This window comes from Eschrichtius robustus, chromosome 11 (assembly GCF_028021215.1).
Source record: "Eschrichtius robustus isolate mEscRob2 chromosome 11, mEscRob2.pri, whole genome shotgun sequence".
Lineage (NCBI taxonomy): Eukaryota > Metazoa > Chordata > Mammalia > Artiodactyla > Eschrichtiidae > Eschrichtius > Eschrichtius robustus.
Window position 1 is genome coordinate 50,124,694 of NC_090834.1, and position 144,179 is coordinate 50,268,872.

The 144,179-nt window shown below is 36.7% G+C and overlaps 3 protein-coding genes and 1 long non-coding RNA gene across 7 annotated transcripts; 2 read left to right on the top strand and 2 right to left on the bottom strand.

Moving 5' to 3' along the window:
- Window positions 1-293: 293 nt before the first annotated feature.
- On the top strand, window positions 294-5,054 carry CREBZF (CREB/ATF bZIP transcription factor). 2 transcript variants are annotated; one of them, XM_068555727.1, is made up of 4 exons: window positions 294-1,590; window positions 1,802-1,879; window positions 2,961-3,029; window positions 4,788-5,054. In XM_068555727.1, the coding sequence occupies exons 1-2, from the start codon at window positions 533-535 to the stop codon at window positions 1,815-1,817; spliced, it is 1,074 nt and encodes a 357-aa protein (XP_068411828.1). In that variant the 5' UTR covers window positions 294-532; the 3' UTR covers window positions 1,818-1,879; window positions 2,961-3,029; window positions 4,788-5,054. The 2 variants fall into 2 exon arrangements, with proteins under 2 accessions (XP_068411828.1, XP_068411829.1); XM_068555728.1 differs by lacking the exon at window positions 4,788-5,054 and having other exon boundaries at window positions 294-1,879; window positions 2,961-4,779.
- A 4,553-nt stretch (window positions 5,055-9,607) lies between these two features.
- On the bottom strand, window positions 9,608-17,601 carry TMEM126A (transmembrane protein 126A). Of its 3 annotated transcripts, none has more exons than XM_068554331.1 (5): window positions 17,469-17,601; window positions 15,379-15,474; window positions 11,829-12,022; window positions 10,522-10,654; window positions 9,608-9,881 (listed from the first exon to the last, which is right to left on the bottom strand). In XM_068554331.1, the coding sequence occupies exons 1-5, from the start codon at window positions 17,510-17,512 to the stop codon at window positions 9,689-9,691; spliced, it is 660 nt and encodes a 219-aa protein (XP_068410432.1). In that variant the 5' UTR covers window positions 17,513-17,601; the 3' UTR covers window positions 9,608-9,688. The 3 variants fall into 3 exon arrangements, with proteins under 3 accessions (XP_068410432.1, XP_068410433.1, XP_068410434.1); XM_068554332.1 differs by having other exon boundaries at window positions 10,522-10,636; window positions 17,469-17,598; XM_068554333.1 differs by having other exon boundaries at window positions 17,434-17,569.
- Window positions 17,563-45,559, top strand: LOC137771230 (uncharacterized). Its single transcript, XR_011075345.1, has 4 exons — window positions 17,563-17,828; window positions 28,864-29,029; window positions 29,460-29,659; window positions 43,002-45,559. It is a non-coding gene; the product is annotated as an uncharacterized lncRNA (long non-coding RNA).
- A 141-nt stretch (window positions 45,560-45,700) lies between these two features.
- On the bottom strand, window positions 45,701-51,797 carry TMEM126B (transmembrane protein 126B). Its single transcript, XM_068554330.1, has 5 exons — window positions 51,709-51,797; window positions 49,109-49,230; window positions 47,810-48,003; window positions 46,638-46,749; window positions 45,701-46,046 (listed from the first exon to the last, which is right to left on the bottom strand). Exons 1-5 carry the CDS (start codon window positions 51,787-51,789, stop codon window positions 45,863-45,865), a joined length of 693 nt encoding a protein of 230 aa, XP_068410431.1. The 5' UTR covers window positions 51,790-51,797; the 3' UTR covers window positions 45,701-45,862.
- Window positions 51,798-144,179: the final 92,382 nt, after the last annotated feature.

Here is a 144,179-nt window from a genome sequence, read left to right on the forward strand (position 1 = left end):
AACTAAGATTATTCATAAATTAGGTATCTAAAGATCAATTCTGAGCGAGACTGGCTTCACTGGAGGTGGAAGCTAGAATACAGAGTATTGAGAAGTGAGGGCCGAGAGGGTAGACCACTTTTTCAATAAATCCCAGGTTTGTTGTTATTTTTGCCGCTGTTACTACGACGTCACTGGAGATCTTGAGCTCCTCCAGCTCCAGACCTTATTCGAACTCTCGCGATACTAGAGCCTGGTGGAGCGCGAAATGCGGTGGGAGGGGCTGGAACGAGATCGACTGACTTCCGGCCAGGCCGTTGTCTGGGTGGCGCGGTCGAGTCATCGTTGGGCCTCGCCGCTTCCATCTCCCTTCCCTCCCCCCCCCCCCCCGCCCCGGCGCGGGGGGTCGACCAGCCAAGTGGGGCGGGAGGCTACTCGGACCTTCCTCTTCATTTCGTTCTGGCCTGCTGCCCGGCTACCCGCTCTGGGTCCCTGGGACCCGCGAGGCCCGGTCTGAGGGGCCGGGGCCTACGTGGGCCCGCTGTCGGGCCCCATGCGGCATAGCCTGACCAAACTGCTGGCGGCCTCGGGCAGCGACTCCCCAAGCCGCAGCGAGAGCCCGGCGCCGGTCGCGACCTGCTCGCTGCCCCCGGATTTGACCCGGGCGGCAGCGGAGGACGAGGGGACGGCGGCGGCCGGGTCTCCCGGCCGCAAACAGCCGCCCGGCGACGAGGGCGAGTCGGACGCCGGGAGGGGGGGCCGCGGCGTCGTGGCCGCGCGCGCGCCCTCGCCCGAGGAGATGGAGGAGGAGGCTATCGCCAGCGTCCCCGGGGAGGAGACGGAAGATATGGACTTTCTGTCGGGCCTGGAACTGGCGGATCTGCTGGACCCCCGGCAACCAGACTGGCATCTGGAGCCCGGGCTCAACTCGCCCGGGCCTCTCTCCTCGTCCGGCGGAGGCTCGGATAGCGGCGGCCTGTGGAGAGGGGACGACGACGACGAGGCCGCGGCTGCCGAGATGCAGCGCTTTTCTGACCTGCTGCAGAGGCTGTTAAACGGCATCGGAGGCTGCAGCAGCGGCAGTGACAGTGGCGGCGGCGAAAAGAGGCGGAGAAAGTCCCCGGGAGGAGGCGGCGGCAGCAGCGGCAACGACAACAACCAGGCGGCGACAAGGAGTCCCCGGAAGGCGGCGGCGGCTGCTGCCCGTCTCAACCGCCTGAAGAAGAAGGAGTACGTGATGGGGCTGGAGAGTCGAGTACGGGGTCTGGCAGCCGAGAACCAGGAGCTGCGGGCCGAGAATCGGGAGCTGGGCAAGCGCGTACAAGCACTGCAGGAGGAGAGTCGCTACCTACGGGCCGTCTTAGCCAACGAGACCGGACTGGCTCGCTTGCTGAGCCGGCTGAGCGGCGTGGGACTGCGGCTGACCACCTCGCTCTTCAGAGACTCGCCCGCCGGTGACCATGACTACGCTCTGCCCGTGGGAAAGCAGCAGCAGGACCTGCTGGAAGAGGACGACTCAGCCGGAGGAGTGTGTCTTCATGTGGACAAGGATAAGGTGTCGGTGGAGTTCTGCTCGGCGTGCGCCCGGAAGGCGTCGTCTTCTCTTAAAATGTAGGGTCAAGTAATCTGCTCTTTATCCGCGTTTACCCCTTTCAACTCCCTTACACCATGTAAAACACCTTAGTGGGACATCTTCACTGGACACATTTCAGAGGAGGAAAAAAAAGTAATATTGAATCTTTAAGTGTTTAGCTAAAAGCATGAATGTGACACTGTAACCAACTCCTAATGATAACATGTCACTATTAAATCTCTCTGACAGTTTCTTTTTTAGGTGATTTCCTTCCTGCCAGGCTCCGTTGTAGGGGTTACAGAACAGTCGTTCCCGCCTCACAACCTGGTAAGGATCCATCTCTTCACGTAACGCTCATGCTCTGCTGCTTAGTCTACTTTAATGGGCAACATCTCAATTTGTGTGTGTGTGTGTGATATATTTTTTTTTTCTTTTCTTTTTTGGAAGGTGGGAGGGGAATCTAATTTGGGCCCTGTCCACCCTGGAAACAGACTTGTGCTGGTCAATATTGTATTCAAGTTGCTTCTTCTGGTTGAAATAGCTGTTAATGTGTCCCCTTGTTCAGACTTGCGTGTACCTAGCTCTTCTGTCCCCAGTGTGGACATGGCCTTGGATGACATCGGTTCCAACTGTACACTGAAAGCTGCTAATAGAGATACAGTTTGGAGAAAGTGACACAGGTGAAGTTGAATGGAAGTTCCGAGTTGTACAAGGTGCAAATTGGAATTCCAACTTTAGAGCAACTTTTCAGAGGTTGACAATAAGTACTTGGGGCATACACAGATGTGATAGTTATTTTGCGGAGATGACAGAAATCTCTTAAATATTCAAGAATGCCTTTTAGTTTTCATAGATCTAGATATACAATCTATTCAGATTAATAGATTTTTATATCTCACCATTAGAGAAGTTGGAAATTAACATGCATATCAGACTCCTGTGTTAGTTACTTAAAGGAAGAATAAGAATGGTTAATGAAATGTTTCTTTGAGGACCAGCACAGTGATTTACCCTATCACTGAGTATGAATAAATTGTTGAACACCTTTATTTTTGTTGTATTAAAATTTTAGGTTAAATTTATGTATGATTAGATATTGAAGGTTATGAAATGTGAATGAAAACGTGTAAAGTGAGGCTTCACAAAGAATCTTATTCTCCATATTTCAAGGATATTTGTCCTATTTAAAAGTAAGTTTTAAAATTGAGTGACTTAATGACACGATTGACACTTTTTCCAAAGTTGGGACATAGTCTTCCTTTGAAGTACTCTATTATCTATTGTCCAGTTGTATAGATTGAGTCACAGTGTCTTTCAGTGTAAGAGACATTAAGAAATTCTTTGTGAAACATCACTGTTTGATAAAGTATATACGTATTTAGCATCCTTGTTTTTCTTTGTGCTAAAGTGGATACAGCTGTTGGGGCAGAAGAGACGGGACCAGCTGCTGGCCACATTTCCTGCTTTATTTTAAAAGGTAGTATAAGAAATGAGGAAAAAGAGGTAATATCAGGGCTTCTGCTTTTATTTTAAAATGTTCATAATTAAAAAGTATTTTCCAGCAGTCCAAAGATGTAAGTTATCTTACATATAAAATGTTTTATTTTGTTGTTATTTGGTTATGAAAATGGAATCTTGTTCTTGAAGAACTGTAAATGTTTTGTTGCTAGATAATACACTTTTGAGACCTAACTTGGTCTCTGGTTTCCAGTGCATTACAGCATATTTTGTAAAATCATCTACTGCACTTGAGCATGAATGGATAGTAGCCAAACTCACAACCTGGAGTGATGAACCTGCTTATACCTAAGTGCAGGAGCAAGCCCCTCACAATGCAGCTGCATGGATTTTTAGTGCCTACTGAATTATATATATAAATATATATAAAAACCAAAAGTAGTTGGAAAAGTTATTTGAAATGACTAATTTGTGCTATCTTTATGGAATATGTTAAATGTAGCTTTTTGAAATAGAAGCCTTGAATTGAAAGTTAATTAATACTTGAACATTTTGTATATATTTCTTTGTATATAATTTTGTGCAGTACCAATGACAAAAATATGGTGTCATAATAAAACCAGGTTTGTTGATCTTTCAGTCATGGGCTCAAAGAATTTATTCATCTCTAACATGACATTAGAAAATAATGGATGAAAATAGGAAAAATGATTGTTGTTAATGCTGTGGGTCTTAAAAGGTTCTGGAAGCAGTAAGTGCGTTTTTCTAAAAATTATACCATTCCCTTGGAATATTTTCTTCCTAACGTCAATGATTTTCCTGCATTATTTGAAGTTTGGGGCTGGGGAGAAACAGTCAAAGCTTTCTGAATTGGGATGCTTTGACATTCCAAGTACAGATTTTTAGAATGTCATTTTATAAATGGCAGTTTTTGGAAATACTTGATTAAGAACTTTTGAAAATGGAGATTAGTATCGACTATTTTAAAAGCTGCTTTGTTAGGTTGCTTCTGTTTTAACTGTCTTTTCTTAGTTTCCATTTCATTCTCTTTTTTTTCTAATTTTGGTAAATTAGTGATTTTGTCATTTTTTGCATCAACGTCATGGTCTTGTTTTTACATGGTATTGCATGTATTTAGGACCTATCTAACGGGGCTTTAAATAAATATGGTCATATTTATGTGTAAACACGTTTTACTGTAAATGTTTGGGTTTCTGAATTTACAACAACAGATATGTTTATTTCAGTATGTAGTAAACAATATCTTAAAGTGTCCTATTCACTACTTGTTAATTAAAAAAGTTATGATTAATATGAACCTGTTGTCTTACTATTTTTAGAAAATTGTGTTCTGAATGATTAGTAGTTGGATAAAGGAGATTTCTGGACTATAATATGGATTTAGAAATTTTCAGGTTTGGCTCTATTTACTGTAATGGATGAAAGCAATTTAGTGTTTGGGGAATCTTTTTTTTTTTAATTTTTTTTTTTCCTAATTGTGCCTCTGTGGCAAAATGATACAGCAAGTACTAGAGTAAAGATGTAGCTTTTAATGTTTGTCTTCTGATGGTGACAGGAATTTATACATTAATTGAACTAACACATCATATTGACTTAATGTTTCTGCACTTCCTTGACCAAACCTAACTAAAAAGTCCACGTTTGTTAAAATGTAGTCACACCTCTGATATAATCCGACAAAAAGTGTTCGAAATATTTTAAATATTTGTGCATTTGATAATCACTAAATTAATCTCTCTCTCTTCTCTTTAAACAGCTTAGCAGTGTCTGCAAAAACGAATCTTTTCCTACAACCTGTTAACTGACTGGACTGATGGTAACAAAGTAATTGTGGGAGCCATGTCGGTCAAAAATTTGGCATCTGCTGAAAAAAATGAATGCCATTTTCAAGTTCCCAAATTACTTCTATACTGATTTCACTTTCCAGATTTCACTTTCCAGAAATGGAGATATGAAAAGATTCTCTGGAATCCTTGAAAGACTTAATAGAAATACATGAGACAAAGTTAATTTTGGAACAAAATTATACTTTTTTTGTCTTTCATGGGAGTGATACTCAGTTCTTTGCATACCTTTTAAAAATTGTAACCATTGGAGAAGAGAATGATAGTATTTCATCAAGGAATATTAGATTCTTTACATAATCAAGCGCACATTCTGTGGAATTAGATTTAGTGGAGTAGAATTACATAAACAGGCCATCAGTGATCACAGGCATATCATGAGTTTGTATTTATTTCCTGGAACATGAGAACTAATCTGAAGTACAGACAGACGTTGCTGAGTAGAATATAAAAGTTAATGTAAAGTCTTTAAAGAGTAGTCTTTTTAAATAGATGCATTGATTTGTCTGTATATCTTTGAAAAATTGATTATGATTAAATGTGTGGGTAGTTAATTGCGATTCAGGGTAATGCCAAGATGTGTGGATTCTGAGGTTTTTGGCTTCTTGAGCTTTCTCCGAGGACTTATTAAAAATATTTTGAGGTTTCTAATGAATGGTATACTAGTTTCTACTGTTTTATATTAAAATTTCTCTAGTATGTAAGGGCTTTAGTATTCTGGATGATGGGAGTGGCTTTTTTCATGGAATGTGGTTGTTTTACTTAATTGAAACATTTTTCCAGTTCATTACAAGTGTGAAAAAACACTCAAAACTCTGGTTGTTTTATGTCATTTTTGTTGGATTATGTTAATACATTCTTTCACCTGGTCTAGACTGAGTCATTTTATCTTACTGACTCACTTGGGAAGTGTGCAGATGATAGAAGTGGGAGGGGGTAGGAGATAGGCTCTTATTTTCTTTCCAGAACGATTCATCATAATAACTATACAGTTTGGTTATTGTATGGTGATATAAAAAATTTATTAAATCCACTCAGTTTCTTGTAATGTAAGTGTATTCAGTGTCTGTCTCTGATGCCAGGCAGCAAAGAGCATTCCCAGTGGCTTATTCTTATGTGATTGATGGATGCTCCTACAGTATGAACAGTACAGCTGGTTGTATTGTAACCAAAATCAGGTAGGCATCAACACTACTTGGTGACTGTAACTACTACTTTGATAGAATAGAGTGGATAATTCACTGATAATGAGTCATTACCTTTTAAAGTATGTGATTACCTAGTTCAGTATTTTGGAGGTATGCTTTTAAGCTAAACAATCTTATGACTATTTAAGGTTGAATAGGTAGTAAAATATTTTCAAGTGTTTAGTTTTTTTCCCCAGGCTATCAATACAAAGTTTTGAGACCTTCCCAAATGGTTATATTTTTATATTTTACTGTACTGATTTTTGTTGAGAAACCAGGTAGTTACCATTTAAGCCAGGGATCACAAAGGGGAGGTCCTCCATTAGAAACTTGTAAAGTGTTTGTTTGGCCAGCACAGTTTTTTTTACATATTTGAACTTGAATACCTCAATACTCTCTCTGCCAGTCACTCCCTATTGTCTTATAATACCAGACTGAGCTCAGAGCTCTGACCTAGACTGCAAGTGGTCATTTACATGCAGTTTTAAAGTGCAGAAAAATTAAACTGGAGATAATTTAAATTTTATTCAGAAAGTAAATTACTTTATCGTTAGCAACAAATCATGTACTATTAGAGGAAAAATATTTTTTAAAGATAAAGGTTAAAAGAAAGTTGCCCTGTTCATTGCTTTGGTTACTCATAGTGTTTTTATTCCTAGTTTTTTACCTTTCCCCAATTTGTACATTCAGGATTTCTTAGTTAGCCGTTTTTCCCACTTTTTAAAAAGAAACCAGGTCACAGTGGGCTTTAATAATTTTTTGTAGTTTTTTTATGGCCATGCCACATGGCTTGCGGGATCTTACTTCCTGAACCAGGGAGTGAACCTGGGCCCTTTGCAGTGAAAGTGTGGAGTCCTAACCACTGGACTGCCAGGGAATTCCCAATTTTTTGTAGTTTTGTTGACCCAAAATTTGTTGAAATTCATCTTTTGCTCAATTTTCAGTTAATCTAATTTAAAAATCTAGTTTTGAACATTCGTGTAGCTGTTAATATGTACGGATTTGAATTTTATTGGTGGCCCAACTTCCTTTAAAATGTGCCATCAAATTCTGTATGTTTCCTTTTTACCCACTGAGGTCAAATCCCTCTGGCTTCTAATGTACCATAGTCTGGGGTTTACAAATTAACATCTTTTAATTTAAGTATAGTATAACATGAACCTTCTTTTTTAAAGCCAAATAACTACACAGAATAAATTTTGAAAGACAGGTTTAAATAGTTTGTTTACTGTGACAGAATTGAAATAAACTATTTTCCTGACTAAGGCAGTGTTCTTTAGGTCTTAGCTAAAAATGACTGTTTCCTTAAATTGTAATGCAGATCACAGCAGGTTCACACAAATTTGCCCCCTGACCAAAAATTTTGGTAAAGTAGATTTGTAGCAACAGGTTTAAAGTAACATGTTCTTTGGCTTATGTTGCCCATTTCTACTAACTGGGAAGATGATTTAAGAAAAATATGGTAGAGGACAGATGTTAGAAATCGTTTTTGGTTGCAGAAACCATTGTAAATTTTTGTATGTTTATAGATGGTGGTATGCTAGGGAGTAAGTACTGTGGGAGTGTTTAAGGATAAGTAAGGAAACAATTTGCGCTAAATTATCCATTTAGTAATATCAGTGGGTTTTGAATTATCTAAGTTCATTACACCATTGTTTTTAAAGGAGTCTAATTCAGTAATTTGGGTTTCTTATTTTTGAAGTCAGGAATTTTAATTCTTTTTTTTTTTACTGTGATAAGTAGAACTCTACTTTAAATAAAAATGACAGCACACACATAAAATGTATAATTTTGGGTCAGACAACTTTATTGTGGTATTTTAGCTTGTAAAATAAAGTTTTTTGGGTTTTTTTTTGCCTTTTATATATGTTTTTCCTAGTTGTAAAGGTAAAGCATATTCATTTCAGAAAGCTGGGATTATCCAGAAAGGAATCAGAATGAAAAGAAAAATCAGCCTTAATTTTATAACCCAGAGAATATCCACAGTAAAATACAGATTCTTTTGTCTGATAATTGGGATCTTTTTTTTTATTAAACCTAGTTTGATAGGGAATTTTTTTTTATAATCTGTTTCTATTTGGTTTTGACTTGGTGTTTTTTTTTTTTGTTTGACCTCGTCACGTGGCTTGCGTGATCCTAGTTCCCCGACCAGGGATTGAACCTGCGCCCTCAACAGTGAAAGTGTGGAGTCCTAACCACTGGACTGCCAGGGAATTCCCTTGTATTTTATTAATTGAATTTTAAATCTTTGGCTGCACTGCTTTCTTTAAGGGACACTGAAAGCCTGTCCCACTCTCAGAGCTGCCTTTTTTAGGTGACAGGCTAAATCCTTTCATATAATTATCAGTAGCATAAGATTATTTAACAGATATATCACTATATTTGAAAAGAATAGTTAAGATGCTTGTGAACGTGGTCTTGGATGACACAAATATTGTTTGGTATGACTGGCTTGTTTCATAAGAAAGTGTTGGTCTAGCTCTGCATTGTGTAATACTGAGGCTATTATCCACATGTGGCTAAACAATTTAAATTAATTAAAAGATTCAGTTATTCAGGTGCACTAGTCAAATTTTGGGTGCTCAGTAGCCACATATGGCTAGTGCTAACATATTATCAGTCATATATAAAATATTTCCTCATCATCACAAAGTTTTGTTGGCCAGTGCTGATTCAGATGCTGTTACATGAGAAAATGGTTTCAAGAACTGAGATGAAAACTTTTAGGACGGGAAACACAATAGGTCATTTCAAAAATTTAAATGATCTATCTTAGGAACTGAGGAATAGACCTAGGATATTTCAAAAAACAAAATCAGAAACAATAGGAAGAATATGGCTACCTCAGATTTGAGTGCCTGATGACAGGTGCTACGTTAAAGTCAACTTACATATATGATACCAATCTTGAGTGAGGTTACTGATGAGGAAACTGAGGGCCAGAGAGATCAGTTAACTTGCTTAGCATCATCATACAGCCAAAAAAAATGGCTCAGGTCTATGTGCTTCTAAAGAACTATACCACACTAGATGAAAGCTTCAAAGATGATAGAATTTGCCTCAATCTTATAAGAGTATAGCTTTCCAATGATACAAATAAGATGACTTTTGAAGTAGGTAACTATCATTAGGACAGCTCAAGCTGAGCCTGAATAATCATCTCTGAAGAATACTGGGAATTGATCCCCCTGTGAGGAATGTTTTTAAATATGTTCTAAGATTCTATGAAAGAATAATACCTATGGAAACAGTGAATTGAGAAAATGAAGTGTAACGTTTCTGTAGTGTATTGATACTCCCCGCCCTGGCCCCTGCCATTTTCATTCCTGTTTGGATTCTTTATGAGGTTTTCAGTGAAAACTGTTGTGTGGTTTTTTTTCCCTGTGTTACAGACCAAACTGCCTAATGTAAAGGAGTAGAGCAAGCAATGTGGGAGAGACGGTATTGGGAACACTAGAGAAGTAGGCTCTTGTCTAAGTGGGTAGTGTTGAATAATTTAAGTATTCAGCCTTTTGTTGTAGATCCCAGAATTGTACCTCATGTGATAAATTACAAGTCTTATTTATTCATACTTAGATGTAGGTTATTTTTACAATTTTATTTTTGTGTACAGATTTGCTTAACCATCACTGAATTTCTAGGTCAGGTTCAGGTAACTGAAGAGCCTTTATAAGCAGTTTATATTGTCTAGACCCAAGGTATGCTGCAAACCCAGTCTGGAGCAAAATGGGAAATAACATCTTTCTAAAGACAGGCTTAGAAATCCTAATCCAGTAATTTAAGATGTTTCCTTTCTCGGGTAGCAGGGCTGAGTTATACCTGTAAGAAAACATTGAGACAGTTCACTAGAAAAGACAGTTGTATCAAGTGGCAAATCTATGTACAATACATATTAATTCCAGAAGTCTTAAAACTAGCTTAGGTAAAGACTGAGGTAATGCTATTCTCTTCAATGTCTACTAGTCATAAAAACTGTCCTTTTGTTTTCTTTTGTCCTTTTCTCCGTTTCACCTCTGGAAGCTCATATAGTATAGATTGCTTGGTACAAGAGTTCATCAGAGAATAACTGAATTATTTTGGCTTATAGCGAGACGTTTTCTGATGGAATTTTCTTTTAGAGGAAGTACTCAGACCCTAAGAACATTATGCATATAATGTAGCTTTCATGCTAGTCACAGTACTTTTTGCAGCTTTGTAGCTAGCATTCCATATATAAAGTTAAGAACCTGAACGACACACCCAAGAGGTAGTGTGATAAATTTCTAGAAGTGTTTTCAAATTCTTGAGAAGTATTCTTTGATTACCCAGAAAAAACAAGTCTTGTTAACTCTTTCAAGTCAAACAGGTAACATTGCCTTAAAAATAGAAAATGTACTTGCTGTTTTAAAGTTTGCATTTTCTAGGCAATCATTTATATATATTATTAAAGTTTTTCGATAATTATGGAAAACAATCCTACCTGGCTGCTAGGCCACCATTCACAGGGATAGCCAAGAAAACAGGGTACAGGCCACCAAAAACAAGACCAACCAGTCCACCTCGTGTTATGGTACAGGTTTCACAATGTAAATCACCTAGGAAATAAATTAGTTCTGCAATTGGATAGTCAAGCAAACAAATTAGTTCTGCAATTGGATAGTCAAGCAAACATTTAAAGAATGCAAGGTCCCCTTATATGCATCACAGGTACTCAATTTTCAGGCAGTAATACAGCAAATGCATTTCTACAAGGCACGTTAAAAGGTATAATTACACATATGGATAATCTAAAACAGCCAGGAATAACTGATAAAACCATCTTAGGAAAAATTCCCTAATTTGTTTTGAACTTGAATACAATAACCTCAGTGTGCACTGCTTCTAGCTTTTTGCGCATGTATTAGCAAACCTGAGCTAATATTTTTGTCTTTAAGAAACTTTTTTAAACCCATGGGAAATTTAACAATTTGATTTATCTTACATTTTTACATTATACAGTGTGATTTTATTTTTATAAAATTATTTATTCATTTCCAGATTAGTACAAGGTATTAAAAATAGAAAGCTAAGCTATGTTTTCACTCATTCTGTTCAGCTTATTCTGCAGTAGGTTTCCCTGCACATAAAAATTCTTTCCACACTGATCTTGGGGATTCAAGCAAATACTCATCTAATTTAAACAAATCTGAAGTAGCACTTAAGAGAATTTAAATGGACTGCCTCCCTACTACCACCTATGGTAATAATTTTTTTAAAATTATTAATCAGAAATTCTTTCATGATTTAGCTATACTTGGAGTACTCAGCAAATATGGTGAACTGTCCAAAGGAAATCAGGTCTCCATGTATTTGATAACTACTGCACATATACACATTTAGTGCTTTAGAGGTTTAGTGATTTTTATGGGAACAAGAATAAGTCTTGTTCCCATAAAAATTTTTTCCCCCTTAAGAAAATTGTATAATTTTTTAAAAATTAAGGCAGTCAGCATTTAAGAAAAAAATAAAGTTTCCAAGTATTTCTTACTAAACACTGTGGGAGAGGTAAGTTAGATAAAGGGAAGTATTTAGAATTACTGTGTATATATTTTACTTGTTTGGTAGACCATGCTAATCTGAATTAATTGCTGCTTTACATAGAGAGGCTAGCAAGGTTCAGTCTTATCCAAGCAGTGACTATATTACAGCATATAGCCAATTGCTACGATTATTTAAGGATTAATGTAAGGTGTAAATAATGTACATATACCAAAGCAAACTTGCTGGTGACAGTGAAATAGAATTTACCTGTATTCAAAGGTAAACTTACAAAACCTTTGTAAGATACGTGTGCCGTCAAAAATGGGATCACTGCCATTGGTAAGCCGGCAGCTACACGAGCCTGTGTCACATGTAGGATGCGTCGAAAGAGACTATTTGCTATTAGGCCACAGAGAGCAGCATTAATTCCAATATATGTTGATCCATTTTCAAGCAGATTCCTGAGTCGGTGAGAAAAAACAGTAACTTTTTGGCTGTATTGTGTGTGTAAGCTCTCCAACAATTCTGGCATATGTTACAGAACTTATCAGGACTTGAGGATTAACAGGATCCAACATTTATATCTTATAGCTCCATAAAACAAAAACCTTTTAAAATCATTATGTTTTACACATAGATTTTTATTCTAAAAGGCTTTGAATCTGGTCAACACTTTAAGGATACAGTGATACATTTAGTTTTGCTAAATGTATTGTGGGATTTTGCAAAGAATATTGGTATGGAAATTCCACCCCCCCCCCACCACCAAGTATATAGCAGGGAAGAGCTTCTGAAGAGTCTGACTTGGATGCCTCTCTAGGCTCCCACGATACCCAATACTTCTGTAGCAAAACACATTATAAGGTGGTACTAGCTTATCACAGATTTACCTGTCAGCCTTCCCAACTAGTCTGTAAACAACTTGAAGACAGTGGCTACAAAGATATAAATATCTTGGTTTTAACAGCACCTGGCACACAGAAGCCATTCAATAAGGTGAAATTGATGTTTCCTTTTACTCTTCCTTGAAGCATTAGAGTCAGGATTCAGGGGGTTGGAGCAGTACTAACATTTAAGGGATACTCTATGCTAGGTACTTTATAAGAACTCATTGAAATAAGAATAAATTGATGTTTTGGGATAGTAAGTGGTAGAACTGGTTTTTAAGGAAGGCATGTATGAGATTTAAAATGCATGTTCTATGCATTCTTTAGTTTTGGGGAAAAAAACTAAAACTGCTGAATATTGAAAGTATCCAATTCAAAGCCTGCAGCCTGTCACTTCTTTACCATCTGCTTTGCTTCCTATAACACAGGCGTCAACCTCTTTATTTTCTCATTACTCTTAATTAGCCAAACTAGCCACACACAATATCCCCTCTAACTTCTATGGTTAACACTCAACTTAAGACAGGTTTTCTAGGAATTCCTAATTGAGCTTTCTACATTGTGTAAGGTACTACTTTTCTTACTTGTCACTTTGCAATCACAATGGTACTTGTCATTCAATCGTTGAGCACTTATTGCATGCAGCAGACTTGGTGATGAAGGCACAAAAAATTATCTTCAGTGTTTTTATAGTTTATTATTGGAGAATGAAAGATATGTAAACTTGATATATTAGATTGGCCAAAAAGTTCGTTCGGGTTTTCCCATGAAAAACCCGAACGAACATTTTGGTCAACCCAATATAACAAAAGTGTATTAAAATGGTGATGTTAGTACAAGGGAGGCAGTTTAGAAACTTAGGGTACATAAGACAATATTTAAATTGTGATGAGGGCCTAGAGAGCTACCTACCAAACAACAAAACACATGAATGTGAAAAGACCTGTGTATTCTTGTGGGAGCTGAGGGAATGGGAAACTTGAGCACTTCCTCTAAAATATTTTTATTTTATTTTCATAACAATACTGTGAAATATGTATTATCTTCATTTTTAGTCATAGGAACAAATGCTCAGGTAAATAATTTGCCCATATATATTATAATTATTACAAATATATACGTTGTAATATGTTGATATATTAATGTTAAATATTATTAAATGTTACATAAATAAGTACCTAAATATAACAAGGAGTGTAACTGGAATCTGAATAGCAACGTTTGCTGTCTCCCAATCAGATTTTAATTTCCTGTGGCTTAAAGTCACATTGTTTAGTTAATATAATAATTCAATACAAAATTGTTATTATCTAGCAGCCCCATTGCCAGTCAGTGTTCCCAAAAAGTGCCTATACAATTAGAAACGTGAACTCAAGATTTTTGGGCACGATAATACCCATAAAATAACTAGACACATGAACTAGCACATGAAATATAAAACCAGAAATAACAAGTGGCGATGAAATAGATGGCACATGAAATTATTTTGTAGATTAGAAAGTGAAGTGTATAAAACTAAAAAGAACTTTTCAAATAACTATTAAACATATCTAATATTGGAATGCAAGAAATGAGGATTCAAACTTAGGAGAACTAGGATAGATAAAATAGAAGCAGAGGAAAAATAGCGAACAAAGCAAAGATGAGATGCTGTCATCTGCCCTGTTTACGTGCCACTGTTCGAAAGCAGTTTATTCCAAATTAAAGCTTACTTTGCAGTTCCAGATTACTTCCCCATTGATTATTATTTCTAATTTGGTGAAAAGTCCCAGTAACACAGCCTGCTTGCTTCTCTTCAAGGCTGTCACACCTCTATTCTTCCTGGCTTTCCCTACCTTACTGGTCTGGAAACATGGGCACATGTCTTTTACTTGCTTAAAAAGTTTCTGTTTACCTCTGGAAAACAATAACAAAACGATGTACAGTGTGTGTGTGTGGTGGGGGGAGAGGGAGGTTGGATATACATCTTATTACTGCCCTTGGTTTATGGGTTCTCCCTTGTTGAGCTGGTGTCAGCAAGATTGGAATTTGTGCAAGACAGTAAGATTATACTTCCGAAATGTATTTCAAATCCATCCTTTTTTCACTTCAACTGCCACCACCACTCACCAGGATTACTATGCCAGTTTTCCTACTGGTCTTCTTCCTTTTCTCACCTACCTTAAATCTACTTTCCAAAAAGCAACTGTAATGTTCTTTGGAAATGTTAGCTGGATCATTCCCTGCTTAAAACAACTCCTGTTCCTTCAATCTTATGCCCACTTCCCTTGTACTTCAGTAACACTGGTTCCTCAAATATGACAAACTCGTTGCTGTCCTGTGGCCTAGGCATATGCCATTCCTTCCTCCTCCCCAGGCTGACTCTTCTTCATCCTTTTTGGTCTCAGATTTTCAGTTGAAATGGAATGTTAGAGAGGCTGCCTGAAGAACATGTTGTGGGAGAGTACTGGAGTTCACTCAGCATTGTCTTCAAAGATCAGTATGTTTCCTATATAAATTTAATAATATCTTAAAGATCTTTTAGCCATGATCCCATTTCTCTGACATTCCTTGTCTAGCTATGTGTGTTACACGGCACTCTCTTAGACTGGTAAGTGTAGTGATAGAAACGAATTGAGAAAAGACAGTTTAAAACCTATTTTCAAGGTTTGTTATTTAAATTAGTCCATAAATATATACATCTGCCTATACTCTAAGCCAAATGGAAAAACTGGGATAACTATCAGATGTCCAAAGAAATGAATTTTAGCCTTGACTTAAAGGAAAATGGCTAATCTCTCTGAGCCTTGGTTTTCTCATCAATGTAAGAAAACAAATCTCAATTTCCTTCTGACATTCTATGTTTGTTTATATTCAAACCAAATAAATTTGAGATGAATCAATGATGAAAATCCACCTGATAAAAGAATTTTTTAATTAAGGGATCCTACCTTTCTGCTTCTGGAAGTTGGTTAATTTTTCTGGTTATGATTTCAATTAAGTTCTTCTTGACAGTACCATCTGGTTTATGATTTTCCATCTTGAGCCTTAAATTAAAATGTCATTTTTCAATAATGTGTATCTATAGAAAAACAGCAAAAGGGCTTATAAAAAGCCTTTGGAAGACCATAAATATTTAATTTTAAAAGAAGAAGCCATAGCTTTATTTCATAATCTGAAAAATTAATGCATTAGACACCCCCCCCAAAAAACCCCACAATTCTATGAAATAGAAACCAGAACATGGAAGACAACACATAAAGCTTATAGGAAATACAGAATATCTTTGTAACCCTTAAAAATATTGTAAATTTGCAAACAGCACTAACCATAAAACACATAAAGCTAATATTAAACTAATACTAACCAATTAAAATGAACTTGTGTTCATTTACAGATACCATAAAGATAAGCCAGCTGGGGAGAAAATGTTTGCAATATAACTGACAAAGGAGTAGTTGGTACCCAGAATATGTAAAGTATTGAATAGTACAAGTCAATAAGAAAAAGGCAACCAACCCAATAGAAAAGCTGACAAAAGGTTTGAACAGGCACTTCGCAAAGAGGAAAGTCAAACACAGTAAATATGAAAATATGCTTAACCACTATAATCAGGAAAATAGAAATTAAATTTCAATTACTGGCAAGAATGTGGGGTAACTGAAACTCATGTGCTGCTGGTGGAAGCATAGGTACAACCACTTTGGAAAAGAATTTGGTGCTTAATCAGTAGAAGACACATACACCCAGCAATTTCACATCTAGGTGTACCCTAGAGCAGAGGTCAGCAAACTTCTCTAAAGGGCCAGATGGTAAATATCTTAGGCTTTGTGGGTCACATAATGGTCTTTTGTCGAATACTTAAAAAAAAAAAACTTAAAAAATATAAAAATCATTTTGGCTGGCCGTAAAGAAACAAGCGATAGGCTTCGTCTGGCCCACAGGCAGGTAGTTTATCTCTGCGCTAGTTGAGGTGAATAAAAGATTAAGGGAATGGGTGAATGATGAATTTTAGCCTGAAGATTTAGCTCATTAAATAAGATTTCAGGGTAGCAGAGTTAAGAAAAGCAGAAAGTTCAGAAAGAACAGACAACATGACTCTGAAATTTAATTTTCTTGGTTCACCATTTGCTACAAGATTATAACACTAATTTAACAAATATTTACTGGGTAGCCATTAGATGGCTTGGAAAATGTTCAGTACACTGAATTTCATATCCCTAAACTTAAAGTCAACATACGTAGTACAATGCTTAGAAATTTACGTCTGGCTTTCCCGAACTTTTTGAGGGCCTTGGTTACAATAACGTAAGATCTGTGCCCTACAGGAACTTTGAATAATTTTATGTTGGGGGGTTGGGGGGTGTGGTGTAGAGAGAGATAAAAGCAAGTAATCAAATTCGGTATATATAAAGTGTACAGTGTATATGTCTGAACTACTGTTACATCAGAAAGTCCAGCCTAATGCTATCACTAGTTTTCTGTTCTATGCTCTGCATATTGGTGAGGTTCCTGGTTCTGTGAACTAGCCATTTCTAAGGTGTCGCTATTAAAAGTCACCCTTAATTCGGTAAAAGTTCTGACCTGGCAGCCCACAGTAGGCCGTTGTATCCCGGTTATTAATAATAAATCCCTATCAAAGACAATGCCACGTTTAAATATTACAAACATTTCAAAAGGCTTTTGCATTAGCTATCTCACATCACTCAAGACAGCTCCCGAGATAGACAAATGAGGAAAGTGGGGCCTCTGAAAATGAAATTAGGCCAAGGTCACCCTGTAAATTGGCAGTAAACCGGGGATTAAATTCAAGCAGAATTTTTTTTTTTTTTTCCCCCTATAGGCTTAATTTAAATATAAGATCTTTTTTTCTAGGGTGGAAAGTGTAGGGCGGTCGGTGCGGTAGAACCGACTCGTCTCCTCCCCCTGCGACTCAGTCCCGGGATCTCATTCCCACGCTGCGGTTGAACAGCATGTCACCACGCTGTGCTTCTCTTGATACTCGCCTTTAACTGCACCCCTTTACCCGGAATGCCGGTACCTTACGCTCTCCTCCCAGCGGTCGCTGCCTCCTCCGGTCTCCATCAGCCACGCGAGGGCTCACTCCAACCTTCGCTCAAGTCGCCCGGGCGCAGCCATTTTGGCTGACACGTGACACGTCCCGAGGCGGGCACTGGGTCGCGGCCGGGCCGCTGATTGGGCTTCCAGGACCGAGTTTGCGCTCAAGGGTCTTCCAGCAGTGGGAGGTGCCGTGCCTCGCAGCAATGAGGTTTGGAGACCGCGGAGGGTACTGGTTACAACCTACCCCACGCCTCAGGATGGAGACTGCAGAAATTGTGAAATTTCCGGATGAAAATTGAGTGATCTTAAACCTGCCCCATTCGTTGAAAATCTACCTTAGGTATGTTACTTAAAACTTCCTGGCCAATACATTATACTTCGTGTATTGACCTGGGATATGTAAAAACTGCACAACCCTTGGCAAACGAGATAGGTACTCAGTTAAAAAGAAGTCTAAAAGTACCTGAGATTTCTTTGCTCCATCGATATTCTATTCTCCCTTGGACCTTGAGCTCCTTGTGCCATGTTACGATTTGGTTGATTGTGACACCATAATCTGAGCACCTCAAGAGCAAGCAGGAGCTTGTTTTTTTCTGAGGATCTGTGGGCCCCTGTAGAGTATTGCTTATAAAAGGAGGATTAGGTGAATGAGACGAAAGAAAAACTGTTTAGAGAGCAAAGGAGTCTTGTGGCTCCAACAGTCAGGACAATTGAGAATCAAAGTCTTGGACCAAACCTCTGAAGACCTCTGTTTCAGGTCTCCCCTTCGCAGCCTCTTTCCTCACTTATAAAGCAGGAGGGGAAACAGTCTCACTGATTATTTTGTAAAGTTGTGAGGATCCTATAAAAGCTCTTACCAAGGTTGCTTGGAAAATCATTGAGCTTTATCTAGGGAGAAAGTGGTATTCAAGATAAAGGGGGAGCACTTCATAGAAGAGGTGAGCAGGAGAAGACTCCGCTACCCCGACTCCTTCACTGAGAGAGATTTATCTGATGTCAAAATCGTGGCTTGTCAACGAACCAGAAAATAAAAACAGATCCTCATATTCTGAGGTGGAAAGTCAGCGTACGTCCCAATCGGAAAGTTTCCGAGGTAAATGAGGAGAAAGTTTGGGAAAACCAGCTTTTTCGAGTCTAACGTGTGTGTGTGGGTGTGTGTGTATGTGTGTGTGTATGTGTGAGAATATCTTTTCCCCCCAGCACTCCATTTTATACTCTTATTCCAATTTAATTTTAAATGGTTTGAAGCTAATTTTGAAGTTAATAAATGTGCATGCTGTATAGTGTCTGTAGCATGGCATTCTGGAGTAATAAAGACAATTTTGTACGTTGAGATTTTATAAAAAATCAGTTCTTTTGAAATGTCAAGATGAATTGTCAAATTTCATCTCAAATTTATTGGCTTAAATTGCTCATAACTTTCCTTTATTATTCTTTAAAATCTGCAGAATCTGTAGTGAGGCCACATCTCTCTTTCCTGTTATTGGTCATCTGTGTCTTCTCTTTTTTATGTCTGATCAATCTGGCTAATGATTTATAATTTTTTTGATCTTCTCAACTAGTTTCATATTTAATTGATTTTTTTGTTTTGCTTTTTTCTGTGTTCAATTTGATTGTATTCTGCTCTCATCTGTGTTTTTTCCTTTCTTATTCCTACCTGAAATTTAAGTTGTTCCTCTTTGTAATTTCTTAAGGAGGAAGCTGAGGTCATTGGTATAAGATCTTTTTCTCCTCCATATATGAGTTTAGCGCTATGAATTTCCCTCCAGGTACTGCTTTAACTATATCCCACAGATTTTGAAACATTGTTCATTATTTTAGTTCAGTTCAAAATACTTTTAAATTCTCTCTGCTTTTTTCTTTGACCTGCGGGTTATTTAAAAGTGTGTTACTTTCCTGGGCTTCCCTGGTGGCACAGTGGTTAAGAATCCGCCTGCCAATGCAGGGAACATGGGTTCGAACCCTGGTCTGGGAAGATCCCACATGCCAAGGAGCAGCTAAGCCCGTGCGCCACAACTACAGAGCTTGTGCCCTAGAGCCCACGAGCCACAACTACTGAGCCCACGTGCCAAAACTACTGAAGCCCACATGCCTAGAGCCCGTGCTCTGCAACAAGAGAATCCATCGCAATGAGAAGCACGTGCACCACGATGAAGAGTAGCCCCTGCTCACCGCAACTACAGGAGGCCCACACACAGCAATGAAGACCCAACACAGCCATAAATAAATAAATAAATAAAAAAGTAAATAAATAAATCTATTATAAAAAAGAGGTGTGTTACATTCCTAATAGTTCAAATTTTTCAAATATCTTTCTGTTATTGATTTCTAATTATATTCCATTGTGGTCAGAGAATATACTTTGTATGATTTGAATCCTTTTAAATTTATTGATATTTATAGCCCAGACTCTTGTCCATCTGGGTAAATGTTTCACGTGTGACTGAAAAGAATGTATATGCTGCTGTTATGCCAAGTGTTCGAAACATGAATTACCATAAGTTGGTTGATAGCATTTTTTCAGACTTCTTTATTCTTTCTGAATTTCTACCAACTTGTTCTATTAATTATTAAGAAAGGTTATTGAACTCTCTTTTATGGGAATTGTTCTATTTCTCCTTTCAGTTCTATCAGCTCTTGCTTCTTGTATTTTGAAGCTTCGTTATTATATGAATAAACATTTAAGGTGAATTGATCCCGGTATCATTATGAAATAACCTTTTTTTAAAAAAATTTTTATTTATTTATTTTTATTTTTGGCAGTGTTGGGTCTTCGTTTCTGTGCGAGGGCTTTCTCTAGTTGTGGCAAGCGGGGGCCACTCTTCATCACGGTGTGTGGGCCTCTCACTATCGCGGCCTCTCTTGTTGCGGAGCACAGGCTCCAGACGCGCAGGCTCAGTAGTTGTGGCTTACGGGCCTAGTTGCTCCGCGGCATGTGGGATCTTCCCAGACCAGGGCTCGAACCCGTGTTCCCTGCATTGGCAGGCAGATTCTCAACCACTGCACCACCAGGGAAGCCTGAAATAACCTTCTTAATAATTGGTGATATGTTTTGCTTTGCAATTTACTTTGTTTAATATTTTTTAAATTAACTTTTATTGGAGTATAGTTGCTTTACATGCTATTAATATAGCCACTCCAATAACTCTTTTTCTTTCTTTTTTTTTTTTTTTTGGCTTCACCATGCGGCATGTGGGATCTTAGTTCCTTGACCAGGGACTGGACCTGTACCCCTGCAGTGGAAGCACAGTCTTAACCACTGGACTGCCAGGGAAGTCCCTCCAATAACTTCTTTTGATTAGTGTTAACATGACAGTGCTTTTCCCATTCTTTCACTTTTAACCTATTTGTGTCTTTATATTTAAAGACTGTATAATTGGATTTTTTAAAATCTAAATTGACAGCTTCTGACATTTAATGAAGGAGGTGTCTAAGCCATTTATATTTAATATGATTTTTATATTCTAGGGTTTTAAATCTATCTTCTTGCTATTTGATTTCTATGTGTTCCACCTGTTCTACATTCCCCTTTCCCTTTCTTCTGCCTTTATTTTTTGAATGAACTGAATATTTCTTATTCTATTTTATTCCTTTGTTGGCCAATTAGCTATAATTCTTTTTAAAAATTGTAATGATTGCTTTAGCATGTACAGTATACCTCTCTATTAGTTTCCTCAGGCTACTCTAAGAAAGTACCACAAACTGTGTGGCTTAAAATAACAAATATATTCACTCACTATTTTGGTGGCTAGAAGTCTGAAATCAATGTATTGGCAGAGTTGGTTCCTACTGGAAGTGCTGCAGGACAATCTGTTCCATGCTTCTCTCCTAGCTTCTGGTGGTTGCTGGCAATCCTTAGTGTCTCTTCACCTGTAGAAGCATCTCTGCTTATGTTTTCATATGACGTTTCTCCCCGTGTCTTTGTGACTTTACATGGCCATTTCCCCTCTGTGTGTGTTTGTGTACCCAAATTTCTCTTATCTTATAAGGACACCATTGGTTAAGGGCTCACCCTAACCCAATATACCTCGTTTTAACTTACATCTGCAAAGACACTATTTCCAATAAGGCTACATTCACAGGTACTGGGGATTAGAACTTGAAAATATATTTTGGAGGGGCACAGTTCAACTCATGACAACATCTTTAATTTGTCACAATCTATCTTCAAGTAATATACCACTTTACATATAGTATCAGAATGTTACAACGGTGTACTTTCATTTCTTCTCAGTCTTTATGCTATTGTTGTCATACATTTACTGCTACATATTTTATAAACCACATATCACATAGTTATCATTTTTTGATATCACTAGTCATTTGTCTGTGAAGTAACTTTTAAAAATAAGAAAATTTATATTTATCCACATCTTTTCCATCTCTGGTGTTTTTTGTTCTTTTTATAGATTCATTTACATCTGGTATAATTCTACCTAAAGTATTCTCTTAGAAAGCAAATCTTCTGGTGATGAAATCTTTCACATTTTGGAAATCTAAAAAGTATTTTGTCCTAGTTTAAAAAATTGTGGTAAAAAACATGCAACATTAAATTTGCCATTTTAACCATCTTTAAGTGTATAGTTTAGTAGTGTTAAGTATAGTCACATTGTTAAGCAATAGATCTCTAGAAATTTTTCATCTTGCAACACTGAAACTCTATACCCACTGAACACTAATTACTCCTCTTCACTCCCCTCAGCCCTTGGTAACCACCTTTCTACTTTCTGTTTCTATGAGTTCTATTACTTTATATACTTTATGTGAGTGGAATCATACATTATTTGTCCTTTTGTGACTGGCTTATTTTATTTAGCTTTATCCATTTTATAGGATGTGACAGGATTCCCTTCTTTTTTAAGACTGCATAATACTACAATGTATGTATATGTTTATGTATATATGTGTGTGTGTGTATATATACACACACATATATATGTGTATATATATACACACACACACATATACATACACATATACCTATACTGTATATGTATATATGTATATACATACACATATATATGTATATATGTGTGTGTGTGTGTATATATACACACACACACACATACCGTAATTTCTTTATCCATTCATCTTTTGATGGATGTTTGGGTTGCTTCCACCACATGGTTATTGTGAATAATGCTGTAATGGATATTCATGTGTAAATATATCTTCAAGACCTTACTTTGAAGTCTATTGAGCTATATACCTAGAAGTGAGGTTGCTGGATCATGGTATTTCTATTTTTATTTTTTTAAGGAACCTCCATGCTGTTTTCCACAATGGATACATTGTTTTACATTCCTACCAACAGTGCACAAGAGGTCCAAGTTCTCCACATCCTTGCCAGCACTTGTTATTTTCTGTTCTTTTGATAGTGACCACCTGGTGGGTATGAGGGGATGTTTCACAGTGGTTTTGATTTGCGTGTCCCTAATGATTAGTGATGTTGAGCATCCTTTTATGTGCTTATTGGCCATTTGTATATAATATTTAGAGAAATGTCTGTTCAATTCATTTTCCCATATTTTAAATGGATTTTGTTGTTGTTGAGTTGTAGAAATTTCTGGGTATTAACCACATGTCAAGATATATGACTTGCAATTACTTTCTCCCATTTCATAGGTTGTCTTTTCATTTTGTTGACTGTTTCCTTTGATGTACAGAAGTCTTTAAGTTTGATGTACTCCTGTATGTCTGTTTTTTATTTTGTTGCCTGGGCTTTTGGTGTCATAGTCAAGAAATCATTTTCCAGTGTCCTCAAGTTTTTCTGCCATGTCTTCTTTTAGGAGTTTTTGGATATGGAGTATGGAAAAGGCCCAACTTTATTCTTTTGCATGTGGAAATATATCTATTTTTCCAAACACCATATGTTGAAGAGACTGTCCTTTTCCCATTGTGTAGTTTTGGCACCCTTGTCAAAAATCATTTGGCCATATTTTTCAAGGATGTATTTCTTGACTATCTATTGTGTTCCACTGGTTAATATATCTATCTTTATGCCAGTATCATATTGTATTAATTACCGTTCCTTTGTAGTATGTTTTGAAATCAAAAAGTATGAGGCCTCCAGCTTTGTTCTTCTTTTTCAGGAATGTTTTGGCCAGTCAGGTCCCACATGAATTTTAGGATTTTTTTCTATTTCTGCAAAAATTGCCATTGGGATTTTGATAGGGATTGCATTGAATCTGTAGATTGCTTTGGGTCATATGATCATTTTAACAATATTGAGTCTTTCAATCCACAGGCATGGGCTGTCTTTCCATTTATTTGTATCTTCTTTGATATTTTTAGCAGTGTTTTGTAGTTTTGAGTGTATGAGTCTTTTACCTCCTTTGTTAAGTTTATTCCTAAGTATTTTATCTTTTTTTTTTTGGTGCTGTAGTAAATGGGATTGTTTTCTTAATTTCCTTTTTGGATTGGTCATTGTTAGTGAAGAGAAACACAACTAATTTTTGTGTGTTGATTTTGTATCCTGAAACTTTGCTGAAATTGTTTTTAGTTGTAACATTATTTTTTCTGGGATTCTTAGTTTTTTCTACATATCAGATCATGTCATCTGTGAACAGAGATAATTTTACTTCTTCTTTTCCAGTTTCTTTTTTTATGTCTAAATTACTTTGGCTAGAACTTCCACACTTGTTGAATAGTATTGGCAAGATTGTGTATTCTTGCCTTCTTCTTCATCTTAGAGGACAAGCTTTCAGTTCTCTACCATTGAATATGTTATTAGCTATGGAGTTTTAATACGTGCTTTTGTTATGTTGAGGTAGTTTCTTTCTATTCCTAGTTTGTTGAGTAACTTTTGTCATAAAATGATGTTGAATTTTTCTGCATTGATTGAGATGATCATGTGGTTTAGTCCTTGATTTTGTTAATGTGGTGTATTACATTGATTGATTTTTGTATATTGAACCATCCTTGCATTCCAAGTATAAATCCCACTTGGTCATAGTGTATGATTCTTTTAATGTACTGTTGAATTCAGTTTGCTAGTATTTTGTTTAGGATTTTTGTATCACTATTAATCAGGAATATTGGTCTTTAGCTTTATTTTCTTGTGTTTTTGTTTGGTTTTGGTATCAGGGTAATGCTGGCCTCATAGAATGAGTTTGGGAGTGTTCCCTTCTTTTCAGTTCTTAAGAAGAGTTTGAGGAGGATTGGTGCTAATCCTTCTTTCAATGTTTGGTACAATTCTCTGGTGAAGGCATCTGGTCCTGGGCTTTCCTTTGTTGGGAGCTTTTTAATTAGTGCTTCTATCTTCTTACTAGTTATAGGTATATTCATACTTTTTATTTCTTCATGTTTCAGTTTTGGAAGGTTGTATGTTTTTAGGAATTTATCCATTCCTTCTAAGGTATCCAATTTGTTGGCGTATAATAATTCACAGTAATCTCTTATAATCCTTTTTATTTCTGTTACATCAGTTGTAAAGTCCCTATTTTCATTTCTAATTTTAGCTATTTGAGTCTTCTTATTTTTTTTTTAGTTAGTCTAGCTAAGAGTTTGTCAATTTTGTAAATCTTAAAAAAAAACCCTACTGATTTCATTGATTTTTTTCCTATTGTCTTTCTATTCTCTTTTTCATTTATTTATTCTCTAATCTTTATTATTTCCTTCCTTCTACTAACTTTGGGTTTAGTTTGTTCTTCTTTTTCTAGTTCCTTGAGGTGTAAGTTTAGGTTATTGATTTGAGACCCTTCTCTTTTAATGTAAGTGTTTACGGCTATAAACTTTCCTCTTGGTTCTACTTTCACTGCATCCATAAGTTTTGATATGTTGTGGGTTTTCAGATCCAGAAAAGATCTAGGTATTTGTAAATAAATAAATAAATTCCTTATTTCTTTTAGAAAATAAGAATTTTCTAAATTATAATGCTCTCTTTTTGACCCATTTGTTGTTTAATAGTACATTCTTTCCTTGACATTGGTCTTAGTGATGATTTTTTATATTTGACACCAAAAGCAAGTGCAAGAAAATCAAAAATAAACAAGTGGGAGTACATCAAACCAAAAAGCTTCTGTACAGCAAAGGAAACCATTAACAAAATGAAAAGTCAACCTACCAAATGGGAGAAAATATTTGCAGATCATGTATTTGATAAGTGGTCAACATCCAAAATATATAAAGATAAAAAACTCATACAACTCAATAGCAAGAAAACCCCCAAAATCTCATTAAAAAATGGGAAGAGGATCTGAATAGACATTTTTTCAAGGAGGGTATATAAATGGCCAACAGGTATATGAAAAGGTGCTGAGAATCATTAATCATCAGGGAAATGTAAATCAAACCCACAATGAGTTATCACCTCACACCTGTTAGAATGGCTATTATCAAAAAGACAAGAAATAACAAATGTTGGCAAGGATGTGGAGAAAAGGAATCCCTTGTGCACTGTTGGTCAGAATGTAAATTGGTGCAACTACTATGGAAAACAGGATGGAAGTCCTCAAAAAATTAAAAAATAAAGCTACTGTATGATCCAGCAGTTCCACTTCTGGGTGTTTATCTGAAGGAAATGAAAACACTAGCTTCAAAAGATATATGCAACCCCATGTTCACTGCAGCATTTTATAATAGCCAAGAGATGGGCTCAACTTAAGTGTTCATTAAGGGATGAATGGGATATTATTCAGCCGTAAAAAGAAGGAGATCTTGCCATCTGTGACAACAGGGACAGACCTTGAGGGGATTATGCTAAGTGAAATAAGCCAGAGAGAGAAAGACAAATACCACATACCTCATTTATATGTGGAATCTAAAACCACCACCACTTGGGACTTCCCTGGTGGTCCAGTGGTTAACACTTTGCCTTCCAGTGAAGCAGGTGCAGGTTTGATCCCTGGTCGGGGAGCTGAGATCCCACATGCCTCGTGGCCAAAAAACCAAAACATGAAACAGAAGCAATATTGTAACAAATTCAGTAAAGATTTAAAAAATGGTCCACATCCAAAAAAGTAAATTAAAAAAAAAACAAAACACCACCAACACCAACAAACCAAACTCACAGATACAGAGAACAAGATTGGTATTGCCAGAGATGAGGGTTTGGAGTGGGCAAAATGGTGAAGGGAGTTATAAAATAAATAAGTGCTGGGGATGTAATTTGTATCATGGTGAATATAGTTAATAATACTGTATTGTATGTTTGAAAGTTGGTACGAGAGTAAATCTTGAAAGTTCTCATCCCAAGAAAAAAAATTATACATATACGTGGTGATGGATGTTAACTAGACTTATTGTGGTAATCATCTTGAAATGTATACATAATTAAATCATTATGTTGTGTGCCTGAAACTAATACGTTTTATGTCAATTATGTCTTTTTTTAAAACTTTTTTTTTTTAAAGAGTTTTTTGATTTGGACCATTTTTTAAAGTCTTTACTGAATTTGTTACAACATTGCTTCTGTTTTATGTTTTGGTTTTTTGGCCGCGAGGCATGTGGGATCCTAGCTACCCAACTAGGGATCAAACCTGCACCCTCTGCAATGGAAGGTGAAGTCTTAACCACTGGACTGCCAGGGAAGTCCCTAAAAGTTTTATTTTCATTGAAGTATAGTTGATTTACAATGTTTCAGGTGTACAGCAAAGTGATTCAGTTATATATATATAATAAATATTTATATGTTCCTTTTCAGATTCTTTTCCATTATAAGTTATTACAAGATACTGAATACGGTTCCCTGTGCTCTACAATAGCTCTTTGTTGTTTATCTATTATATATATAGTAGTGTGTGTCTGTTAATCCCAAATTCCTAATTTATCCCTCCCCTCCTTTCCCCTTTGGTAACCATAAGTTTGTTTTCTATGTCTGTGAGTCTATTTCGGTTTTGCAAATAAGTTCATTTGTATCATTTTTTTAGATTCCACATCTAAGTGATATCGTATGATATTTGTCTTTCTCTTTCTGACTTACTTTACTTAGTATGATAATCTGATGATAATGATAATATCAATTATGTCTTTTTTTAGAAATTTCTAGATATCTTTTTTTTGAAATTTTGTTTTATTTTATTTATTTATTTTTGGTTGCATTGAGTCTTCCTTGCTGCGCGCGGGCTTTCTCTGGTTGCGTTGAGTGGGGGCTACTCTTTGTCATGGTGTGCAGGCTTCTCATTGTGGTGGCTTCTCTTGTTGCGGAGCACGGGCTGTAGGTGCGCAGGCTTCAGTAGTTGTGGCATACGGGCTTAGTTGCTCCGCGGCATGTGGGATCTTCCCGGACCAGGGTTCGAACCCGTGTCCCCTGCATTGGCAGGTGGATTCTTAACCACTGTGCCACCAGGGAAATCCTCAATTATGTCTTAATGAAAAAAAGAAAACAAAATATAAATACTTTAAAAATGATTAAAACCTTGTGTTTTATCTTTAAAAATTTAAATAAATAGGATTTTTTGTGTGCGAAGAAGAAAAAAGTGAAGAATGTTTTATTATTGTTATAGGCATCTGTGGTGAACTTTAGGTATTAATTGCCTATGTGACATAGAAAGGGTGCAGCGTCAGAGGAGAGGTAAGGCTTGCAGCTTGATACACTCAGCAAGGACATGCAGGAGGGCCCATGGTGGGCTGCCTCTCCCAACACTGATGTGAATTGGTTCAAACACAATAAGATGGATTTGGTTTATACAAACAAAGTGAATATATTTGAACTGAAATTTGAGGGATTTTAGTTGTACCTATGGAAGAAACAGATTTAAATTAAAGTTAATATAATATATAGAGGAGAATACATTTGAGTAATATATATATATTTGAATAATAAACTTGAAAAAAGAGTGCATTGTTTAATTTCCACATATTTGTGGATTTTTCTATTTTTCTTCTACTGTTTATTTCTAGTTTCATTTCATTGTAGCCAGAGAAGATACTTTGTATGATTGCAGTCTTCTTAAATGTGAAAAGACTTGTTTTGTGGTCTAACATGTTACCTATCTTGAGAATGTTCCATACTTTGATTCTCTTTTCATTTCCCTTTGTGTAAATTATATAGGTATTTTCTTTGTGATTACCATTGCAATAACATGAAACATCTTAAAGGTATAGCAATCTATTTTAAACTGATAATAACTTCAATTGCCTGTAAAATCTCTACTCCTTTACATCTCTGCCTTTCTTATTACAGGCATACCTTGGAGACTGTGGCTTCGGTCCAGACCACTGTAATAAAGCAAATATCACAATAAAGCAAATCACACGAATTTTTTGGTTTCCCAGTGCATATGAAAGTTACATTTACACTGTACTGTAGTCTATTAAGTGTGCAATAGTATTATGTCTTTAAAAACAATGTACATGCCTTAATTTTAAAATACGTTATTGCTAAAAAATGCTAACCATCATCTGAGTCTTCAGTGAGTTGTAATCTTTATCAGGTGCAAGGTTTGAAATATTGCAAGAATTATCAAAATGTGACACAGAGACTGAAGAGAGCAAATACTGTTGGGAAAATGGTGCCTGATGCTGGGTTGCTTCAAACCTTCAATTTGTGAAAAATGCAGTCTCTGCAAAGCACAATAAAGCAAAGCTCAATAAAATGAGGTATGCCTATATATGTTATTGATGATACAATTACCTCTTTTATATTGTGTATCCATTAACATAAATTTGTAACAATTTTTTATGCTTTTGTTTCTTAAATTCTATATTAGATTGTAAAGTGATTTACACACATACATTATCACACTACAGAATTCTATATTTGTCTAAATATTTACTTATACCAGGGAGTTTTATATTTTTGTATGGTTTTGTGTTGTTGTTTATAATCCTTTTGCTTCAATTTGAAGGAGTCCCTTCAGCATTTTGTAGGGCAAGTCTAGTGGTAAGGAACTCCCTTAACTTTTGTTTTTGTAGGAAACTGTTTAATTCCTCCTTTGTTTTTGAAGAAAAGTTTTCCAAGATATAGTATTCTTGGTTGGCATTTTTTTTTGTTTCAGTACTTTAAATATATTATCCTACTCCCTTCCAGGGAAGGTTTCCACTGAGAAATCTGCTGACAATCTACTAGTAGCTCCTTTGTACAGAAAAGTTGCTTTTTCCTGGCTGCTTTCAAGATTCTTTGCCTGTGACTTTTGACAATTTGATTATAACGTCTGTCGGCTTACAAACTGGCCCCTCTACAAGGAGGGTAAGGAGAGACTGAAGAATGAAGCAGACCACTTCATACTGGTAGGTGGCAATTTTAATAAACAGGGGAATTTACATACAAGGCTTGTCTTGGGTGGCCGCAAGATGAGTAATCTCCACATCACCTGCCTGCCAGAATCTTAAAAGTTTATAGAGAGGCCTTAACTAGGTTCAGTCATGTATACTGTCTTGATGGTCTCAACAGCACTGTTCTCTCAAGGCTGTGTCCTTGAAAATGGTTCCCACTGTGGGAATGATGGGCAGAACGTACATTCTAAGGACAGGGAAGGGGGTGAGAAGCCTCTGTTTGCCCTGGTCCAGCTTTTAGGTCAACTAGTGGTCATGTCTTCTAATAGATTACCTCTTCGAACAATATCTCTTATTGTAGATCCCTTTAGATTTTTCCTAACTAGAGTTTCGAATTTCTTGAATTTGTATGTCCATTTCTCTCCTCAGATTTGGGAAGATTTCAGCCATTATTTATTCAAATAGAGTCTCTGTTCCTTTCTTTCTTTCTTCTGCTGGGATTCACATGGTGCATATATGGTTCCATTTGATGATGACCCAAAAGTGCCTTAGGCTCCCCTTCATTTTTCATCATTCTTTTTTTCTTTTTGCTCCTCTGCAACAGTACTTTTGAAAGTCTTGCCTTCAAGTTCATGGATTCATTCTTCTGACTGCTCAGGTCTGCTGCTGAGTCCCTTTAGTGAATTTTTCAATCCAGATATTGTGTTCTTAAGTTCCAGAATTTCTGTTTGGTTCTTCTTCATAGTTTCCTCTCTTTGTTGATATTCTCATTTGGTTCATGCATAATTTTCCTGATTTCATTTTAGTTGTCTATCTATGTTCTCTTTTAATTCATTGAGCACCCTTATCACAATAATTTTGATTTTTTTTTTTTTTGGTAATTAATATATTTCTGTTTCATTAGGGTTAGTTTTTGGAGATTTAATTTGTTCCTTTAATTGTGTCATTTTTCTTGTTTCTTTGTATGGCTTGTTATTTTTTTCTTGGGATTTTACCATTTGAAGAATCAGCCATCACCCCCAGACTTTTTAATCTGCAATTGTGTAGGGAGAACTTTCTCCACTGAGCCTGGCTAGGGATTCTGGAGACCACTCAAATCTTTTCTAGGGATGTATCCTCTCTGGGCTTTAGGAGGTTTGCCAGTTCTTCTTCTTCTTCTTTTTTTTTTTTAAAATAAATTTATTTATTTATTTATTTTTGGCTGCATTGGGTCTTCGTTGCTGCACACGGGCTTTCTCTAGTTGTGGCGAGTGGGGGCTACTCTTTGTTGTGGTGTACGGGCTTCTCATTGTGGTGACTTCTTTTGTTGCGGAGCACAGGATCTAGGTACGTGGGCTTCAGTAGTTGTGGCACGCAGGCTCAGTAGTTGTGGCTCGTGGGCTCTAGAGCGCAGGCTCAGTAGCTGTGGCACATGGGCTTAGTTGCTCTGTGGCATGTGGGATCTTCCTGGACCAGGGCTGGAATCCATGTCCACTGCCTTGACAGGTGGATTCTTAACCACTGCACCACCAGGGAAGTCTGCCAGTTCTTCTTGAGAGCTCCCACTGGAGTGTCTCTTTGATACTGTAGCCTCTTTGGTACTGTAATAAGCTGCAGTATTGGAACTCTACCTAGTGTCTCTGGTAATGAAAACTCTGGTGAATGTTGATGGTTTTGTTCTCAGATACCCCTAATCTGGCCTCTCTATTCCTGTCAGTACTTGGATTCAAGTAAGACAGAAAATGGTCCCTCAGGCAGACCCCCTAAAAGTCAGAATAATGGACATACGTTCTACTTGTTTCTCTCACCAGGGAGAATATGCGAATTGAGGTTTTCCTCCTAATGGTGTCACACTGTGTGGGCAGTAGGGGTTCTGGCGAGAGAAAGTGCCGTGAATTTTCTTGCTGACTTTGAGGCAGTTGGCTTAGTGCTCACCTGGGGTGCAGGATCCGTTTTTTTTTCTTTAACTTATTTTATTCAAGTATAGTTGATTTACAATGTTGTGTTCATTTCTGCTGTATAGCAAAGTGATTCACTTATACATATGTATGTGTGTATATATACATATATATATACACACTCATATATATATACACACACACACATATATGTATATACACACACACATTCTTTTTCTTATTCTTTTCCATTATGGTTTATCACAGAATATTGAATATAGTTCCCTGTGCTATACAGTAGGACATTGTTGTTTATCCATTCTATATATAATAGTTTGTAAATGCTAATCCCAAACTCTCATTCCATCCATCCCCACCCGCCCCATTAGCAACCACCAGTCTGTTCTCTATGTCTGTGTGTCTGTTTTGTAGATAAGTTCATTTGTGTCATATTTTAGATTCCACATATAAGTGATATCTTGGATATTTGTCTTTCTCTGACTAACTTCACTTAGTATGATAATCTCTAGGTCCAGCCATGTTGCTGCAAATGGCATTATTTCATTCTGTTTTTATGGCTAAGTAGTAGTCCACTGTATATATGTACCACATCTTCTTTACCCATTAATCTGTCAATGGACATTTAGGTTGTTTCCATGTCTTGGCTATTGTGAATAGTGCTGCTATGAACATAGGGGTGCATATATCTTTTTGAATTATAGTTTTGTCTGGATATAAGCCCAGGAGTGGGATTGTTGGATTATATGGCAACTCTATTTTTAGTTTTTTGAGGAACCTTCATACTGTTTTCCACAGTGGCTACACCAATTCACATTCCCACAAACAATGTAGGAGGGTTCTCTTTTCTCCACACCCTCTCCAGCATTTCTTTTTTTTAAATATTTATTTATTTATTTGGTTGCACCGGGTCTTATTTACTTATTTATTTTTATATTTATTTTTGGCTGTGTTAGGTCTTCGTTTCTGTGCGAGGGCTTTCTCCAGTTGCGGCAAGCGGGGGCCACTCATCATCGCGGTGCGCGGGCCTCTCTCCAGCATTTCTTGTTTGTAGACTTTTTAATGATGGCCATTCTGACCAGTGTGAGGTGGTACCTCATTGTAGTTTTGATTTGCATTTCTCTAATAATTAGCCATGATGAGCATCTTTTTGTATGCCTGTTGCCCATCTGTATGTCTTCTTTGGAGAAATGTCTCTTTAGGTCTTGTGCCCATTTTTCAGTTGGGTTGTTTTGTTATTGAATTGTATGAGCTGTTTGTATGTTTTGGAAATGAAGTCCTGTTGGTCACATCATTTGCAAATATTTTCTCCCATTCTGTAGATTGTCTTTTCATTTTTTTTTGTTTATGGTTTCCTTTGCTGTACAAAACTTGTAAGTTTAATTAGGTCCCATTTGTTTATTTTTGCTTTCATTTCTATTGCCTTGGGAGACTGACCTAAGAAGACATTGGTACGATTTATGTCAGACAATGTTTTGCCTATGTTTTCTTCTACGAGTTTTATGGTGTCATGTCTTATATTTGTCTTTAAGCCATTTTGAGTTTATTTTTGTATATGGTGTGAGGGTGTGTTCTAACTTCATTGATTTAAATGTGGCTGTCCAGGGAGCTCCCTGGTAGTCTAGTGCTTAGGATTCGGCACTTTCACTGCTATGGCCTGGGTTCAATCCCTGCTTGGGGAACTGAGATCCTGCAAGCCACGTGGCACAGTCAAAAAAAAAAAAATGCAGCTGTCCAACCTTTCCAACACCACTTGCTGAAGAGAGTGTCTTTTCTCCATTTTATAGTCTTGTCTCCTTTGTTGAAGATTAATTGACTGTAAGTGGGTGGGTTTATTTCTAGGCTGTCTATTCTGTTCCATTGATCCATATGTCTGTTTTTGTGCCAATACCCATGCTGTTTTGATTACTGTAGCTTTGTAGTATCGTCTGAAGTCTGGGAGGGTTATGCCTTACAAGATCCTTTTAACTGGTTTCTGGATTTCTCACAAAGGCACATGGTTTGTGTAGTAGAGTTAAATTCCTGTGTCTATGGAAGAAGGAGGGTCTATGGCTTCCTATTCTGCCATCATGCTGTTGTCATCCTCCCTTTTCAGCCCTAGTTTTTGAAAAATATTTCTGCTGGGTACAGAATTCTAGGTTGACTTTTTTCAAATGTTAGTATTTTAAAGATTTTACTGTGCTGTTTTCTGGCTAGCATTATTACCAGTGATAAGTCTGCTATCATTCTTATTATTTCTCTAAGTGTTTCTCTGGCTCCTATTAAGATTTTCTCTTTATTACTGGTTTTAAGCAATTTGATTGTGATGTGGTGTGGGAGTAGTTTTTCTCATATTTATTTTGCTTGGAGTTCATTGAACTTCTTGAATCTGGGGTTTTAAAAAATTTCAGCTATTTTGAGGTATAATTAATGTATACAATTGTAAGATATTTAAAGTGTACATCACAGTGATTTAATATATGTACATATACATTGTGAAAGGACTCCCCTCATCTATTTCATTAACACATCCATCACTTCACCTTTATCTTTTTGTGTTTGAGAACATTTAAGTTTTAGTCTCCTAGCAAGTTTCAAGTATACAGTACAGTGTTATCAACAAGAGTCACTATGGTTTTCATTAGATCCTCACACCTGTTCATCTTATAGCTGAAATTTTGTACCCTTTTACAAACATCTCTCTATTTCTTCACTTCCAGTCCCAGTGGCAGTTCAGAGTTTTTGTCTGTTCTCTCCGCACTGGGTTGGGTTGTAGAGCCAAAGTGGATGGAGTGTTTTTGAGCTCATTAAGAACTTGTTATTTGTTTAGTGCAATCCTGTGACACTCCTAAATGTAAGCCCCATTGGCTTTCAGAGCCAGGCAATCTGGGTGCAGATTGCCTGGCTCTCTCAGGTGGCAGCTGCTAAAGCTGGTGTGTCAGATGTGTGTACAAGGTCCTTCCAGAGAGATAACTGTGACTCAGAGCAGACCAAAAGGAGAGGGTATGGGAGGTGTCGAGTCTTCCCTAGTGTTTGGAGAGGATTGCAGTGAGCCTCTAGATGCATGCTAAATTAGAAGCCTGACCTCAGACAGCATCTTTTAAAGTATGCAAAGAGACCCCTTTTAGGGAAAGACTGGGAGATGGGGGTTTGTACGTGCTTACTCTGTGCTGAGCCCTGGGGGTATAGCCAGTTTAAGAATTGCTTTTTTGTTTGCTATTGTCTGTGGGACTAGTGAATGGGAGCCTATTGGTTATCAGAGCCAGGAGATCTGGGGACCCACCCCTTGGGAAGCAGCTGCAAAAGCTGGGGTACAGATGAGTATATTAGCTCCTTCCAGGGAGATACTGGTGACTTGGAGCAGCCTCAAGAGAGAAGGTGGAAAGGTGACTTCTGGCTTCCCTGGTCTCTGGGGAGGATTGCAGTTAGCCCCTAGATGCAAGTTAAATTAGAATTCTGACCTTCAGGCAGCATTTGTTAAAGTGTGCAAAAATAAACCCCATTCAGGGAAGACTGGAAGCCTGGCATTTTTTGCCTGCTTCCTCTGCACTGAGCCCTGAGGATAGCTACAGCTAGTGCTCCTACAAATGGGTCTCATGGAGTTGCTGTAAGCCTACTGGCTTTCAGAACTAGGTGTTTTGAGGGGCCACTCCTCAGATGGAAGTCAAATGTTGTGGCACTAGGTGTTGGGTCCAAACCCTTCCCTTCCCTCGTCAGGGAGAAACTGGGATTTTCTTTTTTTTCCCCAATATCTTTATTGGAGTATAATTGCTGTACGATGGTGCGTTAGCTTCTGATGTATAACAAAGTGAGTCAGTCATACGTATACACATATCCCCATATACCCTTTCTCTTGTGTCTCCCTCCCACCCTCCCTATCCCACCCCTCTGGGTGGTCACAAAGCACCGAGCTGATCTCCCTGTGCTATGCAGCTGCTTCCCACCAGCCATCCATTCTACATTTGGTAGTGTATATATGTCCATGCCACTCTCTCACCTTGTCCCAGCCTCCCCCTCCCCCTCCCCGTGTCCTCAAGTCCACTCTCCACATCTGCATCTTTATTCCTGTCCTGCCCCTAGGTTCTTCAGAACCATTTTACTTTATTTTTTTTAGATTCCATATATATGTGTTAGCGTACGGTATTTGTTTTTATCTTTCCAACTTACTTCACTCTGTATGACAGACTCTAGGTCCATCCACCTCACTGTAAATAACTCAATTTCGTCTCTTTTTATGGCTGAGTAATATTCCATTGTATATATGTGCCACATCTTCTTTATCCATTCATCTGTCGATGGACACTTAGGTTGCTTCCATGTCCTGGCTATTGTAAATAGTGCTGCAATGAACATTGTGGTACATGACTCTTTTTGAATTATGGTTTTCTCGGAGTATATGACCAGTAGTGGGATTGCTGGGTCATATGGTAGCTCTATTTTTAGTTTTTTAAGGAACCTCCATACTGTTCTCCATAGTGGCTGTATCAATTTACATTCCCACCAACAGTGCAAGAGGGTTCCCTTTTCTCCACACCCTCTCCAGCATTTATTGTTTGTAGACTTTCTGGCCATTCTGACCAGTGTGAGATGATACCTCGTTGTAGTTTTGATTTGCGTTTCTCTAATGATTAGTGATGTTGAGCATCCTTTCATGTGTTTGTTGGTAATCTGTATATCTTCTTTGGAGAAATGCCTATTTGGGTCTTCTGCCCGTTTTTGGATTGGGTTGTTTTTTTTGATATTGAGCTGCATGAGCTGCTTGTATATTTTGGAGATGAATGCTATGTCAGTTGCTTTCTTTGCAAATATTTTCTCCCATTCTGAGGGTTGTCTTTTGGTCTTGTTTATGGTTTCCTTTGCTGTGCAAAAACTTTTAAGTTTCATTAGGTCTCATTTGTTTATTTTTGTTTTTATTTCCATTTCTCTAGGAGGTGGGTCAAAAAGGATCTTGCTGTGATTTATGTCATAGAGTGTTCTGCCTATGTTTTCCTCTAAGAGTTTTATAGTGTCTGGCCTTACATTTAGGTCTTTAATCCATTTTGAGGGTTTTTTTGTGTATGGTGTTAGGAAGTGTTCTAATTTCATTCTTTTACATGTAGCTATCCAGTTTTCCCAGCACCACTTATTGAAGAGGCTGTCTTTTCTCCATTGTATATCCTTGCCTCCTTTATCAAAGATAAGGTGACCATGTGTGCATGGGTTTATCTCTGGGCTTTCTATCCTGTTCCAATGATATATATTTCTGTTTTTGTGCCAGTACCATACTGTCTTGATTACTGTAGCTTTATAGTATTGTCTGAAGTCAGGGAGCCTGATTCCTCCAGCTCCGTTTTGCTTTCTCAAGATTGCTTTGGCTATTCGGGGTCTTTTGTGTTTCCATACAAATTGTGAAAGTTTTGGTTCTAGTTCTGTGAAAAATGCCATTGGTAGTTTTATAGGGATTGCCCTGAATTTGTAAATTGCTTTGGGTAGTATAGTCATTTTCACATTGTTGATTCTTCCATTCCAAGAACATGGTATATCTCTCCATCTGTTTGTATCATCTTTAATTTCTTTCATCAGTGTCTTATAGTTTTCTGCATACAGGTCTTTTGTCTCCTTAGGTAGGTTTATTCCTAGGTATTTTATTCTTTTTGTTGCAGTGGTAAACGGCAGTGTTTCCTTAATTTCTCTTTCAGATTTTTCATCATTAGTGTATAGGAATGCAAGAGATTTCTGTGCATTAATTGTGTATCCTGCTACTCTACCAAATTCATTGATTAGCTCTAGTAGTTTTCTGGTGGCATCTTTAGGATTCTCTATGTATAGTATCATGTCATCTGCAAACAGTGACAGTTTTACTTCTTTTCTGATTTGGATTCCTTTTATTTCTTTTTCTTCTCTGATTGCTGTGGCTAAAACTCCCAAAAGTATGTTGAGTAATAGTGGTGAGAGTGGGCAACCTTGTCTTGTTCCTGATCTTAGTGGAAATGGTTTCAGTTTTTCACCATTGAGAACGATGTTGGCTGTGGGTTTGTCATATATGGCCTTTATTATGTTGAGGTAAGTTCCCTCTATGCCTACTTTCTGGAGGGTTTTTATCATAAAGTGGTGTTAAATTTTGTTGAAAACATTTTCTGCATCTATTGAGATGATCATATCGTTTTTCCCTTCAACTTGTTAATATGGTTTATCACATTGATTGATTTGCATATATTGAAGAATCCTTGCATTCCTGAGATAAACCCCACTTGATCAGGGCGTATGATCCTTTTAATATTTTGTTGGATTCTGTTTGCTGGTATTCTGTTGAGGATTTTTGCATCTATGTTCATCAGTGATATTGGTCTGTAGTTTTCTTTTTTGTGACATCATTGTCTGGTTTTGGTATCAGGGTGATGGTGGCATCGTAGAATGAGTTTGGGTGTGTTCCTTCCTCTGCTATATTTTGGAAGAGTTTGAGAAGCATAGGTGTTACCTCTCTCTAAATGTTTGATAGAATTCGTCTGTGAAGCCATCTGGTCCTGGGCTTTTGTTTGTTGGAAGATTTTTAATCACAGTTTCAATTTTAGTGCTTGTGATTGGTCTGTTTATATTTTCTATTTCTTCCTGTTTCAGTCTTGAAAGGTTGTGCTTTTCTAAGAATGTGCCCATTTCTTCCAGGTTGTCCATTTTATTGGCATATAGTTGCTTGTAGTAACCTCTCATGATCCTTTCTTTGCATTTCTGCAGTGTCAGTTGTTATTTCTCCTTTTTCATTTCTAATTCTATTGATTTGAGTCTTCTCCCTTTTTTTCTTAATGAGTTTGGCTAATGGTTTATCAATTTTGTTTATCTTCTCAAAGAACCAGCTTTTAGCTTTATTAGTCTTTGCTATCGTTTCCTTCATTTCTTTTTAATTTATTTCTGATCTTTATGATTTCTTTCCTTCTGCTAACTTTGGGTTTTTTTGTTCTTCTTTCTCTAATTGCTTTAAGTGAAAGGTTAGGTTGTTTATTTGAGATATTTCTTGTTTCTTGAGGTAGGATTTATTGCTATAAACTTCCCTCTTAGAACTGCTTTTGCTGCATCCCATATGTTTTGGGTCATCGTGTTTTCATTGTTATTTTTTTCTAGGTATTTTTTGATTTCCTCTTTGATTTCCTCAGTGAACTCTTGGTTATTTAGTACTGTATTGTTTAGCCTCCATGTGTTTGTATTTTTTACAGCTTTTTTTAAAAAAATAAATTTATTTATTTATTCATTTTTGGCTGCACGGGGTCTTTGTTGCTGCTCGCAGGCTTTCTCTAGTTGCGGTGAGTGGGGGCTACTCTTCGTGGCAGTGCGCAGGCTTCTCATTGTGGTGGCTTCTCTCGTTGCAGAACACGGGCTCTATGCATGCAGGCTACAGTAGTTGTGGCTCATGGGCTCTAGAGTGCAGGCTCAGTAGTTATCACACACGGGCTTAGTTGCTCTTCGGCATGTGGGATCTTCCCGGAGTAGGGCTCAAACCCGTGTCCCCTGCATTGGCAGGCGGATTCTTAACCACTGCACCACCAGGGAAGCCCCCTACAGCTTTTTTGCTGTAATTGATATCTAGTCTCATAGCGTTGTGGTTGGAAAAGATACTTGATACGATTTCAATTTTCTTAAATTTACCAAGGCTTGATTTGTGACCCAAGATATGACCTATCCTGGAGAATGTTCCATGAGCATTTGAGAAGAAAGTGTATTCTGTTGTTTTTGGATGGAATGTCCTATAAATATCAATTTAGTCCATCGTGTCTAATGTGTCATTTAAAGCTTGTGTTTCCTTATTTATTTTCATTTTGGATTATCTGCCCATTGGTGAAGGTGGGGTGTTAAAGTCCCCTACTATTTTGTGTTACTGTCGATTTCCCCTTTTATGGTTGTTTGCATTTGCCTTATGTATTATGGTGCTCCTATGTTGGGTGCGTAAATATTTACAATTGTTATGTATTCTTCTTGGATTGATCCCTTGATCATTAGTTAGTGTCCTTCTTTCTCTCTTGTAATAGTCTTTCTTTTAACGTCTATTTTGTCTGATATGAGAATTGCTACTCCAGCTTTCTTTTGATTTCCATTTGCATGGAGTGTCTTTTTCCATCCCGTCACTTTCAGTCTGTATGTGTCCCTAGGTCTGAAGTGGGTCTCTTGTAGACAGCATATATATGGGTCTTGTTTTTGTATTGATTTAGCCAGTGTATATCTTTTGGTTGGAGCATTTAATCCATTACATTTAAGGTAATTATCGATATGTATGTTCCTATTACCATTTTCTTAATTGTTTTGGGTTTGTTATTGTAGGTCTTTTCCTTCTCTTGTGTTTCCTGCCTAGAGAAGTTCCTTTAGCATTTGTTGTAAAGCTGGTTTGGTGGTGCTGAATTCTCTTGGCTTTTGCTTGTCTGTAAATGTTTTAATTTCTGTGTTGAATCTCAATGAGATCCTTGCTGGGTAGAGTAATCTTGGTTGTAGGTTTTTCCCTTTCGTCACTTTAAATATGTCCTGCCACACCCTTCTGGCTTGCAGAGTTTCTGCTGAAAGATCAGCTGTTAACCTTATGGGGATTCCCTTGTATGTTATTTTTTGCTTTTCCCTTGCTGCTTTCAATATTTTTTCTTTGTATTTAATTTTTGATAGTTTGATTAATATGTGTCTTGGCATGTTTCTCCTTGGATCTATCCTGTATGGGACTCTCTGTGCTTCCTGGACTTGACTGACTATTTCCTTTCCCATATTTGGGAAGTTTTCAACTGTAATCTCTTCAAATATTTTCTCAGTCCCTTTTTTCTTCTTCTTTTGGGACCCCTATAATTCAAATGTTGGTGTGTTTACTGTTGTCCCAGAGGTCTCTGAGACTGTCCTCAATTCTTTTCATTCTTTTTTCTTTATTCTGCTCTGCGGTAGTTATTTCCACTATTTTTTCTTCCCGGTCACTTATCTGTTCTTCTGCCTCAGTTATTCTGATATTGATTCCTTCTAGAGAATTTTTAATTTCATTTATTGGGTTGTTCATCATTGTTTGTTTGCTCTTTAGTTCTTCTAGGTCCTTGTTAAATGTTTCTTTTATTTTCTCCATTCTATTTTCAAGATTTTGGATCATTTTTATTATCATTACTCTGAATTCTTTTTCAGGTAGACTACCTATTTCCGCTTCATTTGTTTGTTCTGGTATTCATCTGCTGTGTATTTCTCTGTCTTCCCATTTTGCTCCTTCATCTGCTGTGTATTTTTCTGTCTTCTCATTTTGCTTAACTTACTGTGTTTGGGGTCTCCTTTTCCCAGGCTGCAGGTTCGTAGTTCCCGTTGTTTTTTGGTAAGGTTGGTTCAGTGGGTTTTGTAGGCTTGCTGGTGGAGGGGACTGGTTCCTGTGTTCTGGTGGATGAGGCTGGATCTTGTCTTTCTGGTGGGCAGGACCATATCCAGTGGTGTGTTTTGGAGTGTCTGTGAACTTATTATGATTTTAGGCAGCCTCTCTGCTAATGGGTGGGGTTGTGTTCCTGTCTTGCTAGTTGTTTGGCATGGGGTGTCCAGCACTGGAGCTTGCTGGTCGTTGAGTGGAGCTGGGTCTTAGCATTGAGACAGAGATCTCTGGGAGAGCTCTCGCCAATTGATATTACATGGGGCCAGGAGGTCTCTGGTGGTCCAATGTCCTGAATTCGGCTCTCCCACATCAGAGGCTCAGTCCTGACAGCCGGCCAGAGCACCAAAACCCTGTCAGCCACACGGCTGGAAAAATGTGCTTTGAGTTGTGTGTCAGCCACTGCCCTGTTGTAGCTCTGTCTCAGCTGTCTCCAAAGGTCACCCAGATACATTGGGTTATTCCATCATTCCTCAGAACTTGCACATGCCAGTCTGGGATTTGTAGATGTCCTCCTGATACTCTTCATTGAAATACCTTGCATTCATGGTGGTGAGAGATATGCTAATAGTGTTGGTTCTCTTCAGTTCAGAGACTGGGATAGTCTGAGCCTTCATGTGGCTAAGTCAGGAGCAGCTGGCCAACGGTCTGAAAGTAATAACATGTCAGATTCCAAGAAGGCTTTCTGCAGCACCTGAGCAGTAGTCCCAAGCAGCCGCTCTGCTCAGCTGTAGCACTCTGACCGGGCGCCCTCAGTGGGACCCTCAAATGAGGATTTCTGCTGGCCCTAGAGCCTGACTTGCCCACCCAGGCAAAGAGCTGAGGAGATCATCTCCCGGCCCCGTGTCACCAGAGGAGCAGACACCTGGAAGGTGTGTGGCCAACAGTGTGGGAGAAACTGGGATTTTCAAGTTTCCTCATGAGAGTATGTTGCTGTGCTGGCAGGGGGGCTTATGGCAAGTGTTTCTCAGCCTTTCCTACCTATTTTGGTGTGGATATATCCTTGTTTGCCTGATGTGTAGGAGTTGCTCAGCTAGTTTCTGGATTTCTTTCAGAAGGAATTGCTCTGTGTGTAGCTGTAGATTCGGTGTGTTTGTGGGAGGAGATGAGTTTAGGGGTCTCCTGTATTACCACCTTGGACTGGAAATCTGTGAATCTTTTGTTTTATACATTTCATCAAATCTGGAAAATTTTCAGCCATTAGTATTTCAAAAATTTTTTTCTGCTCATCCCTTCCTTAATTGACTTAAATCACAGGTATATAAGGCTACTCACTAATACTATGTTAGGGTTTTTTTTTTTCAGTTTTACTTTGAAGTTGATATTGTGTCTTTAAGTTTACTACTCTTCTGCTATGTCTGATCTTGGGGAGGCTTTTGGGGGTCATTACTTTAGTGAAGCTGGTGAGACTCAGGGATACCAGGATTCAATTATTCTTTTTATTAATGTTAGCGTGACTGTCTTTGTGGGGATAAGATGATGAAGATAGGGGAATATGGGTTATGTATCTTTGGAAGAATCTTTTTTTTAAATGAGGCTTAGGAATGTAAGTGAACAAGTTCTATGAAATCAGCCGCATCTGTAGAATACCATTTCTTCATTATTAGATTACTGCTTAAAGTTGGAAATTCAAATACTGAATGGTTTACACAAGACAGTATAATTGTACAAAGGCAGGAAGAAAATCAATATGACACAATACATAGCAAGTAATGCAATATGATGCAGTAAATACAAAAGCAGGGGGATAATCACATGGCTAAGGCAGTTGGAGAAAATGCAGGGGAAAAGCCAAGAGAGAGAAGGTTAAGTTCTCATAGTTGGGACCATATCTTAGTCATTACATATAACTCAGGGAGAACATCAGGGAAAACAGGCAATGTAACCACATTTATTGAGCACCTCCTATAGGCCAGGTATGGTATGGTTCCATTTCTATAACCTCACTGCAAAGCAGTTATTACTATGTTTTAAGAGGAAACACAGTCAGAAAGGTTAGGTAGATTGCCCAACGTGTGGTATACAGTGTCTTTCACATGCTGTATCTTGAATCAGTATTAGTTGAATAAATGAATATGTATTTATTCAAGTGAAAGATAGCTTGTGAATTTTCTTTGCTGTGCTTCTTTCTAATCTTTCCTAGAAAAATGCTAAACAGATAACTACAGGCTAGGGAAAGGACTGTGCTAGCTGGCATGCAGTAAGAGCAACAGGAACAACAGTAATGGCAGTAACATATACGGACTTCCTGTGAGTTGGCCACTGTTTTGATTTACATCTATTAACTCATTTAGTGCTGACACCACTATGAGGTAAGTACAATCTTTATTTCTCAGTTTACAGATGAGGAAAGTGAGGTGCAGAGAGGTGAAATAGCTTGTTCAAAGTTATCCCGTTGGTAAGTAGTAAGGCCAGGATTTGAACTTTTGATAGTGGAGCTCCAGGCTGTACTTCACACCTTTGAACTATCTTGCCTCTAGTGACTTGCTGCCTTTCTTCACTGTGGTTCACCTAGCTTCACCTTTGGGCTCAGGCCCCGATCAAGTTTTCCCTAGTTTCTCCTTTCAGGCCTCTTACAGCCATTTTGGCAAGTACTGCTTTCCAAAGCCAGTGGAAAACATTGATAGACTTCCCTGCTTTTTCTATTGTAAAAAAGGCAAATTGAAGTCATGGAGTAAGATACAAATCTCTCCTGCTTTCAGGTGGCAAGGGAGGTGAACCTAAATCAACCTTGCTGTATTTCTCAGATTACTATCTCAGCATATGAAGAAACAAAATACCCGGAATTTATAGAGAATTTATTTGATCTACAAATCAAATGCGCCAAAGACATGAACAGAAAATTCACAAAAGAAAACAAGAGGCAAATATCTTTATTTCAAAATCAACCTTAGCTAGATTCATTTTTATGTTTTTCTTTTTTCCTTGATATCGGCAAACTTTAAAAAGATTGATGTGGCTGAAGCTGGAGAAGGATGGTAAGGATGTGAGGGGGGTGAGAGACAGTGAAAAGGTAGTGGGATTGGTGGATTATAGATTCTGGTAGACCTGAAGTAATGCCGGATTGTGGTATGAGAAGGAATAAACAGGAAGGACAGGAGGTAGTGATCAGAATATGGGATTTTACAATTGAGAATGTGAAGAATTTCAATTTATTGATAATGACAAGGTCTAGAGCAACACAGTCCAATAAAAATATGTGCTGTGTATATACCTTAAAATTTCACAGTAGCCAGATTAAAAAAAGCAGGTAAAATTAATTTTAATGTATTTTATTTAACCCAATATATCCAAAAGAGTAACATTTCAACATGTAATCAAAAGATTATTGAGATGTTTTATATTCTCTTTTACATAGTAAATCTTTAAAACTTAATGTGTATTTTACACTTACTACATATCTCAATTTAGACTTCTCACATTTCAAATGCTCAGGAGCCACACATGGCTAATGACTACTATATTGGACAGCACAGGTCTAAAGTATGACCATGGGAATAAGTGGTAGGATAGACCAAGGTGTTGGAAGGATCACCTATGTGAATACTAGAATCACCAAGAATGTTTTTCAGTCACCAAAAAGAACATGTTAGACCGACACGTAATGAGTCGGAAAGATCTCCAAGACATATATTGAAGGGAAAATTAATTTCCAGTATAATATGTATGGATAATACCATTTATTAAAAACAATATGTAAGTTACAAAAGAATACTACAAGGAAAAAGATGTGCTAACTTGATAATGGTTGCCTCTGGAGAATGGAGTAGAAATAGGATGGAGTGGGAGTGAAGGGGGACTTTCAAGCCACGCTCTATATACTTCTGGATCATTTGTATATCTCACAATAAGAAGGTATTCATGTACTTGTATAATAATTGTTTAAGAGTTACTATTACTACCATTGATCTTGTTATCTATTTGACTTGGTTTCCTCTCTCCTCCCAATTGCCTACCCTTTCCTCAGAGTTTCAAGTATCATGAATTATTCTGAGAATACAAAGCTGTACAGCTTACTAACCATTTTTTTTTTATGAGTAAAAGAGTGTATGTATTTCAGTTTGTTATATATGATGCTGTAAAGCACCTCGTTAAGACTTCCATTTCTGTTTTGTGTTGCTTGGGGCCTCAGATGACCAAATCTTTAAATCTCAAGATGAATGTGATTAAGACAAGGAGAATGAGTTAACGGGGTTCCATTCTGTGTCTTATTCTTTTCATCAGACAGACAGCATTCATTTCCTCTCCTGTTTCCCTAAACATGTAGCTCAAGAATGCTCTAGCAGACTTAAAGAAGCATGCTGTGATCTCTTTCTTTAGATTTTATGCTTCTTGAGGGCAGTGACTGAATTTTCATACCCCTGGTGCCTATATTAATGCATAGCAAACAGGCACTCAATAAATGTTCTTTAAATAGCACAGTGAAGGTAATTTGTCAATGATAAGAGCTAGTAAGTATACTGAATTAGAGTTTAGAGTAGAGGAATGGGCTGTTATATTGCTTTCTTGTGAACTTTCAACTTCCCCTTCAAAATCTAGGACAAATGTCACCTTCCCCCCCATAGCTTTCCCTTCTGCACAAGTAGTTAACAGCCACACCCTCAGTGTGCCCAAAGAATTATGTGTGTATCTCTCAAACCCTCTCATGCTATGTGTTCACATTTGTAATTGTGAGTTCTTTCTGGGTAAGGACGATTTCTTCCTATATGTAACACAATGTCTGAGACCTAGCAGGTGCTCAATAAATGTTTGTGAATGAATACATACATAAATGTATAGATCAGACCTTGAGGCCTCAAATCCATTTCCACATACAATGACAAAACAGAGACGAAACCTACATTTATTTAATTACTGAATATTTATTGAGCACCTGCTATACACCAGGCAAAAGGAAAAGAAACAAATTTTCTATCCAGAATTACTTTTAACTCTTTCAGCAGTGCCTAAGTCCTGATCATAAAAAAGTCCATTATGCTGATTTAGTATCCATTCATTCTTTGGTTAATCTTCATGTACAGTTTTCTCAAGTGTACTTTCAAATATTGTATAATGCTCTAGACCATGATATATTCCAAGGGCTGTCTGAAGGATAAGAGGAATCACCATTGCTTTTATCTCTGTTTGACAAAGCAGCAGCCAATAAAGTAAAACCCTTCCTTTTGGTGGCAGTGGAACAGTATGATACCTAAAAATGAAAAAGGATTAATTACTTCCTCTGGAAGTAAATTCTATAAAAAATTTGTTGATGTCTCCTAAACTGATCATTTCTATTCTAGATCTTTCATGTAGATAGCAAAAAAGGTTAAAATTAGCTATTTGAAATATGAAACTATGATATTTTGATGAAAATGTGTCATTGGCAGCTAAAGAATAAGGAGAGTTTATTAACATTAAAAAAAAAAGGGGGGGGCTTCCCTGGTGGCGCAGTGGTTAAGAATCCACCTGCCAATGCAGGGGACACAGGTTCGAGCCCTGGTCCGGGAAGGTCCCACATGTCGCGGAGCAACCAAGCTCGTGCTCCACAACTACTGAGCCTGCGCTCTGGAGCCCACGAGCCACAACTACTGAGCCCACGTGCCACAACTACCGAAGCCTGTGTGCCTAGAGCCGGTGCTCTGCAACAAGAGAAGCCACCTCAATGAAGCCCGTACGCACACCGCAACCAAGAGTAGCCCCTGCTTGCCTCAACTAGCAGCCAAAAATAAATAAATTAAATAAATAAATTTTAAAAAAAAAAGGGAAGAAAGGAAGAAACGGAACAAAAAGATGGACTTACTTGACTGCCAGACGTCCATTTTTAGAAAAAGCTAAAGCAATGGGATATAAAACACCACACACTATGCCAATCAGTGAACTTCTCAGAACACAATTTTCCCGGCTTATATTACCTGGAAAACAAAAGTAAATTTGATCTCCCTTTAAGACTCAGGATAAGAACTATTAAGAGTCTTGGGTCCTCATACAGTAGTTATTTGCATTGTCCTCAAGCATAGCAAAATAGTAGAAAGAATATTAGAAATTCAGTCTATGGCACAATAGACTAAATGTATCACATTTAAAAAATGCTTTTATTATACTTCACATAAGGATAAGTTACCTCTTACTTATATGGCTGTTGCAGAAGTAATTTCATAGTGAAGAATATTAAACTAGCAGACCAGATATCTGGATTCTAGGGTAATACATTTATATTGTCTATGTGTCAGGCATGTGCTAGGGATACAGTATTACACAGAAGAGATCCAATCTCTGACCTTCAGGTCAGTTTACTAAGAAAGAAATACATTAGACAAATATTTAAACAAATAATCTTAAGTGTGCATATGCTTTGAAGGTAAAATGAATAGAGAATGTTATCTAGAAACTTAACCTGAGGGAATCAGAGGTTTCCCTGGGGAAAAGGTATTTAAGCAGGGACCTGATGAACAGGGGTCAGAGGTTCCATCAATTACTAGTTGTGAAACTTAAGGTAAGGGGAGGAGGTAGGAAATAACATTAAAAGCCCATAATATGCCAGATACTATGTTAGACATTCAACATACAGTATCTTAATTCTTAATCCTGTGAGGTAAGTACTATTAGTCCTAATTCATAGATAAGACAACTGAGTCTCAGAGATTAAATGACTTGCCCAGTGTCACAAAACTTAAGTGAAATATGTAGTATACCAAAGCCTCCTTTTTTCCCAGTATATCATGCTGCTTCTTAGTGTACTTGAACATGTCTCAGCTTAGTTTCTTACCTGTAAAGAAAAGACACAATACTACTTGCCTTGGCTGATTAGGAGGATTGTTGTGGGGATGAAACAGGACAATATATGTGAAGGTACTTTGTTAGTGGTAAAGAAATACACAAATGTAAGGGACTATTATCAGCAGTAGCAACGGTATATGTTAATGAGTAATTTTACTTAGATATAAACACATATGTTAATGAATTTAAATTTACCTGAATACAAAGCATGTCTTACAAGAAGCTCACAAGAAACTATGGTAGACAAAAATGGAAGTGTAGTCAATGATGCATATGTCTTCAAAGCATCATGTTTAACCTTGAAGCAATGTCTGAAAATTAAGTTTGCCAATATTCCAGAGAAACCAGCTGTTGTTCCAAAGGTCACTGTTCCATATATATTCAAAGTCCTAATTGGAAAAACAAAGTGAAGAATTAAGTTTAACATAATATTCTTCTAATAGATATATCCTTTCCTGGGTTTGTTATTACATATTTACTCAACATCAAATTTTTCTTGAGCATTTACTATGCTCAATACTATACAAAGAAAGGTATTTTCTTTGTGCTGAGGGTGGGGCAGTGAATAAAGTTGGGGGGGGGAGGCGGAAAGAAAAAAAATTCCACCCCTCATGGAACTTGCATTCTAATGAGAGAACAATAGAACTATCTTTCTGAGAATAGAGTGGTTCTAAGATGGAGCTCTTTTAAAGAGAGAATAAATTTTGGCCACAAATAAATATGAATATGTTCCAATGTAGCCAAATTTTATGAACTATCTAAATCCAAGAATACTGTTCTTTCTACTAAAAGAATTAATTTGCTTAAGGTCATTTGAAAAAAGTTCTTTACATTTGGTTAGGCCTTCTAGAAAATAACTATTTCTTAAGTAGTCCAGATACATTTAAAATAATTTGTCTAGGATTTCCAAAACTTCATCCAAAGAAATTTGAGAGATCTAGTTTTTCTGACTCATACCTAAATCCAGAAATGTTTAAAGTCTAAGATCAACGTCCTTTGATTTTATTCTTGAGCTCTATTAATCTAAAAGTCAGAATGGTAATGTGAGACTATATGTACATCATGGAATCTGTATTCCCTTTTGCTGAGCTCAGCACTGTGGCTGAGGTAATAAATTCTAAACTGAAATTAATTACAATTGATATTTAATATAAGTAGCCCTCAAAATGGTGTTCTCCTAATTACTTTTAATTAAAATTTTAATTGCACAAATAACATTTAATTGCACAAATAACATTTAATTGCACAAATAACATTTCAACAATTTTAGAAACAAAACAATTTCAAGAGAGAAAAGAAATTATCCACAGTCTCAGTATTCCAACAAACCGCTATTTTCATCTGCTCATGTTTCCCTCCAGTTCTTTTTTGAAAATAAGCTTTCTTTATAACCAACTCAATAAAGTTAACAGGATCTTAGATACCTAGAAACAATGGCAATACAGAAGATCTGCAAATAAAGTTATTGACTTTCAGTCTGGGTGAGTCTCTTACTTTTCTTTTCTAAGATATTCAAATTTTTTTTCTATGATTTCGATGACCATTGGTTTTCTGAGATTTGCATCTCCTAGAGAAGGACTGGACTGACCATATATGTATGTTGGCATCTTGATGTCCTGGAAAACACAAAAATCCAGAACCATAATAGCTAATGATGTTAATATTAAATCTTATAAATTCTACAGATGCAGATTAAAAAACATTTAGATTCTAGTAAAAGTGTCAGGTACTGTCATCTGCTTTCACATACTTTGTTAATGATTCAGTCACTATTTAGTGAGCTCTTATTATCTGTTAGATGATGGCTTTTTGATTCACATAACAACTTTGAGAAATTGGTAGGATAATGGTCATCTCTACCTTTATGGATGAGACAAACAAGGTTCAGAGAGGCTGACTTGCCTGAGGACTTGTTGTAGAAGGATAATTTACTGAGATATTTTTTGTTTTCTTTACAGTTTTCCCTGAAGGTAGCCAGGCCCTTTGTAGTTCTCCATGCTCTAGCTTTTTCAGAGCTGAAAGTAAACAGTAGCTACTTGTTGACCACTGTCTTTATCCTCTGTCTCATGAAAGCCTGAGCTTTTGGAGATTATGTTGAGTTTCCTGGAGAGGTAGGAGAGAACAGGGATTGCCTTGGAGAATATCAAGACAGAACATCAGAAAGAGGGACACATTCCAGCCTAGGAAGAGGCAGTGGATCATGGTTACCTTGGATTATATAAGGTATATATATCCAGATCCTTTGCTGGAAATTGCTATGCAGTATATCAGGGAGCCTGGACCTATGGCACTGGGCTCCAGGGTTGGAAAGTTCCTGTGTCCCAAGTGTGATATATGAATAGACAGTTGCTAATGTCAAGGGACCATGAGGTTTGGCCAGTAGCATCTTAACAGAAACCAGTAGTTGAAAAACACAAAACAAAACTGGACCCTCAGAAAGGATCCCTTCTGAATATTTTGCTCTGGGTAAGACTCTCAGATTTCTGTGAAACGTCTTAATATTTGTTACATCTTTTGCCATACTGGCATTATGGGATTCCAGATTAGCCAATGAATAGATTAAATCTATGCCTTTCACAATTTATATGATTCTCCATTTTAACAACATTTATGGTCAAGGGCATAGACTAATAAGTCTCAAATTTTAGGAGTCCTGGGCAAGAGAATCAGAGTGGGTTAAGCATAAAAGACATAAAAGAGACTTAGTAAGATTCTCAACTTTTCATGTGCACAGGAATCACGAGTTTATCTGAAATGCAGTCTCTTGAGCTCCCTATTGAGATATCTGGATTCAACAGGAGTAGGGTAAAGTCTAGAAATCTGCATTTTAATAACACCAAGTGATTCTGATGCTGGTAGTCAATGGACACATGTTGAACATCACTGTAATATTCATTTCCTGAATAAGTGATATGTACCAACCCTAACCCTAACTAATGAAAGGCCAATTCATCCATGGTATCAACATCCTGAAGGTATAGGCTCTTTTGAACCTTCATATGGTATTAAACAATGAGTAATAATGGACGAGTTTCTTTCCCTGCATCATTGAAGAACTGTACTCAAGCCAGTTCTATCTTTTTCTTTAAAATATCTGGGGAGGACAGAAAAAAAAAGTAAAATATTTTATAAATTACAGTTTTTCACAGACTAGATTTAATCTTTTGCCTCTCTCTGACATCTAAATGGCAAATGGAAGAGACAAGATAGCAATATCTAAGGGAGATTCTATATCTAATCCCTCTAGTGTACATGAAGGCAGATGTCAGTAACATGACAATTAACCAGAAACTTGGGAAAACTTTTCGTTTTGCTGTCATCCAAATCACTGAAGTCCCTTATTCCTCACAAAGAAAACTTTCAGGCAATCCCTTGTACCAACCTCCTACCTAGTCTACACCTCATTATATAGGAAACACAGATATCCAGGATTATGATCCTAAAATACTGAAACAGGACAGCAAATATTTATTGAGTGCATAGTTTTTGTAAGGCAGTTATTAAAGCAGAGAAATATACTGATAACTTTCTGATAGAATTTTTACAAGTATTGAAATGTAAAAATTTCTCTATAACTAACATTTTATCTAAAAAGTAACCAGTTCAAAAAAAAAAAAAGTAACCAGTTCAAGGCCACTCAACTGGTCACCACGATTATACCAGTAATATTTTATGGTTTTGTAGTGCTTTTATGTGTATTATTTCACTTGACCTTCAGAATTTTATTTAACATTCACTCATCATTTGCTCAGACATTCACCTGGTATTTGAAAGTCCCCCGGATAAGCAAGATGTAGTCATGTCCTCAGAACCCACAACCCAGGCAGAGGTCAGGACAAAATGGCAGGAAATTTAAAATGCAAAGGCCCCGAGTCAAGAGAAAACAGGCTTCATCAATCAGGACTAAACTTTAGGTCTCCTACTTTCTCCCTACCTCTTTTCATAGCAACCAGGGATTTAATTGCGCCCTGCACAGACTTGGGAGCTATTCTCTTTAGACTTCAAATCCCTTTTACGCGCATCATTTCAGAAGAGTGCACCAGCACCTGAGGCTGCAGAAATCACCGCCCATACCACCCTGGGTTTCCGCCTACCTTGGGCGCTTCCCCAGCTCCCGCCGGCACCACACCCGCAGCCCTCCGGTCGGCTCCAGCCTCACGCCCGAGCGCCGCCATTTTGGCGACTCACGTGACTAGTGGTGGGCGGGGACCCAGAACTCCCGGGGCGGGAAGTGGTGCGGGCTCACGCCTCTAGCCCGCATCCCTGGCCCGCCCCGACCCAGTCAAAAGCCGCGCCCTCCATCCTGGCTGTGATTGGGCCCGGCGTCCAGAAACTGGAGCCGCTCATTGGCTTCCAGGAGGTCCAGACTCCCATGGGCCCGCCCCCCTGCCAGGCCCGTATTCCCTTCTCTTTAATTTGTTAGCCTAGCTCCCTCTTTTCGCCTTCTGAGGGGAACGTGGGGGCGGTCCGAGCGCAGGGATGTCGCTGCGCGTTTTCCTCTCAGGGCACCTCCGTTAGCTGGGGCCGAGCTGCCCAGCCCCTTTCACTCCTTCAGGGTGCTTGCCCCTCTGGCCTGGCCCGTGTGTTACGGCTCCGGCTTCTCGGGCACCTCCTCCCTAGAGCCCCCAACCGGCTGCCAGAGCGGCCCCGACTAGCCTCCTCCCCTCACAGCCGTCAGACTCCCCTCCTCAATCTTTAGTCCCCTCATATTCCATCCTTTCTCCTCGCTTGGAAAGAGACCGGAGAGAATTTTGCACCCCCCGCTCCCCGAGAAGACCCCCTTACCAGCCGGTGTTTCGGGTTGGGGGACGCTGCGAGGACGCCTGGCGCCCTTTTGTGCGCGTTCAGTGCCCAGCAGTATCTCCCAGACCAGCACCCCCCGACCCTCCAGTCTCCATGTCTTAGAGAAGCCAAAATCGAGAGTTATATAATTTCTAGTGTTGCTGTTTCTCCTGCCTGAGGAAACACTTCATCGCGTGGAGGGTGCAGGACATTTCTGTGCTCTTCTATATAAGAACGGGGTGTGGGCAGGGGTGGCCGGCGGTAGCAGAGAGATTTGTTTTTTCTGCAAAAGGAAGGTGGGTAGTTTGGAGAGAGACTGAGGGAAAAAGGGTGGATGTGGAAGCCAAGCGGCCGAACTCTCTCATTTAGGAAACCGCGAACTGTTTGCACCGCTTATGCTCACATGCCTAATACTACTACAGCGTCTCAGAAAACACCTTTGGGGGAAGGTTTGACTTGTCTCGAACAGTCTCAGTGTTTTTCCTCGCCGGATAGGGAGCTGCTTGGATGCGAAGAGACGGCATGATGTGAATGACTCCAGTGTGAAGAAATCTTCGCCAACTCATCCTGCATCAAGTGCCCATTGAGTAGCACTGTCACTTTAATGTCTCCATGCCAGGGGATTGCTTTCCTTCTTTTCAATCCTCTCGGTTAATACGTGGGAGGATCAGAATCAGAGGGGGCATTAAGGATCAAGCTTGAGGGGCTTGGAGAACACAGAAGAAAAAAAATGAAAGTGACAGCAAGCTGGATCCTGTCTTACTGAGGGGGTGAGATCCGGAACTTCTGGTCCAGTGAATAGAAAGGGGCCTTTCAGTCTGTGTTCTGCCCCAGAAAACTGTCCAAACTCACCCACCTTTTTTAGAGACTAGAGTCAAAGAGGTTTTTAAAAGTATTTTTTGGGGGTGAGGGTTTTAAATTTTTCTCTAAAGAATTGAGGGTTTTTATCATCAACCAGTTCATCTTTGATCATGTATTGAGTAATGAGACAGCTGTGTAAATTTGGTTTGTGCCTTAATTGAGTTAGTCATCGAACTCCAAAAATGTTGCTGCCTGAAGAGGAGTTTTAATAATGTTTTCTATGCTTACAATAATTTTCTTTTTAAACAGAACAAATGTTTTATAAACATTGAAAAACCTGCAAAACTCAAAAGCTATTTTTCTTTAAACTCCGTGGGCACTGTCAAAGTTGGTGGAAAAAATACATCATTTTTTCTTTATTTGAAAGAGAAGACAGCCTGGATTTCAAACAGTGAAGTGGTTTGCAACAGTTACCTGGCTCTTGGCCTCCATCCAGGTGGATCAAGTTGAGACCTGAAAAGAGATCTTGAATCCTGTGGCAGTGGAAAGACCCAAGAATGCCAGTCAAGAAGAAAGGTGGGCTATGAGGCTTTCTATATATGTTTCTCCTTTTTCTTGGTTCTGCTATTTGCAGTTTAAATTGTAGTCCATTTGAGAGTAGAATTTTCCTTGGGATGTAGTCATTGTAATGATGTCTTTTCTGTGGTACATCATTCAGTAATATTACTTTACTAAATGAAAACCAAGTAGGACTGTGGTATTTAATTATAGGCATTTATGGTTTCGTAAATCAGGTGGTATAAATCACCATTTGTAATCAGCGTAAATTTGATACCACAGATTTGGGATTTTCTTTAGCTTGCTTTCTTAGCTTGTTAAAGGTTACTTTTACACAGTCTTCAAAAAAGAAACCTGTACAGTGCAGCTCTTCCTCATGGATTTAATATTTATCAAGCAAATTGCATAGTTGTAAAAGATAAAGTTGTTTGTAGTGAATGCAATTATAGATTTATTATTTATCTTTTATTAAAAATAGCTTTCATGTTTGGGTTTACTCTAGTGGAAATCACTTTTGTGATAAAGCACCACTTTGGTAACTGTTGTGCTTTTCCAGATGTATACATTATCCAGTAACATGATTGGCAAATTCTGCAAATGAGGTAAACACCTCACTCCCCACCCCCACTGATCAAGATCTGGAAGGTTCCTGAAGTATAGTTTATTATAGGTCACACCTTGGGATTCACTTTAGCCTAGATCTACCCCAGGTGAACCTTGTTCACCTAAGGATCCTGGAGAAGCTGGTGTTTTTTGTTTTTTGTTTTTTGACATTTTATAGAAGACCAGATCAACTATAGAGGAGTTTTTTAAAGAGTTTTAAACTAAAATGTGTATCAATACCCTTGAACTCTACTGTAGTGGACTAGTATAGATCCAAATGTTGACCATTTATTTGAGTTGCTACAGTCTGAAACTAAAGCTTAGTGTGAAGGTTAAGGTGCAGCCTGGCTCTGCATGATGTTTAATCCTACCTGTGGATTTGGAAGGTGTATTGAGGAAACTTATAATCAGTGAGATTCTTTACCCAACTGCTGTCTGTAGAGAAGGACAATGATATATAAAACCTCTGAAACACCTAGAAATGTCCCTTTGTATGCTGGAATTTAAGACTGGGCTTGTTTCCTTCTCCTGCTCTCCTCCATAATATCACTGAGAGAAGTAAACTCTCCTTGAGATTTTGGAGCTACACCTGTCCATACCTGACACAATTGGTTTATTTGGAACAAGAATGATTTGGGGGAATGTAGCCAATAAAGGATACGTCTCTTTGACTTATTTAGCTTGGGGTGTATTTTTATTCTTTCTACCATTTATTGTGCTCTAGTTAGTGTCCCTTTTGGACTTACTTTAAACTAGTAATTGAATTAAACACATTGTGTGTGTGTGTGTGTGTGTGTGTGTATGAGACGGAGACAGAAGAGGAAGAGAGGGAAGGGAGAGAGGAAAGGGAGAGAGAAAGAGAGGGATAAAAGGTATCTGGAAAGGAGGCGGAGGAAAGGCATTGATGTTCTAGATATAACTTAACTAAGCAGGGTGAACTTAAGATTTCTAAACCCAACAGACTGAGTTTTTTAAAAAAGTTCCTACCTTTAAAGGAAGTTACAAAAATTGCCATTATTGAAAACCATACTTTATGAGAAATAATTTATTTCCTTCCCTGCTTCCTTCCCTCCTTTTCTTTCCTCCCTCCCTCCTTCCTCTTCTCTTATTCTTTACCAATGGGTTGATTGTAGTGGGTCTAATTTTTTAAGGAATCAACAAGTTCTAATTAACAAAGTACAAAGTTCTAATTAACAAGTACATATTTGGATATTACTAAAGTATATGCATTATGTAATTTACTTCATGAACTAATCTAGAGAAACAGCTTATCTTTTTAAAAATCTCTTAAAACAGTATTAAGATATATATTTTAAAATATTATAGACAGCTAACCAAACAACTTATGACATGTACATTATATTTTTAATTAGCTAAGCTTACTATCTGTACTGTTTCTATAAGTAAAACAAATACTTTGAAGTATAACCTAGATTTATTCTGAAGAGAGCACAGTCCTCTATCATCTTGAATCTTTTCTCTTTCTTTTTTTTTTTAATATTTGTGCTTCTTCTTTTGTATTTTTAAAAAATTTATTTATTTATTTTTGGCTGCGTTGGGTCTTCATTGCTGCGCGCGGGCTTTCTCTAGTTGCGGCGAGCGGGGGCTACTCTTCGTTGCGGTGCACGGGCTTCTCATTGTGGTGGCTTCTCTTGTTGTGGATCATGGCCTCTAGGCTCGCAGGCTTCAGTAGTTGTGGCTCGTGAGCTCAGTAGTTGTTGCTCACGGGCTCTAGAGCGCAGGCTCAGTAGTTGTGGTGCACGGGCTTAGTTGCTCCACGGCATGTGGGATCTTCCCGGACCAGGGCTTGAACCTGTGTGCCCTGCATTGGCAGGCGAATTCTTAACCACTGTGCCAACAGGGAAGTCCCTCCTTTTTCTTTCTTCATTGTTGCATGTGGTAGATAGGATGGAAGCTAGGCTTTATGTAATCTTAAACAATAACTATCCTCATAGAGCCAAGTGTTTATTCATTGTTGAATATATTCTTATTACAATAAGAAATTTTCATAAGACATATTTCTCACTTGTTATATATTTTGTATGTTATTGTAAAAGTAGAGAGTAGTTTCTCTGATTGGTAACATGTAAGCATGGAAGGAAGTGGGAATGGATGTGACATCTAAGTACATTTTTTTTTTTTTTTTTTTTGCTGCACCTCACAGCATGCAGAATCTTAGTTCCCTGAATAGAGATGGAACCCCGGCCCGCTGCAGTGGAAGCACAGGGTTGTAACCACTGGACCACCGGGAAAGTCCCTAAGTACATTTTTAGGTGCTATTCTTGATTGTTCTTAGGTAAGCCAAAACTGCTATATTCAGTGCTATTTTGCTTTATGACATTACTTCCTACCTCTTCTACCTCACACTCTTCACATTTTTATAGATCTCAGTTTTATCAACAGAACACTCATCATTTCTTCTTCAGAGATATTTTTCTCCCAACAGTCGCTTTTCATTCAGGATTCTCTTTTCTACAGTTGTAACTTGATTTGCTCCCAGCTGAGCCTTTATGATATCTTTGACCTGTTTTAAATTCTGAAAATTCAGGGCCAATCCAAGATAAGTTGTATCAGCATTCTCTGATATGATGCAAGGTCATGATGTATAGTAAGGGGCTATTTCAACAGACTTGTGAATTGATCTGATTTCATGTTGGATTAATGCAAGAAATAAAAGTTAACGATAGTTGTGTTCTCCCCTGTGGTTTTTGCAGAAAGTTGCTGTTTTAGTGATAAAATATACTTCAACAGAATGTTTTAGTACATTGCAGTTTCTTTTTTGAGCAGTTTTTTGTTCTCTTCACTGTCATTAAATATGTGAAAAAAATCAATGCTTTTAATACTTTGAGGTTGATGTTTATTTCATTTGTGTTTTTAAAAAGTTGTCCTATTCTGCTCTTCTTTTAAATTGGTATAGAAGTCTATCTGATGTTATTAATTTACATGACACTTTATTTCCTTTGAATTCTTCTGTTGCAACTGTTTTTAGCCATATAATAGAGTATGTATACCATGTACTGAAACTTAAACACTGTCATTTTCATAATTCACATGTTTTGACATTGTTCTTTTTAAAGGAAGTTGAAGAATGTTGTGTGATTAGAATCCCAAGACATGATATTGCCATGTATCTTACGGACATTTGTGAAATTGAGATTGTTGTTTCCTGGGTTTACACTCTTTCCTTTTGGTTGACTGTATACTTCATAAAAGTGTCATTTCTGTTTTTCTTTTTTCCCCCACTCTCTGGGAGGGAACTTATAACTCTTATGTTTAATTTTTCCTCATTTAAAAATTTCTTTCATTATCTATTTCCTGTACTTTGTGGCTTAACTTCTTTTTTGTAGGATCTCACTAGTTTATATTTGCCTTTCATTATCTGAGCATCTGAGCATACTCTCTATCTCTAGCTTTTCTTCAATTACTAAGTTTTTTTTTTAGGTTCTCTAAAGGGGAAAACATGTACCTAAATTTATTGACTACACCTGAGTAGCTATTTTATCCCTTCTGTACGTACTTCACCAAGTTTTTGTTTGAACTTTTGTGTTTGCCATACCAGGATTATATTCAGATGCTTTTTCAATTTCAAAAAACTTCATGCTTTTTCTTTTTCTGAGCCAGTAGAACTCAAAAGAGTTAAGCCCCAGAGAGGGATGGGAAAAGGCAGATTTCAAACTTTTGTAATTTCTGTAAGTCAAAGTAAGATAACTTACTAAAGATTTTTTTAGATTTAAAATCCCTCAAAAGGGACATCTTGACCTTGGTTGAGAGAATTGTTGAAAATCATGACGCCACAGATTCTTTTTTTTTTTTTTAATTTTTAATTTAATTTATTTTTTTATACAGCAGGTTCTTATTAGTTATCTACTTTATACATATTAGTGTATACATGTCAATCCCAATCTCCCAATTCATCACACCACCACCGCCCTCCTGCCACTTTCCCCCCTTGGTGTGCATATGTTTGTTCTCTACGTCAAGCCACAGATCCTTGATGTTGGAAAATATTCATCAATCCAGGAGGCATGAAGAGAGAACATTCTGGAGAGAGAAATAGAAGAATACTCTTTGTATTCAACTACTGAGTAGGAGTATGTTATGAAGCAAATAATAGGCATAGTGTTAAAATTATCTGTTAATTGATTTTATTTTACAGTTTTTATGTATTGGGAATGTTGCAAATGATATGCTAATGAACTTACACCATAAAATATTTGAACTGTTAGGTTTTTGGGAAACTGCCCAAGTGCTCCATTCATGATAGAATATTTGATCTCTCCTTTAGGCCTATGATTGGTTACATCTTTGGGTGGAAGAGTCTAGTCAGTGAGAATATGTACACAAAATATTGGATTTTTAAAACATCAGATTAAGACATTCAATTCATTTATGCCTTTGCCAATCAGTCAATTAATCCGGCACTCTTCTATAACAATGCATTCAGTAAACTATAAGAATGCTCTTCTTTCTTAATTATATACTCTCATTATACGCTCTTATTTTATTTTATTTTTTTTAAAGGAATTCCTTTATTTTTATTATTTATTTATTTATTTATTTTTGGCTGTGTTGGGTCTTCGTTTCTGTGCAAGGGCTTTCTCTAGTTGCGGCAAGCGGGGGCCACTCTTCATCGTGGTGGGCGGGCCTCTCACTGTCGCGGCCTCTGTTGTTGCGGAGCACAGGCTCCAGACGCGCAGGCTCAGTAATTGTGGCTCATGGGCCTAGTTGCTCTGCGGCATGTGGGATCTTCCCAGACCAGGGCTCGAACACGTGTCCCCTGCATTGGCAGGCAGATTTTCAACCACTGCGCCACCAGGGAAGCCCTATACGCTCTTATTTCTTAATATTTATTGTGTAACCATGTCAGTGATGATAGAATATTTTTGAGTATAATGCTGAGATGTAGAAAATCTTTTTTTTTTTTTACTGGAGCAAGAGCACTTGCACCCCAGCTATAATTCCTGCTCAGGAGTTTGTAGCAGTCAAGGCACGAGGGCTCTGTATCCTCAATGTAGGTTGCTTTGTCAGCAAAGGATCATGAGTTACCCAGTCTCTTCTGTCCAGTCAGTCATTCCAAATTCCAAGTAGTAAGCTTTCTGCATAGGTTCAGTTTTTAGTGAGTTTTTCAAAGCTATTTCAAGAATTATGGCCAAATTGCCTCTATTATGAAACAATTCTCCTGACCTCATTTGTTTTAGGATTTAAAATCAAGAGGAAATGATATAAAGTAGAAACTCCTGTGAAAATGAATTAAGTTAAATCTTTCAAAGATTATGAGTAAGATTATGTATCCCATTGCTGCTGATGACACATCTTGCTAGCCATTAGGGCCCTAATTCTGTTAGAGTAAGACTCTGAGGCTTCTGTAGGGGGCCTGTCATTTTGGAGAGTTGTGACATCTTTACCATTGAAAGTGTGGTGAGACTTGAAATAAACCTGATAGGTTCTGTACTATTTAAAATACCTTATAGGTAATAAACTATAAATTATTTTAAAAGGTAAACTTGGGTATGTATTTAAGGAAATAGCTTTCCTTCTATTTATTTATTCCATCATTTATCCATTCAACAAAGATTTATTGAGTGCCTGCTATGTACCAGGCACTGTGCTAGGTGCATGTTTTACAGTGGCAAATGATATTCGGTGTCTGCCTTTATGATGCTTAAAATTTATTAGGGAGACAGATATGGACACAGGCAATTTCACTGTGTATGTTGGGATTAACGTCGTGTCATGTTCATTTCTTTGAATCATGTCCCTATAATCCTCAATAGCAGTGATATTGTGGGAAAAACCTAGACCAGTAGTCAGAAGACGTGGCTTCTAGGAGAAAGGACAAGATCTGATAATCACTGAGCTGGACTCTCAGTCTATAAATTTAGGTGTGTAAGAAATATCCATTTATTTTCTATAGTTCAACTTTATTTTTGACTCTTGATTACTAAGTTGTGGGCAGAATCACTCCAGTCCTTTTTGAGTTTTTTCCTACTTCCGTGGGGTTATGGTAGGGTTCCATCTGGAATGGGGGTATACTCTGGTCATTGATCATCTATATACAACAGTTTACCTCTGAGGCATGAGTTGTTGTGTCTAGATGGTTCTTTCTGGTCTGGCAACAATTGCTACTTCTAAGACATGTATTTAAATGTTTTTTCCCCAGAATTTCTGTGTTTCTGTTTGCCTAGCTGCATAATGATGCTTTTCCTCTCTGGGGTCTTTCTGCCTTTCAGGCAATGCTGCCAGGAAACAGAGCCTAGATACCTGCTGCCTTGGGATCCAAAAACTTCTCTTATTTTTCAACTGAGAAAATCTCTTTCTGGACTGGGGAGGGGCTAGGAGATGTCCCTCTCTCTGCATGTACCTGAGAATCTCTCTTTCATCTCTGAAACAAACATTTCTTTTATTTGGAGGGTTTAGGCTTTTGGAAAGCAACACTGGGATAACTTTAAAATCCCATCGGTTTTCTGTCCTGGTACATACCTCCCCTGAGGCAATAAAGTACAAAACCAGTTACCAGCTTGAATGAGAAGAAAGGAAATGGGAACATTTAGGGAGAGAAGAAATTAACATCTCAAAGTGCCAGCCTCGCACAGGTATTTCTTCACATGCCTTCTTATGATAATGCCACCAGGTGACCTTGTGAAAATCATATCATCTTTCTGAACCTCAGTTTCCTTTTCTAAAAGGGGTTTAATACTTCCCCCCCATATATTTTCTTTTCCCCATCAAATAAGATAATATGTATTAACTTCACTTTTATAAAGTTAGTGATAGAATTAGGACAGGAAGCTCATCCAATGTTCTTTCTACTGTATGAGTGAGGTATTCTTTGAACAAATGAATGGCATCATGGTGCAGTGGAGGAGAGTCCCGGGACGGAATCCTGTCTTTACCATTAGCTGAATAAGTTATCTAAAGAAGATCAACAGACTGAGCTTCAAATTCCTCATCTTAAGACATGACTGCACTAATAATATCCAACTCTTAGGATTATTGAGACAATCAAAGAAAAATATCTAGCCCATGTGGAAATTGTTTTGGGAATAGGAAAGTGCTATACAAATGCTTATCAGAATACTTTCTTTCTTTCTTTTTTTTTTTTTGGTCCAAGGAAGAGGAAAGTTGTGTTCAGAGGAAAGTTGTCTCCTTCCATCAGTTGTCTGGGTTCAGCTTCCTGGTCAGCTTCTGGAGTTAGCCTACCCAGATGTGGCACGTACACATCTGGTTACAGAAAGGAAATGCCACACTGTGCTTTTTTTTAGAATAGAATAATGTTTCTTATGAGTATTTCTTCTCTTTCAATGTTGCTAAAGTAATCTGTAAACCATCCAATATTTACAAAATGATTGCAGTCTTTAGATCTGCTTTAAGTCTGGCCATACATTTTCCCCACAATTTAAATTCCAAGTTTTACCTATTTTTTCATTTTCTTTTTCTAGTTTGTTACAACTGGAATAAGGCATGTTTCAGTATTCAGCTGAAGATGCAATTTACTATCTTCTTTCTTTCTATTTATTACTATTTAACCTTGTACTTTTCCCATTGTTCTCTTCAACAATTCTATAGAAATTGTGAAAGCATGACTTATCTGAAAGGTAGTAATATAAATTCACCATTTCATATTAATATCTTTTTGTGTCAATAGGGGAAATAGCCTTATCAACAGGTGTTTGTTGAAGTATATTTAAAAAATTTTTTTGGGAGGGGGCGGGCTGGAAGTATAGTATAATAGCTAAGGACAATTAAAGAAAAAAGAAACACTGATCCTTTCCCAGTAAGTTACGTTTCAATATGGCATAATACTTAAAAGTATGGGCTTTGGTGCCAGATAGACCATGCTTTATACCCTGGTTCCAACACTGGTTGTGTAGCCTTGGGCAAGTTATTTCATTTCTCTCAGTTTGTTTCCTCATTTGCAAAATGTGTATAGTAGTATTTCTTGGGGTTCTTGTGAAAATTATATAAGGTGATCTCTGCAGAATGCTTAGCATTGCTCAAAAAATGCCAGCTAATTTTATTAGCAATAAAATGACACCTTTGATGTATCACCTTGAACTGTATATTTTAATATTAAAACAGCTTCTTTTTAAAGACCTGGTACGAGGATAACTTTTCTGTTGGCATTCATCATTTTATTATTTTCATATGAATATCTTAATTTACAAAATAACAAGAACAATAATGTCAATAATAAGAATTAAGCACATATAAGTACTTCCTAATAAAATATTTTTATTTGCTAGTCATAATGTCTTATATTGTAAATAATGATCAAAAACTGTTCAGTGTTGCATATATTCATTTGAAATGGCATGAGAGAGGGAAAAACTCTAATCATTTTTGTTTGTTTCAATTGATATATATCACACCGTAGTTAGGATGATCTTTCTAAAACTTTAAAAAATGGTCATGCTCATCTTTATTAAAAAATCTTCCATGGCTTATTATTCCTCCTTCAGTATAAGGCCAAACATAGCATGGTCTGTATGGCATCAATTTACTTCTCTGTTCTCACGGCCCCTGGTACCTCATCATAGCATGACCCCACTCTATTTTAATCTTTTACTTTGTTTAAATTTTCTATTTAATTATCTTTACTTTCAGACAAAAGAAATCCCTAAGAGGGTAGAATATTTATCTTGTTCAGTGTTGAGTTCCCAGTGTCTAGAGCATAGTAAGATAAATATTTGATTAATGAATGAAAGAACTTTTTATCTCTATCAGGTTTTAAAGGTAGGACCATTTTAGTTTATATGTTATAAATATAATTTTTATATTAATAAACACATGTAAAAATAAGAGATTCAACATATAACCCTAGATTCTAAAATTCAGTGATAAAATTATGTCTGATTGGTCAAGTTTTATTTTTTTTCCGTAGAAATATGCTCAACTCTGTTTCTGGAGGATTAAGGGTGGTACTGTGGAGAGAACACTATACTTGAAATCAAAAGCTTTAAGATTAAGCTCCAAATCTGTTATTCAGTAGTTCTGTGATTGGACAAGCCACTATGAATTTCAGTTTCATGTAAAATAGGCAATATGACTTCTCAGTGGTGGGAATCAGATCAGATAATGCACGTGAAAGTTCTTTCTAAACTGTAAAAATGTTACATAAATTTATTTAAAGGAATTTCAGTATTCTAAATTATTTGTGTATTTAGTTTACCCTTTCCTCTATTACACTTTGATCTTAGTTTTCTGAACAATACCATCACATGTTCTATAATTCTTCCTTTTATTTTTTGTTGTGGCAAATAATTTTATGTTATCCTTTCTCTCTTTCTAAAATTTCATTTGTTAGCAGTATTGCCGTTTGCTGTTTCAAATTTAAATCACCTGTCCCAAATTATTTGTAACTTTTTGGTAATGCTATTCTTAAACCAAATACAAAAGAGTTGAAGCTTAATTAACAGACACATGATTACCTATAATTCCAGTTATGTAACATTCACTATATCCTTTGGATTGCGTATTTCATGCAAAAATTTTTTATTTAAAAAAATGATTTCCGGACTTCCCTGGTGGTCCAGTGGTTAAGACTCCACACTTCCAATGCAGGGAGCGGGGATTCGATCCCTGGTCAGGAAACTAAGATCCCACATGCTGCACAGCACAGCCAAAAAAAATAAATAAATTAAAAATTAAAAAATTAAAAACTAAGGGGAAATTTAAAAAAAGAAGATTTCCCTCCTATTTCCTCCTGTACATGCCTTCAGGTATTCCAAATTTAGTTTCATCCTTTCAGTAGACTCAGGAGTCATATGAATACAGATTTCCTTTAACAAAGAAAATAGGAAAATTGAGGCCGTTTTATTGGCAATTCAGGTGAAAAAAATCTCCACTTATACCTGGTTTAATTTGAACATCAATTAAAGTATTCATCCTGACTTACCTGGATGATTATCTCAACTTTTCACTTTATTCAAGTAGTCAACATCTAGCTAGGGATCTTTGACTCGTATAACAAGATCCTTGTCATCTTTTTTTTTTTTTTTGCTTAATTTATCATCTTTGTATAGGTATCTAGTTTTAGATTACCTTCGAATTCAACCTTTCATGAATCAGAAATAAGAATTTAATCAGAAATGGAATTGACACTATGTAGTGATCATTATTGATAATCAAAAGAAGCGTAAAAGGGCAGCCAGAATTCCAGCATTAGATGCTGGCATGCAAAAGCCTAAGTTGTCTAAGATAGACTTGACCGTATTTGACCATTTGTTTTTTCCTATATTCTACCATCTTGTTTTATGTGTCAGATTTTTCTCATACAGAGATGAGAGGCATAATAAGCTCTGCTGGTTTAGAGACCATCTAGCTGCTTTGAATCAATAGTGTCTTCCCTGGGTAGTCACTCAATAAATATATGTTGAATGAATTAGTGAAAGTCCCCTTACGTAGCAAATTATATTTGTAGATGTGATTATGAGAATGCTATTGATACATTTTTGAGAATTGCCATTCACAGGAAAAAAATCTCAGAATAAGTGAGTACCTACAAAATTACATCTTTTTCACAGAGGAAAAAGAATTATAATTGTAAAGAAAAAAGAAAAAATGCCTGGCACTTAGACTTTTAAAAATTATCTGTTTAACAGATGAAAGAATGAGAAAGGCTAAAGCTTGAAGCACTATAGATAATCAGATAACTAGCGCCCAAAGATACATATGAGAACTGAGAGAGGTATACTATAATTATGACATTGTTGATTATTTACATTAGTGGTTAGGAATGCGTTAGAAACTCAGGTATAGTAAGCCACTCTCTTTTCAGGGAAACAGCTGATTGTTTAATTGTTGACAAAATGGGGATTCAAATATTTGTCCCTGATTCAAAGAGTTGTTAAAAATATTATATCAGGTAAAGTATCAAAGCATTTTTAAAAATTAAAGGTTTATACACACGTACTAGGATATGTTTATAACACCATCTTTTGTTAATATATGTCTTATTTTAAAATTGGAGAGAGTTCCTGTGCATCCATTTTCATTTTTATATTTCTATCCTTCTTAGGTAAAAAAAGAACTAATTACACAATGTCCTTCTCCATTCATTACTGCTTATTGAAATTCTCCCTTCTTTTAAGGGAGTAAGCTATATTATATAGGAGCATGAGAGAAGGCCTCATTGATAAGGTGACATATGAGCAGAGACGTGAAAGAAGTGAAGTAGTAAGCTTCATGGATATTTGAAGGAAGAATGTCTAGGCAGAATGGCAAGTGTAGAGTCTCTGTGGTAGGAGGGTTCTTGATGTATTTGAGAAAGAGCAGAGACCACTGTGGTTGGAGTAGACGAGCAGGAGAGGTGTAAAAGCTGAAATCGGAGAGGGAGGCTTTTGTCGAGTGAGATGGGGAGTCACTGGAGGGTTTGAGTTGAGGAGTGATCCTATCTGACTTCTGACTTAAAAACATCTTCCTGGCTGCTGTGTTTAGAAAAGACTGTAGGAGGGCAAAAGTGACATCATGTAGACTTGTAAGAGGTTATTTCATTAATGCAGGAGATAGATGATGGTCTGGACCAGGGTAGTAGCACTGGAGGTGGTGAGAAGTGATGGGATTCTGTATGTAATTTGATGTTAGAGCCAACAGGCTTTATTGATGGATTAGATGTAGAGAGTTAGAGAAGAAGAATGAATGACGACTCCAGCGATTTCTGGCCTGAACAACTGGAAGGATGAGAGATGGAGAACATTGCAGGGGAAGCAGATCGGGGTGGTGGATAAGATCTGGAGTCCAGTTTTGACAAGTTAAAGTTTGACATTTTCTTTTTTTACCTGGAGAGCTGGTTTGTTAAACATTTACCAGCATTCACTGCTTGGAAGCCTAGTGAAGAAAATGTTTCAAGAGTGCAACAGTATCAAATGTTGCTGATGGGTCAAGTGAGATGACTGAGAATTGACCACTGGATTTAGTAGGATGGAGATAATAGGTAACCTTGGCAAGAGCAGTTTTAGTGGAATTACTGGAAAGAAAAGTCTGATTAGGGTAGTCTCAAGAAAGAATGAAGGGAAATTTAAAGGAGTTTTGCTCTAGAGGGGAACAGAGAAATGGGGACTATAGTTAGTTGGAGAGGAATGAGGCATAAAGGAAAGTTTTTAAAAATCGCTGATAATACAGTTGATTTGTATGCTGAAGGGAGTGATTGAATGCAGAGGAAAACAGTTGATGATGAAGCAATGTCCTTGAGTAGGCAAAAGAGACTAGGCTCAGGTGCTCAAGTAGAGGAGTTGGCCTTAGAGAGAAACACAAATATTTTATCCATAGTAAGAGGAGGGGAGGCAGAATATAGGGGTGCAGTTACAAATAAATCAGTAGATGTTATGTTAGGAGCTTGTGGAAGTTCTCTTATGATTTTCCGTAAAATAGAAAGCATGATCATCAGCTGAGAATGGCTGTGGGGGAGAAGAATTGGAAGGTTCGGGAGAAAGATATGAAATAAAGTACTCAATAAATATGAATTATTGTTATTATAATTGGTATTTAATCTGTGAAAGTGGTAGATTTGAAGGGGGAAAGGCTTTTAAAATTCAAAGACAATTGTCTTTGTAGTAATGATTGTGGATAATCATTTCACAATATATACGTATTATCAAAACTTCCTGTTGTACACCTTAAACATATACAAATTTTATTTGTTAATCATACCTCAGTAAAGCTGGCAGAAAAAGAATGAATCTCAAAGCATGGAAATTTTGATGAATATCCATCATATGATTTGAAAATATAAGGTAACAGGAGAAGAGCTCTGGTCAGATGGAGAAGTGCCAGGAATACCAAAAGAGACTTTTGAAGGAAGTGACATTGACTCTAAGTAAAACTCTTACTCATGACAGAATCTGGGCAAAGGATGAAATTGTGGAAAACCAATGATAATTCCAGTTGTCTTTCATCCCAAATGATACACATAAGAAACCCTTTTCATAATGTGCCTTATAAATGAAAAGTTTGTATATTGTTAGTTCCTCGGATAAGAATTCCTCAAACAGAGAGAACAAATAAAGATATATATATAATCATAAAAAGGAAAATTATCAGTGTAATATTTAAGACTCTGGTCTGAACTTTGTTGCCGTTTTCTTCAGAAGCTTTCCAAACATAATTTTATAAAACACAGGTTGATGATGAAAGCAGTTGTTTACTGGTTAAGATGTCTTGCCTTTTCTCATAATGCATTTCAGGTCTGAGTAAATCAATCAGTTACTGTATTTTGTATTCTTGGTGTACATAATTATTATTAGTTAAAAATATGTGACTTGACATTCTCCAAATCTTCATATTGGAACAACAAAATTGAATCTTCTGACTTCCAAAAAAAAAAAAAAGACAATTTTCACCTACTACACACAAAGACACTGTCACTTTGGTGACTTTTTCAAGGATATTTTGTCTTGCGGGCAATGAAGACGTGTAATCAAGAGCCATAATATAACAGTATGTATTAAGAATGCCTGCAGTATTTGTGTAGGCAAAATGGTTTGGAAGAAGGGTGACAGTGATTAATTTTAACTGTCAGCAATGGCTTTATGGAATAGAGAGCATTTGAGTTAGGTCTAAATTAAGGGAAGATAGGTTTGCAGTTGACTTGATTACCTTCTATGCATTAGACATTGTATTAAGTATTGTGTAATTTAATCCTGCTACCTGTGAGGAAACTGAAGCTCAGAGAAGTTAAGTAATTTGTTGAGGGTCACACACAGCTAGTAAGAAGGTTTCAGACCCAGATCTAGCTGACAATTAATGCTTTCCAATATAGCACACTGATTCAAGGGAGAGAATCGGGGTATGGGGGAGGATATTCCAATACAGGGAGCAGGAAGAGCAAAGAAGAGTGCAGAGGTGAGAAAAAGTAGAGAAAGTGTGTGTGTGTGTGTTGGGAAGTGGAGAGGAGAAGTGAGTAATCCAATATGACTTGGGCACTGTGTGTGTGTGTGTGTGTGTGTGTGTGTGTGTTGGGAAGTGGAGAGGGGAAGTGAGTAATCCAATGTGACTTGGGCACTGTGTGTGTATGTGTGCAGGGGGTGGAATAATATATAGTGGGAAATAAGGCTGAAAATATAACTTGTAAACAGATCATGGGACGGAGGCCTCAAAGGTTGTGTTAAGGAATCTGGACACTCTCTGGTAGGAAGTCACCAATTTTAAGATAATTTTTTCTGACAAGAGAGAGTCTCATCTACTATGTGAATATCAATTGGTCAGCATTCCATTCGGACCTTTGTTTTGTTTCATAGTTGCAGATTCTTTTGGAAGACAACAGAAATAAAAGTGGGTTCTTAAAATTGAGTTCATTGTAATTATCAATTTTAAAGATAGTTTATGGAATTCATGATTAGTTTATTAAATTATTTTGTCATGAAATTAGGAATATAACTATAGAATAGTTTAATGTTAGCTTATTATTTTTCTAAGACCATAAGATAGAATTTTAAAATCATGTTTTTCAGATACTGACCGAGCTTTATCATTACTGGAAGAATACTGCAAAAAATTAAGGAAACCAGAGGAGCAGCAGTTGAAAAACGCTGTTAAAAAGGTGATGGGTATCTTTAAGAGCAACTTATTCCAAGCTTTGCTAGGTATGTATTAAAAAATTATTTATCATCTTAATGATCAGAATTGGGCTTAAGAGTTTGAGTAATGTGGTCAGAAAACTCGATAACCAAATTTAAAACTGAAATATTTTTCTTGATATCAAGTAGAAGAAAAGATTTTTTCCCCCATTTTCTTGTTTAAGGTTATCTTAAAAAAGAACTTCTATAAAATAGAAATAAAGTGTATGTTAATAAAAATAAAAATATTGAAAGAATGTTTTATATAGGAAGACAAGATTACACAGGAAAAAACTGGAGTAGCTTATTGCAAAAAATTGAGGACAAATATGCTAGAGAAGGAAGTTTCCTCCTTCTAGAGGAAGACTTCCCTAACACAAAAAGTGATGCGTCACATTCTACTCAGAATCATAGTTCTAGTTTTACTCTCTTCTTAAGACAAAAACAACTTTTTTCATCTTTTTTGCTTCTCTTAAGAAATTTCATGATTCAAATTGAGAAGTTTATTGATGAAAATCTCAGTGCTTTGTCAATGTTTCATGAATCTAACTATATAATGTTTAACCTTTTGCTTATTCTTGAATTTATGGTTTATTTATGTATGTCTTTATACATACATTTTTGCATTTATGCAGATAATTTTTAATTCTGTTTTTAGAGTTAAACAAAAAATAGAAACAAATAACTCCCCTCAACAAAAGCAACCAACTAACTAAAGAATTTTAAAAAGACTCACTCAATTACACTATAGATTTTACTGGACTTAAACAGCATATTTTAAAGAAATAATTGAATATACCAGACATTATTTTTCAGGTCTGATGGTTATTGATATAGGAACAAAACATGTGAATTTATGGGGGTTAATCTTGAAAATATTTTATTTGTGTTTTTATTATAATGAATGTCTACACTTATAGACAAAAGTATAACTTTATGGTTTGAATATAATTTTAAAAACCATTAAATTTTGAAAAATTGAGAATCAGTCTATTGAATAAAAATAGAAGTAAAAAGCTTTATAGGATTATTGCCTGTGGATTAATTTCTTTAAAATATTCTTATATGGCTGGTAAGAATTAATGACACAAATAACTATAATCATCTTAGTTGGTATTAAATAAAAACAGCTCTAAGTGGAGTCTTACAGAATTTAAATAAACCCTGTCATTAGAGAATAGTATTTTAGAGAACACTTTTAAGCAACAAATTTCTCAATTAAAAATTAATAGTTTTATCTAGTTGATAAATAGTAAAGGCCATTAACAGAATGGCAATGCCTCTAAATAGATTTGTATGATGTGCTTAGATAAGATTGGCTATGACTTTTGAGAGTTTAAGTTTTTGAGAACTTTATTTAGGAAGAATATTGTTGGATGCTTTAGAAAATTCTACTAAGGTAGTGTAACCATTTGGTAATGCAACATCATTACATGGGGAATAAAAAGACGAATGACAAAGAGTTGTATTTTGCCATTGTTTTGAGTGAGTGATAAATATCTTGGCAAAAAGCCTGTAGTGTAACTGGAATTTCTGTAATAAAATGGGAGGCAACAGTAATCTGTAAAAAGCTGTTATGTAAGTAATCCTGATGCCCAGCTTTGAATGGATAGATTTGCTTTGGCTGGTCCTTTAAGTCATTTTGGGATAAACCAGAGTGCGAAGAATGGAGCAGTGCTATACAACAAAACATAATTTTCTATTGAATCCTGTGTAGGTTGCTAAATACTGCTTACTAATTTATTATTATTGAATGTTTGAGTTGGTCTCACTGTGCAATTTTAAGGACACAAAAGAAGAAAAACTATGTAGCCCTGTGCATCCTGAAGGGGATTATATCTTTATAAATGGATAAGTAGGGAACCATTGACAAATAGGGCATTATTATTATTTTTTTAACATCTTTATTGGAGTATAATTGCTTTACAATGGTGTGTTAATTTCTGCTTTATAACAAAGTGAATCAGCTATACATATACATATATCCCCATATCTCCTCCCTCTTGTGTCTCCCTCCCACCGTCCCTATCCCACCCATCTAGGTGGTCACAAAGCACTAGGGCATTATTTATGCTCTATATTTTGCTTTCTGTTTTGACCAACTTCCCTTCCCCATTTTTTTTTGTTACAAGTGATGGAAGATAGTGACTTTCACCCATTATTCTGGTATTCAGGTAGCCAGTATGTTGAAATAATACCTTGCATGAATCTCATCTGAAGAAATAGAAAGGAATCATAGTGCAGAAAACCCATCATAAATGGATAGTAGAGTAAAATACTATTATTGCAGAATATGCTGTAATATTTACAAGTGACCAGGAAACCAGGCCTTCTCTCTATAGATGAAAAGCATCACTTTGAAAATGAATACTATCTTCCTTTTGTGGTACTTCATCATATGCCTAAAAAAGAAAATGCAAACACTAGTACGTCTTAGATGGTATAATCCTTGAGGACAGAATTCTGTCTCCATAACTTTGACCATTATTATAGCACAGAAAAGCATTTTATAAATGGGTTCTGTGATAATAGGGTGGAGGGTGATAGCAGAGGTATTGTTTTTTCATTTTTAAAATATAACTTTATTTGATTATAAACATAATATATGCTCATTATAGAAATTTTTAAAAATAAAGTCAAAGAAGAAAATAAAATCCAAGGGTAAAATGCACTTCTCTTACAGTAAGTAGGGTGATGAACTGTTTAACTTTCTTCTTTCTTGCTTCTCTAGTCCCTGTATTCTTTGTTTTGGCTTTCCATTTACCAATAACAGAAAGTGTAAAAAAACACCTTAACTTTTAGGGCTTCCCTGGTGGCTCAGTGCTTAAGAATCCGCCTGCCAATGCAGGGGACACGGGTTCGAGCCCTGGTCTGGGAAGATCCCACATGCCGTGGAGCAACTAAGCCTGTGTGCCACAACTACTGAGCCTGCGCTCTAGAGCCCGAGAGCCACAACTACTGAGCCCGTGAGCCACAACTACTGAGTCTATGTGCCACAACTACTGAGCCTGTGCTCTAGAGCCCATGCTCTGCAACAAGAGAAGCCACTTCAGTGACAAGCCTATGCACGGCAATGAAGAGTAGCCCCCACTCGCCGCAACTAGAGAAAGCCCGCGCACAGCAACAAAGACCCAATGCAGCCAAAAATAAATAAATAAAATAAATAAATTAAAACAAAAACAAAACACCTTAACTTTTAAAAAGTTAGTAATTAGTGTTCATTAATGTACAAAAGAAGAAAAATGCCTGAAACAGCAAAGCTGCACACTTTGATGTTAGGCTTAGGGTGACATCTTGTGGTAATACTGAAGAAAATATTTTGTCCAATAGATAATTATAGTTTTATGATGATTGCATTATTAACACTTCAGAATTTGAATATAAGTGAGTTGGAATTCCATGATATTTTACAAATTAAGTTAGATCTCTTTCATTTAGCATAGCTAAAACATTCAGACTTTCAAGGCAATCTATTAGGTTATTTACCCTTCATTTAGGTGATGAAGGAGCAAGATGGAATGTTTTTCTTTTTATACTTCCCTTCTAGATCTACTTTGAAATTTAAAGATATGTATGGCCACCATAATTATCTGTAAAAACCATTTAAATAATATAATGAGTTAGTTCATTTTTAGATATGTACTACAAAAGTTCTTTGCTTTTATACCTTATTGAAAATTGTCTTATTCTTTTTTAAAAAATTTTTGAATTTTATTTTATTTTATTTTTTATACAGCAGGTTCTTATTAGTTATCAATTTTATACACATCAGTGTATACGTGTCAATCCCAATCACCCAATTCATCACACCACCACCCCACCCCCCGCGGCTTTCCCCCTTTGGTGTCCATACCTTTGTTCTCTACATCTGTGTCTCAATTTCTGCCCCAGTTCATCTGTACCATTTTTCTAGGTTCCACATATATGCGTTAATATACGATATTTGTTTTTCTCTTTCTGACTTACTTCACTCTGTATGACAGTCTCTAGATCCATCCATGTCTCAACAAATGACCCAATTTTGTTCCTTTTTATGGCTGAGTAATATTCCATTGTATATATGTACCACAACTTCTTTATCCATTCGTCTGTCAATGGGCGTTTAGGTTGCTTCCATGACCTGGCTATTGTAAATAGTGCTGCAATGAACACTGGGGTGCATGTGTCATTTATTTATTTATTTATTCATTCATTTATTCATTCATTTATTTATTTATTTATGGCTGTATTGAGTCTTCGTTTTTGTGTGAGGGCTTTCTCTAGTTGTGGCGAGCGGGGGCCACTCTTCATCGTGGTGCGCAGGCCTCTCACTGTTGCGGCCTCTCCCGTTGTGGAGCACGGGCTCCAGACGTGCAGGCTCAGTAATTGTGGCTCACGGGCCTAGCCGCTCCGTGGCATGTGGGATCTTCCCAGACCAGGGCACGAACCCGTGTCCCCTGCATTGGCAGGCGGATTCCTAACCACTGCGCCACCAGGGAAGCCCTGCATGTGTCTTTTTGAATTATGGTTTTCTCTGGGTATATGCCCAGTAGTGGGATTGCTGGACCATATGGTAATTCTATTTTTAGTTTTTTAAGGAACCACCATTACTGTTCTCCATAGTGGCTGTATCAATTTACATTCCCACCAACAGTGCAAGAGGGTTCCCTTTTCTCCACACCCTCTCCAGCATTTATTTTTTGTAGATTTTCTGATGATGCCCATTCTAACTGGTGTGAGGTGCTAACTCATGGTAGTTTTGATTTGCATTTCTCTAATAATTAGTGATGTTGAGCAGTTTTTCATGTGCTTCTTGGCCATCTGTATGTCTTCTTTGGAGAAATGTCTATTTAGGTCTTCTGCCCATTTTTGGATTGAGTTGTTTGTTTTTTTAATATTGAGCTGCATGAGCTGTTTATATATTTTGGAGATTAATCCTTTGTCCATTGATTCATTTGCAAATATTTTCTCCAATTCTGAGGGTTGTCTTTTCATCTTGTTTATGGTTTCCTTTGCTGTGCAAAAGCTTTGAAGTTTCATTAGGTCCCGTTTGTTTATTTTTGTTTTTATTTCCATTACTCTAGGAAGTGGATCAAAAAAGATCTTGCTGTGATTTATGTCAAACAGTGCTCTTCCTATGTTTTCCTCTAAGAGTTTTATAGTGTCTGGTCTTACCTTTATGTCTCGAATCCATTTTGAGTTTATTTTTTTGTATGGTGTTAAGGAGTGTTCTAATTTCATTCTTTTACATGTAGCTGTCCAGTTTTCCCAGCACCACTTATTGAAGAGACTGTCTTTTCTCCATTGTATATCCTTGCCTCCTTTGTCATAGATTAGTTGACCATAGGTGCGTGGGTTTATCTCTGGGCTTTCTATCTTGTTCCATTGATCTATGTTTCTGTTTTTGTGCCAGTACCATATTGTCTTGATTACTGTAGCTTTGTGGTATAGTCTGAAGTCAGGGAGTCTGATTCCTCCAGCTCCGTTTTTTTCCCTCAAGACTGCTTTGGCTATTTGGGGTCTTTTGTGTCTCCATACAAATTTTAAGATTTTTTGTTCTAGTTCCGTAAAAAATGCCATTGGTAATTTGATAGGGATTGCATTGAATCTGTAGATTGTTTTGGGTAGTATAGTCATTTTCACACAATATTGATTCTTCCAATCCAAGAACATGGTATATCTCTCCATCTGTTGGTATCATCTTTAATTTCTTTCATCAGTGTCTTATAGTTTTCTGCCTACAGGTCTTTCGTCTCCCTAGGTAGGTTTATTCCTAGGTATTTTATTCTGTTTGTTGCAATGGTAAAAAATTGTCTTATTCTTTATTCATTACTTTTATGTACAAGTATGGACAGAACTATGTATGTATATTTAATAGGTTTCAACCCCTTCTAAAATCTTGTTAACCTTGTTTATCTAATTTTATTTCCTCTTACTTCACTGCAGTGTTTGAGGGGGAATTTTGGGGAAAGATTTAGAAGAGAATGGGTAGTAGAGTGATAGTTTCCTTAAAAGTCTACCAGTAGCAACATCTTAGAAAAGAACTTATCCTGCTTTATGGAGTCTTGCATGTCAGACTTTGTATTAGAGTAGAATACTTTTTATCTTCATAAAGCTTAGTGCAGAACCCTATGGATACTGGAAATTATTAGCAATGGGGGTGATACAGTAGATATACTACATATTAGGATTTATCACCTCCTTGTTGAAGCCTTCTACCATGTCCCTACCTGTTAGCAGCTTTAACCAGCCCTTTCATTATGTCTCTTAACATTTTGTTCATATTACTATAAGGCACTTATTACACTGACTTATGATGAACTGAATATATTTCTGCTCCCTCAGTAGAATGTGAGTAGCTCGAGAGTTGACGTTATATCTAACTAACAGTTGTACCCCCAGTATGTGGACCTTTAATAATAATAGGCCAGCAATAAATTGTTTATTCATTTATTCAACAATTATTTAAAAAATACCTGTTATGTATTACACATTGTGCTAGGCAATAGGGATACAACAGTAAACTCTAGAGGAGAGGATAGTCCTTGCCCTTATGGGTAAGTGAGAGAAATCAAGTAGAGAGAAAAGAGATGTTAGGTATGCAATCAGTTAATCATTTAAATATAATAGTAATAAGTATTACAAAATTGACCTGTATAGGAGTTTTATCAGATTTTAGTTTGAGTAAAAAAAAAAACTACATATTTTCTCAGTATAGTAATTCTAATGTAATATTTTATTTCAAAATAACATCTGTTTGAAAACATCATGGCTATTTTGGTCTTGATTTGTCTTTGTAATGTATAATTTTTGCCACCTGATGGTAAGAAAGTCAAAGAATGTTTTATAGATTATAGTGAAATGGTTATATAAGTTTGGAACAACTCGGCTTCAATCCTCCAAAGCAGAGGTTCCCCACGTGTGGTTCGTGGCTCAGCAGCATCACCCTCACTGGGAATTTGGTCAGCATTGCAGATTCTTGGGCCTCACCCCAGACCTACTGAATTAGAAACTCTGGAAGCAGGGTGCAGCAAATAGTGTTGTAATAAGCCTTCCAGGTGATTCTGAGGCATGCTAAAGTTTGAGAACATATGTTCTAAATGGTTAGATATGTGGCCACTCAAGGAAAGTAATATAGTATGTGAATAGTATTAATAAATTTGGGAAAATATGGCAGTGGCATTTCTTCATTCTTGGGTTTTATAAAGACTTGATTTGATCTTTAAGAAATACAATGAGCCATTATCATTCTGGGATATATCTTGACTACTTTGAGGATCCATAAATTTAGGAATATCATTACGGCATCTAATTTTCTTTTTAAAGGACAATAATATATCTGAAACATTTAAGTGATTTTTTTCCCTTTGGATGCTTAATGGTAGTTTCTACCTATGGGGCTATGGATAGAGAACAGCAGATAAGCGGCATTGAGGTGCTGCTGTTGGCAAGTGCGAGGCTCACTCCCTAGGGAAGTGCTTGCTGCCACTCACAGCCTCCAAGCACGTGCTCCTGTGAAACACATTTAATTACTGCATGTTATGGACATTTAAATAATTATTGACTGGTCAAAGCGGTGAATGTTAGATTCTTAAATACCGAGGTCTACTCTGTTCCTACTTATTTGTTTAGAATACTCATTTCACTAAAATGAATGCAGGTATTTCAGTTATTGCAATTTAGTTATAATAATTAACAAGGTATTTATGAAGTGTTTGCCTATTTACATGGGCATATGCAGGTGGATATTATTAAAAACCAAATTCCTACCCTTAAGGGTGTTAAAGTCAATTGGGAAGGTAATATTCACATATATACAAACAAATATAAGACAGGATGTAATCAAGGACTAAACTCTGGAGCCTAGACCAAACTGTAGGAGTTCAGAGAAGTGTGGGTTTATTGTAGGTTGGTGTTGCTGGGGAAGATTTTATATAACATGTAAACTTGAGCTGAGTCTTGTCAATGATAGGATTTGAGTAAGAAAAGAGGATAGAGAAGGACATTTTTCCCCATCCATCCATCTAATCATCCATACATCCCTTTGTTCATTCAAAATTATTTATTGAACACTGTGCCAGATATAAAACTGGAGAGACAAGCATGAAACAAAATTGCATGAATAGTTTATATTTACAATTGTGAAAATGCTACAGTGGAGAAGTAGAGGATGCTATGCGTGAGAAGCTTAACCTTAGCAGTGGAATTGGGGAAAGATTTCTTAGGGAAGTGACATTTTAGGTGATGACAATTAAACAGATTCATAGAGATCAGAAGGAGAGTGAGGAGGTAGATGTGACTTAAACAGGGGTTCAAGATGTTCTTGATATTTATGCTTTAAAAATGTTCTCTAGGGGTTGGCTAAAGCATCACGTTAGACTTAAATCTCTTCTAAAGGCTTGTATAAGTTTGAGGGTACACTTGAGAAACGAGTAGTAAGCATAAAGTGTGGCCCAAACAGTCCTTATAATTCCCATTGTTAAACTGCCACATACTGAGTGTGATTAGTTGTGTGTTTCATGTCAAGTAGGATCAAATATTTCTTAAGTTAAATTTGACACTTTAGGTTGGGTACCATCAAGAGGATTGTATGTCATTCTTGGCTCTGGACTTTGTATATTTGCTGCAGTATTTATGTCACCAGATGGCACCATTTAACTAAATTTATGTACTATGGATGCTTATAAGGGTGGTTGTTTTAAAAATGAAGGATGTTTTTATTTGTGCTATAACTGAAATAGCAAAAAATTAATTTATTTTGATAACATATTAGACTTCGATACACAGTAAGGTAATGAAGTCCCAAAAGTTTGTTGGGAGCATGAAAGCATCTGGTAATTTCTGCTAAGGTACATAATAAATGAAAATCTGGTGATGATCAGTATCATTGATATATGGTAGCTGGCAAAAAAGCAGAGCACAATAGGCTTCTCCATCTATTTTTTCCCATAGCTAGAAGAATAATATTATGAATATTTTTGTCTTGAATTTAACTTTAAGACGTAGGGAGTTGCTATACATAATAACAAAAATATAGAGAAGTTTCTAAAAGATTATTTTAGAAATAAGCCTTTTCAAGGTGTCTTAAAATATCATGGTAATAATATGTTAAACAATTTTGTCAATAGAGTGTATGTTCTATTGAACTGTGGAACTAATAAAATTAATAAAACATGATATAGACTTCTTTCTTATGTATGGGATAAATGTTTATACATTTATCCCAAGGAAATGAATATTTATTCTTAGTTAAAAACTTCCTTAATACTTTCCCTGCCAGTAAGCAGAATTAGTTACTTTCTCTTTTACATTCCTTTAGTATTTGTTCATATTTCTGGTGTAGCACTTAGTATGTTGTATTATTGTTAATTGCTTACATGTTGGTCTTCCTCAATAGACTGTGAGCTTCTTGAATGCAGGGACTGGTTCTAATTCAGTGTCTGCCATGGAATAGTCCATCATTAAATTTCTTTCATTTGACAGAATCTATTTTGAACACCTGCTATCTAAGAGATACTCTGTTAGGCTCTGGGGATTTAGTCACAAGAGAGATGTGGACCCTATTTTCATGGAGCTCATAGTCTAATAAGGGGGACAGACATTAAATAAGTACAACTGTGATAAGTACTTTGAAATAGTTATTTGGATCAAACAGTAAAATCATAAGGAATTACTTGTATACTGGTATAATTCATACTATTGTAATGTGTTTGTTTAAAAATGTTTAGATACTATTTATTAAATGAAACATTCTAGTAGTTTTCTATTATCCTTGGAATAAAATTCAAACTTCTCACCTGTAAGGTTCCCTATCACCTCTGCCTACCTCTCATCTCATCTCTTACCACTCTTCCCTACTCACTGTACTTCAGCCACACTGGCCTTCTCTCTGTTCCTAAATGCTGCCCCAGGACACTTTACATGCTTCTTTTTTGTTTGGAGTACCTTTCTATCTAGATCTTTGTCTTACGCGCTTATCTCATCATTTAGGTCTCTGTGCCTCTAAAGTGCCTTTTCACCTCACTCTTCACCTCCATCCCACCCCCAAGTCACATCTATCACATTACCTGTTTTATTTTTGTCACTGTAGGTATCACTATGAGAAATTTTGTTTGTTTACGCATTTTGTATGGCTTTCTCCACTAGAACGTAAATTCCATAGGAGCATTCTTGCCTGTCCTATTCATTGCTGTATCTTTTATTTTAGCTTAGTGCTTAGAACATAATAGCCACTAAGTAAATATTTGTTAAATGAATGAATGAATAAATGAGTGTTGTTGCATGCCTGGAACTGTGTTAGATTCTTGTTTAAGTTAGAAATGGACTCATTTGAAAGGAGAGGAAAGCTTAAGTAAGTAGGGTTTTATTTTCACTATGTTGTCCTTAGGTAGGCAGTTGCTGGCATTAAGTCAGCATCTCAGGAAAGTTCCAGCCAGCGTCTGTACTGACTGGGAATTATAACGTGACCTCAGGAAGGAATGTAGGAGTGTAGTGCCAGTACAGCCCAAGGCAAAAGTGTTGTCACCAGGCAGAGCACCTGGAGCTTTGCCTGAGCCAAAAGAATGGATCCCAGGTCCCACCAAACAGACTTCTGCATCAGAGGCTAGCAGTATGCCTAGTGAGCAAATGAACAGGGTCATTGCTCAAGGACCAGAAGAGCCAAAGGACAGCATGTAGATCCAATGAACACAACCTATTTCTATCCCCAAGACTATGATGGCAGATAAACCACAAGTCTGCCCCCAGAATTGTCTACTCCCATATAACGGGGCATTATTTTAGAGAGAAGGAGGAGGAGGGGTAGGCTATATGAATGAAAAGTTTTATCTGAGAGAGACTTTAAATTTTTGAGCCAGACTACACTTTAAACTGGATTGAGTGGTCACTTTTCCCAATTAACCAGGGACTGAGGGCTTCTGAAGCTGCTGGATAAGACACATACACAGTAAAGACCTATACACTTTGTTTGCCACCATTCCACTTATACCATGGTGTGGTATAAGTTGTATGTGTGACCCTGCTATACTGAAGCATAGATCTCAATGTTGTTTCTTACCTCTTCATTTTCAACATTCAATTTGGTATTGAATGTCGAAAAGCATTAACCACAAGAAGGAGCAATGGGAGAAGAAATAGCCCACAGGTGTCTCATAGGAAAGGCTTCCCCTTCATCCTGTTAGCTCTGGTTCCTGGCAAAAGATAGAAGTGGTGGAGAATGAGGAACATTGGTCTACCTTAGTTTGTTTACATGAGTCATTCCTAAGAGTTGCTTAAGAAAACCTTTCTCCTCTACCTCATTTGTTGCTCAGAAGCCCAGAACTTCTAAGACTATGTTAGGAATTCCAAACCTTCCAATAATAACCTACAGATACCATACAGCATAAATTTTCCTGGTTTCTAGTTTAAGTCTCTGGGTTCTACCTTATATTCAGTTTCCAGTTTGCTGTCAAAATCATAAACTTTCGTAAAACCATAAGATTAGAATTTTCTTTACAGGACCATATGTATGCAAATTAAGTCATCAAATGTACCTAGAGCTACCAAACTCCAGTGGGTATGCCAGGTCTTACAAAATGAGTTAATCATGAATCCCTAAAAGTTTAAAGCATTGTTAAACTCACAGAAACAAATTATACTGAATATTAAATAATGCATTCAGAAAAACCTTCAGTTTTGAAAATAAACCATTCAGAAAGAAGCCTTGTTCTTTATAAATAGTTGCTGCAAGAGTTTTTTGAAGAAGGGTTTAAGAGCTTTTCAACTGATCAAAATAGGACAATGATTATAAATATAAAGGTGACTTTTAGATTTCATTAATTGAGGTTATTAATACCATCCAACCAAACCTACTTATTTTAGGTGAAGGACTCCATTTAATAATTTTTCAGGATATACGTTCACTTTCTGCTTGCTATTTTCCTCATACAAATCTAATTTTTTAAACTATATGTTTTTCTAGAAATGGAGCCCCTGGAGATATGGAATATTTAACATATTTAGTAGGGTTCTCTGTAAGTACTAAACAGATTTTGATGCAGGACACTTCCATTTCCTGAATTTGAGTATTTATAATCATAACATGGAAGAGTTGGGCTAATGCAATGAATTTCTTTATAAACATGGATGATTATGGAGAGGAATATGACTCTGCATATTGAATGAAGGATATAGGAAAATGGACAGCAGTATTCTACATAATAACTTCATACTTTCAAATTTGAATTATTGTCATTATTTTGCCTTTGTTTTTGGACAGTCTGGTTCCTTGTATCAGTTTCTTTATCTCTGTTCTAGTAATAATCTCTTCCTTCACTGTATCTCAGCCACCCACTCTTAGGTTTTACTCTATATCTTAACAATATTAATAACCACACCCCTCTAAAAATCTCAGTTTTAAACATATTACTCTGTGACCATCGCTCGTTACCTTCTGTTGATCCAGTTCATTTCTGTATTTCCCATATCAATCATTGATCCCATAAGCACTGCTAAGTCATTGGCCCCACAAATTTTATTTTCGTGGTCTGTTAGCTACCATAAATCTTCAGGTCCAGCTTAAAAGACATGATTCATTGCTATATTTAATCATTTTATATACATCTTCAGTTTCTTTGCTGTCTCTCCATCTGCTGGCAAAACCAACCTCTGGTTAAACCCATCTCTGTTTATTCCATGTCTGCACCATTGCAGCTAAATGTAGCTGGAGAAATACATACAACCTTGTTAACTGGTTTCACTTTAAATTATGACCAAAAAGCCTATTATGTTTCCTTGGACGGTTCACTTTCTTGTTCCCAGGAGGAGCATTTCATACCTTTTTTTCTCAAATGCAATACACTGCACCTTCTTCAACTTTAGCTGCTGACCTTTCTTCTTATTTTATTGAGACAATAAAAACAATCAAAAGAGAACTTCCTCATCTTTTCAGTACTTGATCTACCAACCTACCTATATCTGTATCTATGTGTTTTGCCTTTTCTTTTATTAATGTGGATAAACTGTCCCACTGTCCCTCCTTTTATCTAAGACTAAAGCCTCCTCTTGGTTAGAGTATCAGAGACCTGGAAGGTAACAGAAAGCCTTCTTGAAGAGAGTTTTTTTTTTTTTTAGAGTATCAGGATCCTTTCTATTCTGTTTTTTTTTTTTTTTTTTTTAAAGATTTTTTATTGATTGATTGATTGATTGCTATGTTGGGTCTTCATTTCTGTGCTAGGGCTTTCTCTAGTTGCGGCAAGTGGGGGCCACTCTTCATCGCCGTGCGTGGGCCTCTCACTATCGTGGCCTCTCTTGTTGCGGAGCACAGGCTCCAGACGTGCAGGCTCAGTAGTTGTGTCTCACGGGCCCAGTTGCTCCGCGGCATGTGGGATCTTCCCAGACCAGGGCTCGAACCCGTGTCCCCTGCATTAGCAGGCGGATTCTCAACCACTGCGCCACCAGGGAAGCCCTTGAAGAGAGTTTAATGAAGAATTTGTTTACAAAGAGCTGGGGCAGAGTTAAGGGAATCAACCAGAGATGGAAGCACTCGGGGACTAGGAACAGTGGGAATCTTGAAGGAACAGGGAAAGCATGTGAGCTGTTTCTGTAACACAAATATAGAACTGTAATTATTAGAAGCCTGCCTGAGAGGAGCGATGGCTTTAGGAAGAAGACAGCCACTGCCAAACCATGACCCAGCAAGAACAGGGCTGGGTGAATAAACATCCCAACCCCTCTTTCCTCCCTTCCCTGATCTTCTGCTGCTTATTCCTATTAGTAGACCCCAATAGGAAGCCAGAGGACAAGTGAGCTGGTTAACACAGTCTGTTAAGGTCAGCTTCCCAGCGCACAGAGCAGGGTGGATAGGGGAAGAAAGATGACCTGGGAGGGCAAACAAAGAAGATTCATGACAGGTTATGTCTGCATTTTTCCTTATTTACTCAAAGAATATGCTACTGTAATTATTTCTTCTCTCTTTGCAATTAATTTTTACCTTCCTCTTCAGTTATTAGCACACAAATGTCTCCTCTTAAGAGGAACATTTTAGAGTAATGGTTAAGAGTATGGACCCTTGAGCCAGATGGCCTGAGTTCATATCCTGGGTCCTCTGCCACTTACTACTTGTGTGACTCTGGGCAGATTTCATAACCACTCTGTGCCTCAATTTCCCTGTCTGTAAAATGAGGACCATAGGAAAAGTACCCACCTCATAGGGTTGTTGTGAGGATAAATAAGTTAATATACGTATTGCATTTTGAACAGTGCCTAGCACATAGTGTTTGCTACTGTTGTCGTCTTTAAAATCCATTTGCTTCATCTGTCATCTCTCTCACCTTGTCTTCCAACTTCTATCTGAGTTTGGCCAATGGGAGGTACTAAGAGGAGATCAGAAGTGGTGGAGGAGGGAAAGAGAGATGGGGATATTTATTCTTGTGGTCCACTTCCTTCTGGGCCATGATTTTGCAGTGACTGCATTCTGCTACTTAAATCTACAGGTCCTGTCATGTAGCCCCTCTCCCACTTTTCTAATCCTCTTTAGAGCAAAATTTATTATGAGTTGTTTATACTCAGTCTGTGCTTCTTCATCGCTAATTTTCTCTTGAAGCTACTCCAAATTAGGCTTGTCCTCTCTACCCTAATGGGATTGTACTTGTCAAGGTTATAGAGACCTCTGTGTTGCCAATTCATTGATTAATTTTCAGGATTTATCATATTTCTCAGCAGCATTTGACATACCCAGTCATGTCCACCTTCTTGTACCACTTTCTTTACTTTCTCTCTTGACTTAAATGTTGAAGTACCTTGGCTAAGGTACTTCAGGCTTCTTCTTCTTTTTTTTTTTTCCTGTCTATATCACTACAGTACTTATATAGTCTCATTCAATCCCGTGGTTTTATTTTATTTTATTTTTTAAAAAATATATTTATTTTATTTATTTATTTTTGGCCTCACTGGGTCTTCGTTGCTGCATATGGGCTTTCTCTAGTTGCAGCTCTTTGTTGCGGTGCTCAGTCTTCTCTTTGCGGTGGCTTCTCTTGTAGCAGAGCATGGGCTCTAGGCACGTGGGCTTCAATAGTTGTGGCTCGCGGGCTCTAGAGTGCAGGCTTAGTAGTTTTCGTGCATGGGCTTTGCTGTTCCGCGGCATGTGGGTTCTTCCCAGACCAGGGTTCGAACCCGTGTCCCCTGCATTGGCAGGCAGATTCTTAACCACTGTGCCACCAGGGAAGCCCAATCCCATGGTTTTAAATGCTACCTATAGGCTGATGGCTCCCAAACTTATGTCTGACTTCTATATATCCTATTGCCTATTTAATATCTTTCACTTGGATATCTATGAAGCATTTCAAAACTTAACATGTCCAAAACCGGACTTTGATTCTACCCCTCCCCACAACCAACTTGCTCCTCTTCTAGTCTTCACCATCTCAGTAAATGTCATCATCATTTACCCAGAAACCCAGGAGTCAGCATGGATTTTTCTCTTTCTTTCACATTCTCATACAACCCCTTTGCAAGTCCTGTTGCCAAATTTTCAAATTAAGTCTGGAATCCTACCGATTCTTACCATCTCCCTTATGCCATCGTGGTCTAAGCCACCTTAGTCTCTTTGGTCTACTGCAGTAGTTTCCTGACTGATATCCCTTTGTTTTCACTCTTGCTCCAACCTGGTCTCTACACAGCATCCACAGTGACCTTTTGAAACAAAAGGTAATTTATCTCACTATTTAAAAAATTGTCCATTGGCTAATATAATTTGGTGAATGAAGGAAAAACTAATTTACTATTGATGGTCAACTTTTAAATTTTGGCAAGATAACTGCATTAACATTTTCTTTGTTTTTGCTTTTTGTTTAAAGTCAAAATCATTAGATTCTTTTTCAACATAGTACTTTTCACTTAAGATATTCATTTAAAAGAGGTTCTTGTGTTTGCAATATTTTATAGTTAATACAGTGGGAATTTGCATTTGTTTTCAGGGTCTTTGTGCCAAGAGCTCAGGGCATCGAAGAATATGATTTATGAGGTCAGAAAAGCACATTACATTAATTATGCTACTGCATTGCCAGACAATCTCTTGGAGTTTGCTGGTATGCAGTGATCAAAACAGCGTCATTTAAAATTGCTAGTCCTATTAAAGCATGCAAATTTTACTTGTTTACATGTCCTGCTCTTTTTTGAGGTTACTGCTGGTAATATGAAAGAAACTTACAATGTCTTCAATACTATGAAAATTTAACAGAATAAAAACATGGATCTCTGTTAACAATATGACTTAGTTTCTAGTATTTAATGTAGAAGACTTCTCAGGTGTCTTTTTCCTTTTACATACTTGAATCTTTCTCTTAGAATTCTTGATTGTATCTCAGCTGTTTTGAGAAATTTAAAAGTACTGCTTAAAATGTATTCTTATTGATACAGTTATTCTTTATGATATATTTTCCTAAGCTTTTCATTAATTTATTTGTTAATTGAACAAATATTTATGGAGCACCTATGATGTGTCAAACACTGACATAGATGCTAGGTATGTATCAGTGAACAAGACAGACAGGTATTCCTGGTCTCATAGAACTTATAGTTAAGTGACAGAATATCAGTAATATACAAACATAGCGTAGAGAAAAATAGGGCAGGGAAGGGGAATAGAAGAGTACCATGGAAGAGGAGAAGGGTTACTATTTTAAATAGAGTAGTTAATAAAGTCCTGTTTAGGAAGACATTTGAGTAAAGACTTGAAGGGGTTGAGGGATTGAGTCATATGGCTATCTGCAGAGGAAAGAGCAAGTGCAAAGGACTTTGAGGTAGGAACATGCATAGATTATTCCAGGAATAATAGGAGTCCAGTGTGATGGACTTAATCATTCTTGACTGAGAGACAGTGGTAGGAAATGAGCTTGGTTATGGTAGGAGGAGAGAGTATGTAGGGATTTGCTGGCCATTATAAAGACTTTGACTTTTATTGTAAATGAGCTAGGAATCTGTTGGAGACTTTTGAGATGATATGATCTGACATATTTAAAATGATCAACTCTTCATGTTGAGAACTGACAAAAGGATGCAAGGAATAAAATGGAGAAGATGAGTTAGGAGTTCATTGTAATATTCCAGGTAGATATGGCTGTGGTTTAGATTAGGGTGTGGCAGCAGGGAGAGTGGTGAGATGTGGTCAAATTCTAGATTTTGAAGGTAGACCCAATGAGATTTGCAAACAGATTGGGTGTCAGGTATGAGAAAAATAGGAATGTTAAGGAGGAATTTTTTTTTGGCCTGAGCATCTGGTGATATTGCATTCCCATTTTCAGAGATGAATAAGTCTAGGAAAGCAGCATATTTGGTAGGTGGAGTGGAAGACCAGAAGTCAGGTTTTGGAGGTGTGAAATTTGAGATGCTTAGTAGACACCGATGTGGGTATGTTAAATATAAGGGGGCTTCCTTGGTGGTGCAGTGGTTAAGAATCCGCCTGCCAATGCAGGGGACACGGATTCGAGCCCTGGTCTGGGAAGATCCCACATGCCGCAGAGCAACTAAGCCCATGTGCCACAATTAATGAGACTGTGCTCTAGAGCCCTCAAGCCACAACTACTGAAGCCAGTGCCACAACTACTGAAGCCCACGAGCCTAGAGCCCATGCTCCGCAGCAAGAGAAGCCACCACAGTGAGAAACCCGTGCACTGCAACGAAGAGTAACCCCTTGCCGCAACTAAAGAAAGCCCGCGTGCAGCAATGAAGACCCAATGCAGCCATAAATAAATAAATAAATAAAATATATAGGATGTAGATTCTAAAAAAAAAAAAAAAGAATCTACCTGATTTATTAGCACACATGAATTTAACTTTTAAGCCTTCTGGAATTGATTTATCAAGATAATTTCTAATGTGACAGAGATTAAGACTAGAAATAGATGACTCCTGAAATTAGAGTTCTTGACTGAAAATAACAGACTACTACTATGTAACTCATGTAGAAAAAGGATTTATTGGAAGCATATAAGATACCTTACAAGAACTGTAATAAGGCTGGAGATCAGACTAAGAAAATAGGTAGGAACCAAGAAATATGAAGCACAGTCAGGATCTCCCTACAGAAAGAAGTGTTCTAAGGATAGTGGCTCTTTGCCTTCACCAGTGACTATTAGCCACTATACTGCTGGACTCTGGCTCTTTAACACTTGTCACTGTGCCTTATACTCTTCATTCTACCATAGCCATCATGAACTTTTTTGACCATCTCAGTACTGCTAAGTCGCTATATGAAGATTAAAAGCCCTCGCTTGGTTAAGAAATATGTAAATATAGCTGTGACATGATAAGACATAAATATTTGGTCTCTTACCCCCTTTCTTAGTATACAGCTTATAACAACCTTGGAATCTCCAAAGTAATGTATCCTTTTGTATGCTAATGAGATGATGGGTGGCTGGGGGCTCCTGGATAGCCTCAGGATGAGGGCTGGTTGCCAAAGGAACCAATCATCTGATTAGAGGGTTGAGACTTTTAGCCCCACTCCCTGACCTCTGGGGAGGGGAGAGGGGCTAGAGATTGAGTTCAGTCACCAATGGCCAATGATTAATCAAGCCTGCATAGAAGTCTCTAAAGTACTGGGGTTGGAGAGCTTCTTGGTTGGTGAACACATGATGGTGCTGGGAGGGTGATGTGCCTGGAGAGGACATGTGAGCTCAGCACCCTTTCTACAACACCTTGCCCTGTGCATCTCTTCTACCTGCCTGTTCCTGAGTTGTATCCTTTTATAATAAACCAATAATCTAGTAAGCAAACTTTTCCTGAGTTCTGTGAGCCATTCTAGCAAATTATTGGACTTGAGGAAAATGTTGTAGGAACCTCCAGTTTATAACTGGTTACTCAGAAGCATGGATGACAACCTAGATTTGTGATTAGCAAATGAAATTGGAATGAGGGGCAGTACTGTGGGACTGAGCCCTTAATCTGTGGGATCTGATACTAATTCCAGGTAGATAGTGTAAGAATTGAATTGAATTGTAGGACACCTAGTTGGTGTTCACAGAGAATTGGTGAATTGCTTGGAGTGGGAAACTTACGCATACTCGGAGTCTAGAAGTATTTAGCGTTAGAGTGTTTAGATTAAAAAAAAAAAGTGGAGATTGTTTTTTCCTTGCAATGACACTCTACCTTGAAAAAGACCTGAAGTTTGCTTGTGGAAATGAATGTTATAAGGATGGCAACTTGTGAGTCATTATGAAGTAGTAGAAGGAGGGTTATCTGAAATCAGACAGAAAATTGTAATATTAGATGTGGATGAATGTGACTTATAACACATGCAGTGAATTGAGGTGGCTTATAGATGTTTGAGGTGTGCGCGTGTGTGCATTTTGTATATTCCTAATTGGCTTGATTCACTTGGGTGCAGTTCCTTTCATTCACTCCTGTTTCTTACAGAGAAAATTGTGGTGGGCTCCCCAGAAGGAAGTCATGAATAGGGACTTGAGTGAGATATAACTTCTTGGTTATGTAAAGAAAGGTTGATGTATAGGGGACAAGGAGGAAATTGTGGAAATTGAGGCAAAAAAGGAAAGAAAATCAAACAAACTATAACTGGTAAAAGTGTGGGAAAGTTTTTTAGAGGTAGGACTTTTTGAAGAAATAAAGATTTAATATATTTAAAATTTTTGGAGGGCCGATTTTATCATCCTTTTTTTCTCACTGTGTGTCTGGCACAGGTCTAAAAATAATTTCATTGTTGACTACTGTATGCAAGGTGTTGTTCTAAGCTCTTACGTGAATTATTGATAAGCCTTGCAACAACAGTGTTCAATAGATATTATCATTTTCCAAATTTGATGAAAACCATAAACTTCTAGGTCTGAGAAACTCAATGAACCCTAGCAGGATAAACACAAGGAAAATCACACTAAGGCACATTATAATGAAATTCCTGAAAAGCAGTGATAAAGAGAAAATCCTGAAAGTAGCCAGAGAAACAAAAGCACAGATGTCTTGTCAGAAACTATGTAAGCAAGAAGACAATTTAATGACATGTTAAAATTGATGAAAGAAGAATAAAACTGTCACACTAGAATTCTTTATTCAATAGAAGCATCCCTCAAAAATGAAGGCAAAATAAAGGTTTATTTCAGACAAACAAAACCAATTTTGGGAGAACTGATTGTAAGCAGACTTACGCTATAAGAAAAGTTAAAGAAAATTCTGTAGGAGAAAGGCAGGTAATACAAGATTGAAATTTGGATCTGTGCAAATAAACAAAAACCAAAATATTAAATGAATGGGAAAAAAATTTACCCCTATTTTAAAATTTCTTTAAAGGTAATTGATTATCTAAAGCAAAAATCATAGTAGAATATCATGGAATATATAACAATAATACTATGGAAGACCAAAGGAATGAATTGGAAGTAAACCATTATAAAGTTCATACTACATATGAAGTGGCACAATAATACTTGAAGGTAGACTGTGATAAAATAAAGATGAATATTGTAAAACTTAGGGTAATCACTAAAAGAATGAAACAGAGATATAGCTAATAAGCCAATTGTGAAGATAAAATAGACTGCTAAAAAGAATACTTAGTAATCAAAAACGGAACATGAGAAGAGAGAAAAAAAGGATCTGAGAAAAGATAGGTCAGATAGCAAGCAAATAGTGAGGTGGTAGATTTAAACCCAAACAATTTCATTGCAGACAAGGTGAAAATGAAAAACTTTACCATGTACTGTCTATAAGAAATCAACTTTGAATATACGGACACAGATGGGTTAAAAATAAAAACAAATATCAAGCATTAGTCATAAAGCTAGAATGTCTATACTAATAACAGGCAGTGTAGGCATCAGGACAAAGTGTATTGCATGGAGTTAACAAACAGATTTCATAATGATAAAGGGGCCAGTTCATCAAGAGAATGATAAACTTAAATAAGTAGGCAACTACTAGCAGAGCTTCAAAATTCGTGAAGCAGAAACTGAAAGGAAAGGTGGACAAATACATAATTTCACTAAAAGATTTCTAAACTGTACTTTCAGTAATTGTTAGAACAAGGAGAGAGAAAATCTGCAAAGATGTAGAAACATCTATGAAAAACCTACAGCTGGAAAAATGGTGGAGTAAGGAGCTCTAAAAGTCCATCTCTCCATAAAAGAAATGAAAAAAACTGGAAAAAACTTTCAGTATCAACTTTTTCAGAACTCTGGAAATTAACCAAAAGCTTATAGCAATGTGGCTTTTAGAAAACTTACCCTTGTCACATCCCACATTCCCCAGATTAGTGGTATCCTCAAAAATAAAATCTTGCATTCCCACTACAGGTAACAGAGTTAAGAGAGTATACCTCGTTTGCAAAAAAATTATGCTTATTTGTTTTAACTTATCAGGTCCCTCCCTGGAATACTGGTTTAAAAGGCCACCTAACTCAGAACTCACCAGGACTAAAGTGGCTATCCAGCATTTGTCAAAATATTTATAAGCAAATGTTTTAGTTTTTGCTGTTGGATGTGATGATTAACAGTTGGGGCAAATGATAGACTTAAGAAGCTTGAGAAGAAAGGCTTGGTAATGAGATACTTTGGAGAATAAGGGCTTTGAGGAGCTCTGATATATTTCTAGGAAACTAGAAGGCCATGTGCATGTGTGTGACTGTGCACATACTCAGGAAAGACCTGAGTAGACCCTAAGGTCTCACCTCAGACTTAGAGGCTCTGCAGAATCAGGAAGTGAAGGCTAATGGAGATTTGTAAACTGCCTGGCTGAGTGCTGAAGATATGGCCCAGTACACAAGACCTCTTCTGCAGACTGGGAGAATTTTTGGTTCTGGGTATTAGTGAAATCTCTGTTTAATTGTTAGCTGACCACTAAGCAAATGAAACAGAGATTTCAAGGACACACATGACAAAGAATACAGACTTTACAAACTCAATTCAGATAGTCACTAAAAGAAACAGAAATAACTACAACAAACAAAACAACAAATCCTAGGAGAGGAGAGAACCTGAGTTCCTTAGTTGCCTCATTATAATATTTAAAATGATAGAGGACAGGTGGCCAAGATGACAGAGTAAGAAGATAGTGATCTCATCTTCTCCCATGGGCACACCAAAATTACAGCTGTTTACAGAGCAGCTATCGATCTAAAAGACTAGCAGAAAAGAATTTCTACAACTAAAGATATAAAGAAGGAACCACAGCGAGATGGGTAATAGGGGTGGAGACATGGTGTAGTCAAGACCCACACGTCTGGGTAAACTGCCTACAAATGAGAGGATAGTCACAATTACAGAGGTTCTCTCCAAGGATCGAGGGGTTCAAGCTCCACATCAGGCTTCCCAGCCTGGGGGTCCTACACTGGAAAGACGAGTCCACAGAATATCTGGCTTTGAAGACCAAGCAGGGTTTGCCTGTGGGAGAGCCAGAGGGCTATAGGAAACAGAGAGACTCTGCTTTCAAAAGGTACACGCAAAATCTCAAATGCCCTGAGATCCAGCACAGAGGCAGTATTTTGAAAGGAGCCTGGGTCAGACCCACAGAGTCCCAAACAAAATGAACTCAAAGAGGTTCACACCAGAAACGTGTAATTAAAACAGCAAAAATTAAAGATAAAGAGAGAATCTTAAAGGCAGCAAGAGAAAAGCAACTAGTTATGTATGTGAGAACTCCCATGAGAATGTCAGCTGACTTTTCAGCAGACACTTTGCAGGCTAGAAGGGAGTGTCATGATATATTCAAAGTGATGAAAAAACCTACAAGCAAGAATACTCTACCTGGCAAGACTATCATTCAGATTTCAAGGAGAGATAAAGAGTTTTACAGACAAGTAAAAGCTAAAATAGTTGAGCACCACTAAACTGGCTTTACAAGAAACATTAAAGAGACTTCTGTAAGTGGAAAAAGAAAAGACTATAACTAGAAATTTGAAAATTATGAGAGGAAAACTCTCACTGGTAAAGGCAAATATACAGTCAAGGTAGTAGATCAACCACTTATAAAGCTAGTAGGAAGGTCAAAAGACAAAAGTAGTTAAAGTCATGTATATCCATAGTCAGTAGTTAAGGGATATACAAAATACGAAGATGTAAAATATAATGTCAAAAGCATTAAATGTTGGGGGCATGGAGTAAAAATGCAGGGTTGTTAGAATATGTTTGAGCTTAAGAGATCATCAAGTTAAAATAAGTTATATATATATATATATATATATCTTACATATGTATGATATATGTGAACTTCATAGTAACCACAAATCAGAAACCTGTATAGATATGAACAAAAAAAAAAAAAAAAAAAAAAAGAGAAAGGAATCCAAACATAACACTAAAGATAGTTATCAAATCACAAGGGAAGAGAGCAAAAGAAGAAAGGAGCAGAGAAGAACTCTAAAAACCACCAGAGAACAATGAAAAAAAAGATGGCAACAAGTACATACATATCAATAATTTCTTTAAATATAAATGGACTAAATGCTCCAATCAAAAAACATAGAGTGACTGAATGGATACCCATATATGCTGCCTACAAGAGACTCAATTCAGATCTAAAGCACACACAGACTGACAGTGAGGGAATGGAAAAAGTTATTCCATGCAAATGGAAATGAAGGAAAGCCAGGGTAGAAATACTTCTATCAGACAAAATAGACTTTAAAACAAAGACTGTAACAAAAGCCAAAGAAGGACGTTACATAATGATAAAGGATCAATCCAATAAGAAGATATAACAATTGTAAATATATATGCACCCAACATGGGAGCACCTAAATACATTCAGCAAATATTAGCAAACATAAAAGGAGAAATTGACAGTAACAATAATTGTAGGGAACTTTAACCCCCCACTTAAATCAATGAACAGGTCATCCAAACAAAATAAAGAAACACTGGCTTTACATGACATCAGATCAGATGGACTATCTATATCTATATCTATATAATTTAATTTCTGATGTATGTGTATATAAATCTCAGAATTTTTTTAGAAATTGACAAGCTGATTCTAAAATTAATATAGAAATGCAAAAAACCTAGAATAGCCAAAGCAATTTTGAAAAAGAAGAACCAAGTTGGAGGACTTACAGTACTTAATTACAAAACTTATTGTAAAGCTAACATAATTGAGACAGTATGGTATTGCCATAAGAATGGACATGTAGATCAATAGAACAGAATAGAGATTCCAAAAATAGATCCAATATATAGGTGAATTGATTTTTTGACAAAGGTGCCAAAATACTTCAATGGGGGTGACGATAGTCTTTTCAACAAATGGTGTTAGAACAACGGGATAGCTATGTGGAAAAAATGAACTTTGATGCTTACTTCACATTATACAGAAAAATTAATTCAAAAGGGATCACAGATCTAAGCTTAAGAAGTGAAAATGTAAAACCTCTAGAAGAAAACATAGGAGAAATTCCTTGCAACCACGAAATAGACAAAGATTTCTTAGGGCCCCAAAAGTATGAAAGAAACAATTGATAAATTGAACTCAATCAAAGCTAAAAACTACCCTTCAAAAGATACTTTGAAAAAAATGAAAAGGAAAGCCAGAGACTGGGAGAAAATATTGCAATGCACATATCTGATAGAGGACTTGTGTTCACAGTTTATAAAGAACACTTAACAACTGTAGAATAAGAAGACAAATCACCCACCCAATAAAAAAGTGAACAAAAGATATTTAAGACACTTAACAAAATAAGATGTTTAAATGACAAGCCCATTAAAATATGTTCACCATCTTTAGTTATTAGGGAAATGTAAATTAAAGCCACAGGGTGATACCAGTACCCAACTTTAGCTAGCTCACAATAACAAATGTTGGCAGGAACTCATACAATTCTAATGGGAATGTAAAATCATATAACCACTTTGGAAGATAGTTTGGTAGTTTCTCAAAAAGTTAGGCTCATATTTATCTGAACCTGCCATTCTACTTGAATATATTTGCCCAAGAGAAATGAGAATCTTTGTTCACACAAAGCGTTGTATAAGAATGTTTGTAGCAGTTTTATTCATGGTAGCCCTAAACTGGGTCCCAAATGTTCATCGGTAGATGAATAGATAAACAAATGGTGATATATTTATATAATGGAATACAACCCAGTAATAAAAAGGAACAAACTACATGCAGGATCATAAATGAATCTCAAAAACATTATGCTGAAACAAAAATAAACCAGATACAAAAGAGTACATACTATATGATTCTAATTTATATGAAATTCTATTACAAACCTGATTTATTTTAATAGAAAGTAGATAGTGGTTGTCTGAGGTGGGAGGACAGATTGACTGGGAAGTGGTGCAAGGGAACTTTTAAAAAATCCATTTACCTACTGATGGATATTTGGGTTCCAGTTTGGGGCTACTATGAAAAAGCTGCTATAAACATTTTCATATAACATTTTTGTGGTGATAGAAATGTTCTGTATTTTGATTGTGTGTTCGTTATATGAGTAGACATTTACCAAAACTCATCAAACTGCATACTTAAAAATGAACCTTATTTTATGTAAATTATACCCTAATAAAATTGATTTAAAAAGCCCACTGAGGTTGAAGGAAGTAAAGCTACTTACTCAAGTTCACATAGCTAGTAAGTGACAGAGAATAGATTGACACTCTCATCTATTTGACTCCAAGTTCATCCTCTTTTCATTATGTTATGCAGCCTTTTTATACACACAACAGATGCTCAATCAATACTACATTGAAAATAAACATGAGCAGAGGGATTAAAGGCCTTGAAGGTGAGGCAAGAAATATATATTTCATCCTGAAGGTCTTACAGGTAGGAAAGAATAGGAGAAATAACTTAGGTACTCCCTTCTCCATGTTTGCATTGTACCTTGGGCTTATTTATCACATTTTATTATAATTATTTTACACAAATCTCTTTACCACTAGACTATCATCTAACTCATCTTTTATCTGTAGCTCTGACTGGTACATAAATGGGCTCAACAAATGGAATGAATGGATGAATGAGTCAGAATTACCTGATAGAGCTTTAGAGAATACTAATTGATGAAAGGCATAAGAGGAGGCCATTTTTGGATTGGAGGAAAGCAATTCTAAAATAAGCAATAGAAGACTGGGGTTTGAGCATGGTATACTGAAAAGAACATGGACTTTTAGATTAGATCCTGGCTTTGCCACTTATTAACTGTGTGATTTGGGTCAATTTGTTAATTGACTTCTTAGAGTCCTATAGTTTCTATCTGCAAATTGAAGATAATAATAATACTTATGGAGTTGGTTTTGAAAATATATGAAATAAGATACATGAAGAGTGTAGCATATTCTTTGGCTAAAACCTGATGGTCAATACAAATGGTAAATATTTCCCTTCTCTCATTTTCTCTTCTCACTGGTATTCAGGAATGCTTAGCTCTAAATTGGACATCAGTCTTAAACCTGGTCTTTTCATATATACAAGGACTTTAGGCTGGAAATAGTTCAAAGTCATTTAAAAATTGCCTGGATCAACTTCATTTTCACCCACGGCTGGTGACTTTCTTCTATATTGACTCCAACATTCACAGTAGAATTATGCCAGCAATAGTGGGTATTCTTGCTTGTAAGCAGGAGCCTACAACGACATGCTCTGGTAATACAGTTTTTCTTTCAAGCCAAGGTGTGATTTTGCTTTTATGAAGAGTAGAAAGCATAGTTCTGTGGTTAAGAAAATGGACTGCTAAATCAACTTGGAGATAAGTCACTTATTAACTGTGTAATCTTGAGGCTCAATTTCTCTCAGCTTCAATTTCCATATCTGTAAAAGGGAGGTAAAAATATATCAGATTGTTGCAAGGATTAAATGAGATTTTAAATGTGCAATACTTAGCATGGTAACTGAAATATTGTAAATGCTTAATAAACTTATTGCTATAAACATCATTATTAAATTATTCAGGAGAGAAATCTCAATAAGAACTGCACCAGGGTCCGATTGGAACATTTAATAATGATGCTTATAGCAAAAATTTTATTGGAACATTTGCAAGATTTATAATATAGTGAAGTTAGTATACAATGCTGTCTGTCAGTGTAGAACCATATGTGTGCTAACATTTCTTCTGGAGTTGATTTGACAAGAGTTTTCTTTTATGCTCTATCCGTTCAAATCATAACTGCCAAATATGCCTCTTGCCTTCATTATGCTGTTACTTTAGATTTCTAACTGCCAAATGCAAGGGAAATTTTGAAAACTGGTGAACAGTGGCTCAAATCTCAAATTGAGAATCATGTATATAGTTTCTGTATTGTAATATTGACAGGAATTTCAGGGTTTTTGAAAGTAGTTTTGTCACTCATGTCAGTAAAAGCAAAGAAAAGATGGAAGTTTTCAGTTTTCCAAAAAAGCAGCTTTATGGAGGTTTAATTTATATACCATAAAATTTACCCATTATAATACAACAGTTCAACAATTTTTAGTAAATTTATAGAGTTGTGGGACCATCACATGATCCAGTTTTAGAACATTCCCATTATCATAAAAAGTTCCTCACTGCCAGCCCCAGTCCACAGCTGATCTGCTTTCTGTCTCTGTAAATTCGCCTTTTCTGGACATTTTGTATAAATTGATCTTACAATATGTAATCTTTCACATGTAGGGTCTCACTTGTCATAATGTTTTAGAAGTTTACCCATGTTGTAGCCTGTATCACTAGTTTATTCCTTTTTATTGCCGAGCAGTATTCCATAGTATGGGTATATCTTGTTAAAAATATTTCATTCACTGTTAGATGGACATTTGGATAGTTTCCAGTATTGGATATTATAAATCATCTTGCTGTGAGCATTTGTATAAATGTTTTGGTGTTGACATATGTATTCATTTCTCTTGAGTAGATTCCTAGATGTGAATTTGCTAGGTTATATGGTGAATTTATGTTGAACTTTTAAAAAACTGATAAATTATCCCTCAAATTGGCAGTGCCATTTCATGTTCGCACCACCAATGTATGATAGTTTCAGTTTCTCCACATCTTTGCCAACATTTAGTATTGTGTATCTTTTTGATTCTAGATAATTTAGTGGGTATGTAGTAGTAACTTTGTGATTTTGATTTGTATTTCTTCAATGACCAAAGATGCTGAGCATCTTCTTTTTTGCTTACTAGCCATTCATTTATGTTCTTTGGTGAAATATGTCTTTAAATATTTTGCCCATTTCCCCCCAAGCTTTACTGAGATATAATTGACATATAATATTGTGTAAGCTTAAGTTGTACAATGTGATGATTTGATGTGCACATATGTTGCAAAATGATTACCACAATAAAGTTAGTTAGCACATCTTTCACCTCAGATAATTACCACTTTTTTTCTGTTGTTGCTGCCACTATGGTGGGAACATTTAAGATTTACTCTCAGCAACTTTCAAGTATACAGTACAGTATTGTTAACTATAGTTACCATGTACGTTAGATCCCCAGAATTAATTTCTCTTAAAACTGGAAGTTTATAACCTTTGACCAATATATCCCCATTTCCCCCATGCCCCAGCCTATGTCAACCACCAATCAACTCTCTGTTAATATGAGTTCAGCTTTTTTTTTCAGCTTTATTGAGGTAAAATTAACTACAATTGTAAGATATTAAGTGTACATCTTGGTGATTTAATAGATGTATACTTTGTGAAAGATTCCCACCATCTAGATAATTAACACATCTATCATCTCACATATTTATTTCTCCCTCTTTTAAATTATTTTTGGGTGGGATATTTAAGTTCTGCTCTCTTAGCAAATTTCAATTATACAATACAGTGTTATCAACTATAGTCACTATGTTATACGTTAGATCCTCAGACCTTAATCATAGTTGAAAATTTGTACACTTTTACCAATCTCTTCCTATTTCCTCTCTTCCCCTCAGAAACCTGGCAACCACTTTTCTATTTCTCCATTTCTATGAATTTGACTTAAAAAAAATGGATTCCATATATAAGTGATACCATGCAGTATTTTTCTTTGTCTGGCTTATTTCACTTCGCATAATGCCCTCAATTTTCATCCATGTTGTCACAAATGGCAGGATTTCCTTCTTTCTCATGGCTGAATAATTACACACACAATACATCTTCTTTCTTCATTAATCCATTGCTGGACACTTACGTTGTTGCCATATCTGGAGTACCGTGAATAATTCTACAAGACACAGGAGTGCAGATATCTTGTAGATATCCTGTTTTCATATCCTTTGAATATATACCCAGAAATGGGATTGCTAGATCATATGGTAGTTCTATTTTTAATTTTTTGAGGAACCTCCATATTGTTTTCCATAGTGGCTGCACCAATTCACATGACCAGCAGTGCACAAGGGTTCCCTTTTCTTCACATCCTTGCTAAAACATATTTCTTGTCTTTTTGATAATAGCCATTCTAACAGGCGTGAGGTGATATCTCATTGAGGTTTCAATTTGCATTTCCCTGATTAGTGATGCTGAGTACCTTTTCATGTACCTGTTGGTCGTCTGTATGTTTTCTTTGGAAAAATGTATATTCAGTTCTTTGCCCATTTTTTAACCAGATTGTTTATTTCTGTTGAGTTGTTTGAGTGTCTTATGTATTTTGGATATTAACCCTGTATATGATATACGATTTACAAATATTTTCTTTCATTCAGTAGGTTCGTTTTTCATGTTGTTGATGATTTCCTTTGCTGTGGCTTTTTAGTTTGATGTAGTACCACCTGTTTATTTTTGCTTTTGTTGCCTTTGCTTTTTGTGTCAAATCCAAAAATCATTGCCAAGATCAATGTCAAGGAGCTTACCCCCTGTTTTCCTCTGGGAATTTTATAGTTTCAGGTTTTAAACTTTAGTCTTTAATCCATTTTGAATTAATTTTTGTGTATGGTGTAAGATAGGGGTCTAATTTCATTCTTTTGCATGTGGCTGTCCAGTTTTACCATTTACTGAAGAGACTATCCTTTCCCCATTGTATATTTTTGGCTCCTTTGTTTTTAACTATTGCCATTTTGTTTGTTTTCCAGCTGTTTTGAAATTCTTTTTTTTTTCTTCTTCTCTTTATCTCTGCCTTTGTGATTTGATGATTTTCTGTAGTGCTATACTTAGATTTATTTCTCTTTGTCTTTTGTGTCTCTATTACAGGTTTTTGGTTTGTGGTTACCATGAGGCTTATATAAAGCATATTTATAATGGTCTATTTTAAGCTGATAGCAAGTTAGAGCACATGCTAAAGCTCTATTTTTTTTTTTTTTGAGGTGCTTTTCCATTTATTGAAGTCATTTAAATTTCAGCAATGTTTTGTAGTTTTCGGTGTATAATTCTTTCATATTCTTGTTAAATTTATTCCTAGGTATTTTTTTTTTAATTTTTTTTTATTTTTTAACATCTTTATTGAAGTATAATTGCTCTACAATGGTGTGTTAGCTTCTGCTTTACAACAAAGTGAATCAGCTATACATACACATACGCTTCCACATCTCCTCCCTCCTGCATCTCCCTCCCTCCCACCCTCTCCATCCCACCCCTCCAGGCAGCCACAAAGCACCGAGCTGATCTCCGTGCCATGCGGCTGCTTCCCACCAGCTATCCACTCCACACTTGGTAGTGTACACATGTCCATGACACTCCCTCACCCTGTCACATCTCACTCCTCCCCCTCCCCATATCCTCAAGTCCACCCCCTAGTAGGTCTGCGTCTTTATTCCCATCTTGCCACTAGGTTCTTCATGACCTTTTTTTTTTTTTCCTTAGATTCCATATATATGTGTTAGCATACTGTCTTTGTTTTTCTCTTTCTGACTTACTTCACTCTGTATGACAGACTCTAACTCCATCCACCTCATTACAAATACCTCCATTTCATTTCTTTTTATGGCTGAGTAATATTCCATTGTATATATGTGCCACATCTTCTTTATCCATTCATCCGATGATGGACACTTAGGTTGCTTCCATGTCCTGGCTATTGTAAATGGAGCTGCAATGAACATTTTGGTACATGACTCTTTTTGAATTATGGTTTTCTCAGGGTATATGCCCAGTAGTGGGATTGCTGGGTCGTATGGTAGTTCTATTTTTAGTTTTTTAAGGAACCTCCATACTGTTCTCCATAGTGGCTGTATCAATTTACATTCCCACCAACAGTGCAAGAGTGTTCCCTTTTCTCTACACCCTCTCCAGCATTTATTGTTTGTAGATTTTTTGATGATGGCCATTCTGACCGGTGTGAGATGATACCTTATTGTAGTTTTGATTTGCATTTCTCTAATGATTAAGGATGTTGAGCATTCTTTCATGTGTCTGTTGGCCATCTGTATATCTTCTTTGGAGAAATGTCTATTTAGGTCTTCTGCCCATTTTTGGATTGGGTTGTTTGTTTTTTTGTTATTGAGCTGCATGAGCTTAAAGCTCTATTTTTTACTCTACACCTCACATTTTGTTTTTGATATCACAGTTTACATCTTTTTACTTTGTGTATCTATTAACAAATTATTGTAGTTTTAGTTATTTTTACCACTTTTGTTTCTTAACCTGCATACTAGGGTTATAAGTGATTTACCTGCTACCATTACAAGAGAGTATTCTGAATTTGACTATATATTTACGTTTGCCAGTGAGATAAATACTTTCCTGTATTTTTTTTAAAAAACAGGAAAACTATATTTAGTACTTTTTTTACATGTGTTATAGTTTTTTTGTTTTTGTGTGTTTGTTAAATTTTTATTGGAGTATAGTTGATTTACAATGTTGTATTAGTTTCAGGTGTATAGCAAAGTGAATCAGTTATACCTATACATATATCTAGTCTTTTTTAGATTCTTTTCCCATATAGTCCATTACAGAGTACTCAGTAGAGTTCCCTGTGCTATACAGTAGGTCCTTTTAGTTATCTATTTTATTTTATTTTATTTTTTTATTTTTTTATTTTTTTTCACACACACACACTGTATTTTATTTTTACAAGAGATAAATAGACTGACACCAAGCATTGTACATGGATGACCACAACAAAAGAGTTATCTATTTTATATATAGTAGTGTGTATATGTCAATCCCAATCTCCCAAGTTATCCCTCCCCTCCTTACTGCCTGGTAACCATAAGTTTGTTTTCTACATCTGTAACTATATTCCTGTTTTATAGATAAGTTCATTTGTACCCTTTTTAAAGATTCCACATATAAGAATTATCAAATGATATTTGTCTTTCTCTGTCTGACTTACTTCACTCAGTATGACAATCTCTAGGTCCATCCATGTTGCTGCAAATGGCATTATTTCGTTCCTTTTTATGGCTGAGTAATATTCCATTGTATATATGTACCACATCCTCTTTATCCATTCCTCTGTTGTTGGACATTTAGGTTGCTTCTGTGTCCTGGCTATTGTAAATAGTGCTGCAATGAACATTGTGGTACATGACTCTTTTTGAATTATGGTTTTCTCCAGATATATGCCCAGGAGTGGGATTGCTGGATCATATGGTAGCTCTATTTTCAGTTTTTTAAGGAACCTCCATATTGTTCTCCATAGTGAGTGTACCAGTTTACATTCCCACCAACAGTGCAAGAGGGTTCCCTTTTCTCCACACCCCCTCCAGAATTTATTGTTTGTAGATTTTTTGATGCTGGCTATTCTGACTGGTGTGAGGTGATACCTCATTGTAGTTTTGACTTGCATTTCTCTAATGATTAGTGATGTTGAGCATCCTTTCATGTGTTTGTTGGCAATCTGTATATCTTCTTTGGAAAAATGTCTATTTAGGTCTTCTGCCCATTTTTGGATTGGGTTGTTTGTTTTTTTGATATTGAGCTGCATGAGCTGTTTATATATTTTGGAGATTAATCCCATGTCGGTTGCTTTATTTGCAAATATTTTCTCCCATTCTGTGGGTTGTCTTTTCGTTTTGTTTATGGTTTCCTTTGCTGTGCAAAAACTTTTAAGTTTAATTTGGTCCCACTTGTTTATTTTTGTCTTTACTTTCATTACTCTAGGGGTGGATCGAAAAAGATCTTGCTGCAATTTATGTCAAAGAATGTTCTGCCTATGTTTTCCTCTAAGAGTTTTATAGTATTAGACCTTATATTGAGGTCTTTAATCCATTTTGAGTTTATTTTTGTGTATGGTGTCAGGATTTCATGTATTTTCATGTTACTAATTAACATCCTTTTATTTCAACTTGAAAAAGTCCCTGTAACACTTTTTGTAAGGCCAGTTTAGTGGTGATGAACTCCTTTAGCTTTTGCTTGTCTGGAAACCTCTTTCTCTATCCTTTAATTCTGAAGGACAACTTTGCTGGGTAATATATTCTTGGGGGGCAGTTTTTTTCTTTCAGAATTTTGAATAGATCATGCCAGTCCCTTATGGCCTGCAAAGTTTGTGCTGAATATCTTCTGATAGTTATATGGGGGTTCTCTTGCACATAACAAGTTGTTTTCTCTTGCTGGTTTTAAGAATCTCTCCTTTTATTTAACTTTTCACAATTTAATTATAACGTGTCTTGGTGTGGGTCTCTTTGGATTCATATTGTTTGAAATTCTCTCTGGGCTTCCCGGTTCTGGATGTCTATTTCTTTCCCCAGTTAAGGGAAGTTTTCAGCCATTCTTTCTTTGAATAAACTTTCTGCCCCTTTCACTTTTTTTCCTTTTGGGACCTCTGTAATGCATGTATTTGTCTACTTGATGGTGTCCCATAAGTCTCTTAAACTATATTTATTCTTTTTGTTCTTTTTCTTTTTGCTCCTCTGATGGAATGAATTCCATTGCCCTGTCTTCAAGTGTGCTATTGATCCCCCGTATGGAATTTTTCAGCACAGTTATTATATTCCTCAGCTCTGTGATTTCTGTTTGGTACTTTCTTTATATTTTCCATCTCTTTGTTGGAATTCTTACTTTGTTCATGAATTGTTCTCCTGACTTTGGTAAGCATCTCTATGACATTATTTTGATTCTTTATAAGGTATATCACTTATCTTTGTTTTTTTAAGGTCTGTTTCTGGAGTTTTATCTTGTTCTTTTGTTTGGAACGTATCTCTCTGTTTCTTTATTTTCCTTCACTTTCTGTATTTCTGTGCATTAGATAAACAGCCACCTCTCTGTCTTAATGGAGTGGTCTCATGTAGGAGATGAACCTTATCATTCAGCCTGGCCCCTAGCTCAAGACTGAGTTTCAAACCTTCGTGATTGTCCAAGCTGCCTTCTTTGTTCTTAGTGATTCCCAGTAGTTGAGAGTATGCCAAGAACTGTCAGTGTCCCCAAAGTGAGGATCTCAGCATCTAGATGCAGGCTGATTAGAATCTGTACCCTCTGGCAGGAGCTTTCAAAGTGTGCAAGTAGATGTCTTTCAGGGAAAGACTGGGAAATGGGCTTTTCTGTTTGCTCCCTTTGTCCAGAGCCCTGGGGGGATAGTAGATTAAGAATTGTTTCTTTGTTTTCTGCAGTCCTGTGGGACCCACAAACAGAATCCCTGTTTTCCACCAGAGTCAGGAAATCAAAGGGTGTATCTCTTGCAGCAGTGTAAAAGCCAGGGTGCCAGACATGTATACAAGCTCCTTGTAGGGAGATAATGGTATTTGAAGCTGACTACATGGTGTCTGCTCGCTTCCCAGGTCTCTGGCAAGGAGTATAGTCTGTCCCCAGATGCATACTAAATTATAAGTCTGACCCTTAGGTAGCAGTTTTTTAAGTATGCTAAAAGACCTCTTTCAGAAAAGACTGGTAGGGACTTCCCTGGTGGTCCAGTGGTTAAGAATCCATCTTGCAATCCAGGGGATGCTGGTTCGATCCCTGGTCAGAGAACTAAGATCCCACATGCCGCGGGGCAACTAAGCCTGCGTACCAGAACTAGAGAGCCCACGTGCCATGACTGCAGAGCCCACACGCTCCAGAGCCCATGCACCACAACTAGAGAGAAGCTCACGCACTGCAAGGAAGAGCCTGTGCGCCACAACGAAAGATCCCACATGCCACAACTAAGACCCGACTCAGCCAAAAAATAAATAAATGAATAAATATTAAAAAAAAGAAAAGACTGGTAAATGGGCATTTCTGTTTGCTTTTTCGGCACTGAACTGTGGGGGAATAGCTGGTTAAGAAGTGTTTCTTTGTTTGCCACAGTCCTTTGGAGCCTGGAATTCAAGCCTCACTGGCCACAGAGTCAGGTGACTAAAGGGTGAGTCCTCTGGCAGCAGCTGCAAAAGCCAGGTGCCATACATATGTGCACATTCCTTTCAAGGATACACTGGTGACCCATATCAATGTGACTTTTTTCTCATTCTCTCAATGTGTGGTAGTTGCTCAGCTAGTTTCTGGATTTGTTTCAGAGGGATTTGTTTTGTGTATAGCTGTAGATTCAATGTATCCATGGGAGGAGGTGAAGGAGCCTCCTATGTGATCATCTTGGAATAAAACCCTTTTACCCATTTTAAAATTAGGTTTTCTGTCGTCTTATTATTAAGTTTTAAGGGTTATTTTATATTTTGGATGCACTTTTTTTTTTGTTTGTTTTTTTATCAAATATACTAATGGCAAATATTTTCTCCAATCTTTAGCTTGTCTTTCACTTTTAACATGGTGGTTTAAAATGGTTTATAATTTTTATTGTGTAATTTATTGAATTTTTCTTTAAAGACTCATACATTTGGTATCATATCTAAACATTCTTTCCTAACCCCAAATGGTGAATATTTTCTTTCTCCCTCCCTCCCTCCCTCCCTCCTAGACATTTTATACTTACTTTTTTTAGCTTTTACATTTAGGTCTGTGATCCATTGTGTTTTGTTTTGGTTTTGGTTGCACTGTGTGGCTTGTGGCATCTTAGTTCCCTGAGCAGGGATTGAACCTGGAGCCCCAGCAGTGAGAGCACCGAGTCTTAACCACTGGACCGCCAGGGAATTCCCAGGTCTGTGATCCATTTTGAGTTAAGTTTTGTGTGTTGTGTGGAGTAAGGCTCTAAGACTTTTTTTTTTTCTTTTTCCTTATGGATTTCCAATAGTCTCAACTCCATTTGTTGAAAAGACTATCCTTTCCCTATTGAATTGCCTTGGCAACTTGTGGAATAGACAACAATTTTAGTTCCTGGAAGAATGAGACGATATTTTGTGGTCTTTTCTAGACCTTGTAACTAATTTTGCAATTTAGATTTCAAAGGCTTTTTCATTTCCAAATTATGGTGTCTCTAGGAAGTACACAGAAAATCACAACAACATGATTATTTAAATAACAATTAACTAAGTCAACTAGTTGGAAAAACTAGTTGTTATTTTTGACCTAGTAACAAGAATTTAGACTCTAAAATTCCAGTATTAAGATAATATTCTGCTAAGAGCAAAGCAAACCTATTCATATTTAATCAAAGGAATATTTATTTGAAGTTCAGAGCAATACAATTATATGAATATATATACATTCACTTGACATGGTTCTTTGTCTTTCAGGTAGGTAATAACTCCTATGTGTACTTTTTAGATTTAGTTTCTAATATGCAAACTTGTGATATAATGTGCTACATTTGTGAGAACAGACCCATTTATTTCTTATATACTGGTTCTCTCATAGCTTGTGTTACTACTAACTCATAGTATCATATCTGTAATTTTATCCTTTTTTTCTTAAATGTGTTCTGTTTCATTTTACTTTTGATATTAGGTGTTGAGGCTGATAAAAAACTTCTCCCCACAACCACACCAGAGATTTAAGAAAAAAAAAAGATTTGAGATTTTGAGATTTGAGACACCTTGCTTTTTTGCGGAGTTGGTTTTCTATACAAATAGCAATTTCAGTGCTTAAAAACATTTTATATGATATTTACTTATTTAAAATAGTTCTCCCAAGTTTTGATTTTCCATTATGTAAAATTTGCTTTTCAGAGTTTTTGCTTTTCAGTGAATTTAATCATCTCATAAAATGTATTTTTAAAATCTCTATATTAACATAACTACAAGAGAGAATGAACTTACATTGTAGTGAAGCTTTGACTGAAGCTACTCATTTAAAGAAAATTCTGAAGTCTCTACTCTGATATTGTGAGGCTTTTTCTGTTATTTTGCTGTCATTCTGATTACCTGGTGCACATGGGTGGGCTTATAATATTTCTTGAGTTGTTAAATCTGATCAGCCGTCCAGGTCATCACATCTGCTACCACATCTGTGCTCTAGATTCATTTTACTTTTGATATTAGGTGTTGAGGCTGATAAAAAACTGAGGCTTTTGAATTTTAGAGAAAAAATTCTTAGTAATAACATTAGTTATACAGAAGGTAACATAAAACTATTAGTCTGAAGAAATGCTTTAAGATCAAAAGGCCTGATGATGTATTTATAAAATTAAATTAATTTGCAAATGCTAAGAAGATTTCATGCAAAATAAAAACTAACTTGACTTTGTAAAGAACAATAATTTCAGACTGATATAATATGCTCTTATGGTAGGCCTGGGAAGTTATAAATTATGGAGAAACTATAATATAATCTTGTTTAAAAGTAATTTTAGTCAATTTCAGTGGTTTCAAAATGAATTTTTCAGAGTCCTGGAGTCAGTGGGTGAGTGTGGACAGAGGTAGGAAAAATGCTAAACCAGTGAGATGCTAGGTTCTCCATCTAAATTTTAACTGGAATAGATCATCTTGGGTTTTACATGATGGAATTTCATGTAAATGTAATAGTAAATACACAGTAAAGAGACTTTTTGTACTTGATTCCCAGAACAGTATATTAGATATCCATATAATACCCATTTCAGCAATATCTCAGTGTAAATCTTACCTTTAAGTGAACAACAAAGTGTTACAAAATTATTATGTGACAATTCATTATCATTAGTTTCAAGAATTGCTTGCTGGATGTTTTTGTTAGGTTATGTAAATAACTAATTTAGAACAATTTGAAGTTACTAATATAGATCTATATACTTAAGAGTATAAGAATTCTCTGATGTAATTTAAAAATGCAATCCTGGAATTGGCTTGCTAATGTCATATTTAGAATTTTGCTAAATATTTTTGCTAATGTTTATATGTGAGGTTAGACTATAATTTTATTTTCTCATACTGTTCTTGTCCAGTTTTTTTTTTTTTTTAATTTATTTATTTATGGTTGTGTTGGGTCTTCGTTTCTGTGCGCGGGCTTTTTCTAGTTGCGGCAAGCGGGGGCCACTCTTCATCGCGGTGCGCGGGCCTCTCACTATCGTGACCTCTCTCGTTGCGGAGCACAGACTCCAGACGCGCAGGCTCAGTAATTACGGCTCACGGGCCCAGTTGTTCCGCGGCATGTGGGATCTTCCCAGACCAGGGCTCGAACCCGTGTCCTCTGCATTGGCAGGCAGACTCTCAACCACTGCGCCACCAGGGAAGCCCTCTTGTCCAGTTTTTGTACCAAGTTTCCACTGGCTTCATAAAGAATTAGGGAAGCTCTATCTCATTTTCTGTTCTCTAGAACATTTTGTACAAAAAAAGGAGTCGTTAGTTCCCTGAAGGTGTGATAAAACTTGTTTGTGAAATCGTCTGTCCATGGTGTCTTTATAGGTTGATTTTGTGACTTCTGCTTCAGTACATTAAAATGGTTCTAGGTCTATTCAAGTTGTGTATTTCTCTTTAGTTAGTTTAAGTAAATTATATTTTTCCAGGAAATTATCCCTTTTGTCTGTGTTTTCAAATTTATTGGCTTAAAGTAGTTCATACTGTTATGATCTTAAATCTCTACTTGTAATTAAGTCTATTTCTTATTTCTAATAGTGTTTATTTTTTCTCTCATTGCTTTTTATGATCAATATGGTCAGAAGTTTGACAACTTTACTATTCTTTTCAAAGACCCGTTAATCTGCTCTCTGTTATTCTTTGCTTTATATTTTATCAAATTTGATTCCCATATTTATTATTTCTTTTTTTCTGCTTTCTTTTGTTTAATCTGTTGTCTTTAAAAAAAAACTTGAGTTAAAATCTTGGCTAATAGTTTTCTGTTTTTTCTTCTCTAATATGTGTATTTCAACTATAACTTTTCCTGTTAAGTACCACTTTATCTGCAACCCATATATTCATATGTGATGTTAATTGCTAGATATTTGATATATCTATTACAAAACAGAAATTTAAACAATGAACTATTTAACTGTGTAATTTTTATGTAATATAATTTTATATAAAATTTTAAGGTAATTTCTATGTTGATTTTCTTTTTCTCTTTGGTCTCCAATTTTATTGCTTTATGTTCTGCACACTAACTCTTGATATTTAGTATTTGTTGAGAGGGATGATTGTAACCTGTTATGTGGATAATTTTTGTGAATGTTTAATGTGTACATGAAAGGAATATTTTTCCTTAACATTGCCTTTTATATTCCACTTCTTTTTTTTTTTTTAACATCTTTATTGGAGTATAATTGCTTTACAGTGGTGTGTTAGTTTCTGCTTTATAACAAAGTGAATCAGTTATACATATACATATGTTCCCATATCTCTTCCCTCTTGCATCTCCCTCCCTCCCGCCCTCCCTACCCCACACCTCTAGGTGGTCACAAAGCACAGAGCTGATCTCCCTGTGCTGTGCGGTTGCTTCCCACTAGCTATCTATTTTACGTTTGGTAGGTAGTGTATATATGTCCATGCCACTCTCTCTCTTTGTCACATCTTCCACTTCTTTTTTGTATGTAGTTTCTTTCACATATCATTTAGTGTCTTTCAGTCTATTAGTGTCAATTTTTTAATCTGAAAATGTCTTTATTTTATTATTGAATGCAGTTTTAGCTGGATATCCAAGTCCTTACTCAAAAGTCACCTTAGTAAGTCTTAACTTTAACCTATTTGAACTTGCAGCCTACTCTAACCTCGGCTCTGTCTCCCACTTCCCACCTATCTTGTCTTAATTAAAAAATAACATTTATTATAGTTTAACATATTATGTATTTTGTATATTTTTATGTTTATTATTTATCCTCTTAGGATATAAGCTCCATGAAGGTAGGGATTTTAAACTGTTACTAGATGTATTCCAACACCTAGAAGAGTGTCTGGCACATAAAAAGTATATGGGTAAAAAGTACTTAATAAATATTTATTGAATGAAAGATAAAGTAAGCTTAGGTTCTGGGTTCATATTTATTTTAAATTTTTACATGTAGATATTATTCTGTTCCTATCACCAGGATGTAGGCTCCATGAAGGCAGGAATTTTTTGTTTGTTTTGTTCACTGCTGTTTGTTTTGTTCTAGGGCCTAGAACAGTGTCTGGAATTCAATAAATATTAGTGAATTAATGAAATAATAATTAGGTTACTCTCCATCTAATTGTGTTTCTGTTGCATTCAGTGTGTCTTTACTGTGAGCTTGCTTTTAGCATTTTCTTTTTGTCTTTAGTTATCTGCAGTTTCTCAGTGATGTATCCCAGTGATGTATCAGAAAAAAAAGATTTATTTTAAAATTTTTGCATAGGATTCATTTGCTTCCTCAATCTGATCATGTTTTTCATTAATTATGGCAAATTCTTAGCTATTACCTATTCAGTATTTACTCTTTCTTATTCTCTCTTGAAGCTCCTATTTAAATAGACATATGATTGCCTTTTTCATTCAATCCTCCCTGACTCTCATCCTCTTGTTTGTATTTTCTATTTCTTTATTGTGTTTCATTCTGGGTAATTTTCTCAAGTCCATCTTCCCATATAATAATTTTCTCTTCAGCTGTATCTAATCTGCTGATAATCCATACGTTGAGATTTTAATATGTTGGTGATTATATTTTTTATTTATAGAAGTTCTGTTTTTTTAAAAAAATTGCTTATTTATCATGAGGTTCTTTCAGTATGTTTCCTTTTAAAGTATGTTTTTATTTCTTTTTTTAACCTTTTAAAATAAATCCAAGAATATTTATTTTAAAATCTCAGATTGTCTTATGTTCTAAAGTTTTTTGTTTTTTTTTTTAGGTAAAAACTCTGTTTTACTCATTTGTTATGTCTAGTGATTCTCCATTATGGTGAATCAAGTCCGCATATGACTTGTAATCTTTATCAGGAGTTTGTTTTTCCATGAGAGTTACATGTGTTGTAGAAATATCCCTAGAGATGAGTTTTATGTTTATTTTTGTTGGGTGCTCCAGGAGTCCTACTGTCTGAGGCTGGTTTTTGAAAGTTTCTTGGTTTGGGATTTTTGCCACTGATGGATGGTGCAGGATTGGAGTTTTAATTTCTCATGGGAGACTCCCCTTTTCCACTTACAGCATTCAGCAGTGGTAAACATTCTTGCCATTGCCTTGGCCTGGAAGGTTCAGGCTTAAAAAAAAAACCTATTTATAAGTAGGAAACTTTCTAGTTTCTAGTAAAGGGAATTTCATTTCCAGATCTTGCCTCGGTCCCTGCCTAAGTGTTAAAATTGTGACCCCAAGCTTTAGGATTATATATATCTGGGTATGATATTTGCTTTGACCACTGAAGTCACACCATCTATGATTATTATTATGTCTTGAGTTCCCTCTGTTTCTCTTACGTTGGGGATTTCCTCTTCTTCTTTTTTTTTTAGCTTTGATATATACTTAATATTTGGGAGCTATATTTTATGCAGCATTCTGTATATGTTTTTAGTGGGATAAGATCTTCAGTTGCTCAATGTGGCACATTGTTACACTGGAAGTCTTGAATATGGATACTCTAGTATTGAAACAAAAATTCAAAAATTAAATATAAATCTGAATTTGATGCTGTATTTCCCTACTATTACATGCAACATCAACACATTAGTTTCAGCAAAACAATATCATCTGTCTCATAAAATTAATGTTATTAATTTGAATGTTAATGTTTTGTAGCTTTCTATATTTTTAACTTGTAGATTTGAGTATTTTTAATTATAAAGGAATTATATGCATAATATTTTGTCTAACTTTGTATGTACTTAGATTGCATTATAATATGAATATTTAAATCAACATTGGAAGTCCATCATAATTATTTTTCATAAAAAAGACCTCAAGTTTGAGAAACGCTGAACTAATTATGACTGGAAAAAATTATATTTAGAGTGATGGTACTACATTAAACTTGGGTTTTTGTCTTAACTCTTACTGCTAATTATATATTCATATTGGCTCACCTTTTTGGGTAACATAGTGGCTTAGTCATTACTATTCTCATATTTATATACCTAAAGCAAATTTGTCTTTAAGGTATACACTATTTAGTATATATAGTATATCTAGTATTTACATTTATTTTACTGACTCAGTAATGTCCCACAGGAATGAGCACTGATTTTTCAGAATTATTTGAGAAAGTTATTCAAAACACAATGTCAGTTATACTTCACCCCCTCCAGACATACTGATAATGCTCTCAGGATTTTATCTTGAAACTAACAAGGAGCTACTGAAGATTTTAAGCAATATTATTGAACCAATTCTATTTTTACATTTTCTTTCTTGACTATAAGACACAATTGTTTCTGAAAAGTTTTTCTCAGGATACAGGTGATTTAACTTGTCTCTCCTCTTGTTTGGACATTTGGCATTCAATAATCTAATGCCCATCATGTCAGAGGATATGGCCTTGAATATGACAGGGACTAGGATCTAGGGAAAGCATTTTTAGTGTTTACAGTAAAGAGGAGCCAACTTTGAACTTTGGAGTTACCCAGAGTGGGCCTCTTATGATGCAGAATAGCAGGGATGGGATTTACCTAACCCAACCAGCCAGTTGCCATTCTTAGTAGGGAAGATTCCATACCAGTGTTTCAGCTTTGATCCAGTTCCACCTCTATGGGCCATCTAGCTGATCCACTTACATCCCTATCCATGACTCTCAGGGACTTCTGGTGTTACTGCATTTGGTAGCATGCCAGACAACTTGACAGAGCCTTAGAAGGTCAGAAGGGTTAGTCAGTTGCTTCTGCCCTCTACCTCCAACCTAACCAGTACCCAAGAGACACTGTCAAGATTAACTTCATCATTGATAATCTCTATCTCATGGACAAGATACATGTTGGTGGTGGGGTGGACATGCTCACCAAAGATGGCAGTTTTTCCTCTGTACCATCTTTTTTATTTTTATTTTTTGTCTTTTTTTTTGTAGTTTAGAATGGAAATGCTCTTTTTTCATATTTATAAAATTTACATTTTTATTGTGAAATATTCAGACACAGGAAACCATAAAGAGTTGATCATCTGTAGCTATGCCTAACAATAATATCACTTAGACATATTAACATATTGATGGATATTCTTTCAAACATTTAAATCCACATATACACAAACACATATGTACATATGTATCTTATATGTATCTCACTGATATATTTGACTATTTTCATTTCTTTGTAGATGCCTTTGGGCTGGGACTGACTTTTACTCTTTAAAACATTAATTCAGTGTTGAAATTATTTACTTTGACATTTTTGGCTATGAAATGTCATATCAAATGATTGTGCTATGACACAAAAAGGAAGAATAAAGAATCATAGAATTATAAAATTTAATATCTAAGAGACCTTTGAGAACTTTAAGTCCTACTTTAAAACCCAGAGCTGACAGACAGGTCGGCATTTTTTCCCCTGTCCATGTTGTCATATATTATGCAAACTTACAAAGGAAAAAAAAAGCTTCTGTTGAAGATAGGAGTATTTAAAAGATGAAGCCTCACTCATAAATTTCCTTTCCACGTAAACTAAAATTTCTCATTTTGTTCCATTATAACTTCAAAGGACCTTGCATAGTTTATTGACTAGTCATATACATAGGTATTATCCCATTTTTTTGCAACTTAATTTGTACACACAATTTTGTGCAGGTCCATGGGGGAGTTCTTCAAAATAATGTATCTCCAGAAGATGGCTTAACAGTGGAGGCAAGACCTCCTTTCTTTTGGTGTAATTCTTAGTTAGGTTGAACTCAGAAGTAAATTTAGAATTGTAACTAACATCTTGTTGAAGTTACCTAAAATGAGGAGGAAAGTAAGGAAAAAGAAATGAGAAGAAAGCACCAGCAGGACCAAAAAGTAGCTGCTGTTTTAAAAAGAATTTATTTCTCTTTTGCTGTAGGTTTACATGTGTGGGTGGGTTTTCACAATTCTGAAGTTGTTGTAAATAAATTAGCTGTAAAGCAGTCACAGATTTTTTTTTCTTTGTTTTCTAAATTACTTCAGGTATCAAGCTGAGAAGTCTGTGGGGCTTTTAGTAACAGCATACAGTTTCATATTATGATTTTTGAAAGTGGAGGCAGAAACAACCCAAATAATTCCATTTACATCTGAATTAAATTCTTTGGGCATTTCTTGGATTTTATTAGCAATTCAGTAAGAAGTCTAGTATTAGGAGATATACAGTAATTACAAAAGAATGGGAAGGATAGAAGTAAAAGGGCACTGAATTCATAATGCAGAATTTTGCTGAAGTTATCACATTTTTGTGATTAGAGGGTGGTGGATAAAATTTTAATCCTTCAAAGTAATTTTCTGTGGATTCCAATCTGTGTATTTTTTACACTTACTCTACTAATTGTTCCATTGCAAATGTCAATTTTGTAAGACGTCTCAACGGATTTGAGGGACATTTTTTAGGTCATTTACCGACCCAATTTTCATAAAGCCCATTAGTATATATTATAATAATAGATATTTATTGAAGATAAAACATATTTATAAACGATGATACCCATTAGCTGTATGACATCAGACAAATAAGTGACATTTTTAGGGCCAGTTTCCTTACCTGTTAAATGAGAAAATGTTGTCGAATGCACGTTCATGTGCCTGACACACAGTGAGGCCAAACAACCTCAGTTTGGAGCAGAGAAATGTTTATTGCAGGGCCAAGCAAGAACAGCTGGCTCATGCTCAAAAAACCTGAACTTCCAGATGGTTTTCAGGAAAGCATTTTTATAGGCAAAATTTGGGGTGAGGGCAGCAGGGTGTGTGACTTTCTTCTGATTGGTCAGTGGTGAGGTAGTAAGGTGGTGCTCCAGGAATCTTGTGCTCAGCCTGAAGTTACCATCCTCCACCTGGGTAGGGGCCTTTGTTCCCGCAAAAGAACTGAAAGATATTGTTACATATATTCCTTGAGGAGGAACCAGGACCCTGCTTTATATTGTTTTTTGATTGCTTCTCCTTTGTTTCTGCATTTCCTTACCTCCCTGGATAGAAACTGTTTGAATCTGCTTTTTGGAACACAGGGAGGTCTAGGAGGCAGAAGCCTTTTTCCTACAAACAAGAAACAGGGGGACACAGAAAGGCTTTTGTACCCAGGAGGGCCCCACAGGGTCCTACCCAGTTTCAGAAATTAGCCTAAATTATTTCTAATATTCTTTTTAATTCTAAGTTCTATGAGGTCATTAAAAATGAGAGAAATAATTCAGTATGTGAATGAAAGTAATCCATTGTAATTTAAAGTTACAAGTTTATAAATACTAAATATATCACTTCTATTCAGATTAGTAGTGATATCAATAATAATTTATCTTTCTGAATCTGATATGATTATTTCTTTGCTTTCTACCTTTCATAAGATAAAGTCAGAACTCCTCAAGATAGCACATTTGAGCAATTACAATTATAATATAGCCCCAACCTGTCTTTCTTGCTTTCTCTCTTAAAACCCCTGTACTACCGGCATATCAAACTCCTTTTTTAAAATTTTATTTAATTAATTTTATTTATTTTTTGGCTGCATTGGGTCTTTGTTGCTGCACGTGGGCTTTCTCTAGTTGCGGCGAGCAGGGTCTACTCGTTGTTGTGGTGCACAGGCTTCTCACTGCGGTGGCTTCTCTTGTTGGGGAGACATGGGCTCTAGGCGTACGGGCTTCAGTAGTTGCAGCACGTGGGCTCAGTAGTTGCAACACACAGGCCCTAGGGCATGCAGGCTTCAGTAGTTGAGGTGCGTGGGCTCAGTAATTGCGGTGTGTGTGCTCTAGGGCATGTGGGCTTCAGTAGTTGTGGTGTGCAGGCTCAATAGTTGTGGCTCGTGGGCTGTAGAGTGCAGGCTCAGTAATTGTAGTTTATAAACAATGTAGTTTATAAACAATGATACCCATTAGCTGTATGACATTGGACAAATAAGTGACTTTTTTAGGCCCAGTTTCCTTACCTGTTAAATGAGGAAATGTTGTCCAACACAAGTTCATGTGCCTGACGCACAATGAGGCCAAACAAACCTCAGAGTTTGAGGCAGAGAAAGGTTTACTGCAGGGCCTAGTTGCTCCGCGGCATGGGGATCTTCCTGGGCCAGGGATTGAACCTGCGTTCCCTGCATTGGCAGGTGGATTCTAAACCACTGCGCCACCAGGGAAGTCCCTCAAGCTCTTTTTTAATGATTATTTTTTGAGTAATAGCTTATCAAGATATAATTCACATACCGTAAGATCCACCCTTTTAAAGTGTATAATTTGGTGGTTTTTAGTATATTCACAGAGGAGTAGAGCCATCATCACTAATTTCAGAAGATTTTCATAACCCCTCAGAGAAACCCTGTACCCATTAGCAGTCATTCCCTTTTCTCCTTCTGCCTAGTCCCTGGAAACTATTAATATACTTTCTGTCTCTACAGATTTACGTAAACTGAACAATTCATATAGATGGAGTCATATAATATGTGACCTTTTATGACTGGCTTCTTTCACTTAAGATGATGTTTTCAAGGTTCACCCATGTTGTAACATGTATCAGTTTTCCATTCCTTTTTATGGCCAAATCGTATTTAATAATAGTAATAATAATTTATCACATACTATTTATTCATTTATCAGCTGATAGACATTTGGGTTGTTCCCACATTTAGGCTATTATGAATAATGCTGCTGTGAACATTCTTGTACAGATTTTTGTGAGAACATATGTTTTTATTTTCTTGGGTTTATACCTAGGAGTAGAATCGCTGGTTCCTATGGTAAGTCTATGTTTAACTTTTTTTTTTTTTTTTTTTAAAGAGTCTGATGTTACTGTTTTGTTTTTTTTTTTAATTAATTAATTAATTAATTTATGGCTGTGTTGGGTCTTCGTTTCTGCGCGAGGGCTTTCTCCAGTTGTGGCAAGCGGGGGCCACTCTTCATCGCGGTGCACGGGCCTCTCACTATCGCGGCCTCTCTTGTTGCGGAGCACAGGCTCCAGACGCGCAGCCTCAGTAATTGTGGCTCACGGGCCCAGCTGCTCCGCGGCATGTGGGATCCTCCCAGACCAGGGCTCGAACCCGTGTCCCCTGCATTAGCAGGCAGATTCTCAACCACTGTGCCACCAGGGAAGCCCTATGTTTAACTTTTTGAGGAACTGTCAAACTATCTTCCAAAATGTTTTCACCATTTTATATTCCCACCAGCAATGAATGAGAGTTCCAGTTTCTCCTCATTCAGACTTTTAAAATGTGGATTTAAAAAATATCTTTTTATTCATGTGTTTACACAACACAAATTATTAAGAGCAAACCACTATGCACAGAGGTAAACATGAAGTAATGCCAGCAGTACTATAATGTTTATAGTATCTACAATGTCTGTGTGAAATGAAATTCATATTTTATGGCAAGACAAGAAAAATTTAAACCTAAAAAAAATTTTCTCTTTCCTTTGGCCTCCTCTCTCCCACCTACTGTGCATTGTTTATCTATATTATGCATCAACCAAACCTCCCCCGTTGGCAGAAATATCTGCTCAGCCATGAAGAGCAACATTCTCCTAGCACCAATAAGACAACTTCTTAAAAGATAACATTCCTTCTTGATCTTTTTTTTTTTTTTTTAATAAAGATAGTGAAATAGAAAGTCTTTATTTATTTATTTATGGCTGTGTTGGGTCTCCGTTTCTGTGCGAGGGCTTTCTCTAGTTGTGGCAAGTGGGGGCCACACTTCATTGCGGTGCGCGGGCCTCTCACTATCGCGGCCTCTACTTCTTGCGGAGCACAGGCTCCAGACGCGCAGGCTCAGTAATTGTGGCTCACAGGCCTAGTTGCTCCGCGGCATGTGGGATCTTCCCAGACCAGGGCTCGAACCCGTGTCCCCTGCATAGGCAGGCAGATTCTCAACCACTGCGCCACCAGGTAAGCCCCCTTCTTGATCTTTTAAGGGGCATCTAAAGATGACACTTAGATCTGGGTTGTGTAAACTATCAATAATATGACATTTAATGTACAGCCCTCTGTCTCAAAAACCTTATATAACTGTGCCTTGACTTCTAACAGGTTCTTGGAGCTTTCTGAGTAGTTCTTCCCAGGTTATAATCCTCAAATTTGGCTAGAATAAAGTTTTCCCTTTCTTTCTTAGATGGACTGATTAATTTTTCATTGACATATAGAACGATCCTCTACCCTCACAAAAGTTAGCTAAACACTCCATGGAACCACACTGCAAAGCAGACAAAAAAGTCCAAATTCCTTAGCATAGCCTGCAAAGCTCTCAATGATCTCCTCCCCTTTCTCAACCATTTCTTTCCATGAGTCACAAGCTCTTTCTATCCTCTACTCAAAAGCAAGTGGAACCAAAGTCACACCCTAGCCAATTAAAAATAAAATCACAGTAAAGCAACTTTGGCATCTCTAACTTTAAGCCACATAATTTCTATTCATATATCCCAAGATAACCTGGTTATAAAACATATATTCTAAATAACAAAATGAATTGGTTTTTGTTTTGTGGAACTTTTAGCATAAGATAAAGTTGGGGAAAGGTGTGGGACATTAAAATGATGACTTTGGTTTTAGGATAATTTATTTGTAATCCTTTCTGACAGAAATTAATAACTGGGGCCAGTTATCTATTAAGGGCCCACTTTAATAGGGTCATTGGTATATAAAAGAATGCTTACCTTTTTGCTCTCTAAATTGGGAGAGTCTTCTCTTCTGAAAGTGGTATTAACAGACCAGGTTAAAAAGAAAGGGAATGAGGTATGACAGCACTGAATATTACTGTACTGGAAATAATGATCTGTTCTATCTGTAGACCATTCCTTATGGGTATCAGTGGCTAGTTTATATATGGCACTCATGTGCCTTAAGCCTATAACTGCTTCTGTTCATAGGTGGAGGAAAGAGATACAAAAGTAAATGAATACATAATATTTCTGAATGAGAATTTCTACAAGGAGGCATAGAGAATACCAGCAGGTGATCTGTGACAGAATCACTAAGCCTGAAGCCTGCCTGCTCCTAGTGAGGAACAAAGATCAGGGAAACTGTCTTGGAAAATCTTCTGAGAAACTGGTAGAGCTAGCTCCCACTAATTTTCTGCTTCTTTTTTTCTGGGTGTTTCAATCTCTGAATGAATTATAATACTGAAAAGATACACTAAACATTAGTTTGCTTTTAAACTTGTGCTTTTATTTCATACTTAGGAGCACTTTTTCTTTCATATTCTATATAATGTAGAGGACCATGTAAGTGAGAACCTAGAAAAGCTGGGGATTATGACATTCAAAAATCTTCCCTTATTGTATATAAATTATACCTCAATAAATTAAAATAACTTTTTTCCCTTTGTGTTGTGTCTCTACTTGAATAGCAGTGGGTGGTTAAATACCAGATTCTCTGGGTTGATTATCCCAGGTCTTTCAAAATTCTACCTTTTGTGACCTTGGGAAAGTTGATAAATATTTCTGTTCCTTAGTTTATTTATCTGTAAAATGGGTACCATATTAGCATCTTCCTAATAGGATTATTGGGAGATTTAGCATAATTCATTCAAAGATTGTTTAATATGTTATTGTTATCAACTCCAGGGTGAGGAATAAGTCTTTCTTTCTAATTTTATCTCTTACTATGTGTCTCACCCTACTCCTCTGACCCCATGAAACCTGATTCAGTCACAGGGTCACTTTATTGTGCTTCCATACTTTCACAGGTTCACACTTCCTCTTTTCTTCCTGTTACATACAGTCTCATACCATGTTTTCTCCTCCCACTAGATCTTATGCCTCTAGGCCTCTCAAGTGTTTTCATTGCTCTCCAAAAACCCCTCTCCTGTAACAATAATCATGGTCTACTTTTTTTTTTTTTTTGCCGTTGAGTCTAGCATTATTTCTATATTGTCTGAAGAAGAAGGAGGAAAAGAAAGAAAAGGAGGAGAAATAGGAAGAGGGTGGAGGGGTCGAGAGAAAAAGATGAAAGGAGAGAAGTACTTGACTCAAAGTATACACTTAACAAATATTTTTGAATGAATAATTAGAATTCTTATATGCATATAAACTTTTTGCACTTAGTTTTCTCATATTTAAAATGGATAATATTCTCTAACACGTATTGGTTTTGTGAAGATTAAATGGATTAATATCCAAAAATTAACATAAAATCACAGTCTACTTTTGTTTGCTCTATTGAATTGTGAGCTTTTGGGTGAGACGCTCTAAGTTTTTCAGATGTGATTCATTTTTGAATGCCCTGGAGTGCTGGCACAAAGCAGATATTTAAAAAAAAATTGAGTTAAATATTGGCTTGGCTACTGAGGGTGCAGAAATTGGGGGTGGCAATTCTTATTGTTTTCAGTTCACCTTATTTGACGCAGTTTTGCCTTGTGATCCTGTACTAAGAACCTGGTGATGATCCGCATGCTACATGAAAGAGCCTCTCCGACAGCAAGACTTCACCATGCTGCTTATTTTGGAATCCAGAATAATGGAATAATAGCACTATCATTGTTTTACAATCCTTGTTTTAAAATTTGGGTCAAAATTGGTATTTCTTATATTTATAAGAACCAAATGATTTTATACACTTGGCATTTTAAAATAATGGCACTAGTTTTTATAAAAGCTTTTAATGAGTAGTAAGGAAAGAGAAAAATATGAGAACATTTTATTCTAAGAGTTATTTTTATTTTTATTACCATATTTTTTGAAAACCTGTCTAATTTTTAAAATTTATTTTATGTATGATGAAAATAAGGGGAGGGCAAGAAGTCTCTGAAGATAAAGAAGTCCTGAGTTGTCCCCCAGCCTTTTCCACTCAAGGGATCCAGTTCAGGAAATTGTAATACAACTAAGTCCAAGTGAATGGATTTAAAAATAGTAGTGTGTAAGAGTTGTGTAACGCACAGAGGGACAAAGCAGTCTAACTTTGCTTCTAATGCATAGTCTCAGGCAAATAGACTCAGGAAAGCGATCTTGGCTATGAACTGTTGAGGCCAAAAAAGGAAGTGTGAGAATGGTAGGTGAAACAAAGCAGAACTAAAGCAAACTTGGGTGCATTAGTACCTGGAGTATACAATACTTTTTTAAAGAGAAGCAAACTTACACTCTGCTAGCCTAAATGTGTCCATGAGGAAAAAACCCTGTCTGGGCTAACCTGCCCCTAAGGGTACTTAGCTGTAAGAGAAGGTGGTAACTTTGTGTGAAGAAAATGGATCATGGTCTTCCTGCCACAGTCTCGTGAGGATGAATTACTTGACTGGTAGACAAAGGTAAACTCATCTCTTTGGGAGCTTTTGTGTATTGTACTAAATGCATAACTGTATGTGTGGCCCTGGAGATGCTAGATCTAAAAGGGTTGGGAAAAGGGCAACTTGCAAAATAATCAAAAGGATGAAGGGTTTTATGTGTAGAGGTATACCTGAGATTAAGATATTTTTATAGAGAAATGGAAAGGTAAAGGATGGACATGATCATAGTCATTGATATTGTAAGACGTGTGAAGAGCATGAGTAGACTTATTCACCAAAGTCAAGAATACTAGAACTAAGGGGGACTTTTTAAAGTACGAAAAAAATCATTCTAGAAAAATAAAAGAGAACATTTCTGTATCAAATTAATACTAGATGCAGTGGGACTCAATACATGTGGCAGGTGAACAAGATAAAAATGTAGATATTTTCAGGATGGATTTAAATAGATTAATAATGGTAATGGTCACTAGATGGACTTTGTATATTAGTCATATTAGGTGGGGTACTGCTTCAGCAATAAATGATTCCCCAAATCTCAGTAGTTTAAAATACCACAGGTTTATTTTTCGCTCATGAATCATATTTATAATGTGTCAGGGAGTGGAGGTGGGGACGATTCTTTGTGTAGGTGCATATAACTATACTTCATTGATTTTCATTGCTGTATAGTATTCTGTGGTATGAATGTTCCACAATTTACTCAGCCTATTGTCAAAAAACATGTGATTGTTTCTAGTTCTGTTGCAAAGAATATATTTTTACATATCCCTTGGTGCACACATGCACACATTTCTGTTAGTTATGTGCTTAAAAAAAGGACCAGCTGCATAATTTGTAGGGACAGGGGCAAAATGAAAACGTGGGGTCCATTGATCAACATTTATTAAGAGTTTTAAGATAGCCACAACAGAGCATTATATTAAGCATGGTGTCATTTTAGGTTCAAGGCCCTGTGCAACTGCACAGGTTACATGCCCATGAAACTACTGGGATTTGGGGTATTATTTACTGCTGCAAGATTACTCATGGGGATGTTAGGAGTAGAATTGCTGGTTCATAAGTTATGCATAAATTCAATGGTTGGATTATATGGCAAAGTGTACCAATTTACAGTATTGTCAGCAACGTTTGAAAATTCCTTTTCCTCCACATCCTTGACAGCATTGCCAGGCTTTAAAATTTTAGACACCCTTGTGTGGGTGTGATTATATCTCACTATATTTTATTTTGCATGTCTCTAATGATAAATGAAGCTTAGCACCTTTTCATATGTTTATTGTTCATTTGGATGTCTTTGGTGAAGTACCTATTTAAGACTCTTGCTCATTTTTTATTGGTTTGACAATGTCAGTTAGGAAAACTACAGAATAAACAATAGATTATATATATATATATAATGTATATAAATATATATAGTTTGTCTCCTATCGGCTTTAATTTGTTAATTTAAAAAGTGATTTACTTCCTAGTTATAAAAAGGCCTAAGTTAGAAGCAATGAATATTATTACATTTATATGTTGCACTTTTAGTATTTTTACATCTTTATTGGAGTATAATTGCTTTACAATGTTGTGTTAGTTTCTGCTGTATAACAAAGTGAATCAGCTATACGTATACATATATCCCCATATCCCCTCCCTGTTGCATCTCCCTTCTACCTACCCTCCCCATCCCACCCCTCTAGGTGGTTGCAAAGCACCGAGCTTATCTCCCTGTGCTATGTGGCTGCTTCCCACTAGCTATCTAGTTTACATTTGGTAGTGTATATATGTCAATGCCGCTCTCTCACTTCATCCCAACTTACCGTTCCCCCTCCCCATGTCCTCAAGTCCATCTGTAAGTCTGCATCTTTATTCCTGTCCTGCCCCTAGGTTCTTCAGAACCATTTTTTTTTAGATTCCATATATGTGTGTTAGCATATGGTATTTGTTTTTCTCTTTCTGACTTACTTCACTCTTTATGACACACTCTAGGTCCATCCACCTCACTACAAATAACTCAATTTCTTTTCTTCTTATGGCTGAGTAATATTCCACTGTATATATGTGCCACATCTTCTTTATCCATTCATCTGTCAATGGACACTTAGGTTGCTTTCATGTCCTGGCTATTGTAAATAGAGTGCAGTGAACATTGTGGTACATGACTCATTTTGAATTATTGTTTTCTCAGGGTATATGCCCAGTAGTGGGATTGCTGGGTCATATGGTAGTTCTATTTTTAGCTTTTTAAGGAACCTCCATACTGTTCTCCATAGTGGCTGTATCAATTTACATTCCCACCAACAGGGCAAGAGGCTTCCCTTTTCTCCACACCCTCTCCAGCATTTATTGTTTGTAGATATTTTGATGATGGCCATTCTGACTGGTGTGAGGTGATACCTCATTGTGGTTTTGATTTGCATTTCTCTAATGATTAGCGATGTTGAGCATCCTTTCATGTGTTTGTTGGCAATCTGTATATCTTCTTTGGAGAAATGTCTATTTAGGTCTTCTGCTCATTTTTTGATTGGGTTGTTTGTTTTTTTGATATTGAGCTGCATGAGCAGCTTGTATATTTTGGGGATTAATCCTTTGTCAGTTGCTTGGTTTGCAAATATTTTCTCCCATTCTGAGGGTTGTCTTTTCATCTTGTTTATGGTTTCCTTTGCTGTGCAAAAGCTTTTAAGTTTCATTAGGTCCCATTTGTTTATTTTGTTTTTATTTTCATTACTCTAGGAGGTGGGTCAAAACGCATCTTGCTATGATTTATGTCATAGAGTGTTTGGCCTATGTTTTCCTCTAAGAGTTTGATAGTGTCTGGCCTTACATTTAGGTCTTTAATCCATTTTGAGTTTATTTTTGTGTATGGTGTTAGGGAGTGTTCTAATTTCATTCTTTCTCATGTAGCTGTCCAGTTTTCCCAGCACCACTTATTGAAGAGGCTGTCTTTTCTCCATTGTATATTCTTGCCTCCTTTATCAAAGATAAGGTGACCATATGTGCGTGGGTTTGTCTCTAGATTTTCTATCCTGTTCCATTGATCTATATTTCCGTTTGTGTGCCAGTACCATACTGTCTTGATTACTGTAGCTTTGTAGTATAGTGTGAAGTCAGGGAGCCTGATTTCTCCAGCTCCGTTTTTCTTTCTCAAGATTGCTTTGGCTGTTTGGGGTCTTTTGTGTTTCCACACAAATTGTGAAATTTTTTGTTCTAGTTCTGTGAAAAATGCCATTGGTAATTTGATAGGGATTGCACTGAATCTTTAGATTGCTTTGATACTATAGTCATTTTCACAATGTTGATTCTTCCAATCCAAGAACGTGGTATATCTCTCCATCTGTTTGTATCATCTTTAATTTCCTTCATCAGTGTCTTATAGTTTTCTGCATACAGGTCTTTTGTCTCCTTAGGTAGGTTTATTCCTATTTATTTTATTCTTTTTGTTGCAATGGTAAATGGGAGTGTTTCCTTAATTTCTTTTTCAGATTTTTCATCATTACTGTATAGGAATGCAGGAGACTTCTGTGCATTAATTTCATATCCTGCTATTTTACCAAATCATTGATTAGCTCTAGTAGTTTTCTGGTAGCATCTTTAGGATTCTCTATGTGTAGTAAAATGTCATCAGCAAACAGTGACAGTTTTACTTCTTCTTTTCCGATTTGGATTCCTTTTATTTGTTTTTCTTCTCTGATTGCTGTGGCTAAAACTTCCAAAGCTATGTTGAATAATAGTGGTGAGAGTGAGCAACCTTGTCTTGTTCCTGATCTTAGAGGAAATGGTTTCAGTATTTCACCATTGAGAATGATGTTGGCTGTAGGTTTGTCATATATCACCATTATTATGTTGAGGTAAGTTCCTTCTATGCCTACTTTGTGGAGGGTTTTTATCATAAATGGGTGTTGAATTTTGTTAAAAGCTGTTTTGGCATCTATAGAGATTATCATATGGTTTCTATCCTTCAGTTTGTTAATATGATGTATCACATTCATTGATTTGCGTATACTGAAGAGTCTTTCCATTCCTGGGATAAACCCCACTTGATCATGGTGTATGATCCTTTTAATGTGCTGTTGGATTCTCTTTGCTAGTATTTTGTTGAGGATTTTTGCATCTATGTTCATCAGTGATATTGGTCTGTAGTTTTCTTTCTTTGTGACATCTTTATCTGGTTTTGGTATCAGGGTGATGGTGGCCTCGTAGAATGAGTTTGGGTGTGTTCCTCCCTCTGCTATATTTTGGAAGAGTTTGAGAAGATAGGTGTTAGCTCTTCTCTAAATGTTTGTTAGAATTTGCCTGTGAAGCCATCTAGTCCTGGGCTTTTGTTTGTTGGAAGATTTTTAATCAGTTTCAATTTCAGTGCTTGTAATTGGTCTATTTATATTTTCTATTTCTTCCTGGTTCAGTCTCAGAAGGTTGTGCTTTTCTAATTATTTGTCCATTTCTTCCAGGTTGTCCATTTTATTGACATATAGTTGCTTGTAGTAATTTCTCATGATCCTTTGTATTTCTGCGGTGTCAGTTGTTACTTCTCCTTTTTCATTTCTAATTCTGTTGGTTTGAGTTTTTTCCCTTTTTTTTCTTGATGAGTCTGGCTAATGGTTTATCAATTTCGTTTATCTGCTCACAGGGCCAGCTTTTAATTTTATTGATCTTTGCTGTTATTTCCTTCATTTCTTTTTCATTTATTTCTGGTCTGATGTTTATGACTTCTTTCCTTCTGCTAACTTTGGGTTTTTTTTGTTCTTCTTTCTCTAATAGCTTTAGATGTAAGGTTAGGTTGTTTATTTGGGATGTTTCTCGTTTCTTGAGGTAGTATTGTATTGCTATAAACTTCCCTCTTAGAAATGCTTTTGCTGTGTCCCATAGGTTTTGGGTCATCGTGTTTTCATTGTCATTTGTTTCTAGGTATTTTTTGATTTTCTCTTTGATTTCTTCAGTGATATCTTGGTTATTTAGTAGTGTATTGTTCAGCCTAAATGTGTTTGTATTTTTTACAGTTTTTTTCCTGTAATTGATATCTAGTCTCATAGCATTGTGGTCAGAAAAGATACTTGATACTATTTCAATTTTCTTAATTTTACCAAGGCTTGATTTGTGACCCAGGATATGATCTATCCTGGAGAATGTTCCATGAACACTTGAGAAGGAAGTGTATTCTGTTGTCTTTGGATGGAATGTCCTATAAATATCAATCATGTCCATCTTGTTTAATGTGTCATTTAAAGCTTGTGTTTCCTTATTTATTTTCATCTTGGTTGATGATCTGTTCATTGGGGAAAGTGGTGTGTTAAAGTCCCCTACTATGATTGTGTTACTGTTGATTTCCCCTTTTATGGCTGTTAGTATTTGCCTTATGTACTGAGGTGCTCCTATGTTGGGTGCATAAATATTTACAATTGTCATATCTTCTTCCCAAGAAGATCCCTTCTTCAATCCCAAGGGATTGATCCCTTGATCATTATGTAGTGTCCTTCTTTGTCTCTTGTAATAGTCTTTATTTTAAAAATCTATTTTGTCTGATATGAGAATGGCTACTCCAGCTTTCTTTTGATTTCCATTTGCATGGAATATCTTTTTCCACCCCCTCACTTTCCATCTGTATGTGTCCCCAGGTCTGAAGTGGGTCTCTTGTAGACAGCATATATGCGTGTCTTGTTTTTGTATCCTTTCAGCCAGTCTGTGTTTTTTGTTGGAGCATTTAATCCATTTACATTTAAGGCAATTATCAATATGTATGTTCCTCTTACCATTTTCTTAATTATTTTGGGTTTGTTTTTGTAGTTCTTTTCCTTCTCTTGTGTTTCCTGCCTAGAGAAGTTTCCTTAGCATTTGTTGTAAGGCTGGGTTGATGGTTCTGAATTCTCTTAGCTTTTGCTTCTTCATAAAGGTTTTAATTTCTCCATCAAATCTGAATGAGATCCTTGCTGGGTAGAGTAATCTTGGTTGTATGTTTTTCCGTTTCATCACTTTAAATATGTCCTACCACTCCCTTCTAGCTTGCAGAGTTTCTGCTGAAAGATCAGCTGGTAAGCTTATGGGGATTCCCTTGTATGTTATTCGTTGCTTTTCCCTTGCTGCTTTTAATATTTTTTCTTTTTATTTAATTTTTGGTAGTTTGATTAATATGTGTCTTGGCATGTTTCTCCTTGGATTTATCCTGTATGGGAGTCTCTGCCCTTCCTGGACTTGATTGACTATTTGCTTTCCCATATTAGCGAAGTTTTCAACTATAATATCCTCAAATATTTTCTCAGACCCTTGCTTTTTCTCTTCTTCTGGGATCCCTATAATTCGAATGTTGGTGCATTTAATGTTGTCCCAGAGGTCTCTGAGACTGTCCTGCATTCTTTTCATTCTTTTTTCTTTATTGTTCTCTGCAGTAGTTATTTCCACTATTTTATCTTCCAGGTCACTTATCCGTTCTTCTGCTTCAGTTATTCTGCTATTGATTCCTTCTAGAGAATTTTTAATTTCATTTATTTTTTGTTAGTCATTGTTTATTTGCTCTTTAGTTCTTCTAGGTCTTTGTTAAACGTTTCTTGTATTTTCTCCATTCTATTTCCAAGATTTTGGATCATCTTTACTATCATTACTCTGAATTCTTTGTCAGGTAGACTGCCTATTTCCTCTTCATTTGTTTCATCTGGTGGATTTTTACTTTGCTCCTTCATTTGCTGCATATTTCTCTGTCTTCTCATTTTGCTTCATGTACTGTGTTTGGGGTCTCCATTTTTCAGGGTGCAAGTTTGTAGTTCCCATTGTTTTTGGTATCTGCCCCCCATGGGTAAGGTTGGTTCAGTGGGTTGTGTAGGCTTCCTGGCGGAGGGGATTGGTGCATGTGTTCTGGTGGATGAGGCTGGATCTTGTCTTTCTGGTGGGCAGGACCGTGTCCTGTGGTGTGTTTTGGGGTGTCTCTGAAGTTATTATGATTTTAGGCAGCCTCTCTGCTAATGGGTGGAGTTGTGTTACTGTCTTGCTGGTTGTTTGGGATGGGGCGTCAAGTACTGGAGCTTGCTTGCCGTTGGATGGAGCTGGGTCTTAGCATTGAGATGGAGATCTCTGGGAGAGCTCTCGCTGATTGATATTACTTGGGGCCGGGAGGTCTCTGGTGGTCCAATGTCCTGAACTCGGCTTTCCCACCTCAGATGCTCAGGCCTGACACCTGGCTGGAGTACCAAGACCCTGTCAGCCACAGAGCTCAGAAGAAAAGGGATAAAAAAAAGAATGAAAGAAAAATAAATAAATAAAGTTATTAAAATAAAAAAATAAGAAATATTATTGAAATAAAGAAAAAAATTAATAAAAAAAAAAGAGAGCAACCGAACCAATGATCAAAGCAACCAATGATAAGAAGTGCTAAGAACTATACTAAGGTCAACGTAAAAATCAGAAGCTAGTCAGTCGCATACAGAAAACCCCAAGTCTACAGTTGCTCCCAAAGTCCACCGCCTCAACTTTGAGATGATACATTGTCTATCCAGGTATTCCACAGATGCAGGGTACATCAAGTTGATTGTGGGGATTTAATTCACTGCTCCTGCGGCTGCATGGAGAAATTTCTCTTTCTCTTCTTTGTTCGCACAGCTCCTGGGGTTCAGCTTTGGATTTGGCCCTGCCTCTGCATGTAGTTCACCGTCTGGCGTCTGTTCTTTGCCCAGACAGGACGGGGTTTAAACAGTGGCTGATTAAGGGGCTCTGGCTCACTCAGGCCTTGGGGAGGGAGGGGTACAGAATGCGGGGCAAGCCTGCAGCGCCAGTGGCCAGCATGACGTTGCAACACCCTGCGGTGTGCTGTGTGTTCTCCCAGGAAGTTGTCCCTGGATCACGGAACCCTGGCAGTGGCAGGCTGCAGAGGCCCCCAGGAAGGGAGGTGTGGATAGTGACCTGTGATACACACAGGCTTCTTGGTGGCTGCAGTAGCAGCCTTAGCATTTCATGCCCATCTCTTGTGTCCGCGCTGATAGCTGTGGCTTGTGCCCATCTCTGTAGCTTGTTTAGGTGGTGTTCTGAATCTCCTCTTCTCGCACACCCTGAAACAATGGTCTCTTGACTCTTAGGCAGTTCCAGACTTTTTCCCGGACTCCCTCCCAGTTAGCTGTGGTGCATTAGCCCCCTTCAGGCTGTACACAGCCAACCCCAGTCCTGTCCCTGGGATCTGAACACCGAAGCCCGAGCCTCAGCTCCCAGCCCCCGCCCGCCCCGGCGGGTGAGCAGACAAGCCTCTCGGGCTGGTGAGTGCTGGTCGGCACCGGTCCTCTGTGTGGGAATCTCTCCACTTTGCCCTCTGCACCCCTGTTGCTGCCCTGTCCTCTGTGGCTCCGAAGCTCCCCCCCACCCGTTTCTACCAGTGAAGGGGCTTCCTAGTGTGTGGAAACTTTTCCTCCTTCACAGCTCCCTCCCAGAGGTGCAGGTCCCATCCCTATTCTTTTGCCTCTGTTTTTTCTTTTTTCTTTTACCTACCCAGGTACATGAGGAGTTTCTTGCCTTTTGGGAAGTCCGAGGTCTTCTGCCAGCTTTCAGTAGCTGTTCTGTAGGAGTTGTTCCACATGTAGATGTATTTGATGTATTTGTGGGGAGGAAGGTGATCTCCACGTCTTACTCCTCAGCCATCTTGAAGGTCCTCCCCTCTACTTTTAGTTTTTATTTTGGGCCTCTTTCTTGTTCCCAAATATAGGAAAAAACAAATATAAAGTCCTCATGGCAGGAGTGTGATTATCTTGATTGGGGCATCAAGAAGGCCACTGTGGTTGGAGAATGGAGGAGAGTGTGAGAGGAAATAAGATCAGAAAGGTAGTTGAGTCAGATAGTGTAGGGTCTTATAGACCATTGAAAGAGCACTGTTTTTTACCTGGACAAAACCTGGAAACTTCTGGAAGATTTTGAAGAGAAGTCAGATGATCGGACTTGAATGAGTTATACTCATTTGTACATAGCTTCTTTAACTCAATATAAGTTTTTTTTAAGATTAATATATGTTGGTGCATGTATCAGTTTTTATTTCTTTTTGTTTTAAAATAGGGTTTCATCGTGTGAATACACCACAAATTGCTTATCCATTCTCCTGTTGATGGAAATTTGGATCATTTCCAGTTTTTTTGCTGTTACAAATCCACTATGAACTTTATTGTTAATAATTATTATTATTTTGTGGACATATGCTTTAATTATCTTGAATATACCTCAAAGAAGAAAATTGCTCAGTTATAGGCAGGGTGTCCAGACATCCTGGTATGCTTGAGACCATCATCCTCATTTTAGCATGGAAAGCCCCACATCCCTGGAAGCCCTTAAGGCTTTCTAGTTATAGGATAGGTGTATCTTTAACGTTATGAGAGGTTTCCAAGCAGTTTTACAAGGTGGTTGTGCTATTTTACACTCCCACTAGAAGTATACAGTGTGCCAGACATTGTGTGTGGTTATGAAAATTCAGTGGTGAATAAGATGGACAAGGTCCCTGCCCTCATGGAACGTATGTTCTGGGTGGTAAACATTGAAGAAATGATTACAGGTACATTGTGTGAAAATCTGCTATTAAGCTAATATATTTACCTGAGCTATTCTTTTTGTGTTAAAAATATATTTGCAGAATGGACTTAATCCCTAGGAAGCACGTCTTCTCCCTGATATGATATCTAACAGGGGCACCACAATTAAAGCAGAAAGTTTTAGTACAGTATCAGATGTATGAGACTGAATTACAGCCAAGAAGTTGTCAGTTTTAGGCTTGGCTCATTTGCAGGGACTTCAGTATAACTCTTCAGGGTACAGCTGGTTTGGGGGAAATAGAGCATTTATGGCCACTTATTTCTTATGCCTGAAAGATCCTTCTCTCTAGACTGCTTGACAATTTAGAACTTAGAGTTTAGAGTCATCACTGTTTTTTATCCCACTGAAGAGGTTTCAGAAACAGTAAACTGTCTGGGAATCTCCCCACATCTTCATTATTGTTAGCTCGTAATTTCAATTTGCTTTTTCGTACAGTGCCTGCAAGTTTTCTATTTATCCAGATGGTGCTCAGCAAATAAATCTCTCTTATATTGTATCAGGAACATCACTATTCACCTATATTAAATTGTTTATATCCTAAATTTAAAATAATTCATCTGACAGTACTTATTTTATGAGTTTTGATCTAAGACCAATTATATGCAGACATTTTTTCCCCAGACATTTTGACCTAGAAATGTTTTTGAAACAATCTGAAAGTTAAAAAGCATTACCTACCAAAAGGGCTCAACCAAATGAGTTCCTGATTTTCACTCTGAATTTTGAAATTGCTTGAGGTTTATAAAATTCTCAAGTCAACAGAAAGAGTGGAAGACGTTTTGTGTCTTAGGTAGGAATATTTTCCCAAGTGATGAGGAGATCCATAAACTCATTAAAGCCTTGTTCCTGTCCTTTAGGGCTAAACGTCTATGTTTCCATAATACTTTTCTTCAATTACAGTTTTGATCCCATAATGATCTGAGCACCTTTCTGTTGCTTCAGTTAGATGGTAATTTCTTAGTAAGCAAGAATCAGGCCTTGAGAAAGTACCTATTATAGTGCCTAGTACATAATACAGTCTTAATGTATAATGGTTTCTTGCTTTGCAGCTATAATAGTTTTCTATTGCTGCTGTAATAAATTACTATAAACTTAGGGGCTTAACACAACAAAATTAATTTTCTTATAATTCTGGGTGTCAGAAGTCTGAAATTAGTTTCACTGGGCTACAGTCAAGGTGTCAGCAGATGGTGATCTTTGTAGAGGCTCTGAAGTGAGTATCCATTTCCTTGCCCTTTCTAGCTTCTAATGACTACCTCTGTTCCTTGGTTCCTTGGTGGCCCCTTCCTTCATCTCTAAACTGCATCACTCCAGTCTCTGCTTCCATCATCCTAGTGCCTTCTCTGACTCTGACTTCTACTGTGGTCCTCTTATGAGGACTATTGTGATTACGCTGGGCCCACTGGATAATCCAGAATAATCTCCTATCTCAAGATCTTTAATCACATTTGAAAAGTTCTTTTTGTCATATAAGGCAACATTCATAGGTTCTGGGTATTTGGGCATGAACATATTTGGGAGACCATTATTCAGTTTACCTCAGCCATTAGCAGAGAGCTTTGTATTTTATAATTACTTAATACGTGTTTGCTGAATTGTTATATAACTTTTAATATGCTTTTGCCTGGGAATAGAGGTTTTTTGGTTTTGTTTTTTGTAAAGAAGTCCCAGAACCAATGTCTTTTCCTGTACTCTTTTTTTTTTTTTTTAATTTATTTATCTATTTATTTATTTTGGCTGCGTTGGGTCTTCGTTGCTGCGCGCGGGCTTTCTCTAGTTGCAGCAAGAGGGGGCTACTTTTCCTTGTGATGCACAGGCCTCTCATTGCGGTGGCTTGTCTTGTTGCAGAGCACGGGCTCTAGGCTCGCAGGCTTCAGTAGTTGCAGCACGCGGGCTCAGTAGTTGTGGCTCGCGGGCTCTAGAGCGCAGGCTCAGTAGTTGTGGCACATGGGCTTAGCTGCTCTGCGGCACGTGGGATCCTCCTGGACCAGGCCTCAAACCCACGTCCCCTGCATTGGCAGGCGGATTCTTAACCACTGTGCCACCTGGGAAGTCCCTTTTTCTGTACTCTTTAAAGAGCTCTGGTGTATTGCGCAGTGTCTTATCTTCTCCAAAGAGGTTTTACTTCTCTTTAGTTCACTTAAATTCAGATCAATAAATGTGGTCCTTTCCCCACTTAGTTCTGTTATTTCTTTTTTTCTCAATCATTCTTTCAAAACCCTTCACTATTCCTGGTATGTAAGATAAAAATGAAGATTTTTGAGTCTTTGTGAGCAACTTTTCTGTTTCAAAATGGTCTTTTTTGGCCAATTGAAGCCCCAGCTTAAATATTACCTCCTTCATGAGACTCAATTTACCTCAGAGAAAGAAGGGAACTAACTAATGAGTATACTTTATACATGTTATTTAATTTCTTCACATTTTATGATGATGATGGTCATAGAGGTCATATCACATGCTTTGCAGTCAGTTGCAGAGCAATAATTTAAAACCAGGTATTTGTGGAAGGCTGGGCCACCTAGTGGTCAAGAGAATGTACTTGAAAACAAATTCAGCTTCAACCACTATCTATCTGCTCTGGTGTCTTTATCAACTGAATAGATATAATCATAGGAACTTCATAGTATGTGTCTGTATGTGAAAATTAAGTGAGGGAGTGAGAGAGTGAGTGTATGGAAATTCTCTGTACTTTCTTCTCATTTTTCTGTAAACCTAAAACTGTTTTAAAAATAAAGTCTATTAATTTAAAAAGTCAGATAATGACTGTAGAGTACTTAGCATAGTCTTGACATATATTAACTCTTTGGCTATGGTTTTTATTACTCTATGACCTCTCTTTTTCTGTTACAACATGGTTTTCAGTCCAGATTAATGCTTCTCCTCTGAACTCCTGTAACATTTAATAGTCTGTATAATATAATTTATTATTTTACAGGTTCATAGAACGTTACAGTTGTAAGGAATCTTAAAGGTCAACCGTGATAATTTTCTTAATTTCATATGAGGAAACTGAGGCACAGAGACATCAAATAACTTGTCCAAGGTCATACAATATTAAATATTTTTCTATTGTTTATTAATAAACTATAAGTTTGTTTAATGATTTATTAACATCATCATTCTTCTTTGAAATTTTCAAGTGAAACGTCAGTAACTGTTAATCCTGAAGCAATAATTTAATGGCATTAAATTATTATTAGATATAAATTATATAAGTTTCAATCCTTTATTCCAAAAGTTTTTTCACTTTTATTAGGGCATAGGTAGTTTTCAGTTTAAGTCCTTGAATAGATCCCCAATTTTTGACCAATGATCATGAAATACATTTGTATTCCTTTACATATTTCTTTTAAAATTCTATTTGATCTTTTTTTCTTCAAAAAACTTTGATTCCTTAGCATAAGTTTTTTAACCTCTAATGTGGGCAATCACTTGAACTATTATAATAAAATTTAAACAAGGAGAAATGCAGTCATGATTTAGGTTTTTCCTTTCTTTATGTTATTTATTATTTATTTTCCAAGCCATGTGAAACCCAAGTGACTTTGCCTAAAAAATAGTCTTGAATATGAACCAAAAGAAAAAGAAGCAAACATTATGGATTTGAAAAAATCAGGCCAGATTTTTTGCTTGAGGAGTCAAGTTTTGAGACATCAAGACTTGATCAAACCAATAGTATTTGACATGAACTTATCAGTTGGAACTTAACAGCTGACTAATTCTACCAAGTTTTTTTATTAATGGAAATGTCTTCAATGAACACATATTTCACTAGTATGTCTTTTTGCCTCCTTATCTAATCTCCCAAAAGGTACAAACCCCTGCTTTCTAAGATCTCTTTCTGTGTCTTGATCCCTAACTAGATCTGTCATACCCCACTCCAGGCTCATACCATTCACCTTGCCCACACTACTGGTCTTACTGTCATAAGTAAGTATGAAGTATACTTAGAAGTATCTTTTTTTTTTTAATTGAAAAAACTGCCATCTATTTGACATATCTGATCTTTATTGATCAATTTATTCATATTGATATTTCTAACTAGTCTTTTTCATCATTATATAACAATCTCCCATATCTGATTAGTTATCAAGCCCTATCAGTTATATATCTTTCATGTTTGTCCTCTGGTCCCCATCCTCATTGTTCCCTCGTTAGTTGAAGTATTCATCTGTTTTCTTCGGAATAATTTAAAAATAGCCTCTGGGTGTTTGTCCAACTACTAGTTTCTTCTTCCTGACAGTGTATCTTTCATACCCTTACAGAGTGATCTGTTTAAAACACAGATTTTGTTAATGTCCTTCCTGTGCTTCTATCATTTATAATAATGATAGGTACCATTTATTGAGGGTATGTGTGTGTGTGTGTGTGTGTGTGTGTGTATGAGTGAGGCACTGTGCTAGATGCATTATAAACATTGTCTTTAATTCTCATACAAAGTCTGTGAGGGTAGGTACTGTTATCTCTGTTAACAGATGAAGAAATTTAAGGCTCATGGTAGTTAAATAATCTTCCCAAGTTTGTACATCTGATTTGTGGATACGAAATACAGCCCAGGTATATATGGATCTAAATCTTTCTTCTGTCTATGCAGTTTGTTACTTATAGGATACAAATATTTACTCCTTGGCCTAGCATATGAGGACTTTCATGATTGAACTCCTATCTACTTTGTCAGCCTCTTCTGCTAATTATGCTAATTTCTTTATTGTGCCATATACTGCAATGTTAAGCTTGCCATTCTTACAACTTTTTGAGTACCTACTTAGAGATAGGGCCAGGGATTATTTAGGGTACTATATATAACAAGATCAGTAAGCTTACAGTCTAGTAGAGGAAAGTGATATGAACCAGTAAATACAACATAGTATAGTGCATACAATTTTAAGTGCAGAGGAGGAAGTGAGGGTGAGTCGGGGAGACCTCACGAAAGAATAAGATTTGATCTGAGTCATGAAGAATGAGTCACAGTTTTCAAGAATCTCCTCAAAGGTTAAGGTGGGGAAGGGTGAGGAAAATGGAAATAAGATTGTTATGAGGGAGGATAGGGTGTCATTAGGCTGGGAGAAGAAGGCTGGCATAGGGAACCAGACTCTGCAGCTCAGAATGGGCATCAGAGCAGAGTGGAAGCTCTGGTAGCGTGTCTGGCTGACCCCTGCTGTTCTGGTGGTGTGTGTATTCTGTTGAGAAAAATACTTGCATGGCAGTTCTAGCATACTTTATTTTTCTTCAAAACACCATTTTTTCCCTCAAACCATTTATGACTTCTTTAGTTTCATGTTATGTATTTTTTATCATTTGTATTTCCCACTAGAATGTTGACTGTGAGTATTTTGCCTGTTTTGTTCATTGTTGTGCACCTAGTACCTAGAACACTGCCTGACATGTAATAGATACACAAAAAATTATTTAAAAATGATTGTTGAATGGATGATTTCAAGTGATGTGAATGGGTGTTTTACAGATCACTTAGACTCTATATATTGTCTATTTGATAGAGATACACCTTAGAGTATATTTTGTACATTGAAATTATTTAACTCTGTGGAACAGGTGGTTGAAAGCATGGGCTCTGGAATTAAGTCTTTCGGATTCTGATTCTGGCCTTACCACTTGCCATGTATGTGTCCTTCTGCAAGTTACTTAACCTCCTATGTCTTGCTGTAAAATGGAGGATAATTATAGTACTTATTTCATGGTGTTGCTGTGAGGACTACATGACTTAGTACATGTAAAGTGCTTAGTGCTGTGTCTGGTACATAACTGGTGTGCAGTAACTGTGAGCTATTATTATTTTATTAAATATTTCCATGAGCACTAGGAAATGAGTAAAGGGTCTTGGAATATGTACATTGGTAATATTCCATGAAGGAAATTACATGGGGGATGTTTTTGTATTAAAGCATTGATACAAATGTTACAAAATAAATAAATAATTCACCCATGATACAAATAGGGCAGGCAGTTGAGTAAATAACATTCATAACACTCAGTAAATGTTTGAAGAACTATTTTGTAATTTCAATGTCAAATTGAATATAAAGTAATTTTAAAATTTCTTTTAAAATTAATGTAACCTGGTCCAGTGAAGCATTATCTCAATAACATATTTTTGAAATATTCAGTGTAGAGTCTCAATTAGTATCTAACACTAAATTACTATGGAAAATGAGCATCATACTGGATTTGCAAACACATTAGTCTCATTTAGTTTTTAACATTTCACATGTGTTGAATACAATTATAGCCACCTCATGCTCATTCCAGCCCAAATATTAATTCATTAAAAAATTAACTTTATCATCCTCTTCCATCATTGAAAGGAAATGTTTGTTTTGAAGAATTCTGTTGCTTACAGGATCTTGCCAGAATGCTCTTTTCAAAGCACATATGTGCCAACTCTCCCACTAAAAAGCTTTCAATACTTTTTTTTTTTTTTCTGAAATCAAGTGCAAAATTCTTGGTATGGTATTTTGAGCCTCTGTGATCTGGTCCTCATCTGCCCCTCCAGCTTGATTTAACCAGTGCTCTTCACTGTCTTGCCTTGTCGTTCCTTGAGAGCTCTATTACTTTTGACTTTTCCTTGGCATATATTTTTTTATCCATCTGGATGCTCTTTTCCCCCTCTGAATGCCTAGAGCACTTTTATTGTGTTTTCAGGACAATTCAAATTTCATATTTTGAAGCCTTCTGTAAATTTCCTGGTGGAAACTGCTTGTACCTGTGGGTATAGATGCTTTACATATTCTTCCTATAGTACTTTCACAATGGATAGTTATTCCTTATAATTTTTTAAACTATGCATTAGTTATTTTAAACAGAGTTGCTAAATACATGTTTAAAGTATTGGTAGTGTCTCTTTCTGTTGTTCAACTTTATTTTCACATGCCCTTCGTTTCAGCGTAGCTGAGTTTTGGGTCAGAGTCACTTTCTGACCCAACAGGTCCCATACGGGGCTAGTTTCCTGGACTTACTACTACCAAAGGAGTTGGAGAACCTTTGAGGAGAAGAAACCTGTTGGCCATAGTTTGTATACCAAGGGTACACATGTAAAATGTACTTTTGTTATACATCCATCATCCTTTTGAGTCCTTTGGTTGGAAGGTTTCTGAAGCTGTGGCAAACATTGAGTTAGGAACAATCCTTAGAGTTATCTATATTTGTGACAAGGTGGACTCTTAAGACAATATTGGAAATAATTTGGTGGGCCTGGCTGTATTCAGATTACTGCAGTTGGTAGAAAGTATAATTTGATTGTTGAAATTTAGAAGACAAAATGTGAAGTCATATTTGCAATTCACTTACTGATCTTGATCTGGTCCATCCAGTAAGAGGACTGTTCTGAATAAGCCTAGATTATTCTAATTTTAAAACAATTAACTTGTTTAAAAAAAGGAATAAATTAGCAGAATATGAATTCTCTAACTAAAGCGATCCTGTAAGGCAGAGGACTTAGACATTTTATGGTGGCAAGAACCTGGGCAGGTGTAATTAATATGTGGTCAAGTACTTGGGCTCTGGCTTCAGGCCTGATTGAACACTTGTTCTGCCACTTACCAGCTGTGTAAATTTCAACAATCCTAAACCATCACCTCAGTTTTGTAAACTTCTTAACCTCTAAGCCTTGGTTTTCTCATCTGTAAAATGGGGATGATAACATTATTTATCTTAATGCTTAATTTATAGTTCCCTGCACATAGGAAGTACTGAAAATGATAGGAGTTATTATTATTATTATTATTAATGAACTGTGGGTCAGTTGTTCATGTGTTAACTCCTCAGTGAGATAGAAAGAACCCGCTGGGACTTGGCGTATGGGACTGGTCAGCTATTTTGTTAGTGAATTAATGTAAGAGGACTATCTGAAGGAAAAAAAAGGAACATGGAACATTTTAGTTTGCTGCTCCTGCTTTATAATGGTGTTACTTTTTTTTTTTCTGTGATGGTGACACACTTATCTTTTTTGTTAGGCTATCACTCATACAATAAAAGTTTATGAGGTTTTGTGGATCTTCTGTCTGCAAATGGTAATAAGAATTTAGGTTTGGGAGATCTGGTTTGTGATGAGTTAAAGCACTATAGTAAATCATCATCAGTCTAGATATAGTCCAAGTCTTACAGTAGATGACAAGAAAGAAACAGAATCAACTCTGCTTGATTGCAGAGTAAGGTTATGTAATTTGTTTTAAAATAGGATTTAAAATTTCTGTAATTCATAGGGTGAAATCCCATTAATTTTACTGATTGAATTCTATTTTCCATTTATGTATTCTAATCAAACACATTGACTCTCACTACTAAATCTTAATATAATTTGGCCTATTGAGAACATTAGGAAAAAAAGTCAATGGAGGGCTTAATCAAGGAAGAAAGCTTAAATATGTTACTCTTCCTTTCTGATCTAGCATGGGGAAGAATGTTAATTTACTCACTGATTTCCTATCCCTATCCAAATGTACTGTATTCTCCTTTTATGTCTCTTGAATGTTATACTTCCATTTTATACTGTATATCTTTCTGTATTATTTTGAATTTAAAATAGAGCTTAATTGGACAAAAGTTAGCACTAGAGTGTAAGCACCTAAAGACCCAGAGTGTTAGCTTATTCATATTTATATTAGTATAGTGACTGGTGAATACATGTTTACTGATGGTTGAGTGAAGTTTTTGGGAAGTGTGTGTATATGTGTGGAGAGTGGAGAGGAGACGAATGAAGGAAAATGTGCTCTTAATTAGAGGATTTAAGAGGTGAATTAGTACTTTTAGTAATTATCATTACTGTTGTTCTTAAAAGTCCTGTTCAATAGGACATTAGTTAAATCTAACCATGATGGTTCTTTAAAACGTTATCACTGAGCAATGGCAAAACAGTTAGATGGATGTAGACACCTAAATAGAATCGACATCAATGGCTTAATGTCTGTTTTGTTTTATCTTATCTGTGGATGACAGATATTGGCTATTCTTCTTTCTGTGAAATTTCATTTTATGTAAGAAACAGAAATATATTTCAATGTAATATCCCAATACTTTTGTTTCAGATGAATTGATAATCATGTTTGTAACTGAGGGAAAAAACATGTGTAAAACTATGTCCTGGCTATTTTCACATCTTTTGCTCAAATTACAGAAATAGTTTTTGGCATGTACTCTTCCAATCCATTTTCTACATTGCAGTCAGAGGTATCTTTTCAATGCAAATCTGATTCTTGCTCTTTTCCCATTGTATGTATATTTTCATATATGTGTCCTTAAAAAAAAATCAAAGCAAAATACAAACAACAGTCAATGTATATCAAATGTGCTCTGGAAAAACACCAATATAGTTAGCCAGTATTGGGCTCTATATAGTCTGGACTGCTGAACTTTGGTTTCGTCTTGTACTACATCTCTTTATCCCAGGCTCACATGAAAGAGGCAACTTCTTAAACATTTTAAATTTTTTTCAGCTTTCTTGAGGTATAATTGACAAAATTGTAAGATATTTAAAGTGTACGTTGCAATGATTGGATATATATATATACATTGTGAAAGGATTCCTCCCATCTAGTTAACATATATATATGGGTGTGTATATATATATGTACATATATACATATATATTTTAATTTATAATTTTTTAGTGAGAACATTTAAGTTCTACTCTCTTAGTAAATTTCAATTCTACAGTACAATGTTATCAACTCCAGTCACCATGTAATACATTACACCCTCAGAACTTATTCATCTTACAGCTGAAAGTTTATATCCTTTTACCAACCTCTCCCTGTTTCCCCCAGCCCCCGGCCTCTGACAATCACTTTTCTACTATCTGCTGCTATGAGTTTGAGTTGGACTTTTTGAAAAATTAGATTGCACATATAAGTGAAAACATGTAGTATTTGTCTTTCTTTGTCTGGCTTAGTTCACTTAGCATAATGCCCTCAAGGTCCCTCCATATTGTGGCAAATGGCAAGATTTCCTTCTTTCTCCTGAATGAATAACATTCCATTGTGTGTGTGTGTGTTTGTGTGTATGTGTGTATATCTTGTTTATCCATTCTGCTGTTGATGGAGATTTAGGTTATTTCCCTGTCTTGGCTATTATGAATAATACTGCAGTGATCATGGGGGTATGGATATCTCATCAATATCCTGTTTTCATTTCATTCAGATATATACCCAGAAGTGGGATTGCTGGATCATATGGTAGTTCTATTTTTAATTTTTTGAGGAACCTCCACATTGTTTTCCATAGTGGCTGTACCAATTGACATGCCAACCAACAGTGCACAAGGGTTCCCTTTTCACTACATCCTCACAAACACTTGTTATCATTTGTCATTTTGATGACAGCCATTCTAATAGGTGTGAGGTGATACCTCATTATCATTTTGATTTGCATTTCTTTGATGATTAGTGATACTGAGCACCTTTTTATGTGTCTGTTGGCCATCCATACGTCTTCTTTGAAAAAATGTCTATTCGGTTCCTCTGCTCATTTTTTAATTGGATTGTTTGTTTTCTTGATATTTAGTTTTATGGGTTTTTTTTACACATGTTGGATATTGACCCCTTATCAGATATATGGTCTGCAAATAGTTTGTCCCATTCAGTAGGCTGCCTTTTCATTTTTATTTATTTATTTATTTATTTTTATATTTATTTTTGGCTGTGTTGGGTCTTCGTTTCTGTGCGAGGGCTTTCTCTATTTGCGGCAAGCGGGGGCCACTCTTCATTGCGGTGTGCGGGCCTCTTCACTATCGTGGCCTCTTCACTATCGTGGCCTCTGTTGTTGCGGAGCACAGGCTCCAGACGCACAGGCTCAGTAATTGTGGCTCACGGGCCCAGTTGCTCTGCGGCATGTGGGATCTTCCCAGACCAGGGCTCGAACCCGTGTCCCCTGCATTAGCAGGCAGATTCTCAACCACTGCGCCACCAGGGAAGCCCTGCATTTTCATTTTTTTGATGGTTTCCTTTGCTGTGCAGAGGCTTTAGTTTAATGTAGTCCTTTATTTATTTTTGTTGCCTTTGCTTTTGGTATCATGTCCAGAAAATCATTGTCAAGACTGATGTCAAGGAACTTACTGCCTATGCTTTGTTCTAGGAGTTTTATGGTTGCAGGTGTGTGTTCACGTCTTTTTTTTTTTTTTTTTTTTTTAAATTTTTATTTATTATTTATTTATTTATTTATGGCTGTGTTGGGTCTTCGTTTCTGTGCGAGGGCTTTCTCTAGTTGTGGCAAGTGGGGGCCACTCTTCATCGTGGTGCGCGGGCCTCTCACTGTCGCAGCCTCTCTTGTGGAGCACAGGCTCCAGACACGCAGGCTCAGTAATTGTGGCTCACGGGCCTAGTTGCTCCGTGGCATGTGAGATCTTCCCAGACCAGGGCTCGAACCCGTGTCCCCTGCATTGGCAGGCAGATTCTCAACCACTGCGCCACCAGGGAAGCCCCTGTGTTCACGTCTTTAATCCATCTCGAGTTGATTTTTGTGTTTGGTGTAAGATAATGGTCCAATTTCATTCTTTTGCATGTGGCTCTCCAGTTTTCCCAGCACCACTTATTGAAGAGACTGTCCTTTCTCCCACTGTGTATTCTTAGCTCCTTTGTCATAAATTTGCTGACCATATAGATTTATTTCTTGGCTCTCTTTTTTTCCATTGATCACGTGTCTGTTTTTAATGTCAACACCATACTGTTTTGATTACTATAGCTTTGTAATATAGTTTGAAATCAGGAAGCATGATATCTCCAGATTTGTTCTTCTTCCTCAAGGTTGCTTTTGCTATTCAGAGTCTTTTGTGGTTCCATACAAATTTGGGGAGTGTTTGTTCTATTTCTGTGAAAAATGCTACTGGTTTTGATAGGAATTGCATTGAATCTGTAGATTGCTTTGGGTAGTACGGACATTTTAACAGTATTAATTCTTCCAATCCATGAGCATGGACTTTCTATTTATTAGTGCCTTCAATTTCTTTCATCAATGTCTGATAGTTTTCAGTTACAGGTCTTTCAACTCCTTTTTAAATTAATTAATTAATTTCAACATTTCTTGTAAGGCCATCTAGTGGTTATGAATTTCTTCAGCTTTTGGTTTTCTGGATAACTTTTGATCTCTCCTTCAATTCTGAAGGACACTTTGCCTTGTAGAGTATTCTTGAGTGGCAGGTTTTTTCTTTCAGCACTCTGAATATATTATGCCAGTCCCTTATGGCCTGCAAAATTTGTGCTGAATATCTTCTGATAGTTATATGGGGGTTCTCTTGCACATAACAAGTTGTTTTCTCTTGCTGGTTTTAAGAATCTCTCCTTTTATTTAACTGTTTACAATTTAATTATAGTGTGTCTTGGTGTGGATCTCTTTGGATTCATCTTTTTGGAGTTCTTTTTGGGCTTCCTGGATCTAGATGTCTATTTCTTTCCCCAATCAAGGGAAGTTTTCAGCCATTCTTTCTTTGAATAAGCTTTCTGCCCCTTTCTCTTTCTCTTCTCTTTCTGGTACCTCTATAATGTGTATATTTGTCTGCTTAAGTCCCTTAAGCATAGTCCCTTAAGCTATCTTCACTCTTTTCCATTCTTTTTTCTTTTTTATTCTCTGATTGAATGGATTCCACTGCCATGTCTTTGAGTTCACTGATCCTTTCTTCCATTTCATCTAGTTTGATGCTGAACTCCTCTATTGAATTTTTCATTTCCATTACTGTGTTATTCTGTTCTGTGATTTCTGTTTGGTGCTTTATTATATTTTCTTTCCTTTTGTTGAAATTCTCACTTTGTTCATGCAGTGTTCTCCTGACCTTGGTGAGCATTTTTGTGAACATTATTTTGAACTCTTTATCAGGTAAATCTCCTATCTCTGTTTAATTAAGGTGTGTTTCTGGAGTTTTATCTTGTTCTTTTGTTTGGAACATATTCCTCTGTTTCTTCATTTTCCTTGACTCTTTCTGTTTTAGTTTCTGTGCATTAGATAAACAGCCATCTCTCTCAATCTTGATGGACTGGTTTTATGTAGGAGATGAACCTTATCATTCAGCCTGGCCCTAGCTCTTAGTTGTATCTGAAACCTTTGTGATTGTCCAAACTGCCTTCTTTGTTCTTAGTGGCTTCTAGTAGTTGAAGGTAAGTCACAACCTGTCATGTTCCAAAGGGGACTATGTCGTCAGCATCTAGAGTCAGGCTGACTAGAGGCCATACCCTGAGGCAACAGCTGTTAAAATATGCAAGTAGATCTCTTTCAGGGCAAGACTGGAAAATGGCCATTTCTGTCTACTCCCTCTTTGCTGAGCCCTGGAGTGATACCTGGTTAAGAAGTGTTTCTTTGTACCTGTGAATGCAAGTCCTGTTGGCTAGGTGATCAAGGAATGCATCTCCTGGGTGACAGCTGCAAAACCAGGAGCTCCTGATGGACGTGTCTATAACTTGTTCCAGGAAGACACTGGCAACCTTTAGCTGGCCAGTGAGTGACCATGGAGAAGGCATCACAGTCTTCCCTGGTCCGGAGAGAATTGCAGTTGGCCCCCTACATATGTGTTGAATTAGAAGCCTGACCTTCAGGCTGCAGCTTTTAAGATATGCAAATTGGCCTCTTTTACAAAAAGACTCAGAGATAGGCATTCCTGACTGTTGCCTCTGTGCTGAGACTGGGGGAATAGCCAGTTAAGAACTATTCCTTTGTTTGCTACAATCCCACTGAACCTGTGAATGCAAGACCTGCTGATCACCAAAGCCAGGTGATCGGGGTGTGTCTTCTGTGCAGCAGTTGCAAAAGCTGGTGCTCCAGACAGGTGCACAAACTAATTTTAGGGAGATAGCAGTGACCTGGAGTGGGGCAGGCAATTGTGGAGATAACTCCAGCATTTTTGCCTGCTCTCTGAGGAAGATCACAATTGGCCCTTAGTTGTGTGTGAATTAGGAGCCTAAATCTCAGGCTTTCAGTTTTTAAGATATGCTAATTCTCCTGGGAGATGGGCATTTCTGTCTGCTAACTCTGCACTGAGCCCTTTTTCAATTTGTTTATTTCTTCTCTATCTGATGTACAGGAGTCATTCACCTAGTTTCTGGATTTCTTTTTTTTTAAATATTTTATTTTAATTAATTAATTAATTGAAGTATAACTGAAATACAAAACTATGGTAGGTGCACAGCATATTAATTCCATATTCCTATCCATTATAAAATATCACCATCATAGGTCTAGTTACCATCTGTCACCATACAAAGATATTACAATGTTACTGACTATATTTCCCATGCTGTACATTTCATGTCTGTGACTTATTTAATTTGTAACTGAAAGTTTGTACCTCTTTATCTCCCTCACCTATTTCATTTACCCCTTCCCCACCCTCTCCTCTGGCAACCACGTTTGTTCTCTATATCTATGAGTCTGTTTCTGTTTTACGCTTTTTCATTTGTTTTGCTTTTTAGATAACACATATAAGTGAAATAATATGATATTTGTCTTTCTCTAACTTGTTTCACTTAGCAAAATACCCTATAGGTCCACCCATGTCATTGCTTTCTT

What these genes read in the sequence shown, in the direction of transcription:
- TMEM126A (XM_068554331.1), bottom strand. Translation starts at nt 17,512, where the DNA reads ATGGAGACCGGAGGAGGCAGCGACCGCTGGGAGGAGAGCGTAAG. An exon ending in CAACTTCCAGAAGCAGAAAG is followed by an intron (nt 12,023 to 15,378) that starts GTAGGATCCCTT and finishes TCACCGACTCAG; the next exon opens with GAATCTGCTTGAAAATGGAT. An exon ending in AATGGTGGCCTAGCAGCCAG is followed by an intron (nt 9,882 to 10,521) that starts GTAGGATTGTTT and finishes GTTTTCTTACAG; the next exon opens with GTATAACTCAGCCCTGCTAC.
- TMEM126B (XM_068554330.1), bottom strand. Translation starts at nt 51,789, where the DNA reads ATGGCGGCGCTCGGGCGTGAGGCTGGAGCCGACCGGAGGGCTGCGGGT. An exon ending in GAGCTGGGGAAGCGCCCAAG is followed by an intron (nt 49,231 to 51,708) that starts GTAGGCGGAAAC and finishes TGTGTTTTCCAG; the next exon opens with GACATCAAGATGCCAACATA. An exon ending in GAATATCTTAGAAAAGAAAA is followed by an intron (nt 48,004 to 49,108) that starts GTAAGAGACTCA and finishes TTTTCCAATTAG; the next exon opens with GACTTTGAATATATATGGAA.
- CREBZF (XM_068555727.1), top strand. Translation starts at nt 533, where the DNA reads ATGCGGCATAGCCTGACCAAACTGCTGGCGGCCTCGGGCAGCGACTCC.